Here is a 124,273-nt window from a genome sequence, read left to right as displayed (position 1 = left end):
AGAGAGAGAGAGAATACACAGACATTCCTTGAGGAGAGTGGTCTCTCCAGTCCAAACCATGCCTGAGGTAGTAGGGCTCCTCCAATCCATCCCCTGCCTGCTGCTGGGGATGATGGGGGCTGTAGTCCTCCTGGCATCCTGCTCCCTCTGCAGGGCTCCCATCTTCTCCCCCTTCCTCTCGGGGCCCCCATGTCCTTCTGCCCCAGAGAAAGCCCCTCTCAAAGGCTGGAGCCCTTACCGAGGAGCATGAAGCAGCGCCAGGCAGAGGATGGGAGGAGCCCCAGTGGGAAAGGCCTACTGGGAAATGTAGTCCTGGAGGTGACCGCCTCTCGCTCTAGGAAGCGGCCAATGGAGTCAAAGGGAACTACAACTCCCGGCAGCCCCCGGCGCGGAGAAGGAGAGAACGTGCTTCGCCCCAATGCATCACGGGAAATGTAGTTCGCCCCAGGGAAAAGTAGAAAGAGGCGGGTTTCAAGACCATTGGAGGGTAAAGGGCGCGCGTGAGGAGAGCATGCTGGGGGATGTAGTCTTTTGCCTTTTATTATAATTATTTTACTGTGTGTTTAAGGTTCAGAGATCTTTTTTGGACTCCAGCTCCCAGAAGCCTCTGATATGTTGGCCAATCACCTGGGTTTCTGGGAGCTGAAGTCCAAGAAACCCCCCTTAAAGGGCACAGTAGAGGCCTCTCTATCAACCCGCCCAAAGAGCTACTACGCATGCGCACGCAACCCACAGGCGCGAATAGGGCCGGGGGGGGGGCTGGCCTGACGCGCATGCGCAGTGCAGCCCTTTCCACATACTTCTTGCCAATGTGGTGACTTTCACACGGAAACGGGGATTTTTCAGAGCTTTTGGTGTGATTTTGGTGCCTGGCTGTATTTCAGTGCGTTTTTGGTGACTTTTGCCCATTTCAGCCCCAGCCCTGACTCTGAGAGCGAGGCTGGCTACAGAGAGAGCAACCAACCCTTAGGAGGGTCACACACTCAAGGTTTCAGCCAATCAGAGAGAGGACTGGTGCCCCCCCCCCGCCCTCAGGAAACACACTCTCTCTCTCTCAGTCCCTGACTCCCTCTTAATTCTAGCTTTCCTAAACTTAAGCGTATTTCCTCAGATGCATGGGAATTGTAGTTCATTGTGGCACCAGAGCTCTTTCTCACAAAACTACAATTCCCAGAGTTCCCTAGCGCTGAGCCAGGGCAGCTAAAGCGTCTCAGACTGGATTATTTCTGCAGTATGGATTGGACCTTGAGCATTTTTAATAATGAAGGTCCAAAACACACTGCAGAAATAATCCAGTTTGTGACCGCTTTAACTCGCCTGGCTCAGTGCTAGGGAATCCTGGGAATTGTAGTTTGTTGTGGCACCAGAGCTCTTTCTGATAGAGAAGGTGATATGTCTCACAAAACTACACTTCCCAGGGTTCCCTAGCACTGAGCCAGGGCAGTTAAAGAGGTCTCAAACTGGATTATTCCTGCAGTGTGTGGACCCAACTCAGGCTGCATCTTCACTCCAGAGACAATCCAGTTTTGTACCGTTTTAACAGCCATGGCCCAGTGCTATGAAATCCTGGGAACTGTAATTTGTTGTCATACCAGAGTTTGCTGAGAGAGAAGGTGATATGTCTCACAAAACTACAATTCCCAGGATTCCCTAGCACTGAGCCAGGGCAGTTAAAGGGGTGTCAAACTGGATTATTTCTGCAGTGCGGTTGCAGCCGAATAGGGTTGCCATAAGTGAGGACCTCCAAATCGGGACAAATGTAGGACAAATGCAGGACGTTTTCAAATGTAGGGCACATTTTATAAAAATGGAGGACACTCAAAAATTGAGGCTTTTTTTAGAAATGTTAATATAAATGCATGTTTCTTAGGCATGATCAAAATGGAGGACATTTTGACATTATTCGTAGACAGATCACGGAAATGTACTTCCCTTTCTGGCCACCCCCCTCTCCCCATTCCAAACAGCACATTTGGGCATTGAACATGGCTTTATTTTAACATTGCCTCTTGCATATTTCAGAGGCTTATTCCACAACCAAACCCTTTGGTCAAGAGACTTTGGTTTTTCTTCATTTTGACTTGTTTTGTCTGTATTCCTCCCCACTAAATAAAGGAGACATGAAATGGAGTTAATGGGTACAAGTAGTTAAACAAAAAAGTCTTGTGAGACTCTGTAGGCAAGAGGTGCACCATGTTAAGAACTGCATTAAGCATACTTAGGCTGCTGCCACACTGCTTTCACTCTCATCACTCCATCCTATGGAATCCTGGGATTTGTAGTTTGTTGTGGTGCCAAGGCTGGGCTTTGAAATCTCAGGCATAAGAGAGGCAAAAGGCTTGGGCTGCATCTACACTGGAGAAAGAATCTGGTTTGAGACCACTTTAACTGTCTTGGCTGAATGCTATGGAATTCTGGGAATGGTGGTTTGCACCACAGCAGAATGGCAGTTAAACCCCTGGAAAGCTCTCTGACCAAGGCGACCAATGCCCTCACCCCAAAATGTAGGGCACCCAAGCAAAAATATGTAGGACATGGCCAAAAATAAAAGCTAAAAACACCCATGTACTTATAAATCCATGCTTCTTAGCCATGATCCAAATGGAGGACATGTCCTGGAAAAGGAGGAGGATGCCTGGTCACCTTGTCTCTGGTCCAAAAGACACTGCAGAAATAAAACAATGCTGGACTGAAATGCCCAGAGTTCCTCACCAAAGCTGCATCCACACTGAGGAAATAATCCAGTTTGAGAGTGACTTAACTGTCCTGGGTTAGTGCTGGGGAATGCTGGGAACTGTAGTACATTGTGGCCCCAGAGCTGTCTCTGATAGGGAGTCCCATAACCCTCCAAACGTAGTTGAACTGCAGTGCCCAGAATTCCTCCCCAGGTGCATCCACACTGAGGAAATGGTCCAGTTTGAGACTGCTCAGTGCTGGGGAATCCTGGGAATTGTAGTCTATTGTGGCCTCAGAGCCATCACTGACAGAGAAGTCTCAATGTCTCCCAAACACTCGCATTCCCAGGATTCCCTAGCACTGAGTTAAAGCAGTCTCAAAGTGGGTTATTATTCCTGCAGTGTGTGTGAGAGATATAAAAGCTAGGGACTGGATTCATTTGGAGGATCTCTGTGTCCAAAACACACTGCTTGGACTCCCAGGGCTCAGTGCTATGGAATCCTGGGAATTGTAGTTTATTGTGGCATTGAGCTTTGGCAGTTAAAGGGGTCTCAAAGTGCAGAGGGGGGGGGGGGAGAGAAAAGCCAGGGAGTGTGAATGAGCTCTGAGAGGAGGAGGAGGAGGAGGAGGAGGAGGAGGAGGAGGAGGGAGGGAGGGAGCCAAGGGAAGTGGCCAGGACCATCAGCCTCCTCTCTTCCACCGAAGACTGCTGGCAAGAAGCTCTGCCCCCCGCCTCCTCTGTGGACCATTCAGCTTCCTTTTGTCAAAAGAGCTCTGGTGCCACAAGAAACTACAATTCCCAGAATCCCATAGCACTGAGCCATGGATGTTTAAGGGGGGGGGGTCAAACTATTTCTGCAGCCTTTGCTACCCCAAAGCCTTCTATTATTTACCAGCAACTTGCAAGGCAAAATCTCTTCCTTCCAAGCCCTTGAAAACCAACCCAAGGGGAGGGGGGCTGATTGCTTCTTTCCCATTGGTCAGCTTCGGGAGAAATTTGCATATTACAAGGAAAGGTGTTTAGGGCCTCAAAAACGACCCTGTGATAAAGAATTACAAGAATACTGAGTGGTAGACATTTAAAAGATGAGGAGGCATTTAGACTCCCAGGGAAACAGGAACGATTGATGGCCTTTTTTTCTTTGCTCACTGTAACCTGAAAGTAATGCCTCTTGCAGGGTATATATACCAAGTGGGCTGGCAATAGCTCCGAGTGGCAGATGTCTTTAAGACCTGCTCTCTAGGCTTAAGTCAGGCAGGGAGGCGGGGAGGGTGGCCCACAGCCATGGGGAGGGAGGGCTGGAGCTGCCTCCAGGGCCTTGCTGGGGGGGGAGGTCCTGGGGGAGGGGCCAAACTGGGGCGGGACTGTGTGGCCCTGCCCCAAACCGGGAAAGTCCCGCCCCCAGGCGGGATATGGCAAGCCTACAGCCAAACACGTTTCTATTTGGCACAAAGCTTCCTGGACCCCCTTCATGTCAAAATAAACATCTTAAAAGTATTAGAAGGACTGAAAGATTCTTTGGTTGCTTTTGATGGTAATTTCGAGAGTTGAAATAAGTTCCAATTATTTTTATTCAATTAGGGCTATGTTTTATTCCCATATTAACATTACGGGGACTTTTTGGGGATGTTGACTGAATATTTGGTGAGATACGGGGGGGGGGGATTTCGTGAGTTTTGGCCAAATGTTTGGGGAATTATCTTCGAGGCTTGTTGCTTTGGAAGGACAACAGAAAGGCAACCAGATGTGGAAAAACATCACGTTTTAACCTCAATCCGCATTGCCAGAACAGGAGTGACTGCGGATCTGAGCTGCAATCCCCCATGTGTGATAAGGTCCTAAATGTCTTTTATGCTTCTGCTAGTCTAGGAGCATGATAAAGATTCTGTTCTAGTCTTGTCTTTTACATAATACCTTAATTCACACGCTCTAAGTCTTTTGCTCACATTCAAAATCCCTTTTTGGTTCTGTCATCGTCTCAAATACTCTAATAGGGGCTGCAGGTAAAGTCAGAGAGGCTTTGCATGAATATGAGACCCAAGTATAGAGAGGCCACCTCCTTTCATTTTTCCTGGGCCTCTTACTGATTTTTCTTTGTAGGATGATTTCTCCCAGTAGAGAGAAACCTTCTTCTTGCCTCAGCTAAGAAGAGGCCTTTGTAATTGCCAATGTTTTGCCACTCCATTAGCTATATTTTCCCAATTCTGATTTTTCTATTCAGTTTTGAGAGTTCCTATTTTAGGACTGGCATTGGACATTTTCAGTTTTGCATTGCTAAGACGGCAGGTCTTGAAGGCTGAAGTCTCGATTTAGGTGCAAGAAGGAAAATGAGGGTGTCTATGCTATTACTCTTCACTTTCTCAGTGGCACCTAAACACTAGGTATAAGTGTAGCTAAACTCTGGCAGTGGCTCCTTGCAAACTCTTTCCAAGAACCCCAGTGGTTCAAGGCCTTTTTAAAACAGATCCCTGGAGTGTGATCTAACCTACATCTAAACTTGGATGGGAGTCCCTGTGTGTATGTGTTTGTGTGTTTGTGTGTGTTTACGTGCAGTATTTTCCTTCACGATGGAAGGCCTTACCTTGTGTTCACCGAGTTGGCTTCAATTCATCCACTCCTTAGCATTGCTTTTCCTTCCTTTCCTATCTTCCTTTGTTTCTTCCATCCTTCTTTTTTCCTTTCCTTTCATCTCTGCCATCTTTTCTTCTTCCTTCTCTTCCTTCCTTCTCTCTTCTTCCGTCTTCAAACACCTTCAGGTTTCATTCTGCTTCAAGTCCTGTACTGAGAGAAATGCAGAGTATAATTTAAATAAACACAAACAGACAAACCACACATATTTGTTTATTTCTTTCATTTCGTCCTTGTTCCCTCCCCTTTTTGCTTCCTTCCAAAAGCTACAGACGTATTTCTTAGACATAGTTTCTATATTAAAAAAAACATATTACCTAAGTAAACAAAATAAAAATGCATTCCCCTTATATACTAGCTCTACTGCTGCTTCCATTTTTACTGAAGCATTGCTTTCCTTCTAAAATAATAGTAATTATAATCATAATTTATATCCTGCCCTTTTCCCAAACTGGGTTCAGGGCAGCTTAGAATATTAAAAAATGGTACAGTTAAAGTCATACCAAAAATAGTACACTAAAATATAATTAAATTATGATATTAAAACAAGTTACAAATTATAGGAATAAAACACCATTAAAAAGATAACAATGTTAAAAATGCTTTTAAAACAATATACCATCACCCAATTCCCATGCTTTAAAAACAACCCACATTTGTTTAGCTATTTCTCTTTCTTCCTTTCCTTGCTCCATCCCCTTTTGGCCTCCATCAGAAAGCTTTCTTATTGAGAAACATTCTCCAAATGAACAGAATAAAGAACACATACTCCTCATACTCTACCTTTGCTGCCTCTTTCTTCTTCATTTTAGGGCTGCTTTTTTCTTCTTTCTTAAGCCCTGGAAGCCCTTCAGTCTCCATTCCTCAGAAGAGACCTCCCTCAGCCTCTTATTCCACCATATTATTATTATTATTATTATTATTGACACTATTACAACTTTACATTCCAGTATTTTCATAGTCAAATACAGTGGGGCAAAAAAGTGTTTAGTCAGCCACCAATTGTGCATGTTCTCCCACTTACAAAGATGGGAGAGGCCTGTAATTGACATCATAGGTTGACCTCAACTACGGGAGACAAAATGAGAACACAAATCCAGGCAATTGCATTGTTTGATTTGGAAACAATTTATTTGCAAATTATGGTGGAACATAAGTATTTGGTCACCGACAAACAAGCAAAATTTCTGGCTCTCACAGACCTGTCATTTCTTATTTAAGAGGCTCGTCTGTCCTCCACTCATGATCTTCATTACCAAACAAGGATTTGAACCTGGTTCTCTTCAGCCCTAAAATGATACAAGCTCATGGATTTGTGCCAATCCCTGGCAAATTTCAGGGGGGAAAAGTAGCCAATTGGTACAAATATGGCATTGGTCCTTGGCACTACACCAAACTCCAGTGTTGTTTGTCTTGCTCTAGGAATAAGATTTTTCCTATTCTCTTTTCTGTCAGTCTGGCTCTAATGTAATCCAAAAGCATGATTTTCGTGATACAATTTATGAAGTTGTTCGACATCTTCCAGAACAAGAAGAAGAACGTCAAGAGTAAGTTGACCAAAACCCATCTTTCAGAAAGGTTGTTTTGGACTGCAGAAGAGAAGAGAGAGGAGGGACATGATAGTACTCTTTAGATGCTTGGATGGCAGGCATACAGAACATATTTTATTAATGCAATGTAGTGTCTGTATATGTGACATCTATGCAACAGTGACTCTTGTACCTCCAGAGAACAGGTGATATAACTGTCCCACCCTGAGCCTTATCCAGCCTATCATGCCTTTATCCAAAGCTGCTCAACCACAACACAAACCAAAAAGCTCTTCCTGCTGGCCATTTTTGCTAAATAACTCCTTTGGGCTCAGAAGGGATAACCTCTGAGTAATACGCTAACTCAACTGCCCCCCTCCCTGAACTCTATTTTGGAACCATCTAAAGCCTGCTGCGACGAATTTAACAACTTCTTTGCTGATAAAATCTCTCAGATAAGGGCTGATCTCAACGTCAGTGTTTATGCAGACCCTATAAGAGAGGTATCCAGAGCTTCCGCGGCCCCTGTTATACTGGATCACTTTGAGTTTGTTAGTACCGAGGAAGTGGACAAGATCCTTCAAAGTGTTAGGAAGACGACATACTCTCTCGATCCCTGTCCTTCATGGCTGGCAGCTCAGGGGGGAGATGCGGTGTTAACTTTGTTGCACCACATAATTAATACATCTCTAAGAGAGGGACAGTTTTCATCCAAATTAAAATCAGCAGTGGTTAAACCCCTGCTAAAAAAACCCTCCTTAGACCCCCTGATTCACAACAACTACCGTCCTATATCGCTGCTGCCTTTTTTAGGGAAGGTGATCGAGAGAGCGGTGGCCTTCCAGCTTCAATCGATCTTGGATGAAACTGATTTTCTGGACCCATTTCAAACCGGCTTCCGGGCGGGCTATGGAGTTGAGACTGCCATGGTTGCCTTAGTCGATGATCTCTGTCTGGGCATGGACAGGGAAAGCGTGTCCCTGTTGGTGCTTGGTGCTTTTGGACATATCAGCGGCTTTCGATACCATTGACCATGGTATCCTTCTGGAACGCCTGAGGGAGTTGGGAATTGGTGGCACTGCGCTCCAGTGGTTCCGTTCCTACCTCTCGGGTCGGTCCCAGATGGTGCAGCTGGGGGACGTTTGCTCCGATAAGAGGGCCCTTACATCTGGTGTCCCTCAAGGAGCTATTCTGTCCCCCATGCTATTCAACATTTACATGAAACCGCTGGGAGAGATCATCCGGAGACACGGGGCGCGGTGTTATCAGTATGCTGATGACACCCAAATCTGCTTCTCTGTGTCTCTGACTGATGCAGTAACTAGGGATGGCATCTCTTCTCTAAATGCCTGCTTGGAGTCGGTAATGGGCTGGATGAGGGAAAACAAACTCTGTGAATCCAGGGAAAACGGAAGTACTGGCGATAGGTTCCTCGGTTCCAGGTGGTGAGATCTGTCACCTAGTCCTGAATGGGGTCACGCTCCCTTTGAAGGACTCGGTACGTAGCTTGGGAGTGCTCCTTGACTCGTTGCTCCAGTTGTCATCTCAGGTGGATGCGACGGTCAGGAGTGCTTGTTATCAGCTCCGACTGATACGCCACCTGTGTCCCTACCTGGACCGGGGGGACCTTGAAACTGTAGTACATGCTCTGGTAACCTCTCGACTGGATTTCTGCAGCGCGCTCTACATGGGGCAACCCTTGTACCAAACCCGGAAGCTACAGTTGGTGCAGAATATGGCAGCAAGATTGGTCGCTGGTAGCTCCAGGCCTGACCATATAACACCTAGTTTGAAAGATTTTCATTGGCTGCCTATTCACTTACGGGCTCAATACAAGGTGTTTGTTTTGACCTATAAAGCCCTAAATGGCTTGGGCCCAGGGTACTTGGAGGACCGCCTCTCCCCATACAATCCGCCCCGCACACTCAGAACAACAGGGATGAAACTGTTGGAGGTCCCTAAGACACGCCATGTGAGGACCTCACAGAGGGCTTTTTCTATCGCTGCCCCCAAACTTTGGAACAATCTCCCTGTCAAGCTCCATTCCACCGCGTCCTTAGTTCTTTTCAAAAAGAACTTGAAAACATATTTATTTCTGCAAGCCTTTCCACCATAATCACTTTATTCTTTGCCCCTCTATCAACGACCCTGGATTGTGTACCTGACCTGCTCTTGTACTTCTATTTGATTGTTGTTCTTTTTTAATGCTGTTTTTAACTTTTTATCGATATGTTTTTATCTGTATTGTAAGCCGCCTTGATCAAAATATTGGAAAGGCGGGATATAAATAAAATTTATTATTATTATTATTATTATTATTATTATTATTATTACGTGGTGGGATAGGGTTTTCTTAGCCAAAGAATACTCAGATATGGTTTTGCCAAATCTTTCCACTAAAATGTAGCCTACAGTACTTGATATATTAGTGGTCTCCCATCCAAGTATAACCAGGGTTGACCCTGCCTAGTTTCCAAGATCAGACAGGATGAGTTGCATTTAGAGTATTTAGCCACAGTCTATAAGAGGAGAATTTGATTGTTGTTGTGGGCCTTCCATCTTATGCAGATACTAGAGTGGCAAGATTTCTTGAGAGAGGAGTTGTCATTGCCTTCCTTTGACGCTCAGAAACTGTGACTTGCCCAAGGGCACCCTCTGGTTTTCTATGGCTAAGCAAGGATTCAGAACCTGGTCTTCTGGAGTCCTAGTCCAATGCTCAAACCACTACACCATGCTGGCTCTCTTTAATTCATTGCACAGTAATATCTTGCAAAGCACGGGGTAAGTAACATGCAGTTGTGTCTACTGAAAGTCCATAATATATTTCCTTTTCCCCTAAAAGATAATGCAAAGCATTGAGAGTGCATGGTTGTTGTTAAGTTGTTTTGATCTCGACTGAGTAGAAAGGGATGGTTTGTCTTCCTCTTGTGGATATTCTCCATAGGGATTACAGTTTCCAGCCCCTAACAAGTAGTTAAAGAGAAGAAAATAAAGGTGTGAGAAAAACAGTTTAGAAGACCAGTCCATTTCATTTTAAGCTGTCTTGAGAACCAATTTGTAGCCATCCTGTTAGTACTCCCACCCTAATCCCTTGCGTATTGATACAGGAGAGTACAATTATTCCTATGGGCACCAGTGGTAAACCCAGTACAACTTTACTGGATAGAGTTCAGCTCTTGTTCCTGGATGTGCAAGTAGGTGTTGGTTCATCAAAACATTCAAACCCATATTTGTAAAAAGATACAGCTGTAGGCATGACAATCCATTATGTAAAGTTAAAAGATATTCAGCTCCATAACACTCAGTTGACAGATGCATAAAGAATGAAGATGGGTTTTATTTTTAAATGTTCTCAAGCTGGAAATTTTAAACTCTTTTTGCTATCTATCAGCTAATGTTTATTTATTTCCACCCTCTCATCCTAACACACACACACACACACACACACACACGTTTTAAAGCTTGTATAAAAACAAGGATACTCCAGTAATTATTTATTTCTTAAATATATACCCCATCTTTTTACCAAAAATGGCAGTTATGATGGCTGGCCATAGCCATTCAAATACAAACAAATGCGACTAAAATATAAAAATGCACCAATGAAATAAGAAATAACAGCACCCAACCATTTAAAATACCTTCAACAGAGAACCAGCATAATCGGCACTTTGATTGGTACCCAAAAAAGGACTGGGAGTCAGTGAAACTTTTGTACAAAGGAAATTGCATAATCCCCACAATTGTCTTTGGTCAACAATTTGCAATATTTTGATCCAGGTAAGTTTCCAGACATTTGTCAAAGGCAGTCCCACATACACATTTTGATAATCAAAATGAGATATAAAAAACGTATGCATCACCATGGCCAGATCCAACATCTTGTCTCCAAGGACTGCAGGCACTATTGAACAGTCCCTTCAAGTCCCATCTCAGAGAGGTGATCTAGGAGATTGGATGTCTGGTGTCACAAACATTTACAGAAACAAAACCAAACCACAAACAAACAAAAAACCAGAGTCAACACAGACACACTACTCCATCAAATTCCCCATGGCAGGTTGTCCACAATGCTGGTCAAATCAATCTCTACATTTTTAACCTGCTTTTTCTCTAAGGTGTTCAGACCATCCTTCTTTCCTTTTTATCTTGGTAGCAACCCCATGAGAGAACCAGCATGGTGTAGTGCTTTGAGTGTTGGGCTAAGACTCTGGGAAGCAGGATTTGAATCCCTACTCAGCCATGGAAACATCCTGGGGGGGGGGGGGCTTGAGTAAGCCACATTCTCTTACTCTCAGAGGAAGGCAATGGCACACTTCCTCTTAATAAATTTTGCAAAGAAAACCTGTGATAGGCTTACTATAAGTTGGAGTCTTCAAACAATCCTGTAAAATAATTTAAGAACAAGTATTCATAAATTTAATTATTGAGTCACATCATCAGAACTACTTGTTCCTGTAACCTCTTATTGTAACAATAAATTTATTTCAAGCCACTGGAAATTATGAAAGAGAGGGAAATATTAATGTCTCTCCCATTACTCTCTTAACTAAATGGGGAGATTAAAATGAATATGACCAACAACTGTATGTTGAAACAAACCTTTGACATCTCTGCATTCTACATTCCTGGCAGAAAGTTGCTCTTGGCAGTCAACATACTTCATCAGGATCACATTTTTGCCTTTTTGACACTTCAAACCATCTGCCATAACACAGAGAGAGAGAGAGAGAGAGAGATGAGAGGATAAGTAATAAAAGCTGGGATTATATTGCTTTTGTGAAAAAGATATTTAATTTTTTAAAATAAAGTTTTCCAAAAATAAAATCACGTCCCTCAGTTTCCAAACACAAGTTATTTTTCCATGTACATATTTACACATTCACTTCCTAACCTGAATGACTTCAAATTCTCTATTTTTATTACATTGTTTCTCTGAGGGTTAATTTCTCGTATTTAAACCATTTTCTTTGACCAATTATACTTTTAATTAAGATCTTATATATTTACATATTATTATAGTTACAACCATTTCTTTCTCCAATAGACTTATTATTGGGGCTCAAGCCTGTTCCATTTTCTTTATGTTTTGTTTTCTTAATCTTCCAGTCAGTATATCTAAACTTTGCATATCTAAAATCTTCCACATCCAGTCCTCTACCAATGGAGTATCTCCCCATCTCTCACTACCACTATTCTTGCAGCCGAGACCATATACAATAACACGCTTTCTCAGGAATTTTATATGTTTTTGTTGTTGTTTTATTTATCATATTAATCATATTGAGTAGATATATCTCTGGTAATATCCAAAAATTTCACAAATAATTGTGCAAATCCGTGTCCAATAGAGTCTCACGCCTGAGCAACTCCACCACTTCTCAGCCTTTTGGCCCAGTGTGTGGAAAAAGTTATTTAATGCAGATCTAATCCCCCTTTAATAATGTTGTGTGTCTCCAAGTAATTTGTGACTTATGGTGACTAAGGTGAACGTATCATTGGGTTTTCTTGGCAAGTTTCTTCAGAGGGGATTTGCCATTGCCATCCTCTGAGACTGAGAGAGAGTGACTTGCCCAGGGTCACTCAGTGTATTTTTATGCTTGAGCGGGGAATCAAACTCTGACATACATAATGTACACCTTTGAATACTTGGGGAGGTTTATTATTGCTGCTCCCCCACATGTAGGTAGTAAATGGCTTCTGTGGTATGTTGAAAGCAAAAAAAACTGTGCACCTGATGTCTCTGTGAGAAGCAGTAAAGTGTGGTCAGGGTGTCCTCATTAAATTTGAGTTCTGTTGCTCTTGTATTTAGTGGCTGTAACTCTCAACATTTTGGACAACATATTTTCAAAATAAAATGGGAACTGTTAGAGGATTTGCTTGACTGATATATAGGTTGTGCAGCTTTGCCTCTGAACCCATCAACAGCTGGATGCCATTTTGGCTTGAGTCCAGTTGCATCATTATCTACTCATAGTTGTTCCCTGCTGAATTCCAGTAGCCTGCTGAGTGCTATCCAACTTGGGGGTGCCATTTTCTGGCACTATCTCTTTTTTCATTTTGGATTGTCTCATCGTAAAGTTTTTGTGGTGAAAGACAATTCAAAAGACGTACCTCCTTCTGCACAGCACTAGCAAGCATTAGCTATGCGGCCACTGCGATTTCTGTGAGAGATCCTCCACCAGTGTCACCCTCCACTTCTGCTGCTGCCCAGTAGCCATTTGGCACATTTAGTCCGGCTCCTCAGCAAAAGCCTGTCTGACATGGGAGACCCTTCAAGCAGCATTGAGACCTCATGGGACCACACAATACCACTGCAGAAAGGTAGTACCATTGATAGGTTTAAGCACATGCCCATGGCAAATTTGCAAATTTGTGGTGAGCATAATCCCACATATTCATTTCTTTCAGCTTCTTTTTTCCTCCTATTACACTTGCTTAAAAAAAGGCAGTACTAGACGACAGGATTCTTAAGTAGTTGTAGAAAGAGAGGAGAGGTAAAGAGTATGTACTAGAGGGTAGTTAATAGGGAAAACAGGAAGTGGAAGAAGGCTCTATGATTTGTTATAGGGGAAAATTGAAAAGGGGAAGAGTGTATGTGAGGACCAAGAAAAAATGTATGATATTGAATAATGAAGTTAAATTTGTAAAGTCGAGAAGGGAAATCAATTTTTTCTTCCTTTTTTAAATGTTAGTTATCTTAATAACTAAGAGCCAGGTTGGTGTAATGGTTTGAATGTTGTATTATTTATATTTTGTTGGAAACCGCCTTGATATTTGAAAGGCGGTATATAAATAAAACTTTATTTATATTATATTATTTATTATGGAGACTGGGCTTTGAATCCCTGCTCAATCCTGAAAACTCACTGGATGATTTTAGGCAAGTCACACTCTGTCAGCCTCAAAAGTGTGAAAAGAGTGCAAAAGCAAGTTCCCTCTGAACAAATTGTTCCTGTATGGCAGGGGTTGGACTGGATGGCCCTTGTGGTCTCTTCCAACTCTATGATTCTATGACATCTTGCTGAGAAATCTCCATGATAGGTTCACCTTAGGGGACCATAAGTTGGAAACTACTTGAAGGCACACAACAGCAACAGAACCTTTGCAGCAAAGGCCTCAGCAACCTTTTATAGATATGTGGATTGTTACATTCCCACCTTTGGGAAGAAAGAAGAAGAAACACTGGTTGATTCCTATGCCCCTGTGTAAGTGGCTTCCCTCTCTGATGCTATTCATCCACATACAAAATGATATCTGGCTGCTTAACAATGTAATGCAACAGTTCAGCCTTGCCATAGCTCAGCAATAGCAGCAAACATATTACTATGGCACAGTACAATACAAAATTGTTTGCCATCACGTTTTGTAATCTATCTTTCAATAAAATTTTGTTCAGTTCCCCCCTGAATTCAAGTTCAACATTTTTTTGTGTATTCAATAGCTACAACAGGCAATGGTTCCATGCATTTTAAAAGGCAGCAATATAACATGGAGGACTACTTCATCTCAGTGCAGTTTGGAAATTTGGTCATTTTATTTATGGTTATTGTTCTATTTGTTCTTATGTTGTACTGCAATATTTGACTACCTTATAAAGACTTGAAAATCACACACACACACACACACACCTCTTAAGGTGTAATATATAACCTTAAGGTGTAATACCTATATATATATATATATATATATATATATATATATATAATGGTATTACACCTTAAGGTTCAAAACTAAATAAAACACAAAACATAATGCTTGATTTCACCAGAACTATGTCTATTCCCAGACCTAAGCCAGGCTTCATGATCTGGCATCCTCCAGATGTGTTGGAGTTTGAAAAAGTTACTTTTTGGACTACAACTCTCAGAATCCCTGAGCCATAATGACCATGTTGGCTTCCAGATCTAGAAGGTGAAGTAAAAATAACAGTAATATTTTTCTAAGCTCTGAGTAGGGTGGACATATCAGGCATCTCTATGTTGACAGGGTATGACATGAATTGTAGCCCAGCTCATTTGTTACTACACTGTCTCCAGTTGGAGCTACACTTAAAAACACAGATGAACGTTGGCCGGGATAAATACTTGGTCCTGTCAACATAAGTGTGGCCTATTTGCTCTGGAATCTTCCAGTGCCAGAGTAAAGGTTTAAGACAGGGAGCACATTCACAACATTACTGATGATAGCTACAAAAGTGCATTGAGGGACAGCGTATGTTGATAATGTAATTCTAATATTATTAAATCAAGCTAGGAATTGGTCTTTCTACATACCATTGCTGCCAGTATCAGCAGAAATCTCTTCATCCTGTCCCATTATTTCATTTTCAGTGGCACAGAGGTTTTGCTTCAGAAAATACGTTGTCATTTTCCCTTTGCCTTTGACCTCTATTTCTCCCCTTTCCACTATCTCAAACACTCGAGGCGGTAAAGCTCTGTGTAATTAGAGAAACGCAAATGTGGGATTAAGCAGATGTTCATTAGTCAACTCCAACAACCCATGGCCCCAAACCACTGCCTCAAGATCTTGCTTCCCTAAGATTGTTAGAAGCAAAGAAGCACCAATGTGTGTCTAGAGTAATTAGTGAGTGGGGGACTCTGGAGAACACGCCTGCCCTTTTATTTCACTTCACAAAGTTGGGGCGCATCTGCACTGTAGAAATAATGAAGTTTGACACCACTTTAATTATTATGGTTCCATCCTACAGAATCCTAGGAGTTGTAGTTTTGTGAGGCACCAGCACCCTTGGTAGAGAAGGGTAAAGATCTTCTACAAAACCCCTGATTCTATAGAATAGAGGTATCAAACTGCATTATTTCTACAGTGTAGACGCACCCTTAGTTAGTTCTTTGTCTTATTTTTCTGTGAAGAGAACAACCATGAAGCTCCTGTGTCATGATGGATGACAGCCCACTTCCACACATGAGAGCCAGCCTTATGAGTTCTTCTGTTGAAGATTAGATAATCTTTTTTTTTTAATCTATCTCCTCTGTTCCCATCATTTTATATTGTTTTGTGAAATCTTACCTGAATGCTGTTGAGCTGACATGGATTTTATCTGGGAGGCCATGGCTTTCCATTCTAGAAGCTGTATTGACCGTGTCACCAAATAAACAGTATCTGGGCATCTTCTCTCCAACTACTCCAGCCAGCACTGGACCAGTATGTATCCCGATTCTAATCTGTTGATATAACCGAAGCATGAAAATACAGCAGTGGGGTGCAGGGTAGGGATATGATTTTCCATTATTGCTAAAAGAAATGTGTTGCTCTTCCCTTAGCCTTCATTTAGTTTAGTCAGCCTTGCCCAAACTGGTGCCTTCCAGATGTGCTAGCCAAGATGCATATGACCAGTGACTGATGGAAGCTGAAGTGCAAAACATCAGGAGAGCCCCAGGTTGGGGGAAAGCTGGCATAGTATGAGAACAATAGGCAAAAGCTGAACAGACTTACAATGCTCTTCCCCCCAGCCCAGTAAGGGAAGTTCAAGTCTTGCTTTGTTTGTGCTAAGTGCCTTGATTTGGGGCTGTAGTTGTGGTTTATACAGTGCCTAAGGTTTTCTAGAGGAGTGAAGCGTAGTGGTTTCAGTGCTGGATTAGGACACTTGGGGGACCAGGGTGCTTCAAATCTCTGTTCAGCTATGGAAACCCACTGGGTGACCATGGGTAAGTCCCACTCTCTCAGCCTCAGAGGAAGGCACCCCCTGAACAAATCTTGCAAGAAAACGCTGTGATGGAGTTACCATAGGTTGGAAACAACTTGAAAGAACACAACGTTTTCTAGATCCTGTACAAAAATGAAGAAAAACTAGTTACGCATTATACAAAGAGGAAAGAAAGGATGGTGAGAGAATAGAAGAAGAAAAGAAGCAGAGTGAAGTATACTACTTGATAATTTTATATACATCTTTCATGGCCTGTGGAAGAGGAAAAGCCAAATGGCAATTGATCCCAATAGCAACAAGGCTCTCCCACCTCTCCTATCACAGCTGGGTGTATATTTTTGTTCACTTGCAAGTCCTAAGACAATTACCTGTATAGGTTTATCAGTAATAGGGTTCATAACTTCTTGTGCAGCAATTCTCATGCCTAGGGCAAAATTAGCGACCCTTTCAGCATGACTGGTGACAGGCACAGGGACCCCTCCTACAACCATGTAGGCATCACCTATTGTTTCCACCTGTAAGACAATGTGGAGACCTGCTCTGTTAGGTGTGGAATGATCTAACCCTGCATCATGCAAAAGACAACATTGAAGATGATGTTGTTTTTTTATTTGTGAAGATTTATTTAACCTTCACATATACTAATGTAAATCAGCAAACTGCTTGGCCACAGTTGCCTTGCTTTAACCCTTCCTTTCTGTCTCTTGCAGGGTGAGCTATGTTCCTGTAGATCGTGTTAAGAGTAGCAATTGCTAATTCTTGGCACACTCAAGGCTCATAAATGAAGAAGCTCAAACTCATAAATCAACAATTAGTCTGGAGGTAATGTTGGACAAATAGACGTCAGTCTAAACTGGCTTGTTAATGAAATCTACAAAAGAATCGTGGTGATGTATTTTATCCTTTTGAAAAATCTGCTACTCTCACCTGAATGCAAATTTCCAGGGGATTATACCTTGTAGAAAAACATAAAATAATTCTGTAGTTCCTTATAGTTAACACATTTGGCATAACTTTTTGTGATTACATTGGCCTGACATGGAGTCTTGGAATGTGTCAGTCTTTGAGGTGCCACAAAAGGTTTTGACCTAACTAGAACAGACCATTTGATCCATGGAGAACTGTTGACTTATTAGGTTCCCACTCATTAAAAGGGCCTACTTCAGAAGTGTGCCTATGGGGTGGACCCCATAATACGTTGGACTCCCCAAATTAATTTTTTCTCTTTAGTCCCCAAATTTCTAGCATTGACTTTAAAAATTCAGTTCAGCATTTATAAAAACAGTTTAGGCATCCAAAGAGAGGGACTGGCAAAGTCACCAAGGAAATACAAACAGAGCAAATAGATGAGTTATAGGTGGGAATGATTTTTTCTTATTTTGAAGGTGTTCTCACCCACCCCCCATAGCTACATCTCTGGTCTAGTTGGGACCAACAATTGCATGGCAGATTTTGTTGTATTTGAACAGAAGTAGGGAAGGTATGTGAGGCCTGACCCAGGACATGTTGCTGTTTGAGTATTCAGAGAAATTGCTGTGTTAGTCTGTGTTCCTATAAAAGACATTAAGGAATCCAGAATTCCTCAGCAAATCTGTTCTCCTTAGGTCAAGGTGCCCTGTATTGAAATCTAGCCAAATTTGTTGCATGAAATAAAATATTACATGAACATGTCTACCCATCAAAGCAAATAACCAGTTAGCTGCCTTGAATACCATTATGGGAGAAAGGCAGGATATAAATTCAATAAATAAATAAATAAATAAATAAATAAATAAATAAATATGCTGCCACTACATAACACCCAAAATCTGCTGCAGATTTCGCATTGAACTCCAACAATAGATGATATTAGCAAGCTCCTGGTCCAGAAGGTCAAAAATACTTACTTTATAAACACCGTGGACAGTAGTTAGGTGATCAAACTTGGAGTACATTGAATTCAGCATGTTCACTATTTGAATCGGTTCACAGACAGAACAGATGTTTGTGAAGGTGACGACATCACTGAAAAGTATTGTGCAGGAACTAAAATCTCCTAAGGAATAAACCAAAAAATATTGTTATTTTTGGGCTACTTTGAATGTAAAGATAAAACACGGGGCAGCTATTTTTGTTTGCTATTGAACTGGTAAGACTGATATTGTCAATGGAAAGGCTTCCTTAATTGTCAGTGCTATTTACTTCTATTCTTCCACCAGGAGAGGGATTAAAAGTCATTCGAGCATGCATGACCTATTTTATGCAATATATTTATGTACATTTCTAAATGGGCTTAGGTTCTACATCTTACTGGACCAGAAAAACAGTCACATTCACACAAAACTCTCATTCACAACCCTTGAAATATAGTGCCCCCCCCCGGGTTTTATAATGTTCACATGTGAGAATTTTTTTTAAAGTAATGTAACACATATAATAAGACATTACCTGAGCATTTTTGGTCAAGTAAGTGAGAGCCTGCATGGTGTAATGATTTGAATGTTGGACTAGGATGCTGAAAGTCCAGTCAAATCTCCACTGTACCATAGAAACCACTGGGTGATCTTGGGCAAGTCACACTCTCTCAGCCTCAGAGCATGGCAATGGCAAATCCCCTCTGAACACATCTTCCCTAGTAATCCCTTTTGTAGGTTCACCTTAGAGTTGTCATAAGTTGGAAACAACTTAAGGGACACAGCAACAAGTGTATCCTACATACCTGATATTCTTGAAGCAGCGAAATATATCAAATTCTCCAAGTGTTTCAACTCACATCACTTAGGTCTCCCTCATTTAAAAAAATATATTAAACATACATCCCTCTGTCACCTAGCATTTCCATCTGGCCTCACCCATACTGTCTCCTTAGTTTCACTGCAACTACTGTTCCTAGACCAGGATGGACATGCAACCTTCCAGAAGTTGCTAGACTGCAAATCCCATGAATCCTCACCTCTAACTATTATATATAGGCCTGATGGGAGCTGCCAACAAAAAACAGCGATAGGGCAGCACATTCCCAACCTCTCTCCCCGTTCATTCCACCCAGATCATCAGTCTTTTTAAAATTAAATATAAAATGGTTTGGACCAACTCCCAGAAACTCCAAATAGCTAGAAGAGCAAAGGTTCTCCCACTTCTTTATTATGTTGCCCAGAGGTGATTTGTTAGCTATGGAGACTTCAATAAAATGTTGTGGATGTGTGCCTTCATGTTGTTTCTGACTTATGGCGACCCTAAGGCAACTCTATCATGCGGTTTCCTTGGCAAGTTTCTTCAGATGGGGTTTGCTATTGCCATCCTCTGATGCTGAGACTGCAATTTGTCCTAGGTCACCCAGGGGGTTTACATGGCTGAGCAGAGACTTGAACCCTGGCCATAGTCCAGTGCTCCAACCACTACGCTGCATAATATTCCCATAGTGATATAATTCAACCCTTCAGTCCTCATAAAGTATTATGGACAATAGCACTGTACCTGCTTCCACCTTTTTGCCCTCCTTAAGCTGATTGGCCACATGTTTGGGCAACATGGCATACAATAATGTTTCTGATTTCTTCTTTTCTGCTTCCAGGTTCTTGGAGAGGATCCTGAGTTCTTCCTTTTTTCTCTCTAGCTGGTTTGACAGTTCTATCTCTGCCAACCGCTGCTGGTTGAAGAGGATGAGGTCCCTTGTTGTGTCATGCTGTGCTATGTCAGAAAGGTGCATGTGTTGCTCTTCCAGTTCCTCCAAACTCCGTAGCTTTGGGGAACACAAGTACATCATGCACTGGAAGGAATCCATCCAGATCATTTGACCTATGAAAATTAACACAGAATGAGAATCCAAAACACTTAAAAAGAAATACTTAAAATGACTAGTCAGTCTAAAACCTATCTGGAAAGCTGTTACTAACTAATAAATAGGGAATCAAACTTTCATGTTTTGTTGTAGCTGTGTGCCTTCAAGTCATTTCTGACTTACTTCAATCCTAAAATGAACCTATAATGGGTTTCTTGGCAAGATTTGTTCAGAGGAGGTTTGCCATTGCCTTCCCCTGAGGCTGAGAGCATGTGATTCCCCACAGTGAGCTTCATGGCTGAGCTGGAAATCCAACCCTGATCGCCAGAGTCATAGTCCAACACTCAGACCACTACACCACACTTTCAGGTGCTATGTGACATAACAAGAATAATGCACAAACATATAGCAAACAAACATAGTTAGCTCTGCCAAAAACCTGAAAAGTCTAATAGATCTGTTACCAAGTCTCATTCATTTTTACTTCTGCTTTGAGTATGAGCCCAATTATAGTGATATTTCATTTGCTAAGGAAAGTCCTTGGATGATTACATGGTAAACGTGTGTGTGTTCATACAAGGCTTTAACTATACAAACATGCAGGCTTGTTTGTTGAAGCTTACAGGAGGTGCTTCTCAGGCTATCTGATGTGAGGGACTGGTAGTTTGTTTTTATCCCAAATGTCCCAAGGATTGGCACTCTGTTTGTGCCCATTGGCTATAACTGTTTCTTTTTCTTTTCTTTTCTGGAAACATGCTACAGAGACTGCAACTGTGGGCTAATGGACTAGCACTTGTCCAGGGACCATCATTTTGAGTAGCACCATCTAGATTATGTATTCAGCTGTCCGCCCTCCCATCTTTTCCCATTCTTTTTTCCTTTTTTCCTTGTCAAAGAAAATCTGTTAAGGAAAAAATAAAATTTGCTGCACATTGATTGCATTTTAAATATGAGTATTATCTATGAGCAAAAAATGTCACAAGACAAAATATATAGTTCAGATTCTGCTTTAATTTCTGTAAGCATCCCCCCCAGCCATATGCATCTGAAGATATCTATGTATATGTATATGCATATGTATATGCATATGTATTTAAGCCCATATCCTAAAGTCACCAGATCCCATCTGATCTTGAAAGGTAAACAGGGTCAGCCCTGGTTAGTATTTGGATGGGAGACTGCCAATGAATGGCAGGTGCCATATATTTCAGAGCAAGGAACTGGCAAAACCTCCACTGAGTATGCCTTACCTAAGAAAATCTTATGAAACTCATGGGGTCAACATAAATTGACATGCAACTTGAATGCAGGCACACACATGAACCCTCTGTCTATAAGCCAAATTTGGCAAGAATTGAGTCCATCAAATCATGCTCTCACTGAATACTTCAGTTGAGAAAAGGAAGGGAAAGGAAAGGAGAAAGAGGGGATGAAGAGGTGGATGGATGCATTAAGCTTTTGGCTTTTAAGGCTACAACCAGACAGAATGATTTAAATATGAGCTAAATAGTTAAAATTAACTGTCCCACTAACATCCAACAACTGAGGGGTCCCTGTTGAGATGCAAATGGACTTTAAATGTCCTGGACTTTGAAAATATCCCTATTGCCCCATGGCCAGAAGGAGGAGCAGCCTGCCTGCAAAAGATATCTCCCCCCCCCCCCAATCATAATATCTTTACTAAGGACTGAAACAACATACAGGCATCTGACTAACATCTCCAATTGTATTTTTCTCTCTCTTATGTTTGGTTTGTAACATCTTGCCTGATTAAGAAGCCCATGATTAAGAAGCCCATGCCTGATGAAGAAGCCCATGGCGCTTCAAAAGCTTGCAACAAGTATATTGTGCATTTGGTTAGCCAATAAATGTTTCACTGATGGAATTTTGTTTGTATTAGTCAACAACTGAAGTAGTTGTGGAAGTCTCCTCTGACATGTCTGATTCCATTTTTTCTAAAACTTTAGTTTCTATTTCTGTAAAAGTCTTTTGTTTAAAATCTCTTGCTACCACTAGATGATTCATGTTATCTATGACCACACTACCTCCCTCTTCCAGATATTGCATGAAGACTGTTTTGCTTGTTCCTATATTTCTTAAAAGATGATGAAGATTCTACATCTGCAAAAAGCAACGTGGTTTGGTACCTCTGAGCTTTAGCGCAGGTCGTTTCCTCCATGATTTAGGCAGCATATCCCTTCGTATCTTGAGAACAAACTGACTATTGATAAACTTCCTTATGCTGAAAATAGTGAACGTAACTTGCGGATGAACAATAGAAAAATACTCATCTAATCTGGTTCCGGATATGTGAAATCCTGGTATAGATTTCTGAATGTTTATACCTGCCTGTTTGATCTTCAGCTAAAGACAAAACAGAAAGGGAAGATTCAGTAACAAAAGAATTTTAGAAACAACAGTTAACAATTACCTCAAAACGAAGAAGGGTGATCCCACTTAACATACCTGTTCAAAATACAGTTGGCCCTCTGCATCCATGGATTTTGCATCCACAGATTCAACCACTCATGGCTTGAAAATATTGTTTAAAAATATAAACTTAAAAAAAGCAAACTTTGATTTTACCTCTTTATATAAGGGATACTATTTTACTTTGCCATTGTATATAATGGGACTTGACCATCCATGGATTTTGGTATCCACTGGAATGAAACCCCGGTGGATATCAAGGGCCCAGTGTAGTGATTATATAAGTATTAAACCATACTGAATCTACATCTACATGTATTAATATGGATGATACTTTTATTTGGCAATGTCAGAGCTTGGAAATTATTATTTTTTTGAGGTAGCGGGCTGAAGACTAGGAAGTGTAGTCCAAAAAAGTAACTTACTCAAGCAGTAGCATACACTCAAGTCCAGGCCAAGACCTGTTTAGTCCTAAACCATGTGAAGTTTAAGAGGCCCCACAGCATTACCTAAACTACTTCCCCAACTGGGGATGGTTGTTTGTTTGTTTTGTTTTCTCTTGTTTTTTGTATTTATAGCTGAAGCCTTGTCTGAAGCCTTGGCTATGGTATAAACTCAGTAGTGAACCCACTCTTTAATTATAAGTACTCAAGGGCTAACTTACTGTTTCATCAAACACAATGTGGAAAGGAAATGCACAGCAGAATGTCCTCTCATCAATCCAAAGCCTTGCAGGAAAAAATGGTTCAAAAGTACATAAAAGGTGACCTAGGAGCAGGGAGAACACAGTCTGCTTCACTTTGTACATTTCATCGGTTTGCAGAAATTCAACTGTTCTCTATTCTGAATAAATTTATATCTTTCTTTAAAGCATAGGAATAATACCCATCCATCCACCACATCCATTTTAAGGAGCACTATAAATAAAGCGTAGTGGGCTGAGTGTTGGACTAGGACTCTGGAGACCAGGTTTCGATTCCCAGATGAGCCATGAAACCCATTGGGTGACCTTGGGTAATAATAATAATAATAATAATAATAATAATAATAATAATAATAATAATAATAATAATTTGTTTTATTTATATACCACTATTCCAAAGATCATAGCGGTGAACAGCAAGTAAGCTAATTTGCCCCCAACAGTCTGGGTACTCATTTTAGCTCCCTCCTCGGAAGGATGCAAGCCTGAGTCGAGCTTGGGCCCTTTTGCCGGTCTTGAACTCGCAACCTTGTGGTTTTGAGTGAATGGCTGCAGTACAGGCATTTAACCACTGCGCCACCAGGGCTCCTGGTAAGTTACAATATGCCAAATCCATATCCCCACTAGAATAAAACCACTAAATCAATTGCTCAATAGTGGTTCAGATATGCTGGTTGATTCAGCATATCTACTCTAATTGGGATTAGCAATTTTGTTTGATTGATTGATTGATTGATTGATTGACTGATTGATATCCTGCCTTTCTCCCAAAGTGGGACTCAAAGCAAGACCCAAGATGGTCCTTTAGGCTTCAACCTTTTAAGGATATAGCACTCAGTGTTTGGAAAACATTTAAGCAACCATGCTCTGCAGAAGGCAAGTCATCCCACTCTTGCCAGGTCAAGAAATATCACATCCAGAAGTTTGGTATGTTACATCCAACATTCTCATGGCTTCCCATTTAGCAATAGCAATAGCAAGTACATTTCTATATTGTTTATCAGTGCACTTAAGCACTCTCTAAGCGGTTTACAACATGTAAGCTAATTGCCCCCAACAATCTGGGTACTCATTTTAGCAACCTCAGAAGGATGCAAGCCTGAGTCGAGTTTGAGCCCTTTCGATGGAACTGAACTCGCAACCTTATGGTTTGTGAGTGAGTGGCTACAGTACAGGCATTTAGCCACTGTGCCACCAGGGCTCCATTTACTTTAATGAGATCCAGCTGTCCTTATAAACATCATGCCTGAGCTAAAAACAGAGCCACTTACCTTTCTCAAATTTCACAAAATATCTTACAATATCCCAGTAGGACTTCTTTTCTGCAGATTCTTCCCTCTTTTTCTGAAAAGCCATGCCCAGTCTCTAAAAGGAACATTAGCAGAACAATGGAACATGGTGGTTATCAAAATGAAACCCTTTCCTTTCCTCTGTTATAACAATTTTAAATAGATAAAACTCACAGCGGCAACAGAAGGCGATGAGCATTAAAATGAAACCTGAATACCTAATTTTCACTTCATTTATGGAGAGTGGTGCATTCATTATTGATGCATTACCATGGAGTGCTTATTGAAACCAACCCTCTACAGATGAATAAAATGTTCTAAATGAATAAAATGATGACATATTGGCAGGGACTGGTGGCACTGCAATAACAGGCTCAGGCTCAATGTACAGTTGATTATTTTATGCATTATTTATGCATTTGTTGTTTTTGTTTGCTGTCAAGTCAGCTTTGACGTATGGTGAGCCTTTGAATGAAAGCCCCCAATGAGGCCCTGTCATCAACTGCCCAGATCAGGTCCTGGAAACTCAGGGTTGTGGCTTCCTTGACTTGGTCAATCTACTTTAATGCAGTCTTCTGGCTTTCTTACTGCCTTCCACTTTATTGAGCATTATTGTTCTTTCCAGCAACTCATGGTGTCAATATATCCAAAGTATGATCACCTTAGTTCCTAAATTTAGAGGTATTATTATTATTATTATTATTATTATTATTATTATTATTTCTCTGCCTTTCCCCCAATATCAAATTCACACTTGATTTGTTCCTGAACCCATTTATCAGTCCCTTTGCCTGTCCATGGTATCCAAAGATACCAGTGCCACATTTTGCTGTATTGTATTTATTGCCAGTATTTATGTATACCACTTTGAAATCTTTGGATATAAAAGGTATATAAATCTACCCAAATAAGTAAATAAAAGTCTGAAACATAGCTTGGCAAGTTGCTATGGAAGGTAAAACTTATTTTTTTATGTTAAACAGTAAAGGGACTTTTGTATCCTACTCAATAGGCAGCTGCCATGCTTCAGGTAAACAAAGAATTCAAAGACATAGCCATGTTAGTCGGAAAAATCAGTATGCAAAGGGATCTTGAGAATAATTTAAAGAAAGTGTTTGGTAGCATGAGCTTTGATAGACTTGAGCCTGTTTCCTCAAATGCATGGGGCAGAGTGGAAAGTTCCCAGACAGACCTATATATCAGTCTATGAGTGGGAATGTCCATAGGAATGCAAAATTTTGTGGCAGCGGAGATGAGGTGACAAGTTCTGTTTTAAAGATGGTCATTGGGAGACAAGGCAGGAGGGAGGATGTTGCCTAAAGCCAATGTTACTAGATAATCATATCAATGAGTTTGGGGATGTAGTGTGGGAGCCAAAAAGAAGAGGTGATGAAGTGGCCAACACAGCCCCCATGAGACTAGGGGGTTTAGCTAGTGTTATAATGTGTGTCATGTGCCAAGAGAACCCCAGGGCCACAAATTACTCAGCTCTGCCCTGTGTAGATGTCATTGTATTAACTCTGAACTAAGACATCCCAGCCCAGCCCCTTTCTCCAGGAACAATTTTATCACCTCTTTTACCTGCCCAGAGTTGTTTTCACATGGAGAATTTACTGCTTGATTGATCTTGTGCTTTGCTGCTTTGCTGTTCTGTAAAAGGAAAAAGACCACATGCTCTTTCTTCCCGGTGCATTCCTCCTCTATATTTTGAGCAAGAATTTCCAGTGTCACTTCACTGTTGAAGAAATCTTTGGCCACAGCTTCAAGAATCCCTAAGTGCAAAGTGGGGTGGGGGTGGGGGGGGAGAGACATACATTTTATGATAATACAGGATTTGGGGTAGATGGCCACATAAACAGTGGCTTGGAGGCTAAGCTAAAGTAATCAAAGGATGTTAACAGAAGAGAAGTTTCCCATCTCCTGTTGCTGCCTGCACCCTCTTGAGAGCTTCTTCACAATGTTGAAGGTCATTTGTGGCAATGTTCATATCACCTTTTTTGCATACCTTGTCCCACATTATTCAGAATCATAGAACTGTAGAGTTGGAAGGGGCCTCATGGGTCATCAATTCCAACCCCCTGCTCAATGCAGGATCTCCAGCTAAAGCACCTCCAGCAGGTGGCTGTCCAGTCTCTTTCTGGAGACATCCAAAGAAGGAGACCCACCACCTCTCTAGGCAATTGGTTCCATTGCTGAACTGCTCTTATTGTCGAACATTGCCTTCTAATGTTCACTCAAAGTCTGCCCTCGTATAACTTAAAACCATTGGAACTAGTTCTACCCTCTGAAGCAGCAGAGAACTAGCCTTCACCTTCTTCTTTAGCCCTTGAGGTATTTAAAGAGTGCAGTCATGTTGCCCCTTATGCTTCTTTTCACCAAGCTAAACATGCCCAACTCCTTCAACCTTTCATCATACGTTTTGTTTTCTATTCCTCTTATCATCTCCATTGCCCTTCTCAGAAGTTGCTCCAACCTGCTTATATCCTTCTTAAAATGAAGTACCCAGAACTGAACACAGAACTGAACTCGACTCCAGATGAGGCCTGACCAGCACAGAATATAGTAGGACTATTACTTCCCTTGACTTGGAAACTATGGCCTGTTACAGACTGCCAAAATAAAGCTGCTTGGGGTCTCTTTGGAGGTATGCTATTTAAATGATGCATGGGTCCTAAGAGTCCGGAGGTCGCGCCAAAGCCACACTCCATTCCTAAGCACTGGAGTGCAGCTTTGGTGCAGCTTCCGGATTCTTAGGATGCATGCATCATTTAAACAGCATACCTCCAAAGAGACCCAAAGCAGCTTTATTCTGGCAGTCTGTAACAGGCCCTTGCTTCTATTAATGCAGTGTAAGATAGCATTTGCCTTCTCTGCTCCAGCACCACACTGTTGGCTCATGTTCAATTTATGATCAACAATAATCCCAAGGTCCTTTTCTCATGTAGTATTGCTGAGCCAAGTGTCCCCAAACTTATACCTGTGCATTTGTTTTTGTCACCTAAAATGTAGAATTTTGCATTTGTCTCTTTTGAACTGCATTTCATTAATTTCAGCCCAGTTTTCTAATATAGCAAGGTCCTTTTGAATTCTGTTTCTATATTCCAATGTGTTAGCTACCCCTCCCAATTTTGTGTCATCTACAAATCTGATAAGGATTCATTTCACCTTATCATCTAAATCAGTGATAAAAACATTGATGAGGGTTGGCTCCAGGACAGAACCCTGCAGCACTCCACCAGATAACTTGTTCCAAACTCAAGCAGAACCATGGCTGACAACTCTTTGAGAATGGTTTTCCAACCAATTATGGATCCATCTGATGGTATTTCCATATATTCCATATTTGATCAGTTTTCTAATAAAAATATCATAGGCAACCATATCAAACACTTTGCTGAAATCCAGATAAAGTACATACACAGCATTCCCACCATCTACTAAACCCAGCAATCCAATTTAAAAAAGAAGATATAAGGTTAGTTTGGCAGGATTTGTTTCTACCGAACACATAGTGGCTCCTCAAAAGAAGAGGTCCTCAAAATTTTGATGAGGCCTTTTCAGGTAGGAGGGAAGGATGAGACAGAATAAGATATGAAAGCCTTCCTTCCTGGAATTCCTTCAGTACTTGCTGTTGGTGTTATTATCTTTATCTATATTCTGCATTTTCACTAAAACCCAGGCTCAAGGAAGTTTACAAATGAAAAAGAAATGCAATATTGCTAAAACAAAACCAAATAAAATAAATTGGAATTAAATGGTTCACTAAAAATTGTATAAAACATAGAATTAAAAATGGTTAAAAGCAGTTTAAAAGACAGGAGAATCAAAGCAATAAAGTACACTCCAAAAAGCCCTTTCTTTTAAAAATGTCAGTTGTTAAAAGCCTCTTGGAATTGTTTTTTAATTTTGCCTGCTGAGGAAAGCTGGGAGAGGGCCATCCTAGCATTCAGCTGGTTATGTACAAGCCATTTTGGGGCAGAAGTACAAAATGAAGCTGGAAACCCAGTACAGGAGCTGAAGTCCCAATATTAAAAAATAATAATAATCCAATTTCCATTACAACCAAGCATAAAGCAGTTTCAGCATCAACCAATGTTGATGTGAATTGTACACCTATTTGAGGGACAGGCAGCTGGCACTCAGGGACCAATTTGGATACTTAAAAGTCCTTGGCATAGCCCTTGATCCCAAGGGTTGCCCTCTCCGATTATGATCATCATCTGTTTTCCTCTGCCCTTTAGGGAAAGCTTGCCTTCCTGTAGGAATATGGTTGCACAACATACAGTCCAGATTTTAAAACCTAATGAGAAGCAATTTTGGGGTGTTGTACCTGGGACAATGTGATATAGGCCTTTCCTGTCAGAGTAATAGTGAAGCAACATCATCCCCTCCGTCCGTTCCACTCGAAAGGATGGTGCATTCATTTCCTAGTCAGAAAAACAGAGTTGTAATTTAATTGAAGAATTTCCTATATACAGCTCATCAGTGGCATCACTAGAGGGTGCAGGGGGTACGATCTGTACCAGGTGACACCCCAGAAGAGGGGTGCACCCCATGACCATCTGTGTAGCATTTTAAGGGGGCTAGAAATGTTACCTCAGAGGGGCAGGATGCAAGGACATTAGGTTGCCCATGCCTAAGTCTGGATTCATCCCAGTGAAACTATTGGCAAACTGAGGCAGCGGGGGTGAATGAAACAACAATCTTTTCTTAGTAAGTCCCAATAGCTACTACTATGTTGCTTAAGGTGAATTCACTACTTAATATTTGAATTTTGCTTGATGAAATTTTGAGTAAATTTAGTACTCACATAACATTTCCTTAGCAGAACTAAACCCAGTATCACAACACTGAATTTTCCCTATTTTATATCTAAAACATGGTAGCAACCGATCTGCCCTTTCTCTCAGTACTTCCCATGATCTCCAGACACACTGGAGTAGCAGAATAACTACATCATATGCTTTCCAACTGTTACATCAGAAAAGAGCAATGGCAAGAGCTAAAATATAAACATTTTTTCCTGTATTGATATGATTAGATTTGTGGGTTGATGACTCTGGAGCAAAAATGTAGCAACCTTGATGCACTGACTCATTACTCCTTGCATTTGACTTAACTATTCTTGTTAGTTGGGGTAAAGATTTTGCCTTGACCCCAATAAAAAGGTAGCATATATAGCATTCCTTCTTCTCACTTTATCCTTACAACATCTCTGTGAGGTAGGTCAGGCTGACTAGGACTGAATCTGCATTGCAGAAATAATCCAGTTTGAGACTGCTTTACCTGCCCTGGCTCATCGCTATGGAATTCTGGGAATTATGGTTTTGTGAGACTTTTAGCCTTCTCTGTCAGAGATTTCTGGTGCCACAACAAACTAAAATTCCCATGATTGCATAGGATTGAGCAATGACAGTTAATGTGGTGTCAAACTGGCTTATTCCTGCAGTGCGGATGTAGCCTAAGACTCACTAATACAACAGCATTCAATAAATTTCATAGCTCATTGTGGACTATAATCTGAATCTTGTAAATCCCATTCCAATGCTCAAACCACTATGCCATGTTTGTCTACTGTATGAACATAGGGCAGCTTCACACATGACAATTACTGCAAGCAATGGCTGTGTTACATTACTTCTCCCTTAGCCATCAGATCAGATCACATCACATCACATGCATATGTGCATGCATGTTTTCAAACGTTTTCTTTGTCAAGGAAGTACCTGATAGGACAAGGCTAGGTAGCTATGAAGGGCATCGAGGTTCTCAATGAACTCTGTCAAGTTTCCTCCTAGTGTCCGTAGCATTCTGTCATACCCTGACATTTTACAGAAACTGAAAAAGTATTCCCCAAAAAGCTTCAGCACTACTTCTTCGGACACCTCTGGGTGGAATTAAATGAGACAAAGAAACAAGAGTTTGGAGTCACTCAGGTCTTGAGTATGCGCAAAATGTAACCACCAAACATCCCCAAAAGTTCACACCCTTGGATGTTCCCAGATGTGGCTTTGAGCATGTAGCCACCTTGCCTTGTTCACAAAATATTAAAGAGGGTGGGGGAAATCAAAGATGTCACTGTCTTCCATTTGTAACCCTCTGAATTTTCCCAATTTTTCTTTTAAAGAAACAGGAAAATGTGTAATAGGTGCATTGTACCTGTTAATGGCTAGTGCTTTTTTGTTGTGTGTCTTCAAGTCATTTCTGACTTATGGGAACCTGAAGGTGAACCTATCACAGAGTTTTATTCAGAGGGGGTCTGCTTTTGCCTTCCTCTGAGGTTGAGAGTGTGTGACTTGCCCAAGGTCACTATTTCTGTCTCTCCAACAAATCATTGTTCCTGCCTCTCCAACAAATACATGACCCATTTAAGCTTCTCCCACCATTTAAGGTGGGAGAGATCCGAGCTGGGAAAGTTACTTTTAAAAAGCAATTTGTTATTGTTATATTTCAGTACAACACACTGCATAATTTGTAATTAATCACATTGCAAATACACTTGTCCCTCCCTATTCACTAGGGTTAGGAGCCCCCTTCTTAAGAAATCTTGCTAAGACATCCCCATGATAAGGTCATCATAAATCAGAAATGACTTGAAGGCACACAATAACAACAATGTAAAGTAACAAAATGAAAAGAAAGCGGGACAGAATAAAAATAAAATGAATATTTGTTTCATTTTGATTTCAAGGTATTGATTTGCAAGTACATATTTCATTTCATAAAATATGAAAATGAAAAGGAACTGAATCCTATTGAGGGAGAAAGGGTGGGATATCAATCCAATCAATCAATCAATCAATCAATCAGAATAATGATAAAAGAGAAAGAGAAAGTAAGTCAATAGTTATCTCAGTACTTAGGGTTTTACAGGCTTCCTGGACCAATTTTAATGTGACTGTGTCATCATATATTGTATAAGTCATAAAGGTATCTTCAACACCAGCTTTTGTTCTGTGGAAACAACAAAGATAATATCTGAATGTGAAGAGAAATAGAAGGTATGATTAGCAACCCAGTTAAATCAACATTATTTTAAGTAAGACTGCAACATTTCATTGACTAAGAGGATGAATAGACCAGCTTTATATGCTGGTCTCAGGCCAAAGTGGGGGCATGATGTTCGTATGACACACGCCCTGATGCTGCCCTGATTCTGCCGTCATGCCATGTGCCCAACCACACGGCAGGTGGCATCACAGCTCTCCTTTGGTGCTGCATCCAGATGACACGGTGGCGGGAAAGGAGCTGCATTTTGCCATTCCTTTTAGCACCGGGGAAAGGCCAGATCAGAGGTGTGGTGTACAGTTGCTACAGATCCAGCAAGAAAAGGGGCGGCATGAAGTCCCCTTTAGGGATGGTCAGTTGAGCTCCTAAGAATACTTAAAACATACACCCACTTAATTGCAAAAAGTCTTGTTTTTGTTTTTTAGCTGACTTAAAAAAAACCTTTAACCAAAAGTACTATCACTTCCTTGGTTCTTAAATCAGCGTAGGATTGCAAGAAAAATTTGTACCATATGTACAAGATACAGAAGAGCGTTGAGCAATGTCAAATAAATAGCAGAAGGATGCACAAGCAATGACTCTGTAAGAACAGTAGTGCTGACAAACTCATAGTTGTCAAATTTCACTTGCAAATGTTGCAGAGGTACAGATGTTTACCTGAGATTTTCCCATGTTTCTTCACCATATTTCTCTATAAGAAGAGATTTGAGGCAAGTGTTGATAAATCCATACTGGGAAGAGAAAGAGAGGGTTTTGTACAGGAGTGGGTAGAAGGTAGCTATGTATTATGCATAGATCTCCGAGTGGTTTGCAATAAATCAGTGTCTGAGTCTCAATTTTTTAATAGCAGGAGTCATAAAAATGTCTTCCACCCTGACTGATAATTATACTATTGACATGAGGAAAGCTTTGGATAGTTAGGAATGGATTTTTGTGTCAATTCCTTCACAGTTCTGGTCATCCAAACAGATTCCTAGCCTCAAAATGTTACCATTTTTCAAATACATCATTATAAAAAATATAAGACTAGACTACAAGTTAATTTTGCTTAATTTTTGCTCCCTATTTCCTACAATGGTCTGACCAATAACTCTCGGAAAGTCCACATGTAGGACATGAGGGAAGTAGCTCTCTTCCAGTGTTGCTCTCAGCAACTGGTATTTAGATAATATAATATACAGCCAAAGCTTGGTTGCAAACTAGTTGTTTGTATGGTGGGCCCTTGGTATCTGCTGAGGTTTGGTCCCAGGACCTCCCATGGATAACAAAATCCGTGGATATTCAAGTCCCATTTAATACAATGGATAGTAAAATGGTGTCCCTTAGATTAAATGGCAAAACCAAGGTTTGCATTTTAGAACTTACACATATTTTTTAAATATTTGCAAACCATGGGTACCTGAATCCATGGATAAAGAATCTGTGGATATAGAGGGCTAGCTGTAATTTATTTCTTCATTTCGGTAATGACTTGTAGCATTCAGGTCTATCCCTCTCGCCCTTAAGGGTAACTAAAAGTCATTATTTCCATTCTCAAATACTGGAAAATGAACAGCTACCTTTTATAACTATCAATTGTACCATTTTGTGGACCTGGGAACTGAGATCTCCTCAGCTTTGACCAGTTACTTTAAAAAAGTAATCTTCCAAGCTCCACATGTAGCTGTTATGACTAATAGCTATTGAAAGACTTTTTCCATATACATTTATCTAATCTCCGCTAAGAGCCATCTAATCCAGGAGTATTCAACACACTTTATGGCAGCAAATGTTATAAATTAATTGTATCTTACATTGAACAGTTTGTACTCTTCTGGGTTTATTACTGATACATATTATTGGCTGACTCTGGGTTCTAGTATTATGAGAGGAGGGAGACAAAACTTCTCTCCATTTCACTTTCTCCACACTGTGAGCAATGCTATAAAATTCTGCCAAACTGCCGGCTCTTTCCCCACCCCATAGCCCTCAAAGCAGGAGAGTAAGAAAAATGCTTCCTCACCATAGTATTGTTGCTTTGAACCAGTCGCAGTAGGCTTTTTCCTGAAGCTGGTATCATTCTGATCTAACATTTGGTTGCACGACTGACCATTAAATGTTCAGTGAACAGAGACCAGGTCCACAAGGAATACTGTGCACTGAATCTCAGCAGAGCACAACACCAGAATGCTCAGTGTTGGGGATAGTATTCCCTACAGTATATAACAAAACTCTGAAAATAAAGCCCTGATCTTCCATGATAGTTCAGCAGTATTAAGTCCCAGGAATGCACAGAATGCAGGCAACATCCCTGATTCTGGGTTAGAATTGCAGAAGGTGCCAAAATAATAAATAATTGCAGTTAGTTATTTAAACCAAATATATGAATATGTATAAATATATTCCTCATTTCCTCTGCAAAGCCTAGTCAAAGGTTGGATCCATGCAGCAGAAATAATCCAGTTGGACACCACTTTAATTGCCATGACTCAGTGCTATGAAATTCTGAGAATTGCAGTTTGTTGTGGCACCATGTCTCACAAAACTACAACCCCCAGAATTCTTAATAATAATAACAACAACAACAACAACAACAACAACAATGACAATAATAACAACATTTATTTATAACCCGCCTCTCCCCAGGGAATCTGGGTGGGTTACAATCAAAATAAAACATAGTAAAATAATAACACAATCCCTAATCCACAATTTAAAGTACAACAGCATAAAAATCAGTTATTAAAATAGCAATAAAAATTACACTAAAATTTAATCCCCTTGGCAATGAGGGGGTTTAAGGGAGAGTCAAAGAAGGAATAGTTGTGGGACCGTGGAAAGGGCCCATGTATTAGTCTGGGAATGCCCGATGGAAGAGATCCATCATGATGGCTTTTTTAAAGGTCTCAAGAGATGTTATGTGATGGATCTTCTCCGGTAGGTCATACCAAAGTTTAGGAGTGGCCGGTGAGAAGGTCCTCTGGGTAACCACAGCAAGTCTGGTCTTTTTAGTCTGTAGTAAATTAAGCCATGGTAGTTAATGTGGGTGTCAAACTGCATTATTTCTGCAATGTGGATGCAGCCCAAATCACCTCCCAGCCCATCCCCCCCCCCCCCCAAATCAGCTCTCTTTTTCTTCTTCTGGCCTTTTCTTCTATCATTGGGGTGAAACAGACAAGCAAAATAAAGCAGCTTCCAGCCACTTTGGAGGTAAGGTGTTTATACAAAGCACACCTCCAAATCAGATGGAAACCGAAACAAAGCCACACTCTGGGGCTAAAAACTGAAGCAAAAAGAACCTGGGATACTCCAGCGCATCTTTGCTGCTGTGTATAAATGGCCTGGCACCAGTGTATTTCATTTCATGTGTATTTAATTGTTAGTTTCAAACTTTTTTTCTCTTGGGAAACAATCCCTGTGGTAGCTGTGAATCTCTCTCATGTCAATTCTAACTAGCTAGTACATTTTCTGTCTTCTCCTGGGAAGGCTGTCTTCAGCACTATGAAAATAGATTCTGCAACACACCAGAGCATTCGCCTGTTGCTCCGGCTGTTCTGTGTATGTGTTTAGGGATATTGTTTGCTATTTCAAATTTCCAGCATACTTGCTTCCAGTATGGCAAAGTGTTGTTTATTAATTACTGTGCAAATAAGAAAATCCTTGAGTTCTAACTGAAAATTTCAGGAAATACAATCATAGAATCATAGAATCATAGAATCATAGAGTTGGAAGAGACCACAGGGGCCATCCAGTCCAACCCCCTGCCATGCAGGAAATCACAATCAAAGCATCCCCGACAGATAGCCATCCAGCCTCTGCTTGAAGACCTCCAAGGAAGGAGACTCCACTACACTCCGAGGGAGTTTGTTCCACTGTCGAGCAGCCCTTACTGTCAGGAAGTTCCTCCTAATGTTGAGCTGGAATCTCTTTTCCTGCAGTTTGCATCCATTGCTCCGGGTCCTAGTCTCTGGAGCAGCAGAAAACAAGCTTGCTCCCTCCTCAATATGACATCCCTTCAAATATTTCAGCAGGGCTATCATATCACCTCTTAATCTTCTCCAGGCTAAACATCCCCAGCTCCCTGAGTCGTTCCTCATAGGGCAAGGTTTCCAGACCTTTCACCATTTTAGTCACCCTCCTTTGGACACGCTCCAGTTTCTCAATGTCCTTTTTGAATTGTGGTGCCCAGAACTGGACACAATATTCCAGGTGGGGCCTGACCAGAGCAGAATACAGTGGCACTATTACTTCCCTTGATCTAGACACTATACTTCTATTGATGCAGCCTAAAATCACATTGGCCTTGTTAGCTGCCGCATCGCACTGTTGACTCATGTTCAACTTGTGGTCTACTTAGACTCCTAGATCCCTTTCACACGTAGTTTCATTCAGCCAAGTGTCCTCCATCCTATATCTGTGCTTTTCGTTTTTCCGCCCTAAGTGCAGTACCTTACATTTCTCTGTGTTGAATTTCATTTTGTTAGCTGTGGCCCAGTTTTCTAGTCTATTCAGGTCATTTTGAATCTTGATCTTGTCCTCTGGGGTATTAGCTACTCTCTCTAATTTGGTGTCATCTGCAAATTTGATAAGTATGCCCCCAATTTTGTCCTCCAAGTCATTGATAAAGATGTTGAATAGCACTGGGCCCAGGACAGAGCCCTGTGGGCCCCCACTGGTCACTTCTTTCCAGGATGAAAAGGAGCCATTGTTGAGCACTCTTTGGCTTCGGCCGGTGAACGAATTACAAATCCATGTAACAGTTACTTTGTCTAGCCCACATTTTACAAGCTTGCTTGCAAGAATATCATGGGGAACTTTGTCAAAGGCCTTACTGAAGTCAAGATATACTATATCCACAGCATTCCCTTCATCTAACAAGTTGGTAATTTTATCAAAAAAAGAGATCAGGTTTGTCTGGCATGACTTGTTTCTCTGAAACCCGTGTTGACTTTTTGTGATTATGGAATTGCTTTCTAGATGTTCACAGACTTTTTGTTTAATGATCTGCTCTAGAATCTTTCCTGGTATCGATGTCAGACTAACTGGACGATAATTGCTGGGATCCTCTTTTTCCCCTTTTTTGAAGATGGGGACAACGTTTGCCCTCCTCCAGTCTGCTGGCACTTCTCCTGTTCTCCAGGACTTCTCAAAGATTATTGCCAATGGCTCTGATATTAAATTTGCCAGTTCTTTTAATACCCTTGGATGTAGTTCATCTGGTCCTGGAGACTTATATTCGTTTAGGTTGAACAGGTATTCCTGTACTATCTCTTTACTTATTCTGTGCTGAAATTCCAATACAGGCTTACACCGCAGAACTGAACACAGAAAAAACTACTTTGTAGTTCTTTTGTTCAAAGACTGTTGGTTTGAAGTCTGAGATGGAATGCCCAGGGAGACTGAAATGTCTGCTGCCATTTTTGGTGCATTCCCATTCCTAATGTCTGAATTATATCAATTTATCTTCTGGCGCAGGGACTAGCCTGTTTGCCCCATTTAGAGTGCTGATGGAGGATGAGCACGTGAAGGTCCCCCTAATATTGTGGGTGATGCTAAATGTGATAACATTTCCTGAATACATGTGTGGGCAGAGTTGGCATCTTGGTTTGTGGCAAGGCTTAGTACCCCATGTCCCCATCTGTGTCATGTTGAAGTAGACTGAAGTCTATGAAAGCTCATGCTGCCAACCTCTTTCTTTTGGTTAGTCTCAAAGGAGCTACAAGATCTCTCTGCCTACATGACATTCATGTATGTTTTGTATACACCTTGTACATATATCATGAAGTGATTTGATACACTATATTTTTAATATGTTTGTGCATGAAATAAAATTTTTGTATATTGAACCATTAGAAAGCAAAGGTGTCACTATCTCAGCCACCCATGTGGACAATTTTGCAATTTTGGAATTCCAGATAAGGGAGACCCATATCTGTAGTGAGGGATAATACAATTCCTTTTTCATGAATAAATAATGGCTGATAATACTGCTACTTCCTCCTCCATCCCCAATGCCAGGTATGGAGTTAAGGCGTACTTTGTTAGTCCCCCCCCCCCCAGACTAAAAGTGCTTTTGGAGAAAATGGTGAGTGATATTTTTCAAATGTAAAGCCAATATCTTTTAGAAGGGTTGTTGTTTTTTTCTAAAAAGGAACTGAAAAGCATTCCAAAGTGATTTTGCTAAAAACCTTGTTAAAATTTACTAAAAATATTTTTTGTGTGATCAAGGGTTAGTGGTATTGGGGGCAGCTTAAGAATATAATACATTATTTTGGAAAGTAATGTTCTACCCTTTGCCTTTGAGGCACAAGGTGACTTGGGAGAGGTTCTGTTTTAAGGTGCCTCATATTTACAGAACATTCTCCGCAAAGAGATTTGTGAAACTGATGAATGGTGAAATATCAGTATCATTGGCTTCTGGACAGTATTATTGTTGTTGCTGTTTGTTCTTCTTTTTGAATCCTAGTTGGCTTACAGAAACACATACCATTAAAAGTACCTACCATGAAGACATTACAATATACTTAAAGATAATTAGAAGAATTAAATAGAACTTAAAAGCAATCGGAGTGTGGTGGAGTCTCCTTCTTTGGAGGTCTTCAAGCAGAGGCTGGATGGCCCTCTGTCAGGGATGCTTTGATTGTGAGTTCCTGCATGGCAGAATGGGGTTGGACTGGATGGCCCTTGAGTTCTCTTCCAACTCTATGATTCTATGATTCTATGAATTCCAGATTTAGAAAGCTTTGAAATGTTTGTTCTTGCTGCTTGTAGGTAATTTTGAGAATTTGCTTAACAAGCACTTTTTAAATTTGTGTACAGTAAATATTTCTTGTTATAATTGTGTGGTTTTCTTTTCTTTTCTTTTGTAAGCAGTTTTGAATATATTTTTTTCAAATAAAAGAGTGGTGTGTGTTGCCTTTTAGCCACCCAGAAAGCATTACATTGGTTTCTTGTTGTTGTGTTCCTTCAAATCATTTTACTTATGGCAACTCTATGGTGACCCTATCATGGGATTTCCTTGGAAGTATCTTGAGAGGGAGTTTGCTATTGCCATCCAATAAGGGTGATGAGTGTGACTTGCCCAAAGCCACCCAGTGGGTTTCCATAACCAAGATGGATTTGAACTCTTGCCTCCCAGTGTCCTAGTCCAACAGTCTAACCACTTCACCATGCTGGCACCTTTACATTAGCATCCTTTGGTGGTGGGGATCCTCTACAGAATATTCCATCCTGGCTGCTAAGGAAAAACTGGCAGAGGTCACTGCATTCATAACTACATAAGGAATGATTGAAGGGATCAACCATCAGAACCTACTTTGAACTCAAAGGACCTCCTCCAAGCAATGGAGATCTGTGGCAAGGGCAAGTGGGGTGCTTCATGATGACATGACTAGCCCCCATTCACCCGCAGGCCACAGTGCAATGTGAAGAAACTTCTGCTCACTGCAGTCTAGCTCAGGGGCAAAAGGGGGTAGGCTGCTTTATCCTGGAGCACCTCACAGACCCATGCCATAGACCTCTGTTGCTCAGAATGGCTCCTTCAAGTTTAAGGTGGGTTCCATAGGGTATCTATGATTGTGGCAATAGTGCCATGGTCTTAAAAACATAGTCTATCTTGAATACGGAACACGTAACGGACCCGTAACGACAATTCAGCCCATACCTAATATTTGCTAACAAATCAGACGACATCATAAGAAGTCCTATCTATTTTCTAAAGTGATTTCTTCCTTGTGGAGGATCCTATCAAAAGTGTCCTATAGCTGAGTTTGGATGCATCTACACTGAAGAAATATTGTATTTGGTACTACTCAGATCCATCCTTTGGAATCTTGAGATTCATAATCTTACAAGGTCTTCAGCCTTCTCTTGCAAAGAGTGCTGGTACCTCACAAAACTACAAATCCAAAGATTATGTAGGATGGAGCCATGGTAGTTTACGTGGTGTCAAACTGCATTATTCTACAGTAGACGCCTTTCTCCAAAGAACAGTTTAGTGTGAATCTGTTTGTAGGTTACAGTTCTTTTCTAGGAGTATGAAAAGGGCTTTCAGGATTTACAAGGGCATACAGGGAAAAACACAATTATGTAGATGGGCCACCATGTTATGCATTTTTGTACAGTGGACTTGAGTCTGTGTATGTTTGAAGAGTCGAAGTAGAGATAATATATTGTAACAAAGCTACAAGTAGAGGTGTACCATAGACACATTACCCCTGGGGCCTCTTGGACAGTTGTTTCTCCTTTTTGGTTTCCCTAGGCTGAAGGGAGGAATGATGCTGCCATCTGGAATGGAGAAGATCCTTTCCACCTTCCCACCAACCAGCCATTGTACCAGAAGCAATTTTTCTTTGGATTGTGACTTCTATCCACATAAAATGGATATCCTTTAAGACATTTTATACACACACACACATATATGGAGTGCCTGATGATTTCCATATCCCTAAAATATCATCAGCCCCTTGGATATCTCCTTTAAAATTGGGACTAAAACCCAATGCTAATTTGCCATCCCACTGACATGGAAGCCATGAGATTTTATTGCGTGTGTGCCATTTTTATGCTCCCACAAAAGAGGAAAGGGGCATATAAATTCGAAAGGATAAAAACTGTCAGGAAAAGTGGGTTATAAAACTCAAACAGGTTTTATTTAAAACCTTTATTTAAAAGGTTTACAAGGGAATTTTTTTAGTCTTTCTACTCTCTTGCATTTAAAAAAAAATATCCTGGGTGTGTATTCCTGCAGCAGCATTACTAAGGAGAATAGTAAATTGTGACCACAGAAACATTAAAATGTGTTACAAAGAAAAAGGTCACAAAACAGCATTGCCATGAGGAAGAAGATGCTGTCTATCTATCTCTCACAGTACAGCAGGAAAAGTCCAGTAGATGATCATGACACTTGAGCTGTTGTATTCTGTATATGGCAAGGACAATTAGAAATGGATGTGCTTTTGTGTGTGCATGTGAGGGGCAAATAATGCTTTTTCCAAGCTAATAAATATTACATTGGAAGTTAAATATCCTTGCTATTGAAGCGAACTCTCAAGTGAAAAATCTGTGAGCTGCATGCATCCAACAAATAAGGACTATTGCAAATCTATAGTACAAAAAGACTTTGATTGTGTAGAAAGGGCTTTCACTTTTTAGGCTGCCTTCGCATGGAAGGGATCCCACACTTAGTGTTTCTCATTACTTCCAGATCAATGCTGTTCCTTTTGGGCTTAAGTCCATTTTGGGCTTAAATTTCAAAGTATTAAATGCTCCCTCCACAGCTTTAGGGAGATACATTGGGTATCTTTGTAATTTCTTTCTGGAGCTGATTGTTCTTCCTTGGCTGTTCTTTTCGGATTGGCTTGTTGTCTTTGCTGCTTGGAGAACATCCTGGGAATGTCTTCGAGGAGCACGAAGAATCCAGTTGGAATGTATGCTGTGCTCTCTGGAGCTGGTAACCACTGAAAGGAGAAAGCAGCCATTAGAATGAAGACACCTTCACAGCAACGCAAACTCAGAACATAGCAGGGCCACTCTGGAAAGTATCATCTAGTTACACTTCTTTTACAGCCAGGTTCACATAAAGTTTACCTTAGAATGTCAGCTACTACTTACTAGAGTCCTATGAGCAAATATTTTGGTGAGTAAATTCAAGTCTGGTTGTAAGGAGACTACACCGGGCAGAAACAATACACAGAGAAGTCCAGGGGTCTGAATGGATGAGAGATACATGGCATGGAAAAAAGCAGGGCCAGGGCACAGCGTCGTGATATAGGTTTTAAGCTAGTGATAGAAAAGAGAGAAGAGGCAAGGGAGTCTCTAGTCCACATGAGAGTTAAATTGAAAAGGAAATTCTACTGCTATGGTGACTCCTCTTATTGAGGATGACTCCTCATACTGAGGAGGGAGCAAGCTTGTTTTCTGCTGCTCCAGAGACTAGGACCCGGAACAATGGATGCAAGCTGAAGGAAAAGAGATTCCACCTCAACATTAGGAAGAACTTCCTGACAGTAAGGGCTGTTCGACAGTGGAACAAACTCCCTCGAAGTGTAGTGGAGTCTCCTTCCCTGGAGGTCTTCAAACAGAGGCTGGATGGCCATCTGTCAGGGATGCTTTGATTTGGATTTCCTGCATGGCACAATGGGGTTGGACTGGATGGCCCTTGCGGTCTCTTCCAACTCTATGATTCTATGATGGCTTTCAGGTCAGTGGGATGATACATCTACTTTGGATAATAGTCTTTATTGTCAAGGAGCTATCCAAAATAGTGATTCTATTTTGGGGTTGGGGTTTAGCACATCAGGTAGATCCATTACAGTTTAGACTAAAAACCAGAGTGGATTTTTAATTGTCCCACTGACATGGAAGTCAATGTTTGACTGTGTTGTAGCTATTTTCATAATTGCAGGACTATGGTGGGAAAAAAACATATATGATAAAATAACTTTCCTCTGTAGATCCAGCTAGATAGAGAGAGGCCCCTTCAGAGTCTAGTCCTAAAAATCCCAAGGTTTCAATCCCAACACAAGGAAACTGGGCGGCAGATTATATTCTAAAAACTGTTACTTGGCAATGGAGAAGCAGGCAAATCCAGGCAAATTCATGGCACTGTATCACCTGAGCAATGGACACTATCCTTAAATCTCCAATACAAAGGGCATAAAAAGGTCATCATTGCTCTATTCTCTCTCTATTTTTTCTGCAGCCCTATTCTGCAGTACATCTGTACTGGAGAGAGTGAAAACTCACTGCCTTACAAAGGCAAGATCCTCATTATTGTTGAAAACAGCAAAGATTACTGGAGGGAGGATAAATAAGTACAGTCATTACATGGAGGCAGGTGGGATTTTTAAAAATACTTTCTTTTGTAACACAAAAACCATTGAAAATGTATGCTTATGCCTATTTATTCTGCAGTTGAGAAGATCACTCCACTGTTTTGGTTCTGTTTGGGCCAGATTAACTAAAGCAAGGATTATTTTTATTCTGACAGCTATACAATGATGAGCAACTATATAAAGCATCCACTGTCACAGCAGCTCTCTGTAATATGTCACATGTGCACTTACCATCAAAATCGACGTCTGCATGTGGACGGTCCCTCACAATTATTTTTCTGTGCCTTTCTGCATCCAGCTCTGCAATAATTGCATCAAAATAAGCTATTGCCTCAGCTACCTCTGAACTGAAGACTTTTTTCTCTGCTGAGACCTGTTGAACAAAATGAGAGGCTGTGGGTGAGATAGAATAAGCAGACTTTGTTGTTGGACAGAACAATCCAGCATTCAAAGGTCTAAATTCAGTTCATAATCCCAACTAGATGGATCTCACTCATTTAATGAACCACTGAATGATAAATCAACACTTAGATAAATTCCATTGATGCAACAGGCATTGTCCAGTTGGAGTTTTTAACTGGATCTAGTTTAGGGTGGAAATCAGGTCCTAATCAATTTGAAATGTATGTCTGGATGATTTTAATGTGCAATGGTAATCTTAATCCTATGTTTATGTGTTTTAACCTATGTGTTTAAATGGTTTCATGTCTTCATTTATATGCTGTATTTTAATCTATGTATACTGTAGCTGGCATGAGCCTTGGGGAGAGGCAGGGTAAGAAATAGATTTGCTGTTGCTGTTGTTGTAAGACTGTAACACCCCAAATTCTCACCATTGGTTATGTAGGCTAGAGATGTTTCAACTGAAGCTCAGTGACATATGGAAGGCCGCATGGTTCCCATCTTTGAGTAGCACCACAGGTACTATAGGGAGTGATACGATGAACCAGAGTATTGGAAGGAGGCTGGTCAATGTGCTTTGACACAACTATCTCTTCTCATTGGCTAAACTGTTCTTTGAATCCTTTGCTGCAGATTTACTTTTAGATTTATCTGGATTTCCAAATGTATTTTAGGCCACTGTTTTGAATTGTTTGTGTGAGGTTTAAATGTTTAATTATCTTCTTAATGATTTTTGCTTTTTAAATAAACACTCTCAAGGAACTGATCTGAACCAAGGAGCAAATCTGAAATTCAAAACGAAACAAATTTAGAGAATAATCAGTATGAACGATATGTGCAGCATAGGCATGCATGCAACCAAGAGGGGAGAATCGGAGATGCTGGTGGACAAGGGCTTCAGTGCATCAACATGGTCCAGTTTCACATTGTAATTGTCCTGTGTACAAGAGACAGAAAGAGGAAAGAGAGAAAAATAAAATGCATCCAGTATCTTCCAGGTCAAACCATTGTATGAAATCACTGAAAAATAAAATTAAATGAATTAATTGAATGCAAACTGTCCCTGGAATACTACCATTGTGTACTATGTAGCACTGTAAACGCATATCTGTGTAGGAATTCTGGTGTGATCCTCTGCAAATTCCACGTACTAGTAAGCAAGCACTGTGATCAATGGGTTCATTCCCCTGCTGATCAGAAGCAGATACCTGACATTCTTATCCCCTTCTGTGTGTGATCAGTATGACAGAAAAAAGGTATCTCTTGCAAATCCCCTTGCACTGGAGATCACACTCGTGTGAGAGAGGATGGGAGTGTCAGGCAGCTGATCCCCAAATGACAGGGGAACAGACTCCTATGGCAAATTACAGTGGCTGCTTGCTGGTATGTGGTGTTAGGGGGCTGTCAAGGTCCCCATGTAGTCCCTAGAGATGTGGCGGCTTAGGGGTTAAGATGCCAATTCTGACAATTGGAAGATTAGAAGGTTGGCAGTTCAAGGCCCAAGTACTGCATGATGGGGTAAGCTCTGTCACTAGTCCTAGCTTCTACCACCCTTGCAGTTTGAAAGCATGCAAATGCAAGTAGATAAATAGGTACCACTTAGATGGGAAGGTAACAGTGTTCAGTACAATCATGCTGGCCATATGACTACCAGAGCAGTCCTTGGACAACGCTGGCTCTTTGGCTTAGTAACGGAGATGAATACCACCCCCTACAGTCAGTTACGTCTAGACATTCATGTCAAAGGACTACCTTTATCTTTACCTATATAGCTTCTAAACAAGGGGCAGCATGGGAATCATGAATACGTAGCACCTGCAAATGTGTAAATGTAGGTTATGTGAATTGCCCAATAGGATTCTGATCAGTTCTTGCACTTTGACCTAAGTTGCAGCAAAGTAAGTTGAGGGTGAAGGGGAAAGTGGGAGGAGCAGGAGGAAAACGGAGACATTTTAAAAGTTGCTGGAAAAGTGGGATGACAAAATTAATCAAAATTGTTCCTGTCTAAGTGGGAGAGATGGGGAGGGATAGGTACCTTAATTCAGAAGTCTATATGAATCCACCTCATCCAAAAATTAGAAGGATAAGAAGTTGTAGTCTTACAGGATAAGAAGATTTAGTCTGTAGTGTTAGTTGGAAAAATTAGTATGCAAAGGGATCTTGTATTACTTTTGAGACTAACTGGAAAACAAGTTGGTAGCATGATCTCAAGTCTGCAAAAGTTCATACTAACAACTTCTTTCTTTCAGTTAGCTTCAAAGGTGCTACAAGATCCCTTTGTGTAATGCTTATCTATGTAAATGAAGCCCATTCACATACCATTAGACTTCACTATCCAGAGGAACTGAGCGGATGGATTATTTTCACATAATATTGTGGTGGTGCATAGATCAAAATGCTCAATTCAGGAGTTAAAAGTGTATTTTACTCTACAGGACTAAAATGGGATATTGCAATCCCAGAGGATACTTGGATCTCATTTTGGGGCAAAGCCAGGATACAAATCCAAGATAAATAGACAAACAAATAAATGAATTGCTATGTTGCTCCTTTTTCTTCTATACAAGGTTTGTTTTATGAAAAAAAAGTTTTTCCTGATTCCAAGCAACGCGAGAGAATTAGTTAGATAATCTCTGAGGCGCATCTAATTTTTCTCTGTGTATTTTGGTAGGTCATAACGGAGGGGGCTAAGTGGTCTGGGATCCGGTAGATCCAAGGCTTCCCCCTCTTTGCTCACTACCACACCCATTTTTGACTCCCTCTAACATAAGAGTTCCAAAATGAATAGATGGGAAGGACAAAGAAAAGCATAACAAATCAGAGCCAAAACATTTATTTTCTGAAAAAAATAGATTTTTCCAAAGGGGGGACAATAGAGAATCCTGTCTGTCATTCCCAAATCTTCCTTAGCCATTGGATGTAAGAGACACGGGTTCAGTTTCATGAAATGGGATCCTTTGAGTGGCGCAGTGGTTAAATGCCTGTACTGCAGCCATTCACTCAAAACCACAAGGTTGCGAGTTCAAGACCAGCAAAAGGGCCCAAGCTCGACTCAGGCTTGCATCCTTCCGAGGAGGGAGCTAAAATGAGTACCCAGACTGTTGGGGGCAAATTAGCTTACTTGCTAATTAGGTTACTTGCTGTTCACCGCTATGATCTTTGGAATAGCGGTATATAAATGAAACATATTATTATTATTATTATTTGTCTCAGCTGCTGGGAATGTTTCACATGCCAACCGTTCACAGGTTTTTAAAATAAACATCTTATCTCACTGAACTGGTGGGGAAGAGTGCACAGGACATAAGGGGCAGTCCTAGCATAATGGTTGTCAACTTTCAAATTGAGTGTATGAAGGGTGAAGGTGCATGAGGGCATGGCAGTTGAAGGAGGGCCTCTTTTTAGGTTGGATAAGAGTATTGAATGTGAGCAATGTGAGTGTATGTTAGTCCTGACAGTCAGTGTTTACTGGTTACAGTGTGAACTGGGACTTGGGAGATCTGGTTCTTGTTCCCACTGCATCATGGAGGTCACTGGTAAACCTTGGGCAATGATCTCTCTCTCTCTCTCTCCCGCCAACCTACCTTACAAGCTTATCATGATCATAAAGTAGGGAGAGCCATGAATTCTGCCTGGAGCTCATGGACAGAAAGGCAGGCTATAAATGAAACAACCTAATACGCACACAGTAGTATAAATGAATATGAAAGAGAGGTCAAATGAGAGATGGAGCAAAATAGCATTACTACGAACAAAAAAAACCCTATTAGAAAAATGTTTAGGGATGCTCTATCCATATCTGTGCATGATCATGACACTCCTCTACATTAGCGTTGCTTAATTCCCTACCTTGGATGATTGTACAGGAGGAGGAGGGGCTGGCGGCTTTTTCCTGCTCTTGGAAGATTTTGTGGACAACGGGGCAATTTGAGATCCTCTGTCCATAGCCTTCAGGTCTTTGATGCTCTCAAGGTATTTTTTCCTCAAGGCTAAGAGATCTTGTAGGTACTGCAAACAGTCTTGGGTCTTGGAGTACATCCACGCCTTTTCTTCTTCCTTCATCTGGCCGCAGGCAACCGAATCGAAACTGATGGTACTTTTGCTTTTTTTGAGTGGTTCGCAGAACCTTTGCTCCTCGCCTCCAATAACATACATGGAAGTGCTACGGATCAGCCGGACAGCAGAGCCATCGTAAGCAGGGATCCCATCTGATAGGTTCCTCCGGTGGGAGCTGGGGTGAAATATGGCGTGTATCTTTCTTAACATAGTGCTCTTCCTTCTTCACCTCATCCATCTATCATTCGCCTTCTTCAGTGCATGAGTTACTCATAGAAATTTTACCATGTACATTGTCATGAGAAGCCAATATCCGGCTGGTTCAGTCTTCTTCTATGATGCCTCTTCACTTAGTTGAGGCCATTCTCAAGGATGAAATAATCCAAGTTCCCTCCCTCATCTCTTTCCGTGACATGTCCAGCATTTGAAGTTCACCTTCTGGCAGCACAGTGAGTTGCCTTTCTTGCGCTGACCATGGTACTGAACAGCTTTTACAACGAAAGAACGAAATCCAGAAAAGACATTTTGCTAAGCAGCAAAAAGAGACAGCTGAGTATACTTGAGTATTTAATAAATCTAAATAAAACAATGCCAACAAACCAGGAACCCCTGTATTCCTCCTGCTCACATCTATCTATGTTAGATCAGCGTATTGCAGAACAAGGCAACAGTTCAACTGCTGTTCGAAGGGGTTTTGTTTTCTCTGCTATGGCAACAGAGAGATGGTTACAGCTATCTGATAACACGCCATTGTTAAGAATAAAGTGGACTAGAGTAACTAGATCCATTACACTCATGACAAACGCCTGATCATGGGAGACTGGCCATCAAATAAAATGCTGTTCCAAAAGACACTTGCCTAATAAACAATGATAGTTTCATTTTTTATTTATTTGTTAACACATCCAGCTTCACATGGGGTGCATCTACACTGTAGAAATGATGCAGTTTGACACCACTTTAACTGCCATGGCTCCATCGTACTGAATCCTGGGATTTGTAGTTTTGTGAGAGCCAGCATGGTGTAGTGGTGTGAGCATTGGACTTTGACTCTGGGGACCAGGGTTTGAATCCCTGCTTGTCTACGAAAACTGACTGGGTGACCTTGGCCAAGGCACACTCTTTCAGCATCAGAAGATGGCGGTGGCAAATCCCCTCTGAAGAATTGCCACGAAAACCCACCTTAGAGTGGTCACAAGTTGGAAATGAGTTGAAGGCACATAACACAACAACAAGGCACCAGCACTTTGGCAGAGAAGGCTAAGGACCTTGTAAAACTAGAAATCCCAAGATTCCAATAGGATGGAGCTACACATCTTAAAGTGGTGTTAAGCTGCATTATTTCTACAGTGTAGATGCACCCAGAGCACAAAGCCATTCCATCAATTCTGGTAATTTGTCTGAAAGGCTTGTATAATGGAATTGACCGTGGGTTACTTTTATTTAAAATCAGGCTTTCTGAAAGGAGACACCAACAGTCTTTTTGCTTTGAGTCCCACTGCTCACTTAGAGTTATCCACCACCATTATTTTAATCCATCTTTCTTTCTTTCTTTCTTTTTTCCTAGACCATCAGTTCTCTATATGGGCACAGAAGGACAAAGTGGAATTGAAATTGGACTCATATGTGTCTCAGAGGTAAGCAGTGGGCATAGTTAGAATTACCCAAACTGAGACAAGAATGTGTGATGCTTGGATTCCTTGTGGCTTTAAGATACCACTGAGTAACATGCAACAGTTTGAATGATCCAGATCTTTACCCAAAGAGATAAAGGCCAGATGTGCGGCGGAAATGATCAATAAAAAGCAAACAATTCCAAAAGGAATATACGACTCTTGTTGTTGCTTTGTGTGCCTTCAAGTCATTTCCAAATTGCAGTGACTCTAAGCCAAACCTACCATGGGGTTTTCTTGGCAAGTTTATTCAGAGAGTGTTTACCGTTGCCATCCTCTGAGGCTGAGAGTGACTTGCCTAACATCACCCAGTGTATTTACATATGACTCTTAGCACATTATATTTCTTTCAAGTGTTTATCACCTTACAGCATCAGAAATTATTATTTTCCCACTTTCCCAGATATTAATCCCCATCAGGGACGTAGCCAAGGGGGGTTCTTGGGGTCCGGACCCCCCCTTCCATTAAAAAAACGAATGGTGTGTGCTGCTGCGCCGCCATGCCCAAGCCCCATTAAAATGGTGGCACTAAGTCTGGACCCCCCTCTTCCTAAAATCCTGGCTACGTCCCTGTCCCCATGTTGCTACATCAAACCCACAAACTCTCCCTTCTTCTCTTCTTCTGACTTGGAGATGTGGACACATACATATATACACACACACTTGCAACTGGGAGAATCTGCATTAAAAAAAACCTTGACACTGCTCACTAAAAGATTCAGGGAGATGTCTATGGCCCCAGAAAGTGTAATCTTCATAGGATATCTTCTACCATCACAGGCCCTTTCATTCTGTCATCATTAAAACTTATCCATTCACTTTGCTGTAAAAAGAGAAAGTGTGGCGTAGTGGTTAGATGCTTGGGCTGGAAGTTGGGAGATCGAGGTTTGAACCACACAACTGGCTGGGTGACTTTGGAACAGTCACTTTCTCATAGTCTGGCCTTTCTCACAGGGTTGTTGGGAGGAGAAAGTGGGGAGGAGAGAGGCTCTCATACTACCTTGAGGACCTTGGAAGAAAGGCAATATGTAGAACTGAGCGTCAGAATTAAATTCAGCATGTGTTGCGGGTGAACGGATCCATGCTCAGTCCCGAAGACCTCAGAAAGGAAAGAAGAGCAGAGTGGGCTCTTGGTCTCCACTAAGATTTGGTTCCAGGATCTCCCATGGATAATAAAATCCATGCATGCCCAAGTCTCATGAAATACAATGGCATAGTAAAATGGTTTTCCTTACATTAAATGACACAATCAAGGTTTGCTTTTTGGAATTTATTTTTTAAAACTATTTCCAAGCTGTTGATGGTTGACTCCATGGATAAAAAATCCATGGATACAGAGGACTGACTGTAATTGTTCAGGTTAGCATAGTTCCAAGACTATAGAAAATCCTCATATATCCTAATATGACTATGGAGCCAGGAGCAATATGTGAAAATGTACGGAAGTAATCTGGATGTCTACATGCACATTAGTGTAGTTTTTCCTGTGCTGGACTTTCAAACCATGTTAAATTTAGCCAACACTTTTCCAGCCTTGACAGAAGTGTCCGAATGAGTCTGGATTGGTTTTAACATGTTACTTTATTTCAGTACCAGATATAAAATTGTACAGAAGGGTATATGTACATACATCTGAACAGATATGTCTGGGTTCTTAATTTAAACCCACAAGATCAACACTGAAGTATTAAACCATAACGAAAGACTTTTCAGAGATGTGAAAAGGAACCGGTCAAATGGTTTCGCAGCTAAATATTTCATGGCATATAAGATTACTGGCCTTGAAAAAGAAGCTCTTGTATCTTGTTCATTCGTATGGCTGCTTCAACCCAACATGGTTACGGTTATCTGTGTTTTTAATATATGGCTGTGAGAGGTGGCTTTCATTGTAGTTTTTCTAGTTGTAATGATGATCGTCTGGCTTTAGAAACAAAATAGCTCAAGTTGCTAGAAATAATCAGATTTTTTTCAGTGAATGATACAACGGCATCATTATCATGAAAGCTTGTTGTTGTTATAGTTGTTGTTGTTGCGTACCATCAAAGCACTTCCAATTTATGGTGACCCTAAGTCTAACCTATCACGGGGTTTGCTTATATAATTCCGGACCTTACTGAAATGTGAGGATAAATACACAGGGGTTGTAACCCCTTTTAAACTAAATTGTACATACTGTAGCTTTAAAAAAGGAAAGGTCCTCCATTGTGAGCATAGCTCAGAAGCATAGATTTTTACATTTATGCGAGTGTCTTTAGCATTTTGCTATGGCCATGTCCTCCATTTCTCTTGGATGTTCTACATTTTGCCATGCTTTGTCCCCCTTTGCATTGAGGACACATCTGGTCACCTGGGCTAAGGCTCTGGAAAGGAGGGATTCCCTGCTGGGCAGTAGAAACCCACCAGGTGACCTTGGGCGAGTCACACTCTCTCAGCCCCAGAAAGCCCCATGATAAGTTTGCCTTAGAGTTGCCAAGAGTTGGAAAGAGCTTGAAGGCACACAACAACACCAACAACAGGAAAAACCTTTCCTCTCCCTGGGAAAGTCAATGAATAGTGCTAGTGTGACCAGGAGCCAGTGTGGCCTAGTGGTTTGAGCACTGCGCTCAATGGAGACCCAGGTTTGAATCCTGGTTCAGCTGTGGAAACTGGTGAGCTTGTGAATCCCAAAGTAATTTCAATTGTTAAAATTATAACAATAAAATAACAGTAAAATAATCCTGAGTAGGGCTGTCCTCTCTGGTAACAAACATTGCTATGTTACATTGTGTGGTTATATAAATGAGTACATTACAAATTATATCATTATTTTTATATGATACACACAAATTGTTTATATCCCTTAAAATCGTCTAATTTTGTCCACCAGATATATAACATGGATGCATTCTTTACTTCCCCCCCAACTGTATTAGGCTTTCTTATTTGAAGTCAGCCTCTCTCTTTCATTAAATTATGTGAATCCTTCCAGACTACTGCATGGCCTTGGGCAAGTCACACTCTCTCAGCCTCAGAGGAGGGCAATTGGCAAGAGGAAGCACACAGACCCCTTGGAGAAACTGGCCACTGAGGGTCGTGGCCCTGAGTCGGAAGGGACCTGAAGGCACACAACCACCACAATCACCACCACCACAACCACAAGGGCAAAGGGCTCTGGAGGGGGGTGTGTGTGTGCAAAGACCCCTAAGCCTGGAGGGAAGCAGGGGCCACAGAGCAGGGAAGGGAAGGGAGGGAGGAAAGAAGAGAGGAAAGAAGGGAGGGAAGGGAAGGGAGGGAGGAAAGAAGAGAGGAAAGAAGGGAGGGAAGGGAAGGGAGGGAGAGAAGAGGAAGGAAGCAAGGAAGGAAGAAAGAAAGAGGAACGGAGGAGGGAGGGAAGGAAGGGGAAGGGAAGGGAAGAAAGGAAGGAAGGAAGGAAAGAAAGAGAAAGAAAGAAAGAAAGAAAGAAAGAAAGAAAGAGGAAGGAAGGAAGGAAGAAAAGACGGAAGGAGAGAAAGAGAGAGAGAGAGAGAGAGAGAGAGAGAGAGAGAGAAAGAAAGAAAGAAAGAAAGAAAGAAAGAGGAGGGAGGGAGGGAGGGCAGGGCTCCCAGGAGGCAGATCCAGGTCCCTCCCCGACCCCGCCTCCGCTGCCCAGCCGGGCGCCCTGCCTCCTCTTGCTCCTCTTCCTCGGAGGAGCCCTGGCAGCAGCAGCAGGAGCCCTCCTGGGCTGGCCATGCAGCGCCCAGACACCAGCAGCCTCAGCCGCCGCTGCCCCCGGAGCCAAGACCAGGGCCCCGACTCTGGAGCAGAGACCGGAGGGTGAGTCCTCCCCCCAGGAGACCCCCGACACAGGCTTCCCTCTCTGACTTCCTTCCGTCTCCTCTTCCTTCTCTCTCTCTCTCTCTCTCTCTTTCCTTCCTTCCTTCATTCTTCTCTCTCTTTTTCTTTTTCTCTCCTTCTCTCTTTCCTACCTAATTCCTTCCTCTCTCTCTCCTTCATTCCCTTCTTAATCTCTCTCTCTGTGTCTTTCTTTCTCTCTTTCTTAACCCCTTCCTTCCTTCCTTCCTTCCTTCCTTCCTTCCTTCCTTCCTTCCTTCCTCTCTATACTTTTTCATCTTTCTTCCTTTTCTACCTCCTTCCTTCCCCTCCTCCTCTATCCTTCCTTCCTTCCCTTCTTCATCTCTCCTTGATTCTTTTTTCTCTTCCTTCTCGTTTTCATCTCTCTCTCTTTCTTTCTTCTTCACTTCCCTACTTCCTTCTTTCCTTCATCTCTCTCCTTCCTTCTACTTTCTTTCCTTCTTTCTTCTCTCTTTCTCGTTCCTTCCTCTGCCTCTTTCTTTCTTTCTTTCTTTCTTTCTTTCTTTCTTTCTTTCCTCCTTCCTTCCTTCCTTCCTTCCTTTCTTCCTCCCTCCCTTCTTTCTTTCCTTTCTCTTTTTCTTTCTTTCCTTCTTTTCTCTTTCTCTTCCCCTCTCTCTTCTTCCTTCCTTATTTCTTTCCTTCCTTCACTCTTTTTCTCTCTCTTTCCTTTCTCCTTTCCTTCTTTCATCCCCCTATCCTTCCATCCTTCCTTATTTACTTGCTTCCTTCCTTATCTCTTTACTTACTCACTTATTTACATACTCTTTTTCTGTCTCCGCCCTCCCTCGCTCGCTCCCTCCCTCCCTCCCTTCCTTATCTCCTTCCTTCCTTCCTCCCTCCCTCCCTCCCTCCCTTCCTTCCTTCCTTCCCCCCTTCCTTCCTTCCCCTCTCTCTCCTTCCTTCCTCTCCTCTTCCTTCCTTCAGTCTAAAAACAACCCCAAAATACAGTTTTAAAACAGAAACATAACTTACTGTATATACTCATGTATAAGTCTAGAAATTTAGGTCAAGACATGTACCCCAAAAACCTGAGTCAACTTAACCATGGGAATTTTGTAAGTTCTCTGGCATTGTTTTCTTTTGCTTCATCCTTTAGGTCCTTTGCTTTATGCCCCTAAATTTTACCCTCGACTTATCTATGGGTTATATCAAAATCCACAATTTTGGCCCCAAACTTGCCCTTGACTTATACATGAGGTCAACTTATGTTCAAGTGTATACTGTAATCCACATTGTTCAAATGGCCTTTATAAAGAGCAAACCTGCTGAACTTAATTGTTTTTATATACTGCAGGTCAGAATACAGCTGTGTGTCATCTTCCAGCAGTAAGTATAAACTGTTCTTGCTTGTTGTTTTGTTAATGCCTTTGTAATGATGCTGAAGCTGCACATGGGGACCTTTTGAAAAGAGTGTTTGCAAGGAAAAGGGACAAAAGGACAGAGCAAGAGGAGTACAGTTCAGGATTTTCCTAGACCAGGTCAAAATGAGAGCCTTCACTTTACCTTCTTCTGCGCACGTTCCCTTCTTCTGCTGGGAGATGTTGTGTGCCTTGGAGGGTCTCAGAAAGATGGTGGCTGAGTAGAAGCAATGACAAGTTTAGGCAGGACAAGGGAGGGAGAGATCCTCATGTTGCAAGACAGGGAGGCAAAAGGGGTCCAGAAAAAGTACTTTTTCTAGGTTCTGGCACCCCCAGCACTCTGATAGTAGATCACAAAATAACTGCCGCCTTTCCACTGTGCAAAACATGTAAAGCCTTGTGGGTTATTGAGTTCAGGACACTACGGCCCTGCGCCTTGTCTCCTGCTTCACCAGCATTGTTACTGTGTGCTTTCCATGTTTCTGACGTATGGCGACCCAATGGTGAATCTATCGTGGGGTTTTCTTTGCCAGATTTTTTTTCAGAGGGGGTTTGCCTCTAAGGCTTCCTCTAAGGCTGAGAGAGTGTGACTTACCCAAAGTCACTTGGAGAGTTTCCGTGGCCAAGTGGGGGATTTGAACCCTGGTCTCCAGAGTCATAGTCCAACGCTCAAACCACTACACTATAGTGGCTCCCATTGCCACCATTACTGTATAGGTAATATAGCCTATAAATAGCATGTACCAAAGTCCACGATTTTCTGTTTTTGGTGCATCCTGCCAGAGAAAATTATTGTGGTTTAATATAGACTCATCCCTCTATATTTACGGCTTTGATATATGTGGATTTGATTATTCACGGATCTGATTAATATGTTTTCTCTAGGAATATCTAGGTGCTCCAGTGCAACTTGATGGTCACCTTTAACTAAAAGTTGCACTGAAAGACCTAGAGATTCCTAGAGAGAACACTCCACTAGTCATTTGTAGCTCCTCTGCTGCACTTCTATGTTCAATGTCTGTCGGATGTTGACCACAGAGTTGCCCTGGAGGACCTAGAGATTCCTAGAGAGGTGTCCTCTCAGGTAAAATACATGGTGTTTTTGTTATTTGCAGTTTTTCCATATTCACAGGGGTCTTGTGCCCCTAACCCTAGCGAACGGCGGGACAAGTGTATTCACAACTGATTATTTAAGTCTGAATCTTGTTGTCAGTCCCAACTAGAGTAGACCTATTAAACCAGTAGGATTTATCTATATAAATCAAAAATTGATTCAAAGGAACCTACTTTAGGATTCATTCCCTATCCTGATTCCAACTAGATTCACAGACTTTTAATTTAGAGATGGTCTTGCAGTTCTTTGTACTGTGGGCTTCTGAGCTTTGCTTTTAAGCAAATTTGTTGTAAATAGTTGTGACACCTGTCAAAGTGGTTGTGCCTCCAAGAGTAAAATACAAAATGACACTCTAACATGAGGGTTTCCTACTGACCTACATTGCAATGAGCGAGGCTATTAAATTCTTTGTGGCATTGCAATCCTGAGCAGGAATGTGAGTGGGACCCTCCCGGCCGTGTCCTGTTTAAGTGCCACAGAATCCAAAAGACACTCTGGCTGCCAGGGAAGGAACCACCACTTCAAAAAAAACCTCTGCAAAACACAACTGAGAAACTGCAAGCAGAGAAGGGACCCAATGAATTATGAGCCATGCTACTAACCCAGGACTGAGCCAGCCTTTGCCTGCTGAACACCCATAACTTCAGATAGCAAACTAGCAAGTAGAGTGGGCAAAGTGCAACCCTTCTATCACCTTTTTTTAAAAAAAGACTGGTGGTACAAATAGGTTTGGATTCTCTCTTTCTCTCTGTCTTTACTTGTTCTCTCTTTGTCAGTTTGAGGGTTAAGAATGTCCCTTCACACTGTGAGGTGCATTTTCCAAAAAAGCCAGCAGTCACTGCAGGCTCTTTTAATCATGCAGACTGAATGGACACTTTTGTGCTTCCTACCAAAAGCCGAACACCCTGCTACCAGTTCGTGGAAGAGCGGAAGACAGACAAGTGATCTGCAATGACTGATTGGAGTCATTGCATGCCCTGCAGTATATTTTCTCTCCCCTCTGAACTTGGCATAAAAGATGGATGGATGGTTCAGGACAGTTTGCCTATTCCAGCATTCACACACACGTGTGTGTGAGAGAGACAGATTGAATTTGGACTGCATTTTAAGACTACTGCCACTTTGCCATCCAAAATTCCATGCCTGTGAGAGCTTATAAATTGTGATTTGCATGACTGTTGTTTCCCACAAAGTGATAATCTCTGTAGATAAAAGAAATTTCCTCTGTAGAACAAACAGCCTTCAGACTATCCAAGGCTTTGCTTTTCTACTTCCTGTGCTTATGTAGCTTGATTTTTTAAAAGCTGCTTTTGTTATACAAATATAAGCACTAGAATAGTAGAAGGGAAACTTTAGGAACAAGGCCACATTTGCTTCCTTAAGGACTGTAGCATTTTGTCCAGGCCTAGTCATTGGTCTAAGAAGCCCAAATCCTTGCTTTGGTTACAGTTTGCCAGGAATCAGATTGAGTTGGCATTAGGAAGCAGGAGTGTCAGTTTCTCCCATTTTCTTTGTTAAAGGAGAAACTAAACTAAGAGGTTCTTTCACTTGCATAGAAGCCATTCATTTTGTTTAATAGTGCAAATCTATACTCACTGGCAGAAAAGCGGCTGTATCCAGTGCACACTGTAGGATGCAAGTAGAAAAACAGAAATATGGTATGCAAAGGATTGGCATGCCTCCAGTGGCACTGGAAGCTCCATTAGTGCCCACCAATGAGGGACTGTGCTCGAGATACCATCTAATCACATGCCTCTCACAAACAGCGGGAATCAATGAATTCACATTGAAAAGAACAAGCCCCCTGCATACATACCACACACCCAGTGTAGGATGACTGCTTCCTGGTCAATGGGGCAGTAAATCTACTTCAGTTTTTAGTCTAAAGTTTAAATGGGCTTTTGAAGGCGCTTAATATCATGCCCAATAGAGATTCGGTGTTTTGGATTTAAAGGGAATCCAGAGTGGATTCAGCACCCCATCAAAAGCCACAACTTGACATGGTTGGTTTTCTCACGATGAAATCCTCATACTAAACTGTAGTACAAAGGCCATGAAATCCACTTCACATTTTATATTGAACTTTAAATGAGTTATCCAAAGTACTCTCAGTGTGCATCTATATGCGCATCACATGTGCATGCACATTGCACACATGCACTCACTTGCCTTCAAGTCACTTGTTGGCATATGATGGCCCCATGAATTTTCATAGGGTTTTCTTAGGTAAGGAATCCTCAGAGGTGGTTTGCTGTTGTCTTTGTCTGAAATATAGCCTACAGTACCTTGATGGTTCAAGATCAGAGGGATAGGATGCCTTCACTACCTCCAAAATAGGCACAGAACTTTAGAGAAGCCACCATTGCAAGCATCACGGAATGAAGGTCTCTTACAGATCTCATCAGCCCTTGTTGTATAGCCAGCAATGACCTTGCCTGATATTCCACACATTCAAGCCTCTCTGAAGGCTGTGGTCTGAATTCTTTTATGTTTTTCACAATCACAGTTTTAAAAAGCAAAGCATGGCAGGATACAGACGGGCAAAAAGGGGTGTGTTCATGACGTCATGAAGGTATAACCTTCAGACAGCCCTTACCTGAATGCCGCCATGAACATGCCGCCCGCACGCCCCAAGCGGGAAGAAGCGGCATTAAAAAGGTGCTGCTTTCCCCCGCTTCTTTTCTATATACTGCGCAGCTGCGCATCTCCGTCTATAAGCTGCTGCACCGGTATGCCAGAATTGTTATGCCGCTAATTTAAGTTGCCCATTTAAAAGCTCCGTGTCTGCTGCGTCGCATAATGAGTCGGGGTCCTGGAACATGCGCAGTTTGCACTGAGGCTCTAATTAGAGCGTCAGATGCCATGCAGATGTGGAAGCTGCAGTACAGCTGCACTCTATTTTAATGCTCGTAACCCTAACCCTAACCCTAACACTAACCCTAGAGCAACATGTACGCATGCGCTGCTAGAATTGGGGAAAGTTTGGAATTTAAAGTGAACCCCTACACACATTCCTGTGCCATTTTCACCTAACAATAAAAAACGCCTAAAACTTTAAATATTTACATATGTACAAGGGAGGTGATGGGGGATGGCAGGGGGACAGCGGTGGCAGCGGCGACAGCTGTGGCTGTGCATTGCAGATTCAGCAAGAGCGTGGGGACTAAAGGAGAGGAGGCATCCATGATGCTGGTGACACTACCAACGTGCAAGCGGGCAAGGATGCCAACACCAGCTGATCACCAGCTGGCAGGAGACCACCATTGTTCTTGGGCAGGGTGAGGGAAAAAGTTTAAAGGGGCCAGGGCGCTTTAAATGTGCACATAGGCTTTCTGCCGCCAGTGCTGAGCGCCGCAGCTGCGCATCCGCCAGCCGGCAAAAGAAAAAAAAAAAAGCCCCATTTTTGGCCGCCCGTGCAGAAGCTGCCTCTCTCTTTGCAGCGTCCTCCGAGGCGGCGGTTTGGAAACTGCGGGTCAGAAACGGCCCCAGGTGAGGCGTCTTCACTGCCCCCCATGTGGAAGCCCCATGCACCTGAGCCACGCCCCCAGGGCGGGCGGTCTGGAGGCTCCGTATTCAGCAGAATACACCTCCAAGACGTCTTCCCCTGCCTGTCTGTACCCCGCCCATATTTGGCACTTTTTGGTTGACCTAAAAACAGTGTCACCACAACATGCATTTTAGATCTGGAAAGAAGTGGGTTTTCAGCATATAAATGCTTCTGATAGCAGACATGGACCAAATTCTTTCTGCCAGAGACTCAGATTTCTCATAAGAAGGGCTTCATATAGATATCAGATTTTATTAACTGAATGTTAAGTTTCTCCCTACAACAGAATATCATTGCAAAATAACAGTCCTTAATTTTTTTTAAAAAAATTGATAGAGGTTTTTCTTTGTTGTTCTTTCCTTTCAGGTGAGCTCTCTGTGGAAGATGTGCCCGATCCATTTCTTGTTAGCTTGCACATAATTGCAAATCCGGGAGAATCCGCTACTCTCCAACAAGCCATTGATAACCTTTTGGCCTGGATCCATCCAGACCTCCAGCTCTTCCGGGTGTCAGAGAGGCGGCTACCAATGAAGCCAAGGAAGCCTCACAAGGCTATAGCTTCTCAGCCAGCCCTTGCCATAATCTTCTTCCTGCAAGAAGACTTTGATGGGGAACCCATCCTGCAGCTCCATGAGGCTTTTCAAAGTCCCCCCTGGCATTATCATCACACTGAGCGAGTGCATGGGAAGTTCCTCCCTTACATGCCAGGCAGCCAAGACTTCTTCGTCTTGGTCCCTGGGACTCCCTTGTGGGCCATCCGGCCAGTGCATTATGGAAAGGAAATAATACGCTTTACCATCTACTGCCGCCATGAAAACTTTACCAGCACTATGAAACTCTACGAGTTAATTCTGAAAAAACAAATTCATCAGCAAAAGGCAGACTTCTGTGTGTTTCCTATCTATTCCAACATGGACCTAGAGGTGCAGTTCTCATTGAAGAAGCTCCCGAGAGGCTTTGTGCCAAGTCCCACGGAGTCGGCTGTGCTGGAGTTCCGCGTGAAGGATATCCGGCAACTCCTGCCACTCTTGCCCAATCCCTGCAGCCCCATCAGTGAAGGCAGGTGGCAAACCGAAGACCCTGATGGGAATAAGATCCTTTTGCAGGTATGTATTAATATCTCCACATAACACATCAGAAATTCACAATGCACATATTGTATGGAACATAACCAAATCAGAATGGGATATAAGGTTTTGCAGGAGAATGCTTTATGTACAGCAGGGGTGGGCAAAAGATAACCTTCTAAGCAAGGTTGGACTGTGACTCGCAAGCATTCCTCACCAATGGCTGGGGTTGCTGGGAGCTGCTGTTCAGCAATATCTGGATGGCCACTGGCTCTCTCTTCCTGATGCAGTGGCAGCTGGTGGCTTCCATGTCAGTGGGGCAGAGAATCGACTTTAGGTTTTATTCTGCTTTGTCTGCACTAAAGTACAACCATAATCCCACACGGTGGTGGTTGTGGGATGGTGAATACCCAGTTATAGTCTGAACTTTAAAGGAGACACCTTTATCCACAAAATAGACTCAGCACCATGGAGAATTCCTATCAATAATAATAATAATAATAATTTGTTTTATTTATATACCGCTATTCCAAAGATCATAGCGGTGAACAGCAAGTAAGCTAATTAGCAAGTAAGCTAATTTGCCCCCAACAGTCTGGGTACTCATTTTAGCGACCTCCTCGGAAGGATGCAAGCCTGAGTCGAGCTTGGGCCCTTTTGCTGGTCTTGAACTCGCAACCTTGTGGTTTTGAGTGAATGGCTGCAGTACAGGCATTTAACCACTGCGCCACCAGGGCTCCTTGAACTATTAAGTTCAAAATAAACATGGATCAAATTCACCATTCCACTGGCATGAAAGCCACACAACTACTATTACCATGGTGTGAGGTTTATTTAGAAATGAATGCTAATGGACTGGTGAGGCTTCTAATAGAAAGCACAACACTTGTTGGTCTTGGATTGTTATCTTGCCAAGCGTGTTCATGCTTTTTTAACAGATCCAGAAACTTGTAATTTTTTTAAAAATGAAAATAGAAATAGAGCTCCCCATTTTCATTTGATTAGTACTGTACTGTGTTTCCCCAGTTTGCCCTAAAAGATACCTATAATTGCTAACATGGAGAACAAGGCATACAGCTTTGTGGTGAGTATTGGACTAGGACTTGGAAGGTCCAGGTTCAGATCCCTACAGAGTCTGACTGAAACTCACTGGGTCACCTGCAAATCTCCCTCAGCCTGACCTACAACCCAGGATTTTTGTGTGGATAAAGGAGAGGAGGGCTACATATTTTACCTTCAGATTTTTAGAGGAAAGAGATGTGGTGGCTTAATGGTTAAGACGCCAGCTCTGACAACTGTAAGATTGGAAGGTTGGCAGTTTGAGGCCCCAAGTGCTGCATGATGGGGTGAGCTCCTGTCACTAGTCCCAGCTTCTGCCAACCTAGCGGTTTGAAAGCATGCAAATACAAGTAGGTAGATAGGTACCACTTCGGTGAGAAGGTAATAGCGTTTGGTGCAGTCATGCTGGCTGCATGACCCCCAGAGTAGTCCTTGGACAACGCTGGCTCTTTGGCTTAGTAACGGAGATGAGCACTACCCCCTACAGTTGGTTATGACTAGACATTTGTGTCAAGCGGCTACCTTTAATTTAACCTTCTTTAGAGGAAAGGAGAGATATACATGCAAGAAACAAATTTAAGTCTCACATGAAAGAGTGCAGGATACTGGGGAAATGTTCAAACATTCTACATTGCTATGAGCCATTTTGAAGGCCCAGAGGGTACAACAGCATCTCAGATATTTAACTGTTCACTCCCAATCTATGATAAAATCCTCAGAAAATTTCAAATAATGCCAAAAAGTTAAGTGAAGAAATTACCCAAAAGATATATGCTAAATTACTGTTTTTAGATTTGTGTAACCTGAATGGAAAGAGAGTTTGTATCCAGAGTTGTCTATCAGGGAGCAGAAAGGAAACACTGATGGTATATATCAGCCCTCCACATCCACAGATTCTGCATCCATGGATGCAACCATCCATGGCTATTGTATATAATGGGACTTTAGCATTTATGGATTTGGTATCCGTGGGGGGTCCTGTGGATACCAAGGGACCACTGTATATCCCTCCCTCCCTGCATTCTGCTCAGATTTGCTCTAGAAGATTGGGAAAAGCACATTTTTTGTTGTGGGTCAGAGAAGAGGAAAAAGAACCCTTATTATAAGCAAAACTCCACTTGTGCAAAATCAAGTGCAGCCCAAGCAGGTTTATTATGGCATAAGCTTCCATGGACTAGTTTTTTCCTACTGTAGTAGGCTTGCTCTGTTAAGGGCAAATATTCTTTATTGTTCCCATACAACACAGAGTCAGACATCTCATCTCCCTTTAAAACCTCTCCTTATCAAACTAAAAAATGTCACAGAGATTTGAATCTCCTGCAGCAATTAGAGTAACAAGATGTAGCCTCAAAGTTCCCCCCACCATCATATTTAACAGGGATCACTATGCCTGCTACCCAATTGGATTACTGTCCTGCTCTTAACCCATTTTGTAAATGTACTTTATTATCAGGCAGCTTAGATAAAGCAGTAGTGAGAAAATAAATCAGGCCATTGATGTAATTATCTTTGCCTCCTCCGTTTGTAAACAGGACAGCCCTAACACCTTTGTTCGCAGAGGTGTGGGAAGATAGGTCCAAATAAACCTGGATCCCTAGTCTCATCCTGATCAAGTTAGCTAAGCATGCCATTCTTTCTTCTGATCTCTACACCTGCACTTTTAACAGCAGCTGACATGAAGACTTCTGACAGGTGAAGCTTTTCCTGACATGGAGATAGTACTGGGGAAAGCATCACCTGTCACATTTCAGTGCGCCAGTCTGCTGTTAAAGGTGCTGAACCATGGCTAGAAACAGGGTGGACATTTATAGGTTGCCAGCAGTGTTGCCAACAAGCCTCGAAGGTATTCCCCAAATGTTTTACCAAAATCCAAAATCCCCGGAATTCCCCAATATTTTACCAGAATATTCAGTCAAAATATCCAAAAGAAATTAATTGGCAACTCTGGTTGCCAGAGTGAAAACTGGAGAGGGTTCATGTACCTTTAATAGTTGTGTGAAAAGGGGAATTTCAGCAGGTGTTACTTGTTTACCTGGTTGGGTGAAAAACCACACCAGCTGAAATTCCCTCTTTTAACACAATCACTGAAGGTACAGGAACCCACTCCAGTTTTCACTCTGGCAACTGTAATGGACAATGTTGTTCACAACTCGTTGAGGTGGAACTATGCTACACCCTCCATAATATTTCCTCAAGCTGGAAAGATGTTAGAAGTAGGAATTTTGCTGATGTTAATTCATACCTTTACATTGTTGTGGATGTCATTTAGTTCACAGGTTGGCAAAATTTGCCTATATGGGCCACAGAAGGCCTCTTTGAGGCCCCCCAGGTCCCGCAACAATATTCCCAAGTGCCTCCCCACATCTCCTGGTTTACCTCTAGTTAGAAAAAAGCTTCTTGCCCAAGGAGCAAGAAAATAACAACAGAATTAACATACACACAACTAAGAAGGCATTTTGAGGTAAACATTTTTTTAAGGGTATAGGAAGGTATGAGCTTTGCATGGCCTTCTGAGACCCTATAGAAGGCCACTGTGGCTCCTCACTCTTGGCAATTTTCCTTCACAAATTTGCATAGATTGATAGATAAAATGTATTTAGTCCCTATACCCATGTTGGTGAACCCGTTGCATGCATGCCTGCTCTGACACACGAAACCATCTAAGTAGGCACATGGCGAGGGAGGCCCAGGTTGAGGAGCTAGAGGAGCAGGGAGTCACAGCCCACCTCCTTGCCACAGCCAGGAGGAGTAGCGCACAGCCCTTCCACCCAGAAGCCTTACACCTTTTCAGGGAACCCCATCCCCTAGCCAGATTGCTCTCCGGCTCCCAGGGCTGCATCTGCACTGCAGAAATGATCCAGTTTGGCACTGCTTTAACTGCCAGGGCTGAATACTATGGGATCCTGGGGTTTGTAGGTTCCATGTATAGTGAAAGTAAGTGCTCACTTGGAATAGCTAGAAATGGATACCAAATGCTGGATACATCAACTTCCCTCTAACTCTTTGCTAAGACTTACAATAAAACAACTTATATGTGAGTTTTTTGGTATTCCCAGAACCAGAAGCAGTCTTAAGGGAACAAGGGTTGCTTCCACACTGAAGAATTAATGCAGCTTGACACTACTTTAACTGCCACGGCTCCATCCAGTGGAATCCTGAAATTTGTAGTTTGTTGTGGCACCAGAGCTCTCCAACAGAGAAGACTAAATATCTCACAAAACTACTGATTTCAGAATTCCATAGCATTGAGCTATAGCAGTTAAAGCAGTGTCAAACTACATTAATTCGTCAATGTAGATACAGGCTTCATCTGTACTGCAGAAATAATCCAGTTTGACACCACTTTAACTGTCATGTATCAATGCTGTGGAATTCTGGGAACTGGACTTTGTTGTAGCACCAGAGCTCTCTAAAAGAGAAAGCTAAATGTCTCACAGAACTGCAGTTCCCAGAATTCCATAGAATTGAATCAAGGCAGTTAAAGTTAAATCAACCAGTTTTATTTCTGCAGTGTAAATGCAGCTGCAGTTAGGATTCCTCCATATTGTGTAACCGAGACTGCATCTCATTATGCCATTGTAGTATAAAAACAATACAGTACTTTGGAATAGTCCTGGATTTTATTTCTCATATGGGAAGAGGCCATGTGTTGTCTAAATAGTAAACTGTTATTGTTATTGAGGGAGCTTTTCCAGTCAGTCATAATTCTTTGTCTCAAATAATAGCAGTGAGCTAACACTGAGTTTCAGCACAAACTATATAATTTTACCATGCAAAAAGTTAGTTAAACATAATATTTATTTATAACCTGTCTTTCCTCCCCAAAGAACCTGCAAAGCAGATATGGGAAACTTTTTGCCCTCGGCTTTTTGGACTACAACTCTCATAATCCTTTACTTCCCATTGATCATGCTGTGGGGCTGATGGGAGATGTGAGCCAAAAGCTTCTGGGAAGCCTACCTGAAACTACCAAGGCCAAATGGCTTCTTCTTTAATACAACCCATGTTGTCCTAAACCTGATCAGACAATCCCCTACTGGAAACCTTCCTTCCTAGCCTGGAATGTCATGCCTTCGTATTTAGTGGACTCCCTGTAGCACCATTACTAGTCTGAGGGGCAGCACTACCCAAGGATTCTAGCTCTTTGGCATGAAGTGAGATCTTTACAGCAACAAACAAACAAACAAACAAACAATTTTTTGAATAAATGTGAACATCTGTACCACCACAACTCAATGTTATTTCTTTGGTTAGAATCATCCATGAATCTCAGGACTTTCAGTTCAAGCTTTAAGGACTTCTGGAAATGGAAGGCTTGCATGAACCACAAACCACTGAAATTGTTTGTGGGTTATTTATTCATCTTTTCCAATACTTGTCAGGGTATTTGTTGCAGAAGACATTGAAGTTCAAAAGTCTATATGGAAACGATAGGAAGATTCCCAGGTTGCCTCCTAGATCTCATACTGGGAGGTGTTCTGTATCCTACATTATTATTAGAAAGAACTTTGCCAGTACTCTCCTTAAAAAGTTTCTACTTTACCACATTCATCATCTGTGCCATCTTTGCTGTTAGTCTTGGACCTTAGCACATTGCAAGCAGTGTGACATTACAACCTCTTTATTCACATCTCTTTGGAGAAGCCTCCATGAAAGATAGTTTGCTCATCACTACCCATCTTACCCTACATGAGCACAGAATAATTTGGGGTATATTTATGGATATGCAGTCTAGCACACTGCATAAACTTAAAAGCACACCCTGGAAACTTATATTCTTAGAGACTGCTTGCCACAAACTCAAAAAAATAGGAAGCTAGGACACTCTTTCCATACAAGTTATAATAAGTAGCTGCCTTTTTAAATTAGTTCATTTGGAAATTTCTGTAATATGACTGGGAAAGCTGGACGTTAACAAACCCGATAAGTTTGTTTCACTGAGGCTGTAGCATACTGCAGGATTAAAGCAGTTTGACACCACTTTAACTGCTGTGACTCTGACCTACAGGATCTTGAGATTTGTAGTTTAGAGAGGTATTCAGCCTGGTCTGTCAGAGAGTTCTGGTGCTTCACCAAATGACACATTCCAGAAGTCTGTAGGATAGAGTCATGTCAGATAAAGTGGTGTCAAACGGCTTTAATTCTGTAGGGTGGCTATACCTCTAGATGCACTAATAGGAGAGTGTGGTTTTATACTCAGCCTCATTCATAGATTGTGGGAATAGTATGAAACCTTTGGAAGACGGAGCAGTATTGCATGTCATGAAAATCATTTTAAATGACATATTTATCCTTAGGGAATGATGCAGTCCAGCCTTTGTGCAAATCCTGGCAATAGTGCAATGAACAGCAAGTCATGCCATATCTGGTAGTTGTGTAGCTGAGTTCAAAATAGAAATGGCTCTTTTGTGGTTTCTGTATTACAGTGGTATCAATTTGTACATAGAGCTTTTGTCATCTCAGCTGAGATGGGTCTAGCAGTGTCATTTGTACTCTGGCACTAGTCTAGCAGTGTCATTTGTACTCTTTGTTTCTGACTACTATGCAGAAAACAAACAATTATCTGTCAGCCCTAATGGCTGTACAGAAACCAAAAGTATAAAGGGGAAAGAAAAAGCAATAACATGGTGATAATCTTTCTCTAAATCGGTGGGGCATATTTCTCCATAAATAGGTAACTCTTTAAAGAAATTAGTTTTTAATGGTTACTTGCTAGATAAACTCACAGGCAAATGGTATTCTAAAATACCATCTCTGAAAAAAAAAATAAAGGGTAGCAGGAGAGTCTACTGTTTCTTTTTAGAAATATCAGCAGCACTAATCTCTTGATGACAAGTTCTTATTCCATATTGCAATCTAATGCAAGTAAGCTCAGAAGTAAGCCCTTCTGAGTTCAAGAGTTACTGCTAGAAATGAGTACATAGGACTGCAGCTTAATTTGATCTGTGAGTTAAAAAGTCATAAAGCCAGATTAATATGAAGGCAGGAATGTCCACCTGCCAGCTTTCAAAATCTAGAACTAGGATCGTTATTCCAACTTCAAACATTTGTTTCCTTTATTCCTAAGTATTACTAGTATCTCATCTCAAACATTTCTATTTGGAGATATCTGTGGAATGTATCCCACAAACTACTAAAAAAACAACAACCAGGTATGAAATATTAAAAGATGCAAAAGGTATAATATTACATAAACAACAATGACAGGGCTCCAATATAACGCAATAGAGACCATAAATGACCAATACGTTCATAGAAGATAAGCAGTGTGTATAAATCAAGGGCTGAGTAGTAGAATGAGAGTCCCCGGGAAATTCTAGTCTCTGTTTTCATCCATTTCATTTGTTCCCTTTACATTGTGGATGTATTGTGTGTATATGCGCCTTCATGTTGCCTGTTGACTTATGGTGACCTCATGAATCTCATAGGGAAGGAATACTCAAAGGGTAGTTCCTTCCTCTGAAATATAGCATACAGCACCTGGTAGTCCTTAGCATTCTCCCATCCAAATTCTCATGCTTCTTCAGGCTAGTACAGGCGGGCACTTTGCACCGTCCTGGGCCCAAAAGTAGGTCTAGGTAGGGCTGGGCATCCACATGTGCCCAGCCCTACTATCCGCGCCCGTGCGCCAAACAGCATTCCGCAGAAAGGGGCGTCATCATGGCATGAGAGCATCATAATAGTGCCCCTTGAAAGAAGCTGCCAAGAGCGGCTTCTTTTGAAGGAGCAGGTCAGTGCCGCAGCGTGTGGCTGCTGTGGTACCGACCGGGGCAAAGACTCTTAGCTTCTAAGATCAGACAGGATCAGGTGCTTTTAGGGTATTTAAGCCTTGTGGATGGATGAGCTTCCTGTTTTCACTATGGAACTGTTCCATCTACCCTTGGAGCTATATTCTTCTCTGTGACTAATTTTAAAAATTGCCATCTACATGTAGTAGAAATCTAATATAGTAAATAGATATTTGTTAATGAAACATTTATCCTTTTTATTGCCTTTTTCCGCAGCAAGTTCGTTACAAGAGGTGTGCTAAGCAGAACAAGTTTTGCTGGTTGTCTCCCTCAAGGAACCTTCCTCATACACCACCACCAAGTTTTGTTCCTTACAGCACCAGATGGACTCTGAACAAAACCAGTGATTCTTCCAAGCCCGTTCAGGCAATCACTTTGCACCATGCCAATCCTTGTCTTGATGTTTCCCAGCAAGATTTGAGGACCTATGGCCCAGAATGCTTCCCCAAAAGAGCCAGTACTGCCTCGACTGACTCAGGTTCATTTCAGCGAAGCAAGTCTCTTGTATGCTTGCCCACTGCAAGCTCTTCCCTGACTTCTCAGTCTTTCTATTTCAGTGAGCCAAATTCATTAAGCACTTTCTCTTCTGGGCACAAGAGAAAAACCAGAGTTAATATTGATGACTTGGAGGGAGTTCAGGAGACTGATGTTGACACAGGGATGAAACTTGCTTTCTCTGATCTGTCTGTGGTTTCTGCTTACTCAGCTCCTGAAGCTTTCAGTACTGAGAAGGAAGCAAGGACAGAGTGTCTTCCACAAAAGCAAAGTGTTAATAGATCTAAGTGGACCATCTCTAGAAGAAAATCTCCTTCATCCAAGTGTAACCTCCTTGAATTATCCTCCAGTTTATTTCCTTTTCCTTTCAATTGGTCTTGTGGCTCTTCTCCATCTCTGTCAGCCTCATCTGTGGCTCATTTTGAGATCAAAAGTTTGCCAAAGGGAGCAGTTTTTTCTTTTGATGACAGCAGAACAACTGGTGGTGGTGATGAAAATGAAGAAGAGTTCTACATCTGAATTGCTTCCATCTCCCTGCCTCTCTGTGTAAGTGTGCATGTTTAAGAGGTAGACAGCGGAGTCTAGAAAAGCTACTGTCTAGATTTCAACTGCTGGAATCCCCTATGGGGATTCTGGAAATTGTGATCCAAAAATGTAACTTTTCTGAGTTCTAGTAAAAAGATTGCATATTCAACAGGACTCAGGATTCCATTCTAAATTCAAGACCAAGGTAGCACTGTTTATTATCATTTGGTTCCAGAACGTTCCTGGTGACCGGTGGTTAAGTGTGTAGATTTCTTACTTGGGCTGCTGCAGTTTGGACAGGTCAGGAATCAAGTTTGCCATCACTTATCTACTTTTCTTTAATAGCATGTCATTTTTATTTCACTGCCTTTTAACCTTCTTCCCTCCTTTTCTACCCTTTACCATGCACACTAGCACAGGTGAGATCAAATCCAGGATGAATTGCCATAATTGTTCTGCCTTCTCTATTCTACAATATTCAAGGAAGTATGGAAACATGGTTGGCATCCTATTAGGAAATCACATTATCTTAAACCAACTTACGATTGTGTGAAATTTAATTGTGAGGTGCATAACATTTGTGTTCTCTGGAAGTAGTGACACCATTGGTATCAGTATACAAGCAAGACCCAACAATGTGGCTGCTGGGCAACAATCCTGATGCCCAATGTTTCCCAATGAACAGTGTGTCCCATTGCACAATGGAGGTTCACCAGCATGGTTGGGTATTGTGTCAGTGACATAGCTCCATCATTGCAAAATCACACAGTGTAGCCTCTGGTGCAGGATTCCAGCGCCTGTCTTCTTTAACAGGTAAAGTTTGTTTCCTTACATTTCCTCCTGAACTGCTGTGGAACTGGCAAAAAGTCCCACACTTTGGTGGTCAGTGCTAGGAATAATGGCCAGGATTTGCCACTACACTTTTTCCATTATTTTGTCATACAGTACTTGTAAAAAATCTGAATACTTGAAGAAGCCACTGGACAGAAGCCAAAATGTTCCAAGTGTCCGTGGTGAAAATCAGGTCTCATTGAGTTTTCTAGCAGAATTTAAAAAGATTCCACTCAAAGGGGGAATGTGCTCCCTTTAATCTAGTGAGCAGCCAGGATCCAATAGACTGCTGACTTAAGTCTCAGCTCAGCTACAACATACTTACTATTTGGTGCCATTGAATAAGCCACTATTTACATGGCAACAGCCTCCTCCTTTCTTTATAAGAGTAATAATATTGGCTTATTCTACAGGGCTGTTATAAGGAGTACTGGGACAATTGGATGTGAAGCACTGAAAATGCTATAAAATCTAATTTAATAGAATATGCTTTTGATCACCTCTCCAATGAATAATCACTCAAGGAGATTTACAAATAAAAGTGATAAAAATATAGTGGATAAAAATCAGTGTTTTATTTTTTAAAAATAAAATAAAATCAAAGACCAATTTTTTGCATCGAGAGACATTGCTACAACCGTGTAGCTATATCTCCTGGTGCTACTCCTCCCAAAGCTTACTTTTTAAGGCATAGAGCTCCCAACCTTCCAAAGATAGGAATTTCTAAGGCTCTAGAGAGTGAGTCTGCAAGCAAAGATGTGTCTGGCTTTCTTCAGTAGTGAGACACACTGTGAAAGGCAGTGGCAGGCTTCAGCTTTCCTGTCACAGTGTGCCCTGCTACCAGGAGAGAACGGTATGTGTAATTGCTCATTGCATGGCTTAAAAGGTATTCTTGGGGGGGGGGGGGGGGCATTCAGTCATTGTGATTGGTGCAGTGGATTGTAAAACCAAATTAGTGTAATAAGATGTCATATGTTGGGTTTATGGCATTGCAATTACTTACTGAATAATCCAGATTTTTAAACATATAAATCACATTTTTAAAATACTAATAAAATACTACTTCTCTTCTTTATTAAAAATAACATCTAGTACTGCTACAATTCCCTCTCATCACAAACATGCTAAACCTATGATGAAATGAACTGGTAACTGTTAGACTGATTCCCATGCTCTGAGTTACCTACTATGATGAAGATACGACAGAATGCCTTAGTATCCAACACCATTGGAACTGGGATTCTCTCTGCACCTCACTCCAATTGCAGTCATCCTGAATATTTTCCTCTGGAGCAGGTTTTTAGGGTACATGTTTCCTGTCCTATCGTTTCCAGTACCTGGAAAACATTTCCCCCTGTATCTGAATCTAAATTTGTGATAGGCTCAACTCTAGCTGCAGGTTTTAAATGTTCTTCTAATGGCTTATAGTTTGTTTGAACTGTGATAAAGGAATAATCTCATCAAATGTAGCATTTGCAATATTCAGAGTATGTTAACTGTTTTTTTTTAATTAATTAATTAATTTATTTATTGCTGTATTTTGTGAACTATTTTTACACACAGATTGTTTTCATCAGTGTTTGGAAGGCTTTTTTAAAAAAGTAAAATGTTCTTTACAATTGTTAATTGCAACCTGTTGGAAAATGTCATCCCATATTACAATATTGCTCCCACACATCTATGTTACGTTTGAAATGTAGTTTCAATGTTAATGTAAACCAATTCAGAAAATTATACTTTGTTCCAGATAAAGTTGTCTAAGACAAATATATTAAAATATACTAAAATAGACCGAAGCAGAACCAGGCAAGCAATGCGCCAGCGGAGAAAAAAGCACTAGAAAAATGGTGTGCATGGTCATCTTTCTTTTGGAATACTTGTGAGAAGGCAACTATTAGCATAGCACAACTTTGCAATTATGGCTTCCTATTTGTTTACTTTTTTAAAAGAATACATGCATAGATTTTGAGTGGAAGCACAAAGGTGGAGGAAAAAAGGAAGATGCAAGCACTACTACTTTGCATAGGAAAAGGGGACAGGATCTAACCATTGAGCCAGCAAAGCACAGTCATGGTGTGAAAGATAGCACTACCCTCTTGCTCTCTTTCTGAGTTGAGGAAAGCCACTTTTCAAGTGGAATGACATGAAACAATGGCCTAGCATGATAAACACCTACATGACATGGAACTTGTTCCTTCAGTGGTCAGGTTTTAAAATATGGGAGAGCACTCAACTTGGCATTCCCCCAACTGTAGTCATAAGGTGGTACTATAGTTTATACACACTGTTCAGTTTTTGAGTAATCAGAACAAGGTGTAAATGCATCTGCTCCACCACAGTATCTATTCCAAAATCCACTCCCTCCTTCTCTTACAGTTATACATTTCATTTGGTTCATTGCAACTGTTGTCGTTTCAACCCCATGATGCTCTATAAACTATGAGAATAGGAATCCTTTCCAGCTGACCCTTTTCAGATCCAGTACCAAATCATTAAATGTAAGAAGTCCTAACTATGGTGATATTTTTTACATACAATTTCACTTGAAGAACAAGTGTAGTGAAATGTATTTGTGTTATAAAACAACACAAATAAATTGAAATTATAAAGTTGTATAAAATTGAAAGTTTTTGTTATTATTTTCAAGGGATCTCTTTCTTTTAGTTGGAGTAATCAATGTTCAGTTAGAATGGCATGTATTGATTGATTGATTGATTGATTGATTGCATTTATATTCCACCTTTCCCCCAAAATTGGATTTAAGGCAGCTGTTTTTCTATTTGCTATTTGCTTCGGAAAGGGGAAAAATCAGTTATACCAGGTGTCATTGAAACAGAAATTGTTGGTTTATTACATGGGATGGTACACAGGGAAAGAGTCGATGTGGCGTTCTAGCCCACTGTTTTTCTACAGTTGTGAGAATCTCTTTTGAACCTCAGGAGTCCATCTACAAGTATCTTACCTGATAATCTTAAAGCATCTCTAGTAGCTTCATCTAAATCCCATAGAAGGACACATTGTAATGGTGTTACTCAGTCTGATCAGTGCCATGAAGCTAAGAAGTGGAGTGCCATGAAGCTAAGAAAAGCACAGCTAAACGGATTAGGATGGATAACTATGAACTAGAAGTTAAAGATCTTATTGGATAGAAGAGAGAACACAAAAGCTTAGTGAGTTATAAAAAGTCCCTGTCATCAAGGATGTGTTTTGGTTTTGTTTGGAGTGTGCAACTGAAACTAAGGGACTTGTAATGTAGGAGGAGACAGAGTGATTAACAGTGGCCAACATACACGTCTAATGGCTACAGGACACTGTTTCTTTGCTATTTTGATAAATTGTTATTTGATGTTAATTTCAGCTCAGACCTTCGAATCAGTTCAATTTTTCTTATCTTGATCTCTGAGTCATAATTTCTTGAGGCGCTGTGGGGGAATAATTATACTCCTTGTTCCTAACAATTCTCAGGGGAAAGATAAATGTCACCAGCAAGAAGTTCTGAAACAACTAGGAGTGGTAGGTAGCCATCACTACCTAATTTCCAGGCTTCATTCCTCTGCGATGGAATCTGAGTAGTGCCCCTTCGGTTGTGAAGAAAAATGGTGGTGGTGATGGTGATGATACGTTCATTCCTAGTTTAGAAATTCCATATTCCCAAGATGGATCCAGAGCCCTGAGATCTCCATTCCTTGGAAGCAAGAAGGTCACATAGCCAAAGATGCTTCATCATGTGTTTTAACACGTACTGTATGTGGGAAAGAGAGCTTCCTCCTTTCTCCAAAATCATTTCTTTGTCTCACTTTGAACTTTACAAAGTGTGTAACTATTTTTGCTGCAGAAATAAACTTTGAATTTTTAATCCTTGCTCGTGTTTCTTGTGCTTATTTGGACCAATTCGCTTGGCAATGAATCTTACTCTTGTTACAAGGCAATGCTGCCATAGAAAAATAAGCCTAGCTGGACTCTTTGCAAAATTACATGCTAAATATCGGCTGTTAAAATTATTTTTCTGTATTCAGGTCATACAGTAACTCAGTGACTCTCAAACTTTTTACCCTTGTGACCCCCTTTACATCTACATGCCTAGTATATTTTCATTTGTACATTCATGTATATTCACATTTTAACATTTTAAAAGGAAATAACATCATCCAAATTTAGAGCAGTTTTATTTAAATAAACTCAATACAAAACACATGTAAATTTTACAAATGCTGTCTCACACACATCCACACTCACATACAGTGCTCACAGATATGTCATGCTCTTTCATTCTTTCTTTCATTCATATACATATTCATGTACTCTGTCTCACACAGTCACACAGAAACATTCTCTTGTCTATTTGCAAGTATACACAAGTGCATATGCAAGTGTGTAAAAAGAGACAATGTGAGTAAATGTATGTGGGTGTGTGAAAGAGAGAGGGAGGAGCAGAATGTGTGTGAATGAACATATTTGAGGGAGAGAGTCAGAAAAAGTGCATTACTGAGTGTGCAGCACAAAGTTACATGCTGAGGAGCAGGGAAAGGGAGAATTGGAAAGAGATCATTTAGAAGAAGAGAGAAGGAGAGATCGGAAGGGAAGAAGTTGGAGTAGGAGTAATAGGAAGTGAAATGAAGAGAAGGAGAATGTATGGGATAAATAGATAAAATTAAGCATTAGAAAGTTTTTTTAAAAGTAAGGATAGTAAGGGGTATTTAGAGGTAGAGGAATAGGCCATGGTGGTGTACCTATGGCACGTGTGCCCTGACTCTGGCACGCAAAGCCATTTTTGAGGGCACACGGAGAGATGGGAGGGCGGGGAAGAGTAGGAACAGGTGTGCATCTATTCCTCCTCCTACCCTCAGGTGCCTTTAGCTGCCGCTTCAGAGATAGCTAAAGGCCTGGGAGGGCAGGAGGGAAGAAGAGGAACAGGCGTGTGCCTGTTTCTCTTCCCCCTTCCTGGCCTTTAGCTGTCTCTAGAGAAGTCCCACTGAAAGGCAGAAGTCCCACCCCCAGAAGGTGAAAGTCCTGCTCCTCAGAAGTCCTGTCCCCCCCCCCCCAAGAAATCCTGCCCCTGCAACACCTAGTAACACCCAGTGCGGGAATGCCTTTGAATTTGGGCACTCGGTCTCTAAAAGGTTTGCCATCACCAGTGTAAAGTATAATGAGTAGTGTTTACTTTTATGATATCAAGCACGTTATATTCAATATGATAGGAATATTTGATCAGTGATTGTGATGGGGCAATAATAGGGTTGTGATGCTGATGTTGCATGAATGAATGATTGTCATAACAGATGATAATAAAATGTTATATAAAAGAAAGTTACACACAGAGCTACTGAGGTTACATGAGAATGTGTTGAGGCTGCAGGAGCATCTCATCCTGAAAACTGGGGCAGCGATGGGACGGGACAAGTGGGAGAAGAAGACATGGCGGCTGTGGATGGGATCCCCCAGAGGCCACAATCCAGTGAGCTTTCCCACTTTCCTCCTCCTCCTTCAGGTAAAAACGGCTACTCCAAACATCCTTCTCGCCTTTCTCTTCCCTTCTGAGACAGAAAAGGTTTGGGAAGAGGAGGAGTGGGAGAAATCAGGACCTCCAAGTCTCATGCCCCCCTTGAGCAACGTTCATGCTCCCTCGGGCTAACACCTCGCCATTTAAGAACCACTGCAGTAACTACAGATTATTGTTTTGAATTTGGACATTTTCTGTACCAAGGATGGGGATTGTTTTGGACTAAGATTGCCAAATTTCTTACTGCTGTACTAATTATGTTAGGTAAGGCTTCTGGGATTTGCAGTCCAAAACATCTAGAAAGCTAAATGATCCCTGCCATTGGAATATACACATTAACGTTAGGAAAAGCCACATGTATGTTTGTTTGTTTGCTTGATTGCTTTTGCTGCTGCTTTGAATATTTGGATATACATGACAGTGAATGCGAAGAGTATGACCTCTTCAAACTCATCCAGTGGGTTTCTGTGGCTGAGCAGGGATTCAAACCCTAGTCTCCCAGTGTGCTACTCCAACACACAAAACATTACATCACACTGGCTCATGTTCCCTGTAGCCAGCCAGCCCTGTTGAATTCTGTCCTGGGGAAGGGATGCCATCCCTGATCACTCCTGAGTGGAGAAGGTGTCAGTTCAGGGGTATTAATGGGAAGGAGCAGCCAGACTTCCAGTGCTGCTCCTAGCATCTGCTATGTGTGGCAACTTATTCTGCCTAATGGCAGAGACAGCTTTAAACCGTCTCCTAAAATGCTTTGTTCAGTAATTCTTGAAATGGAAGTTTCATGGTTCGTATTAAGAAACTCCAAAGGGCTTGCTCAGATCCCTGAATTTCAGTGGTTTATCACACGTTTATCCCGTGCAGAAATGGGATTTAAATCGGGGAGATCCAGCAATAGCAGGATCTTTTTCAGACAATGTCGGGGACACCCTGCACAGCAAGTGGACAAATCCCCCAAAAGCGGAATCGTTTTCTGACAGCACTGAGAATTAATCTGACATTAACTCACACAAAAAGTGGACAAAATCAGATGCTTTTTACTTTTGCCCCTAATGTGTCTGAAAACTTTCCTGCTTTTGCAGGATTTTTCCAGGATTTAAATCCCATTCTGCATGGGACTGGGGCACTTAGCATCCCGGGTGGTAAACTCCAATGTTATGTGGATCCTTGAAATTTTGGGGGAAAGTCCAGCTGGTGCTCATCTATTTTCTTAGCCATTCTGTTTAGGAAAACAGTGGAATGTGCTCTGAGTAGGCTGTTGGTGCCATCTTGTGGTTGTAATCGTCTAAGTAAGCCAGTGTGGATTTCCAGCACATAAAGGCATCAGATCCCATCTGATCTTGAAAGCTAAGCAGGGTGAGCCCTGGTTATATGTGGATCTGAGACCGCCAGTGAATGCCAGGTGCAGTAGGCTATATTTCAGAGGAGGAAATTGCAAAACCACCTGAGTATTCCTTGCCTAAGAAAACCCTGTGAAGTTCATAGGGTTACCATAAATCGACAGGCAACTTGAAGTCACATATATACACACACCCTCTGTTTATAAATCCACACACCAATCCTCAGATTACAGTCTGTTATTTTAAATCCATATCATTATTTTGACAACTTTCCCCCCATTTTCATTTATGAGAATCCAAAAATATGAGCTATTGTTATTTTATTTGTTTATATCAATACTTATTTTTCGCAATAATTATACTCAAGGCTCCTAACAACATATTTACAAAACAATACATATTACCATGTTTGTTGCTTATAGGTACTGGGTTTTGTCAGTGTGTCCCATTTTGTGTTAGCAGGGCAGAGGTGATCATTTTCATGAGGAGGCAGAGATGTCAAAGCCCTTCTAGCAGCCATTTTATAAAGCTTCTTTGGTATCTTAGTGAAACATGGAGGCAGAGAAGTTTTTTGACAAACATTACTGACATGCTGTAGGGCAGTGATGGCGAATCTATGGCACACGTGCCAGAGGTGGCACTCAGAGTCCTGTCTGTGGGCACATGTGCCATCGTCCCAGCACAGAATTTGCCAGTTTGTTACTAGAAAGCCAGAGGGGCACAGCACTTTGCAATAAATAAGTGGGTTTCCGGTTGCAGTTTGGGCACTCGGCCTCAAAAAGGTTCACCATCACTGCTGTAGGGTGATCCATATATTACACTTAAAATAGCCTTTACGGCTAAAGCTGCTAAAAGTATTTGTGCTAGTGATTTGAAAGATATTGTTATAAACTGTGCAGGAGATTAACTGATCTGATTTTTTTTGGTATGGATGTACATGTGCAGTGGTTTGAGCATTGGACTATGGTTCTGGAGATTGGGGTTTGATTCCCAGCTTGAGCATAAAAACCCATTGGGTGGCCTTGGGCAAATCACGTGGTTTCAGCCTCAGAGGATGGCAATGGCAAACTCCTTCTGAAGAAACTAGCAAAGAATACCCTATGATAGGTTTGCTTGGTGATGGTAGTGGACATGGTGTGTCTTCAAGTTTTTTCCAACTTAAGATGACTTTAAGTGAGTCTATCATGGAGTTTTCTTGGCCAGTTTCTTCAGAGGAAGTTTGCCATTGCCATCCTCTGAAACTGAGAAACTGTGATTTTCTCAAGTTCACCCAGTCGGTTTCCATGGCTGAACCAGGATTTGAATCCTGCTCTCCAGAGTCAATAGCCTAACACCCAAACCCTTGCTGGTTTGCCTTAGGGTCACCGTAAGTCAAAATTGACTTTGAAGCACACAACAACAGCAATGTGCATGTGTGCCTGTATTCTATTGGATATTTTTTATTCGCAATGGTTTTTAGTCAAATACAATAAGCAACTGACTGACTACTGTAGATTGTAAGATTATAATTGTAATACTGGAACAGTCAACATTGGTTTCTTTCTTATCAAGTCTGTGCTCTGGCATCAATGCAGACGGCTAAAATACTGCCACTGAGACGGTCATATATTCCAGAATGCAAACTGGAGAGAGAGAAAGATCCCTATGGATCAAATTTTCTAGTTTTCCTGGGCTCTGTCAAAAGCAACATTGGGTAGCCCAGAATTCAAACACAAGTCAGAGAGTCAGGTCTGGTGACTTGAGGCAACAGTTTTACACAGCACTTAGCAGGCTGCGAGACTCTGAAGCCAAGTTGGTCTGTAATTCATTCAGAAAAGTGAATGCTAGACCTCCCTCTGGGAAGCACATGCGCTGGCAGATAATCCAGCTCACTTTACCTCTGCGTACCTGGTAGCCCGCTACTCTGCAATGAGCAAATATCAGATGTGTGTGGTTTAATTAGAGTCGGATTAATTCAAGCTGACTGCCTGTCTCTGTGTGTAAATAGGGCGCTAGAGGTCAGAAAGTACTAAGTACCTTAAAGGTTTCCTTGCATAATGTGAAAGGCTATGAGAGATCGATGACCTTTGTGTGGACAAAAGAATTAGGAAGAAACCTTGGATAGTCGTTATTTGGTACCATTATGCCCAATCTCTTTAGCTATGCAGAAAATTCATTTACAAAAATAATTGCTGCTTATAATTCTTTATTCCTAGCTGTCTCAAGAGTCTGGCTGCTATTGCTGAATAATCTCTCTTGTCCACTTTGAAGCAGAATTGGGTGTGAACATTCACAATGCATAGACAAGAATAAGAATTGAGGAGAACAGAATTGTAGGTGCCTACTGATCAGCTGCTAAAACTGTTCCTGTGTTTAGTCAATATTTTTATTGCGCTCTGTGATCAGAATCTCACATTTAAAAGGGGAAAAAAGGATCACAACTTGGTTTATAGGGGTGGGTATGCCTGCATGTGTGCATATGGAACTGGATTAGGATCACAATGCTAAAGAAGAAGGGATTACTACTTCTCACAGTCCTGTTTTCCTTGTTACCCTCATTCAGTGTGGCTGTTTCCTATCTCGTTGTATGCTTCATGTTCTAAGGTTAATGGGTAACGTTTTGGGTAGGGGTCTTTTAAAGTAAATCGATTTAATGTGATTAAATTTAATGTAATCAGGAAGATGCATCATTTAGGGCTGCAGACACAGGGAAACCGTCTGTACTTGAGCACCGCAGGGAATTGCCAGTTAGAAGCATCCTAGGCTGCTGCAACACTGCAGAATTAATGCAGTTTGACACCGCTTTAACTGTCATGGTTCAATGCTATGGAATCTTGGGATCTGTAATTTATTGTGGCACCAGAACTCTCTGATAGAAAAGTCTAGATATCTCACAAAATTACAAATCCCAGATTTCTATAGCACTGAGCCACAACAGTTAAATTGGTATCAAACTGCATTAATTCTGCACTGTAGATGCATAACAATTTATAGACTTTTTTCCATTCACTTAATAGGGTCTTATCTGTTTTTCCTTTTCTTTGACATATTATTTTTATTCTTTAAACAACTTTGTAATGTTTCATGTGTTATTTTGTCATTTTCTTAATGTCAGTCCCATTGTCAACTGCTATAGTTCATCGTATTGTTATTATTGACGGTATTATGCGCTTTTACTGTTTTGTAAAATCTCATAGAATCTCATGAAACCCACTGGGTGACCTTGAGTGAGTCACATGCTCTCAGCCTCAGGGGAAGGCAATGGCAAACCTCCTCCGAACAAATGTTTCCAAGAAACTTCCATGATAGGTTCACCTTAAGAGTCGCCATAAATCAGAGTACTTGAAAACACACAACAACAAACAACAACAATGCTTTCCCACGATGCATCTGTCATTGGCACCCATCACACTCCACACCTTTGCACTCATGCTACTTTCTTGGTCTCACTTATTCTGTGCTAGTGGAGGCTGCTTCCTATGTATGCAAAGGTGTGGAGCTTCCAGCATGTCCCATGATATGGAGCTTGAAAATTCAGAACTAGAAAGTACTATATTACAAATGAAAGAGTAAGCAGTAACAAGTTGCTCCTTTTTTTCTAAGAAGGGCATAAAATATTACATTCCAAAAATGATGTAATAAATAGAAATGACCATACTTTTTCTTCTTGTAAATTATTTTTGAATTAACTTTTCTAATTATTTTAATGGCATTTTTAGAAGTATTATGATTGGAATTTTTCAAGTTTTATTCCATTCTCTTATTGATTCTGTCCTATCACCAATGCTGAAACAAAAGTCACTTGCTAGTCTGATTGGATTCTGTACCTGGGATGGGTGGATGTGACCTTATCCTTTGCTGAAGGCAACGAAATGTCTTTGACCAGCCCTGTTATTGACCATAGAGCTAAAAAGGACAAAAAAGGATTTATCGAGTCTATCTTCCATACCCCAGTTCAGAACCTGGTACGCCACCAATAGCAATCTATTCTATTATTGATCTAGGGATCGTTAGTTTCCAGGGATCTAGGGAATCAATAATAGAATGAACCAAGCAAGAATCCCCAATCATTGACTTGATATAAAACATGACTTTGGAAACATGTTTTTTCCAATACTTTCTGCTAGTATATATTATCTTAATAGTGTTGACAGCAAAATAATAAAAGTCACTTGCCACTTTCTCCCATTAAAAAGGGTCTTTAAGCCTGTGACAACTGGACAACTTGTTCTTTTGACTTAGCTGGGGAAACAATTTAAGTTGTATATCAAAGAGATACACTGTGCTACCTCCTCCATATCTAGGATTGATGAAGAAAAAACAAAATTAGCAATTTTGAACAATAAATGCATATTTATTTGGAAGTAAGTCACACTGGGTTCTCTGGTGCTTACTCCCAGGTAAATGAGACTATAGACTTAGGACTTTATCACCTCAGTCCAGTCTCAATCTTGTCACAATCAGGTTATTTAAAGAGGGCGAATACATGCCAGTTTCGGAGCTATTACTACTACACCTCTCTGCAATAATGTGAAGGGGCTTTTTGTACCATTGAGGTTTCCATGCCCTTCCTTCTTCATTCCCACTGAACACCCTCCCCCTTAACTTAAGGCATTATTCTCTACCTTTAATAGAAGATTTAAAAGTCCATGTGATGAATTATGTTCAAACAACATATTATTAATCTAAAATTATTCTCAATTAATGACAGACATTATAATATACAGAGGATAACATACACAAGGCCTATACTATAAAGTAGTACTATAAAGTTAGTGACAGTTCTGTATTTTGTTCTGTTTTCTTGTCTCAGTAGTGTTCCTTGCTGCAATTCCAAGCTTCCCCATGACTTTGGTACCAAAAAGCGACACACATAATTGCTTCAAGATAGGTTGTATTGGTAATAAATGCTGCAACAATCCGCTCTCCCCCGTACCCACTTTCTTGGGATTGCTGGAAGATGGATCACTGGTATTATATAAGACAGGGCCAAGTAATGGAAACTGAAGTATTCAGATGTAACATACCTCCCATTTTAATAGCTAGGAGAACAGTATAAGCAGGTTGCTAAAAGGCAACCTTGCTCCTTTAGTCTTCTACCAGCTGCAGATCTCCAAGCCTTGAACTGCCATGCTAAAATGAAACTATCAGGGCCTATTAAACCTGTCTTTGCCACATGCTTTTCAGGAAGAAGCAACTATTGTGATCAGCTGCATTTTCCCATGTTTTGCTTTGTTTTTTAAACTATGTTTTGCTCCCAATTGTTACAGATCTCAGGTCACTGATGCACATGTAAGAACATTTTACTTCAGTCTTAATAGTCATGTCATTTTCCACTGCTGTTGCATATCTGTTATCAGTTATGGCCAGAATCCTCTATGGCAGGTATAATCTAGAGTTACACTCTCGTGACTCTTACGTATTCACAATCCCTGTGTAGCTCCTAGTATAGGGGCTATGTAGGAACTGTGCGAATCCACCAATCCCCACTTAATGGACAGCAGCCACTGTGACTGACAGAGGTGTGTTCCCCTGCCGATTGGAAAACAGCTGGCTGATGTTCCCACTTTACTTTGTGCAAGTGATCTCTTGCGCAAGGAGGTGCAATTGCAACAGGGACCCTGATTCTGCCTATTGCACAGGAGGTCACTCACGGAGGAGGGGGTTTGTTTGTTTGTTTATTTATTTATTTATATCCTGCTTTCCTCACGGTATAGGGACTCAAGGCAGCTACCAAAATTTAAAACAGTCCAAGTTAAAACCATACAAAGCATTAAAAATTCAAAGTTTAAAACACAATTAAACAATTTTTAAAAAGTTTTTTTAAGAATTACATATTAAAAATTAATCACTCCATATAAAACTCTTATACAACCTTATACAGGAAGTTGCAGACAGCTGCTTCCAGAGTAACAGCAGAACAGGTCCTGTTGATCGCAGCGGCTGTTTCCCAGTAAGGGGGAACTGGATGGGTCAGGATGGGATGCACTGCAGAGCACCATAACTATGGTGCTTACACACATACATAAATCCCATACAAGAATTATTATTACTATTAGTTGTTGTTGTTGTGTGTGCCTTCAAGTCATTTCCGACTTATGGTAACCCTAAGGCAAACCTGTCATGGGGTTTTCTTCACAAGATTTGTTCAGAGGAGGTTTACCATTGCCTTCCCCTGAGGCTGAGGGCATGTAATTTGCTCAAGGTCGGTCATCCAGTGAGTTTCATGGACCAGGTGGGAATCGAACCCTGGTCTCCAGAATTGTAGTCCAACACTCAGACCATTCTCCTATGTTATGTTCATATTGGCCCATGATTTTACTTATTTCTCCCGAATCCAGCCTTATGTTGTTCACATGGTCACACCTTTCATGGAATTTACTTCACAACATCCATAAGTATATGTTATAACAAATTAATTATTCAGGCAACATATAGGTGCCAGCATCTCTTGGTACAGATGGTTTATGTACAGATTTATTCAATTTTCATACAACCTTTCTTACATAGGATTCAGAGTGGTTAAACTCTGCTCCCAAGTAACCTCTCATCTGTGCTATCTCCCCTGACCAAATTCAGCTACTTAGCTTTAGGAAATGCTGTAGATATAAGGGGGAGTAAGCTGTTTTCATACTGCCACCTCCTCCCCAACAGCATTCGTCCTTCCAGATGTTTCCAGATTATGAACTCCTGAATTGACTGGTTGATTGATTAGGATTTGCCTTACAAAATGGGATTCAAACAGAGCTTGGGATGTTAACCTTAAAAAAATTAATTTACTAATCTTAGTAATATGTTAACAAGGAGCCAGCATTGTGTATTGGTTTGAGTGTTGGACTATGATGCTGGAGACCAAGGTTTGAATCCCCGGCCCGGCCACATAAACCCACTGAGTAATCTTGTGCACGTCACACTCCCTCACCCATAGAGGATGGCAATGACAAACCACCTCTGAACAAATCTTGCTGAGAAAACTCTATTATAGGTTCACCAGAAATGACTTGAAAGCACACAACAATAAGTTAACATCACTCATTACTACTTATTTAAATAGCCTTTTCACAATACATTTAATAATGTTTTAGTTTTTCTTTACTTAAAAAAGATTGACATGCACTTAAAAAGCAGATCGATGGCCCCAAATCTTTCAAATTGATTTCCCAAATGCAATATTTTAGAGCTATCGAGTAAATATTACTCATGCGCCACAACAATAAAAAGAAGCAGCAATGTTCTCTGTTGTGATGTGGTTTTCTAAAACAACTTTGTTGTGCCCTCATAACTCCTTCACACCAAGTAGAATATTACAAGTAACTCCATAACTTGTAATGTGTTTCTTCCAACCCCTGGACTCAAAGCAGCTTTCTGGAGCAGTTTTAGCAATCTGCCATGCTCCTGGTTCCACAGTGCTTAAGCATTATCCATGTTATACATCCCTCTGCTTACTTTCCCCTAGTTCTTCTTGAAAAAAGAAAGGAAAAAGGAAGATGGAAGGAAAGCTTAGGCACAGCTCAAGAATAATGACAAGAATAATCTCTTAGGTGGGTTGTCTTTCTCTGGAGGTGTTCTTGATACTTGATGGCAAGACTAAAAAATTGCAGCAGCTGCAGCTTCTCTATCTACTGCATCCAGATACACTTGGTACCCATCAGGTACAATTCCTTCCTTCCTTCCTTCCTTCCTTCCTTCCTTCCTTCCTTCCTTCCTTCCATTAGCAAATGAGAAATCTATGGAATGTTTTAAAAACAGTACACCAGGGTGATGGGGAGAGGAGGGAAGTGATACCAGTAGGTGAGACTTTCCGAGCAGAAAGAGGTCACACGCCTATTGAGGCTTGGACTGTGCTTGCTGGCTCTTTCTCCATCAGTACCTTTTTGTTCCTTGCTTGGGATTTGCTGGAGTAGTAACATGCCCCTTTGCCTGACTCCCTATAGAGCCTACAGGAATTTGGACAGGGTGGTACAGACATCGCCGACAAGAGACCATGATCGCGGACTATCCCTTTCACCGTGGTCTTATGACTAAGACCCTACTTCATTATATATTATAGAAAGGGACAGACCAAAAGCAGACCTTTCAGGACTCCGGCACAGCATCCAGCCCAGCTTACCCAGTAAGTAAACTGGAGGAATTTATTTTTGCTTTGTAAAGAAGAGAAAAAAGAAAAGGTGCTCAACATTTACTTTAAATTCTGAAGTCAAACTTTTGTAATCAGTGTTTTGGTTCTGTCTTTTTAAATTGGTTTATGCTGCCTTGAATCCCATTTTGGGAGAAACAGGTTATAGATATCCTAAATAAAATAAAATAAAATCAATATTTCTGAAAGAGTTAATTTCAGGTGCATAGAGAGAACCCTCAAGGGCTGTTGTATCTGGTTGGCAAGTAATGTTTATTCTTTTGCCTCAAAAGATTTTAAAATAGCATTGGCAGTAATCCTGCTGCCTGTAGAGTTGAAACATCATTTACTATCATACATCTAAGGAAATAGACCAAGTCTATGAAAGCTTATGCTACAACTTCTTTCACTCAGTTAGTCTCAGAGGTACTACAAGATCTCATTGCTTATTGATATTCCAGACTAACACAGCTATTTCTCTGTATACTGTCATTGTCAAGGAGCTTAGTTTTTATACCTTTAGTGTTTGTGTATTTTTGTCATGTGCCTTCCAATTTTACATCCCTTCCCCCCCCCCCCCCAGGCACCACACAAAAAACAATTCGTTATTTACTCCAGGTTATTATCTTTTCAATGTGTACAGTATGAACAAGTAAATGTTCAGAGATATTTCCCCTGTGTCAGAGACTGAGAGGAGTGGGAGACTTTTTGCCATTAGAAATGTTAGGACAAGACAATGCTTCAGTTTTCATTTGCATCAGGAGCTGAGTTTCTTCTTTGCTGGTTGCAGGTGCGATCCTCTGGCAGCACAGCCTCCTGCCTTCATGCTGTCCCCCTCTGACACTATCCTCCTCCTTCTGTCACTTTGGTCCTTGAACATTGGAAGCTGTGACCACCACTATAATGATCCAAAGAACCTGAATACTGAGTTTGCCCTCAATCTTTTCCAACGCTTAGCAGAGCTTGATAACAGAACTAACCTTGTTATTTCTCCAGCAAGCATTTCTCTTTCCCTGGGACTTCTGCAGTTTGGTGCTCAAGGGAACACCTTTGCCCAGCTGAAGCGTGCTCTTGGATACAACACTTGTGGTAAGAGACGGTTGAAAAAGCTGCTTTTCAATTACGACTACATGCCACTAATGTTTATCTTGCACCTTTGCTTGAATCAGGAAAAACCATGCAAAAAAACCAACAACACACAAACCCTGCAGAGTTTCTATGTGGTATTCTTTTTCCATGTTTGAGTCAAGAGCTATTTGTACAATTGTTGGATGGATGTATTTTATAGCTGTTTTTCATATATAACCAACATTGTGCCTCTTTTCAAAACTGACTTTAGAAATTTCAAAATCTAAATCTACTAATTGTTTGATAATATAAGGAACTTGGAGGAAAGCTTGCCTTGTTTTTATTATAGAGCTTGGTTCTCAAACATGGGATGCCTGCATTGCGCAAGTAAACTACTGCTCATCTGGAAATCTTGTGGAACTGGTGCACCACCATCGCATCTGTTCTTTGGTGTATTTGACCTTTTCTCTGTTTGTAGAGGAACTGATTAATCTCAGAGCAAGGAACCAGAAAACTGTCTCAGATAACTGTCAGGAAGAGGTCATAGAGGTCATAGAGTCATAGAGTTAGAAGGGGCCTCTTGGGGCATGGAGTCCATCCCTTGCTCAATGCAGGATCTCCAGCCTCCTGAGAAAGAGACTCCGCTATCTCTCTATACAATTGGTTCCATTGTTGAACTGCTCTTGCTGTCAAGAAGTTCCTTCTAATGTTCAATTGAAATCTACTCTCCTGTAACTTAAGAACATTAGACCTAGTCCTACTATCTGGGATAGCAGAGAACAGGTTTGCACCCTACACTCTGTGACAGCCCTTGAGGTGTTTAAAGAGTGTCATCCTCCACCTCCACCAAAGTAAACATGTCCAGCTCCTTCAACTTTCTTCATATGTTTTGTTATCCATACCTCTTATCATCTTCATTGCCGTTCTCTGAACCTGAAGAGTGAACCAATATGAGCCAAGAACCAAAAGTGTTGATCTGATGACATTCATTTTTATCACCAGGAAGAGGACATTCTTCTTTTCCCTGCAGTACTCCAATGCAGTAGTAGCAACTGGTGGCTCTCATGTCAGTAGAGTGGTGGTGGTGAACCTATTCTAGGTTATACTAGAACCTTAAAGGAGCTATCAAAGATGTTGAACCCTATGCCCACAAAAGGGCCAGTACATGATAAGTCTTTAAAATTTGGACTAAATCCAGATTATTTAAAGCTCCAATTAAAACCTAGAGCAGATTTACCATCCCATTAACATAGAAATTTCTACTTGTGCTCCCTCTAAACCTCCTATAGATGGCTAAGTAACCCTGCTGGGGGCAGAAGAGAAAAAAATTGCACTTTGTTACTGTATGCTTTAGAATCATAGAATCATAGAGACCTCAAGGGCCATCCAGTCCAACCCCCTGCCATGCAGGAAATCTCAGTCAAAGCATACCCGATAGATGGCCATCCAGCCTCTGCTTAAAGACCTCCAAAGAAGGAGACTCCACCACACTCTGAGGGAGTGTGTTCCACTTTCAAGTTGTTTCCAACTTATGGTGACCCTAAGGCAAACCTATCATGGGGTTTTCTGGGGCTGAGAATATATGACTCACCCATGGTCATCCAATGGGTTTTCTGAGCTGAGTGGGTAACTGAACCCTGGTTTCCAGTGTCATAGTCCAATGCTGAAACCACTGTGCCATGCTGGCTCTCCCCATCACACTAGCCATAAACTATTGTGCATTCTCTGAAATGGCCTTCTAGAGATCATAGGGTTGACCATCAATACTGTTTGGTAGCAACACTTTTTTGGGGGTGAGGTCACCGTGTGTTTTCCCCTTTTCCAAAAGTATTATAACCACTGGTTATTGTCTATTCTTAGATCAGGACATGCGGGAGTTCTTGCACAAGGTGTATAAAGAAGTAACCAACTCCAAACAGGGCCCTGTAGCCCAGTTGGCCTGTGCCTTTTTTGTACAGGCTGGAATACGTCTTTCGCCTCAGTTTCTTCAGCATGTTGCCTTTTGGGCAAACAACGCAGTGCAGCAAACTAACTTCAGCGAGCCCAACAGGACTGCAACACAGATAAATGAATGGATCGCCACAAATATTGGAGGTAATGTGATGACAATGTCCTCATTTGGTGACTTTATTATGTAGACTTTAAAAGCCACAGATTTAGCACCAGATAACTTGAGCCAAGCACAATGAAACCTGAATAGCCTTTCTTCAGGAAATACATGGAATGGTCTGAGTAGTTATTGGAATATAAGAAATGAAGGATAGATGGCAGGGCAAGGGGTGGAGAGGTGAATTACATTTTTTAGTATCTCCAGGGGCTTAATGAACTTTTACTGCCAGCAATTCTACCCAGCTTAGAAATTTCTTTCCAAGAAATGGCTCACAGCTGATCGGTACAAAGTATATGTTTTAGAAGTGAAAACCTTGATCCAGTGCTTAGCATCTCCAGTAAAAACAGCACAGCAGCAAGTTGCAATATGGGGTATCCTTCCTCATGACAACTGCCTCTGATCATCCTGTTGTAATTTGAGTATGGAAGAAATAGTGGCTTCATTATCTCACCAGGGACGAACACATGCAAAGTTAGGCTCCTACACCATCACTGTTTCTATTTTTGAGCTGAACATGGTCATCAGACTTTGATTGTGGCTTTGATTTACTTATGCCAGGAAAACTGACACAGAAATTGCACTCTCTTTAGACTTTACAGGGCCATTCAGATAACAGACATGAGACATCTGACAGATCTGATAAATGAGGTTGCTTTCCAGATTGCTACGAGGGCCAGCCAATGTGCAAACTCAAACTCTATTGAGTTAATTATAGACTTTATCAAAAAGACATTTTTAATTCTAAACAGTTTCAGCTCCATCAGGATAACTGTGTTAAATTCAAATTTTCTTGCAAAACAGCCTTCATTATTTGGGTCTCTTCTTTTTTATAGATGGAGAAGAAAACTGCCTTTCCTTGGAGACCATTGATTCTCCCCTTAACCAGGTAGCAGTGGTGAGCACCATGTACTTCAAAAGCACTTGGCAAAGGAAATTCACCTTCACAGATACCCAGTCCTTGTCCTTTACTACTACAGAAGACATTACTCTGAAAGTGCCTACCTTGTATCTCTGTGCGGAAGTCAATTATGGTAATTATATCAGGTTTGTTGCAACTACCCCAGTCTGTAGAACAGGGCTAGGAAATGTGTGACTCTCCAGATGATGTCAGGGTGGCTGGTGGTTTCCATATCAGTTTCCTCAGTACATCCAAGATTTTGAAACTTGGTGAATCCATTCCAGGTTTTAGGCCAAAGGAGTTTCAGGATTTTGGATAACACCTTTAAACTTTGGGCTAAAACATGGAGTAGTTTCACTGCTTCACTGACATGGAGCCACCAGCCTCCACTGGATAATGTTGGACTGAAGCGCCCATCATCCCTAATCAGAAATGAAGGATGGTTATATTTGTAGTCTTACAGCAACTTGAAAGCCACGAATCTTACACCCTTGCTCTGTAATGGTGTCCACATGGAGAAATGGGTTTCTACATATTCATTGTTAGAAGGAAGCTGAAAGGGGGAGAAACCACCAAGGAATATGCCAGTGGCACCAGCTGTTGTGCTGGAAGTCTCTGCAAAATGCAAGGAGAGTCCTACTATTGTCAAAGTGCAAGGGAACCAGAGCATTAAAATTAAGTCTGCATGACAGCTAAAAACTTTCTGATTGACATCTGGAGAAAGGCGACGGATAACAAACTGTTGAAAAGGATGGCTCTTTGGAATGCTCACTGTTTTGTGTGTGCATTTGCAAATGTGTGTGCATGTAAACTTGTATTTTGATTTGAGAAAAGAGAGAGAGAGAGAGAGAAGCTCCCCTTTCAGCCTAGGTTGCAGTTGTAGTACTGGGAGCTTTGGAGAAATAGCTCAGCTTGCTTACTTTGGGAGTAGCCACTTTTGTCTAGAAAGAGAGAGCTGTCACTCTCAGACCAGACATGGCTTGCCTGCTTTTTGAAAAGCCGGATGTTTCTGTGGCTGTTGCCTAGCTATGTCAGTCAAGTGTTGTCTTTACTCTGAATTGGTGTCATAATATTGTGGGAATGTGACATCATCCTTTTGGCAACATGGTTCCCAGTTGGTTGAATTATGCTACCTCCAGAACATGGAAGACAAAACAAAATAAAAGTGTAATAAAAATACATGAAAGAGCTAGTGAACAAACAAGAAGAAGAAAAAGGGCTTGGGGAAAATATTTTATAATCTCCCCTCCCTCCCAAAACAACCTTCTTGTTTGGCACCAAATATTTGGCACAATTCTGTTTCCAGAAATGCAAAGCAAGTTGGTTTGACCTGCTTGCATGTCAAAGAATTAATGTCAGCTAATATATATCCTCAAAATTTCAGAGGTGGATGTACTTGGAAGTGCAAGCTTCTTAAATGTTTAATCTTGTATGGATTACCAAAAGGGAAGGAAACTAGAATTTTAAAAGTGAAAGCCAAGGGCTAATTTTAGCATGAATGTTTCAAGATTACACAGTCCTCACATGGGGACTGTTTCAGCTCAGTTCTCACATAGCTTGACAAAATACCCACAGTAAAGCATTCGTCTGAACAATTGTATCTCACCTGAAAATTGTATGCATATGGATTCTATAAGGGATACCAATAAGACACAGTCAAGGTACTTGTGGCATCAGTACTGATTTTGTGTTGCTAACAAGTACATCTCTTGTCATTAAAATTGTACTGAGGAAACATACACCCTGAGGTCAAGAACTGCAAGTAGAAATCTGTCATTTTCTTATTTTCATCACAGTCCTGGACAGGGAATTGTACCTAATGCCCTTGTGATTTCACATGAGCTTTTGAACAGGGCTTCACTGGTGTATTTTACTCAGTAAAATCCAAGGTTAAACACACAAAATCTATTACTTGGGGACACAAGTTTGGGTCCAGTTGCATTATAGATGTGGGGTAATATTGTGGCCAACAAACTGCTGGAAATCAGGTAGTCCCTAGTTTGAATCTCACCTCTGCCAGGAACTCACTAGCATCTGAATCCTTTGTTAGTCCCAGCTAAAGTAGGCCCACTGAATTGATAATAAAGTTGATATCAACAACTGATGCAACAGGTCTGTTCTAAATAGGTCTACCAAGACAATTCATGTTTAGTTGGCCTTAAGAAGTCACTTTATCTTAGATACAATTCCTCACTCTGCAGCATGGGTGGGTGGGGAATAATAATACTTTAGAGCAGGAGTAGCCCTCCCAACTACAACGGTCAGCATTCCTCACCATTAGCTATACTGCCTAGGAATCATGAGAGTTGCAGTTCAATAAGATCTGGAGATCCACATAGTTCCCATCCCTGATTTAGAGGGCTGCTGAAAGGATTAGAATCTACAATTAGGTAAAACATTTACAAAACACTTTGAATATTTTTGAAATACTATACAAATGTTAAGGCTTGTTATTACTACTACAGGTTGAGTCTTCCTTATTTGAAATGTTTGGAACTTGAAGTGTTTTGAATCTCAGACTTTTTTTTAGATTTGGGAATATCTATATTTGCATCTACGTACATAATGATATATCTTGGAAATGGGTCCCAAGTCTAAACACAAAATTCATTTTGTTCATATACACCTTTTACACATAACCTGGAGGTAGTTTTATATATAATATTTTAATTATTTTGTGCATGAAACAAAGTTTGTATACATTGAGATATCAGAAAACAAACATGTCATTATCCCAGCCATCCATGAAAAAAGTTTTAGCTTTTGGAATAGTTTCAATTTCAGAATTCCAGTTAAGGGAGACAGACTCAACCTGTACAAAAAGGGCTTTCTGACCCAAGGTATTCAAATCAGATTCAACATACTTGGAAGCTAAGCGCAGTATTTGTTTTCCAACCTGCAGGTGAATTTCTAATAGATTCTCTGGAACGGATCAGTGTGATTGAATTGCCCTATTTGGGGGAAACAGTCAGTATGTTTGTAGTTCTTCCATCCAATCGAAGGACGTCTCTAGCTGCAGCTGAATCATACCTCTCAGCTCAAACCTTCCCACTGTGGTCCAATAGCTTGAGAAGAACAAAGATGGATATCTTTCTCCCCAGGTAAAGTGTTAATGTATGTATGGTTGCATGGTCTTTTTTAAGGATCAGGACTTATTTTCTTCTGACTACAAAATGTAGGGATATGGTTGGAGTGGTAGACAGAATAGCTGTGAATATGATTGCAGTAAGGAAAAGGGGACAAATGTGTAGTATGCATAAAGGACAGCATCAAACTAGTCTAAACCTCTAGTTTTCAGATTATTCAGCAAGCTTGTAAGATATTATTATTATTATTATTATTATTATTATTATTAACTTTATTTATAAAGCGCCATAAACCTACACTTTAAGAGAAAGTCTTTAAAACTCATAGCCAAGATACTTTTTGACTGTGATATGTGAAACAAAACAAAGCAATAAGTCATTATTTATATATCACAGAACTTAATTCCCCTTGATGAGGCATGAGACACACCCCATAAAAGGCAACTCATACTGTAAATGAGCTATGTATTGTGATACATAGAATGCTATAGGAAACTCAGTTAGTTGGAATACATTCCCACTGACATCTTTTTACATCATTTTGGATATCACTGCACTGGCACATCTAGTGGTTAGAACAAGTCAGTCATGTCATGCTTTTAGAACAGTGTGCTAAGAAGTATTATTACCATGTTCTTCAAATGATGGCTGTGACAGAAATGTGCCTTGGAAGGAAAGCATATTAGAAAGAGTTGGTCTTGTAAATAAAGACATGAGATTAAAGTGGTACAGAGTCAACATCGATTAGAGAGCATGAAAAAAAAGCAACCACCACCAAATCTAAGCTATTGGGAAGCCTAACAAGTCTTTGTGGGGAGAATATCTGGGGACTAATAACTCTTTAGCAATTATGTTTTCTGGTGATGATGATAAGGGAGCAAACAATTCATGTAATTGACTATGGTACAAGTAATTTGACAATCTTGGCTTTTCTCTCTGCTCATTCTTCTTCCTCCATTTTAACAGATAAATAGTATTCCCGTCCATCAATGCACCACTTTTTGAAGGGTTTAAGGGTCTTGTAGTGGAAAGCATTACTGGAATTGTGTAAAGGCCATATTGGAGAAATGACTGTTCCAGACCTGCTTTTAGCATCATATCTCAGGAAGGTTAGGGATGTCTGCCACCTGGTGACTAGATGATACTGCAGACTACAGACAGAATTTAATTAATGAAAAGTAATTAATCCATTTTGAAAGCAAAATAATTCCCTACAGTCCCCCTAGTATCCATGCCACATTTTAGGTGTCTAAATTCTGAAGTCTTGGATGTACATGAGAAACAAACAATACACACACATTCACACACATTATAGAAGGAGACGGGTGATAACAGAGAGCAAAACATAGGCAGGGCAGTTTGTAAGTGGCCTAAATGTTTTAAAAATTATCAATTTAATATCTTTCCAGATTCAAAATTCAAAACCACTTGGACCTAAAGATGGTTTTACCTGCATTGGGAATCACAGATATGTTTGATCCAGTTAGGGCAGATTTTAAAGGCATTTCAGGTATGTCTACTGTGTGCCTCATGTGTTTGATCAAAGTACTGGGGCATCTTTTGTGTCAACAATTCAGCACAAAAGAACCATTAACTCAAAAGTAAGGAAACATTGGAGCTTTCAGATATTTGGGGCAAAACGTCCCACCAGCCTTTTCAAGCATGTCCAATGGTAAAGAATTTGAGAGTTATCCAAGGGCCAAAATTTCCCCACCCTTCCTCTGTATTAGGTCCTAAGGGCTTTCCAGAATATCCCTTGTGGGGGAATGGGAACATGGCAAGTGGGAATGGTGACAGAGGAGGATATCACACGACTGAAATTGGAAGTATAATCCAGTGTCATCCTGAACGCAATCATGCGTATTCGTGTTATTGCGTGAAAGGTTACCACACGCGATCGCTGGCAGTCCGAGCGCACTCGGAATGCAATCATGCGTCAATCCACAGTTAAGTAAATTCTGTGAACTAGCAAAGTCACAAACTCTGTTCCTAGGCAACTTTGCACTCGGTGTGTTGTTGTTTGGTGTGGTGTACATGCTTCCTTTGGTCCTGATTCACACACACCCCAATTTGAAAGGGGGGGGGGGTTCCCATGAAGCCATGCTGCAATTCCGCTTCAATTTTGCTTCCGCTTGTCCTTCAGCATTGCTGAGGGGGGCTGCTGCCTGCTAATTAAGAGGCATGGACCAAGAGCTATTGGATAAGCATTATATTCACATTTTAATGCGACAAGAGTGAATATATGCTCGTTTTAACATGAATAGAGCATGTTCTTTCAACCATTCTTCCCGTCCCCCTCCAACTTCTTTTGTAAATTGTGGGGTTCCTTGGTTCCTCTCTCTCACTCGCCTAAATATGCTATGCTACAGCCATCTGGAGTCTCACTGAGCATGCACAAGGCTGCCAATTCGAAATTAAGAGCCCACCGATGGGATGGCTTACTTTGCACAGAATCCGGGTCGCATTTGGGGAGGCCATTACAGCAAATTTAAGGTGTGATAAGTAATCACGTAATTGCGTGAATTTTCAAATTGACCTTGCTATCTTCTCTTTCAAAATTGAGAGCCTCCCATCCCATTTGATAAACTCCAGAGTCCCCAACATTAGCCACAGATTTATAGATGCACAGAGGAGGATGGAGTCCTATATACTACAACAGCCCTTTTGAGTCATTTGTTCTCCTGATATTTTGAACTACAGTTCTGATCAGCTCAGCCATCACAACCAATAACGCTGTAGTTTAAAAAAACTGAAGGGTAGCAAGTTGGGTAAGGGTACAGTTTTACCCTACTGATTTATATCCAACATATTTTGCCAGAAGAATGGAAGCTGCTTGTAAAACAGTTTCTCCTCCTTTTCCTTCATGCCTCCTACCCACACATAGACAAAAATTGTTTCAGATTGTTAGGAACCCTTTGGAGCAGAGTTGGAATATGAAGGGAGAAGAGAGGAACAGGCAGTCCCATTATAAATGCGGACGTCCACTTGCACAACACTCAATGTATCACGTAACTCTGAAATGACGCTCGATGCAATACAATTACATTATACTTTCCAGAAGGAAATTCTGTAACTTCCATAATCCATTATTCCATTCTCCTAAATTACAACAGACAACTGTCTCCACAAGTCTTGACTGAGCAATTTGATGCTCAGCTTCCAGTCTTCAAAGGGGGTAGCATTGCAGCTCTGTTGCAGTAAAATCAGCATATTGGTCTAAGAGGCCACAGGACTCTCTGTAGTTCCAGCTCCCAATCTATATGTGACATACCCCTAATCACTCTTTATTAAGTAAAATTGTCTTGGGTTTGCATTGACAAATGTAATAATTATTGATAGTTTTGTTTACTAGAACAAGGAAATCTTTATATCTCAGAAGCCATCCACAAAGCAAAGATTGAAGTGACAGAAGATGGTACAAGAGCCTCGGGTGTTACAGGTAAAACACAGACTGTTCCTGCGTTAATCTGTATGATAGTAGATACAATAAATTGTGTTCCACCCACAAACAGTTCCTTGCATTTCCCATATCTGATTCTTCTGGGCAGGCAGATTGCCAACAGGATGTTCTAGGATGTTATCTTTCAGAGGAATGAACTGGCAAAACCACCTCTAAATATTCTTTGCCTAAGAAAATCCTATGAATTTTATGGGGTAGCCATCAACAGGCAGTTTGAAGGTACAAACCACATATCCACACAGTTCAAAGGCATGGTGGAGGGACTTTGCGCTGCCACTAGAATTAGACCTCAGGGTGCAATGACTGTCCAAGGAGAAGCCAGAGAGCAATGTATGATGGAAGGACTAGCAAATAGGCTATGCCTGAGCTAACATTTCACTATGGTAAGACTGGCACTGCTTGCAGGAGATTCCTGCTTGCCTGCCATGTTGTAGACTGCCCTAACATGCCAGTAATATAGTGCTTGTACAGGGTGTAATAGCCATGGGGAGAGAAATGCTGGTGGTGTGTTTCACAACTATGCCAGCTGTCAAAAGGCAACTCCTACATAAGACCAGTAGCTGAAGAGTCTAAACACTACTGAGCTGCAAGACTGAAACCAATTCACACAACAGTACAAACTACAGAGCAAGGGATGAATGAGGCGAGTGCAAGCAGAATAGTGGAAATAAGGAATTGGCTTGAGGCCTTTTCACACCACAACATACTTATACTGCTGTGATTCCACTTTAACCACCATATCTGATTCCTACAGAATCGTAGGATTGGTAATTTGGTCAGAGCACTCCAAAAGCTCTCTGGCTGAAAATTCTGCGTACTTCTTATTAAATTGCAAATCATAGGATTCCATAGCTGGCTTGCTGGTTGACTATTTGCCAAGATGCCACATCAGTTAAAGTGGAATCGTTAACACTATAGTTATGTAATGCAAAAGGACCCTTAGGATGCTGTTACAAAACTTCATAGGCCTTTGTTTATCTTTTAAGTACTTCCCACAATTTTGGTTTAATATGGGGGTGATAAACATGTAGCCCTCTCAATGCTACTGGACTCTTGCCATCCTTTGCCATTGATTAAGCTGGCTAGAAGACTGCATACCCTCCAATTGTCCCATTTTGGCAGGGTCAGACCCCTATTAATCCTCTGTCACCCTACTTTTTCAACCACTTTTAAAAATGTTCCAGTTCCTCTGTCCTCTTTTCACTTTCCCCTCTTTTTTTTCCTCAGCTTACTTTAATTGTGACAAACTGATTTCAAAATGCAGAAATGCTTTCTACTCAGTTAACTCAGCAGAAGAGAGGCAGAATCTTGCCCTTCCTAGAAGTCTCAGGAAAAAGCAAACTTCTGCAGCATCTCCTAGTTTGTGGCTTCCTCCTCTTTAGTAATATTTGCTGTCTTGACCACATGTATCCTAGATTTCATCTGTGAAATGCTGAAAGGTATAAGATTGATTGGATGTGAACTAAAGGCCTAGAAAAGCTGGTCCCTCTGTAGCTAAAATAAAATGCTCTTCACCAAAAGAAAAGTGGGGAGAAAGTGGGGAGGAGTTATCAGCAAGTTTCAGGAAAGTGGAAGATCTATAGAAGTAAAAACAAACAAAAACAACCCGCCACCCCCCAAAAAAATGACTGTCAGGGGAGAGGAGGTGGAAAACCTGAGTAGGGGAGAAAGAGATGCAATGGAGAGATGCTAGAGTGCATGGCCAGCTGGTTGGAGCCTACACATTAACACCACTCTATGAAATCTTCTTACCGAAACTGGGACAGATACACATTCAAAAGCTTAGAGAGATAATTAATTTTGATTTTCTTTTGTGAGCCTACTGAAATTGAACAAAGGGAAATAATGAAACCAGCCATTCACTGATTCTTTTATGACACAGCTATGGTGTTGCTAAAAAGATCCCGGGCTCCTGTCTTCAAAGCCGATAGACCTTTTAATTTCCTCCTATGGCAAGCCAGTACAGGTAAGCATAAGTTAAAATTTATCTATAAGATGTCATTATTATGATAGCAAAACATTTCTGGCTTCTTTAATATCCAACACAGCTTGAAAATCTATGAAACAAATTCTGTAGTTTAGAAAACTAGTATTTGCACATCATTTTTTATAGATCAGAAATGCTTGTGCATACCCCCTGCTTTCTTTTTAAATAAGGATTCAGTGTGAACAACCAAAGTGATCAAGTTTAAGTTATATGTGTTTTTTAATTATACTAATTATACTAATTTTAACCTATCTGTATTTAGTCACTTGTTTTTGTCTCATTTATATACTGCTGCTAGAAGCATGGTATTTTACATAAGCTAGAATAAGGTTCTTCAGATGACATTGATGCAGCGAAAAAGAAATACACAGAAAACATCATACTTACTCAAATATATGTTTAGTCACTTTATTCTCTCAGGCATTAACTTGTACTTTGAAAAAAGTGTGGGATCAAAGTACACATTAAGGGGAAAGTGTACATATTCCTTACAATTCATCTTTCCTTGCACAATATGATTTCCTCAGAGATACATGCCTCAATCTGGAAATTAAGATTGAGTTTACCTCCAATGATCAATCCCAAAATAAAACATATTAAATGCAGAGTACATGGGTTAGGAAAATCAATGGTCATGATGAACAGATGGATTTTACTACCTCTAGCAAAAACCAGCAACATGCTAAATATAAAGTTTCGCCCGTATTCAATCGTTTAGAAGACTGAAAGTCTGGTGTAGTAGTCTTGGAGAATGTTATGACATTAGAATGAGTGTAACAAAATGCAGTCTTGCAAACCACCATACCAATAGCCACATGTGTCAGGCTTTTCAAATAAAATTTCCAACTTGGAATTGATACTTCCAAATAAGCAGTTTCAGCCACATGTATTGGGAGCCCTATGAAGTAAGTTACCTCTCTTCAGAAATTAGGGCCTGTTACAGACTGCCAAAATAAAGCTGCTTTGGGTCTCTTTGGAGGTATGCTATTTAAATGATGCATGCATCCTAAGAGTTCAGAGGTCGCGCCAAAGCCACACTCCATTCCTAAGCACCAGAGTGCAGCTTTGGTGCAGTTTCTGGATTCTTCGGATGCATGCATCATTTAAACAGCATACCTCCAAAGAGACCCGAAGCAGCTTTATTTTGGCAGTCAGTAACAGGCCTAGGCCAAGTAAAACATTAATGAATGAGACAACAATTCTGGGGTGTATCTAATTCATTTTTAATACCCTGTTCAAAACTAGTTACTTGCTCACTTAGAAGTGCCTTTTTTGATGTTGGCTATGTTACATAAAAATATATATATTCTAGTACATAAACTACAAACTTCTTAGTTCCAAGCATCGAAAGGTTATCAGCATATGTTTTAAATGTCCCCTAAATTTTACTCCTGGTTCACTTACAGATGCTTATTCCATTGTATAAGAAAAACTATATATCTGTAAGCACTGCTGTGTTAGTTACTGCTAAAGCTTAAACTCAAGCTTAATAAACAAAGTATAATTTTCTTCTCCACAGGTTCAATTCTCTTCATAGGAAGACTTACAAATCCTACAGAGTAAGCATGTCAAAGCCACATGTCCATCTCTCTGCTTTCTCAGATCATTAAATCACACAATGCTTTGTTTAAATGGCACATTTTCAGTCTTGTGAACATCAAGAGGGAGCAGAGGATGGGGGAAATCCTAGACTTGTAAATAAAAAATAATGTGTTTTGCCATGTGTAGGGTGGCCTTGTTGTGTTCATAGTAGTTACCATCTTTGACAGAACACCTTAAGACAGAACTACACATGCTGCCCAGTCCTGTTAATCCAGTTATGGATGTTTTCCAAAAAGACAACCAGTAAAATGGTGATGTGAAGAGGAAAATGGTTTCTTAACGTTTTTCCCTTAGACCTTTTCACACCAGCAGTGACCCTATCCTTGCTTCTTTTATACCTATTGCAGAAAAGATGTGGGAATCTTCTAAGGAGCCTTTTTTTACAAATATTTTTCTTAGCCATTGTTGGAAAGGTCTTCTCTCCAACAAATAATTGGTCAAAGGAATGTGTACTAAATACCCAGGATTTCTAATTCTGACTCTGAGACAACAAGACAACCCACAGCCCCACAAGGCGCTTGCTGGAGATTTTCCTTGGTCTCTGCATCTTCTTGGCATGCTGCAAACAGCAAAAATCTGGAGGAAGGCCTCGTGACAAACTATCTGCCCCATGTGTTGAAAACGAACACCTTGAGAAACTATAGAATTATGGCTTATCAGATTAGTTTGATTACCATATCAATTCCATTTCAGCCTTATCACAAGCACTTTCTAACAGTAATTAAAATTTGGAAACAATGCCCTTATTTCCAGATACTCAGCACACAAATCCCCATTGCCTCAGCAGGCGTAAATTGTATGCTGGTCGCACTGAACCTGTATCTTACCAGGTATTTTGAACTGCAGCTTCCACAGTGTCTTACCAATGGCCATGCTCATCAGAGCTGATGGGAGTGGTAGGCCCAAATATCCGAAGAGCCAAAGGTTCTCTTCCACTGCCTCAGTTTTCCTGGACAACTAGTTAATTGAACTGCCAATTGTAATTTGGGTCAGATTATTTGGTTGTGTCCACTGGGAGCTATTGTATTTCTGGATGGGTTTTAGGATTTGAAACTCCCTAGGTAAAACCACTTATTTGGTTCCTTCTGCAAGCAGGAAACATGTATTCATGGATAACCCCCTTTGTGCAATGTTAGCAACATGAAACACTCCTCCTAGGTCTCCTAAGTAATATTGGTACTGCAGTCATAATATGTCTGTGCATGTGCCTTCAAGTCACCTGTTGACCTATGGCAGATCCATGAATTTCATAGAGTTTTCTTAGGCAAGTAATACTCGGACGTGGTTTTGCCAGTTCCTTCCTGTGAAATATAGCCTACTGCACCTGGTATTCATTGTGGTCTCACATCCAAGTACTAACCAGGGCTGACCCTTCTTAGAACAAGTGGGATCTGGTGCCTTTAGGGTACAATATTTAGGCTCCTGCAGGCATAATACCTCATAATTTGAATCGTGATCTGGAGGAGACACTGGGGCTTGATAGAGCTTCAGTATAGCATATTTCAGCAACTAAGGGTGTATCCACACTGCAGAAACAAAGCCAACTGATACCACTTTAACTGCCATGGCTCTATCCTACAGAATCCTTGGATTTGTAGTTTGGAGAGGCACTAGAGCTCACTAACAGATAGGCTGAATACCTCACAAAACTACAAATCCCAGGATTCTACAGGATGGAGACATGACATCTAAAGTGGTGCCAAATTGCTTTATTTCTGCAGTGTAGAAGAACCTTAAGCGTTACTTCAGGATCAAAATTCAAAATGACCTTAATAGATTAGAAAGCAGGGCCAAAACTAACAAAATGAATTTCAACAGTGAGAAATGTAAGGTATTCTACTTGGGTAGAAAAAATGAAATGCATAGATATAGGATGGGACACCTGGCTTAAAAAGGGATCCAGGAGTCCTAGTAGACCACATGTTGAACATAAGTCAACAGTGTGATGCTTCAGCTAAAAAGCCCAATATGATTCTGGGCTGCATCAATAAAAGTATAGTGTCTAGATCAAGGGAGTAATAGTCCCACTCTATTCTGCTCTGGTCAGGCCCCATCTTGAATATTGTGTCCAGTTCTGGGCACCACAATTTAAAAAAGATGTTGACAAGCTGGAGCGCGTCTAGAAGAGGGTGACCAAAATGGTGAAGGGTCAGGAAACCATGCCCTATGAGGAACGACTTAAGGAGCTGGGGATGTTTAGCCTGGAGAAGAGACGGTTAAGAGGTGATATGATAGCCCTGTTTAAATATTTGAAGGGATGTCATATTGAGGATGGAACAAGCTTGTTTTCTGATGCTCCAGAGACTAGAGCAAGGAACAATGGATGCAAGCTCCAGGAAAAGAGATTCCACTTCAACATTATGAAGAACTTCCTGACAGTGAGAGCCATTCAACAGTGGAACATGCTCCCTCAGAGAGTGGGGGGAGTCTCCTTCTTTGGAGGGCTTTAAATGGAGCCTGGATGGCCATCTGCCAGGCATGCTTTGAATGTGACTTCCTGCAGGGTAGGAGTAGAATTCAAAATATAGCCCTTTTAGCTTGTAGAATCAGTATGTAGAGAGATCTTGTAGCCCCTTTGAGGATAACTGAAAGAAAGACATTGGCAGCATGAGCTTTCGTAGAGTTCATAGTGCTACAAGATCTCTCTACATGCATGGCAGGGGGTTGGGCTGGATGGCCCTTGAGGTCTCTTGATTCTAATGTTCTACATTGGAGTGAACAACAGCCAGAGTCACACACATACTGCTGCATCTCTCTCTCTCTCACACACACACAAAACATATTATCCCTCGAAATATGCTGTGTTGTTGTGGTGGTGGTGGTTGTGTGCGTTCAAGTCTTTTCTGACATATGGCGACCCTATCACAAGGTTTTCTTGGCACATTTCTTCAGAGGGGCTTTGCCATTGCCATCATCTGAAGCTGAGAGGATGTGACTTGGCCAAGGTAACCCAGTGGATTTTTCTGGCTGAACGGAGATTCGAACTCTGGCCTAGTCCAATGCTCAAACCACTATGCTATGCTGGCTCTCATACCAAATATTCTCTAAAGGGCACCAAATGTTTTGAGGATCCTGAAGCTATATTTTAAGCCCAGAACAGGGTTTTGGGTTTTTTTTAAGAACCAGAAATTACTGGGATTTGCATCCTCTTCACTTCTTGACTTTTTTAAGCAGGCCTCTCTTGGGATTAAAATGATTTGAGTGGGGAACATGGTGAAAATGCCCCCATACCTTTCAGATTGTTTCTGAGGCCATTTAGAGGCCTAAAACATTTATTTATTTATTTATTTATTTATTTATTTATTTATTTATTTATTTATTTCAAAACAAATTGGCCCTAGAGTCTCCTGGAGCCAAAGGAAAAAAAAATGGCCCTGAGGGCTGCATGTGGCCCATGGGCATCACTTTTGCCCACCTCTGTTCACCACCATCATTGAGCAACAGCTCAGGGAGGTTAATGCACATTCATACGACTATTAAGTGACATGAAGCCACACAACACGAATAAAACACGAGTGTGGTACATTTGATAATATTCAATATCCACACAGCACCTAATTTAAAACCAAAATGGCCAGCATGGTCTACTTACTATTAATCTATTTCAGCCTATCAGAATGGAAGAAGGCAATACAAGAATTCATCAAAACGTTTCCTTCAATAAAGAGTGTGCTTATTGGAAAATCAGATTTTTAAAAAGATATATTCCACAGGACATCGTATTTCTAGGACACATGCAAGGCTGCGTTCTTTCAGAACAGAGAGGCAGAAATTATTTACGTTGTAAATAATTTTACAAAGATTATGAGATGGTTAATAAAGGCAGAATGACTGAAAATGTTCCTAGTCAAGGGCGAAGTTGGGGCAATATCACCAGGTATATCTTTTCTTAGGGAGACTGTTGAGTAAGATGCTCTGAGACAGAGGAACTCTCACAAAGCCAATCAAAAAACTTGCTGTCTTTTTCTCCTTGTGATCCTTTTAAATTTAATTGTTGTTGTTGTTTTGTTTTGTTTTTGTGGATAGAAAAATGTCTGGAAATGTAGCTTTCCCTGGCTACTGCCTTTCATCTGATCCACTTCCTCTCAGGACTGAGTATTGAGTTTCAGTTCACCACCTTGAACCAAATCCTTTTACACATTCTCCTGTTTGGGCTTATGCTCCCTTTGGGATCTTTACACAGATCTACCTCTCAGTATCCAAGGTGTATATTGTGGTATCATTGACTATTTGGCTGTGTTGATCTATTCCCTATAGTAGCTGAACAAGCAGTAGGTTTGCTTTATCAAAGAAAACAGTGAATAATTTATTATTTACTGGCACAGGATTATATGTTGTTATATCTGATGATGCCTCACTCTTCAGCACATAAATATCTGGTTTCAGGTAAAATAAGGTCAACAATATTCTAATGAAAATCTATGTACTAATTTGTACTGTCTGCTATCCTTCCTAATTGCTTTTAATCTTATCTCTTGTAAATACGTTCGGCCCACACAAAGTCTCCTTCAACTGTCATTAAGTGTCCTTTCAACTTGCTTCTTTTTCCCATTCACACCAGATCATTCCAAACCAAACCTCCTCCTGTTATTCCCTCTGCCAGTTCTCATATATATTCAAGCCCGATCTCTGTGTCAATCATTCCCCATTGTCAATCACTCCACACGTACTACTTATCCTAAAAACCAGACATCAGAATTATGCAGCAGAGGTGCACATACAACTCCCTTATCACCACTTTTAAAATGTCTTTATTATTAACCTTTATTTATGAAGCGCTGTAAATTTACACAGCGCTGTACATGGAGTCTTTTTAGTTAGACGGTTCCCTGCCCTCGGGCTTACAATCTAAAAAGACATGACACAGAAGGAGAAGGGAGGGGTGGAGGGAAAGGTCCGAGGCCTGGACCAAGGCAGATGGACTGGAGGGAGGGCTTGGCTTCATAATGCCTCATACCTTATTTCAAAGGTATGTGGTTTGAACATTAGACTATGACTCTGAAGAACAGGGTTCAAATCCCCACTCGGCCGTGAAAATCCAATGGATGACTTTGGGTAAGTCACCCTCTCTCAGCCTCAGAGGAAGACAAAGGCAACAAATATGAAGAAATCTTACCACGAAAATCCTGCGGCAGGTCACCATAAATTAGAAACTTGTTGAAGGCACATCATAACACCAAATGCTCTCAGAGCTTCCTGTTCTGGAGTTCAAAATAGCTGCTCTGAGAGCCAATAGGGCTGAAGAGTGGGGTATAAAGAGTGTAAAATAATAATAATAATAATAATAATAATAATAATAATAATAATAATAATGTGAGGAGGCTTGTGCAGGTCCTGGGATATCTTTGGCCTGGAAGAATGGCTCCTGAACCTCTGGATCTGGCCCAGCATGGCAGCCTGCATATAGACTGGTTTTTGTGTTCCCCATTTTTGCCCCCCAAATTTCTTCTATGGGGCATAATGGGGAATTTCACCATGTTTTTGCACTCTCTTGATTCACTTCCTGTTGGGGGGAAAAAGGCTCTCCTGGACCTAAAATAATCAGAGAAGGCCAAAAACATGGTAAAATTTCTCTCAAAGACCCCTAGGTGGGCATAGGGGGCGCAAACATTTTTTAAAAATAAAATAAAATTGTGATATTGTGGCTATCAAAGTCCTGGAGGGAGCAATGAATGCCCCCCATCCTTCCTTATAATGGCAAAATGGCATGTTATAGTCTATCGCAGAACCAGCTAGGAGTGGTAAAGATGTGAAGAAGTGCAGAGTAGTTAGAAGGTGAGGCAGGAGTCATAAAGGAATGGGAAGAACAGCTGTGACTCCCATTCAGGCAGCAGAGGCAGGGGTAATGTATCCATTGCAGGCTTTGGAGAGCTTTGCCTGAGCTTTCCAAGGTGCTGGACTGGTTTAGGGAAAGGATCAGCACCTTGGATACCTCCTATAAAGGCACTGCCCTACCAACATGGAAGCCACCCACTGCCACTAAATAAATGGCACTGAATACGGCCAGCCCTCCATATGTGCAGCTTTGACTTTTGCAGCATTGATTATTCACTGATTTCATAGAGTCGGCAAAGACCACAAGGACCATCCAGTCCAACCGCATTGTGTCATGCAGGAATTCTCAATCAAAGCATCCCCGACAGATGGCCATCCAGCCTCTGTTTAAAGACCTTGATTTGATTAGTACATTCTCTCTAGGAATCTTCAGGTCCGCCAATGTTCTTTAAAAATATTTTTATTGAATTATTTTAGTATATACATAAACAAAGTTTCACAAACCCATGCCCTCCTTCCCCCGTGGCTTAGTACAGATTAGAATCAATGCACTGTTTATGTTTATAAACCTACATTCAATATATGGGATATGGATTTAATTACATTATTGACTTCATTGTACTCCATATTCCGTTCGTCCTTCTCAAGTGAAATTTCCCAACCCAAGTTCCGTGCTCCTTCTCTCCTTTCTCCGGTATATTTTAATCTTCTATCTCTAAAAATATCAAACATCAAGTTCTCTGCCAAATATTTATCTGCTTTGTTCACGTTGCAGTTTTTACTTTCTTTCCACCCCGATACTATCCCAGCTTGTGTTGCTTTTAATATATATTTAACTGCTTCTTCTTCATTATTATTCACGCCCTTCAAATTTAATGTTATACAGTTCTTTTTGCTCGAATGAACATCCTTACCTATTATTTTGTTAATCTCACTTATCGCTTCGCCCCAAAACTGACACTACAAGGTTGAATAAAAATAACAATATTTCCCTATTACAGCACTGAGCCAGGGCAGTTAAAGCAGTCTCAAACTGGATTATTTCTGTGTTTTGGACCATAGTTTGAATTAAAAGATTTTCATTTGGTTGTAAGTCACATATGTAATGTTTATTTTATAAATGTATTTTATGTTGGATTTGTTTTTTGTTGTCTGTTTTCCCCCCTTCCTTTTCCTAATACTTTATGTAATTGACACTATGGGTCTGAATAAAAATAATGTTTATTTTGTGATTGTATTTTATGTTGGTTTGTTTTTGTTGTGTGTGTTTCCTAATATTTTATGTAATTGACACTATGGGTCTGAATAAAAATAATGTTTATTTTGTGACTGTATTTTATGTTGGTTTGTTTTTGTTGTGTGTGTTTCCTAATATTTTATGTAATTGACACTATGGGTCTGGATAAAATAATGTTTATTTTGTGACTGTATTTTATGTTGTACAGTATTTGTTTGTTTTTGTTGTTGTGTGTGTTTCCTAATATTTTTTGTAATCGACACTATGGGTCTGAATAAAAATAATGTTTATTTTGTGATTGTATTTTATGTTGGATTTGGTTTTTGTTGTGTGTGTGCGTGTGTGTTTTGCTCACAGTTTGTGTAATTGACACTATGGGCCTGGATAAAAATGTTTATTTTGTGATTGCATTTTATGTTGGATTTGGGTTTATTTTGTTGTGATTTTCCTTTTTCTAATATTTTATGCAATTGACACTATGGGGTTGAATTAAAAATAAATATATATATATTTCCCTATTATAGCACTGATCCAGGGCAGTTAAAGCGGTCTGAAACTGGGTTATTTCTGGAGTGTGTTCTACTAGAGCCTAGTCTATGTCACTAAGGGCTGCAGTGGGGATCCGGAAGTGTTGGGAGGGGAAGCCACTGAGGCCATTTCTCTCCTCTTAGTGGCTTCCTGGCTGCTCTCAGTGCGCATGCGCGGGACTGGAGAGGCCAGTGTCGCTGCTGCAGAGGCTCCAGTGGGAGGTATCTGTGATGATGGCTGCGGAGTCCCTCACCCGGCGCCCCTTGCTCCTGGGGCAAGTGGAGGGCTCCCAGGAGGCCCTCACCATGGCAGCCATCGTCCCCAAGGAAGAGGGGCTCATCAGCATCTCAGAGGACAGGTGAGCAGGGCACTCAGGCAGGCAGGGTCCCCAGACTGGGCTCTTGGAGGGCTTTGGGACTCCAGCTCCCAGAATCCCAGGCTGTTGGCCAGAATGGCTGAGGCTTCTGGGAGTTGAAGTCCAAAAGCTCTCTTAAAGGGACCACAGTTTGGGTAAGGAGGGAGGGAGGGAGGCAGGATAAACTCAGGTGTGTCCTCACTGCCAAGGAGGACCAGGCACCCCAAAATGGAGGACGCTTCAGGAGGAAAATAAAGGACACTCACCCCCATGGAACACTCCTAGAAAGGTAAATCCATGCTTCCCAGTCAGGCTCAGGATGGAGGACGTTTTGGGAGAAATGGAGGACATGGCCAAATGAAAAAGTAGTAACACCCCTAAAAAGGTAATCCATGCTTCTGAGTCAGGCTCAGGATGGAGGACGTTTTGGGAGAAATGGAGGACATGGCCAAATGGAAATGTGTCAAGACTCCTAGAAAGGTAAATCTATGCTTTTCAATCAGGCTCAAAATGGAGGACATTAAAGAATCCCTCCTGGACAGCAGGGTGAAATGGAGGACAGGTCCTGGGAAAGGAGGATGTGTCTGGTCACCCTGAAGGTGACCAGGTGTGTCCTCACCGGCCAAGGAAGACCAACCACTACTAAATGGAGGACATTCCAGGGTAGAGAAATGGAGGACTGTTGCCACATCAAAACCCAAAACACTCCTAGAAAGGTAAATCTATGCTTCTTGAGTCAGGCTCAGAATGGAGGATATTTAAGGGAAATGGAGGACCTTACCAAATAGAAAGATATCAACCCTCAGAGGAAGGGTAAATCCATGCTTCTCAGTCATGCTCAAAATGGAGGACATTGTGGAAGTCCTTCTGGACAGAAGGCTGAATGAAATGGAGAACAGTTCCTGGGGGGAAAGGAGGACGCTTGGCAACTCTGTAGGAGGGTAGGCAGGGTGACCAGATGTCCTCATTGCCAAGGAGGACAAGGCACCCCCAAATGGAGGACATTTACCACGTAAAATCTCTAAGCACTCATAGAAATGTAAGTTCGTGCTCAAAATGGAGTGCATCTTGGTATTCCTCCTGGACAGGAGGTGGAAATGTAGGACATGTCCTGGAAAAGGAGGACTTCTGGTCACCCTGTAGCAAGGTAGAGAAGGGGGGGAGTGTGTTTTTCCACCAAGGCAACCCAGAGCAGGCTGGGCTTCAGCCTTGGTCTGCCAGACCTGGTCTCTCTCTGTATGGACAGTGGGAAAGAATGGAGTTGGACCAGGTGCATCTGCACTGTAGGAATAATGCAGTTTGACACCACTTTAACTGCCATCCTGGGATTTGTAGTTTTGGTGAGGTATTCTGCCTGGTCTGTCAGGGAGCTCTGGTGCCTCACCAAACTATCCTAGGATTCTGTAGGATGGAGCCATAGCAGTTAAAGTGGTGTCGCCTGGCTTTATTTCTGCAGTGTGGATACACCCTTGGTTGCTGAAATATGTTGTACTGAAGCTCTCTCCAGCCCCAGACCATGATTAAAATTATGAAGTATTCCAATTGCAGGAGCCTAAATACAGTCAGTCTTCCATGTCCATTTTTAAACCCACAAATAAATATATAAATTTCTGGGAAGTGTATCTTGGTGAGGCAGGAGCACTCTTTGGCAGAGTCTTGTTGTTGTTGTTGTGTGCCTTCAAGTCATTTCTAATTTATGGAAATCCTAAGGCAAGCCTGTCATGGGGTTTTCTTGGCAAGATAAGTTCAGAGGTCTGCTATTGCCTTCCTCTGAGGCTGAGAGAGTCCATATGTAGGAAAGACCTGAAGACACAACAACAACAACAACAACAACAACAACAACAACAACAACGAAGCACCCGGAGTCCTGCTGGGAAGGGGGCTATGGAGCATTAAAAGGGCTGCTGCAACCAGAGGTGGCTTTGGAGGGGGTTGCAGAGGGGCATGCTTTTCTCAGAGGGTTCATCCCCCTTTGCTCCCTTCCTGCTTTTGGACTGCTGTCATGATTCGAAAGAAAAGCACTTTTCATATATTCAAATGTATTTATATATTATCATCTGAATGAGTCAGGAAGGGTGGAACTGCATCCCTCCAGCCCCCTTTTGCAGCCACCCAGTTCATTTGAAACCATATTGATTAAGGGGTGGGGCGTGGAGAACCTCTTCCTCATGGAGGACTTTTGCCAGGTCTCCGGAGTGGCCAAACTCTCCCAACATTGTCCAGCCTGAAAGCTTGGAAAAGCTCAAAGTTTGGTGTGTTTTCTTTGCAGTGCAAAATCAAGCCAAGTAGAGAATTGACACTTGCTTTTAAGTACTCATTATTTTGATCTCTGGAGCTAACCACAGTGGTCTTGCTCCACGCTGCAGCTAAAGAAACGCCCGGCTGGTTCCAATCAATCTGTGACACTTACTGTATACATTCATGTATAAGTCTAGAAATTTAGGTTAAAAAATTGACTGGAAAAAAAACTGAGTCGACTTATCCATGGGTCAATGCAAGTACTGTATCTTAACTCTTATTTAAAAGAAGGAACCATCCCCTGCTGAAAAACAAGAGTATAATCTGTCATAGAAGCACCAACCCCCTCTACTCTCTCATCCATCCAGTCATAAGAGTAAGCACAAAGAGTTGTGTCTGCTGGAATTATGTAAATTCTTTGACATTGTTTTGCTTTGCTGCATCCTCTAGATCCTTTGCTATAGGCCCTAAGTTTTACCCTCGACTTATCCATGAGTCATAGCAAAGTCCATAACTTTGTCCCCAAAACTTGCCCTTGACTTATACAAGAGCTTGGCTTATAGTCAAGTATATACAGTAGAGTATATAAATACCATTGAATAAATACAGTGTTTCAGCACCACTTTCACCTTGTCTTTGTTAGCCTGATTTTCCGCACCCTTTCCTTTGTTGTTGTTGCTGTGTGCCTTCATGTTGTTTCTAACTCTTGGCGGCCGTAAGGTGAACCTATCCCAGGGTTTTCTTGGCAAGATTTGTTCAGAGGAGGTTTGCCTTTGCCTTCCCCTGAGGCAGAGAGAGTGTGATTCACCCAAGCTCACCCGGTGGGTTTCCACGGATGAGCAGGGATTTGAATCCTGGTCTCCAGAGTTCTAGTCCAACGCTCAAACTACTACACCACACTCTAAAGCTGGGCAGCAGCTTAAGAGCTGGTTAAACATTGCAGGTGGATATTTTAAGATGAAAAGGCAGATTTGACAAGGGATGCTTGGGCCTGTTACAGACTGCCAAAATAAAGCTGCTTCGGGTCTCTTTGGAGGTATCCTATTTAAATGATGCATGGGTCCTAAGAGTCCGGAGATCGCGCCAAAGCCACACTCCATTCCTACGCACTGGAGTGCAGCTTTGGTGCAGCTTCCGGACTCTTAGGATGCATGCATCATTTAAACAGCATACCTCCGAAGAGACCCAAAGCAGCTTTATTTTGGCAGTCTGTAACAGGCCTTAGTCTCACATTCTCACTGCTCTTTCTCCATGTCCTTTCCCTGCTTTTTCTATTGCAGTGTGTGAAAGTAAGTGGGGAAACAAGTTTGCCACCCCATGAGGAAAGGGGAAAGTAGCTTGGGAGAAAGGAGATTGGCAAGAAAGGAGCATGAGGGAACTATTAGTCCCTTTAGTTACCTGCCATGTCTGCACTCAGTTCTCTCCCTGAGATGTGCCCATTTTAAAAATAAGACCCCTGTGTCAAATTTTACTGTCATGTGCTTACGTTTAATGTTAGTTAGACCATCACCTCTGTGTTCTCCTTTGTTTCCTGGCCTAGAATCTCCAAAATTCGCTTATGTAACCTGTTAATAATGCCCAGTTCCTTTTATCCCTGGGTCCTATTTGAAATTTTGCCCAGTTGCATGTTATCCTTCCTCCTTCGACTTCATGCCAAATTAATGATTTCCGCAAAGCTTTGCTTTTTAATTTGCTGACAGGATAACATTTTATTTGTGAACGAAGGAGAAACTTGGATTCAGCTGTTTGAAATGCCATGTAGCGCATGGAACAATGTGGATTGTAAGCTGTTCTGGCTATCTTTATGGTCTCTTTTTAAATTAAACCTTTCTTCCTTTAGGTCCCTCTCTCTACAACACTCTTGAGCCCCTTCCCCAGCACTTCTGCAAGTTCTTCTTTCTTAATCCATTGCCTTAATCCAGTGCACATACCCATTTATTACCTTGCCTTGGGGTCTGCCTTTCCCTTTTGAATTTTCTTTAGTCTTCAGCCTGCCCTACAAATATGCTCCTTTCTTATGTGAAGTTTTAGTTTCAATCAGAATGACATTTCTTTCCCTCACACAAATTCTGTTGAAAATGGTCTGATAAAATTGTTCATTCAGCGTTTGGGATGTTGATACATGGCAGAGGCATCTCTATCCACTGTGCAATAGGTTACCAATATTGGGATCACAAATGTTTGGTGACAAATCCAAGATTTCCTCCGTATTAGCTGTGCTGGTTGAGAGTGATGGAAGTTAGAGTCCAGCACCTGAGGACCAAGGTTAGGAACCAGTCTGGTACAATATGGTTGCGTACCCATTTAGAGGCATATCATGTACAGTTGTTACTATCTGTGTTGTTGATGTTGAGTTATAGCTAATAACTGGGAAGCCCACAGATCAGTAACTGGCATTTGCTGAACCTTTTTCCGGAGGTATTGGCACTCTTGTTGGGAATATTGAAGTCTTCTCAGTGGGAAAGGTAAACACTTAATTACTTTCCCAAATGCGTCCGTTAATTACCTTCCCAAATAGTGTACAAGGTAAAGCATTAAAATGCACTGTAATTCCTCTTTTGGGAAGGGAGTAAACAGATGTTTCTTGCTGGCGGTTGGCCTTCTTATTTTAACCAATTACCCTGGCTTGTATTTGCAACAGTCAGAAACTAATCTCTTTAATCAGTTAGTTTAGCTGTGGTGCATGTGATGTAAGTAGTAAAAAGTGTCACACAGGCTAGTATTTGATGGGTCTAAGAGCACTGTATTTCAGAGCAAAGTTCTGGTAGCTTTCAGTAAATATTGCAGATGTATAGCTGAATTATTTATGACAACCATGTTCATTTTCGTTCAATACTCTCTAATGCTTAATTATTATAAGAAAAGCTGTATATTCCTGGTATCTGCCCACAACCTCCAATCCATCAACAGTGGATTGAACAGAGACTGTGGCTTCCTGTCACACTGCACATATTATAACACTGGTCATGAGGATGCTGTTGGCCCGTTTATCATATCTCCTTTGGGTTCGAAGCCTGCCCAGACCACATTCCAAAACTTCCTCCACCTGTCATATAGCCATCCACCAAGTTCCCTGGCCTTAGGGAACATCTTTCATCCTGCCTTTGTTCCTTGACAAATAGTTAAAACTCAACTTGTCACTTCACCACCATGCCAACAAGTTTTGCATTTCTATGGTGATTCATACAGTCTGAAGATCCTTCCTGGGCACTAGTTGACTCCTTGCTTCTGGGGAAGTAGATCAAGTCTACAGATGCATATGCTATGATGTCTTTTTGATTTCAAAGGTGCGACAGGATCTCTTTGCATTCTTGGTATTGGTAGTTAATGCAGGCATGTAGTGTGTGTGCCCATATCCTTTCTGAATGTTAACTGTTGATCCTTTCCCTTGGAACTTTGCACTGTACTTTATCTCTGCATGAGTACCAAATATATGTCCAAATCTCCTGCTCCTTTATTCTCAGATGGTTAAGTACAACAAGGTGCCATATCATAATGTCTCCTACTTGTACACCCAAGAAGCCTGATTTGGGTTCATAACTAGATGTATGTGTGTTGAATAACCAAGAATTTGGTTGATAACCAGGCAAGAATCATATTATTTGGAAGTATCATCTGGGAAACAGTTTCTTGGTAGACTAATTACAACATGTCTGTTGATCCTGGGAATGCAAGATTGAACCTGTGCAAATGAGACACTGTTGGAGCTCTCTTGCTTGCTTGAAGATGTGAGGTCTTTTATGTGTTCAGTGTGATAGTTTTTCTTCCAAGACTATATTTGCACATTAAAACAGTGACTATGATAGAAAGACATGAAGCGGTTTCTGTGCAGAAATAACATGAAGACATCCTTATAAACAAACAGGCTGAAAACCAAAGAGTATTTATCCACGCACAAACTGATATGACAAAAGGATAAACAAGCCATAACCAGTGGTGTCAGTCTAAGCAGTCTATTGAAAATACAACAGTCTAATCCTTTGAAATATGCATCCAGAAGCAGTCTGACAATAGAAAGATATAAGAGGAAATTAAATGCTGAGACAGTATATATGACAAACGGCGTGATATTCTTAAAGATCGTCACCCCAGGCTTATGTTATTGTTTCACAGTTTACTTCAGTCTGAAAATAAATATCAGCTGTTGAAGAAATCTCAAAGCAGCAAGGCCACTGTGTATAACAAAGCTCCACTAGATTACATCCTTGACAGGAAGAAAAAGTACAAGCTTGATATGAAAAGCCCAATGGCACAGAGAATGTATTTTATCTGTTTATATTTTAGTGACCACAAATTGTGGGTGAATACATGTTGAATGTGGGCCTCTTCATTTACAAGAACTTTTATATATTACATTGCTTATGATACTATTTCTGTGTGCATATTTCCACTATGTGTCTTTCAGCATGGTCATGCATTTTTATTAGAGCACTTTATTACAATGCAGTGGGTTTTTTTCATACATTTTGTACATACAGTATTTTCTTTGATTGCATTTTGATAACTGAAAGGCTTCGCCCTTCTGTAAATGTTAGGTCCTCCTCACCCCCCCCACCCCCCTTTTTTTTCTGCACATCATGATGAGCCATGATATGGTTTATTGAAATCTGACTTGCTGTGATGAACAAACCCACCTCAGATAACAAGCCATGGTTTCCTAACCAGCCATGAACTACAGTCCGAACCTGTTCTTTGTATTGGCTTATACAGTCGACCCTTCTTATACACGGATTTTTTATACACGGATTCAAGCCTCCACGGTTTGAAAATGTTCCAAAAAACTATAAATTTCAAATATCAAACCTTGATTTTCCATTTTTTATAAGGGACACCATTCTGCTCTGCCATTATATTTAATGGGACTTGAACATCCATGAATTTTGTTATCCACGGAGGATCTTGGAACCAAACCCCAGCGTATAACAAGGGTCTACTGTAAACTTGGATTTAGGCCACCAAGCCAAAGGAAGTTTGCTAAGTAATTTTCATGATGCTATTTAACATAGCTTTATTTTTTATTTTTTAAAGTTATTAGTACTTTCCACAAGGAATTCATCCTGAGCTGAAGGGGAAAGAAACTTAAAGTGTACTGCAACTGCTAGTCACCCTTTGCTGTATCCTGACAGGACATTTCTGTTGTGGTCTATTGACCTAAGCTGTGGTTATATGTAAGTGTGTTGTAAAATAGATCTCGTATCAACTCATCATGTATATCTCCTTGAATCGCTGTCTGATCAGTCGCCACGAACAGATATCCCCACCTTTTGTTCTCCTCAGTTTTAGCTCTTTTCCAGCTGTCTGAAGAGCCTTGTCTTCTCATCTCTCTTTTACTTCATCCAGCCATCATCTTATTACTTGGTTCACCATTAAGTTCCATAATAAAGATCAGATTTTGTTTGCCTTAGAGCGGTTGGATGTGCGTTAACTGTCTGTATAGACAAATAGCCAAGCACAATATATGTTGAGCACATACTGTATACTAAAATTGGAACGATACAAAGAAGAGAGCACCCTTTGGGTTATTTTCCTGGGATTCATTCACATGACAGAATTATAGCGCTATTGTTCCACTTTAAATGCAATGATTCTGCCCTATCCTGGGATTGGCTATTCGGGGGGGGGGGGGGGGGGCTGTAAAAATTCTCAGCCAGAGTGCTTTTGCGCCTCATCAGACTACCAGTCCTAGGATTGAATAGGATTGAATTATGCCAGTTAAAGTGGAATAGTATCACTATAATTCTGTAGTGTGGGACCCTAGACAATAAGCTGGCTTCCTTCTTTTTATTTGCTGAATTTCATTTCTGGAGTGGGATGAGGAGTTGCTTTTAGTTACATTGCTTATGCACAGTGGAAGATAGGACATGGAACTGATCACACTGGATAGAAATGAACCATCTTGCTGAATCACTGTGGCAATGCTTAAACCTCGGTTCATCTCCTTTCAAGGCGCTTGAAAGGGAGTGTCTTCTTTTTCTGTTCCCTAAGAGCTGGTTCACATGTTACAGTTGGCTTACTCACTGCAGAGCAATGTGGAGATTTGCCCTCTTGCATACGTAATGTGGTGTGTGCCAGTGGTTCCCACTTTAGCTCCGCCAGTTCGGTGAACTCTGATATATACATTGTAGAGCTCTGAGAATTCAAGTTATGGTAGTCCAGTGCTGTGGCTACTAGATCATTAATAATTTGAGCAAATTGACTGTTGCTATAGTTTTTTGTGGGTTTTTCGGACTGTTGCTGCTCAGAAATTCACTGGGCACAGTTAAGCATCTGTATTACTTCTGTGAGTAAGCTGTACGTCTTCCATTGGTGCGGAAAACAACAGAGCAGTTTTGACCTGACATCCAGGTGTGATCTTTTCAAGCTTATAATTTGCTGCTGCCATAATGAATGGTCCCAAACCTGCAATATATTTATTTATCTATTTCAGATTCTGCCTTTCTTCCAGTGCTAAAGGCAGATCCACGTGGAGTGTGTTACAGTAATCCAGATGAGATATAACTAAGGCATGTGCCATTTTGTCCAGATTAGACATCTCGATGAATGGGTATAGCTAGCACTCTGGTTTGAACTGGTCATTTGTAAAACCTGAGCATCTACATTACTCAGGGCTTCTTTCAAGAGTACAACCAAGTTGCAAACCTGAATTTCATGGGGAATGTAACTCTATCCAGCACAGGCTGACTCCCTATTCCCCGATCTGCCTTTTGACTAACCAAGAGCACCTTTATCTTGTTTGGATTAAGCTTCAATTTGTCCACCCACATCCAGTCTATTAACAACACTGGATACTGTGGTTTAGCACTGAAATGGCTTATTTCGAATTAGGTAAGAGAAATAGAATTGGATGTCATCTGCAAACTGGTTGCACCAAACTCCAAAATTCTGGACAACCTCTCCCAGTGGCTTCATCTATATATTAAATGCCATAGAAGACATAATAGGATCCCACAAGGCAATGACCAGGGGTGGGAATTTTCCAGCACTACGTTCTGACTTCACCCCTGCAAAAATGACAAAAGAGTGCCCAGACTACTGTCCTAGAAAGGTGGTTGCTAAGGACACTATTCTTGATAGTATCAAAAGCTATTATACAGACATGTTGCCCCTGTCCTAGTTTCTAGTGTAAGTCATCTATCAAGGCAGCTAGAGCTGTCTCCATCCCATAACCAGGCCTGTAGCTAGATAGAAAGAGGCTAGATTATCTGTCTTATCCCAGAACTCCTAGAGCTGGGAGAATGACACACATTCTAATACTGTGCCCAGAAACACAATACTGTATTGAAGACTGACAGGTGAGTTCAGGGAAAGCTTTTTCAATAAACATTTTACCACTACTTCTTTTAGGAGCTCTGAAGAGGCATTCGCATTTCCCTTTAACACACGACCAGTCTCCCACCCCCACTTTTAAACCACTTTTGTGATCCCGGAAAGGCAAAGAGGCGCGGTGAAATCATTTACTTTTACAGTTCATTTTGCCTTTCTTTTTGTCAGTTAATAACTGTAGGCTTAATTTTGTTGGGAAAGAGAGGGAATAACATTCAAGAAGATGTGCAGTTGATGCAAGTTTCATCACTAGTGTGTTCCTGAGTGGCACTGGCTGCTAACTAATTGCTAAAAAATGACAATTGTGTACATCCCTTGAATGGATCCCATGTCACTTGTGCATAGTTTAATGTGAAAGAACAAGAGTTTTAACCCTGGGGGATGAAATGCTGGATGTGAAGATGCAGAATAAAATGTCCTTTAATGTTAGATATTTACCACTCACATTAAATACATGGTTCTTGTTTCCGTCACAGCGAGTAAATCCTTGGAGTCCCCATTGCTTTATAGTTTTGCTAACAAAAATGAAAAAAGGTGCTTCCTTTCCAGCTCATCTGATGGGTTGTACATTTCCACTCAGTTCCTTCAAATATTGGCAAAACCTTACTTAACCCCTGTTGCTTGTTGAAGTATTGGCTGAACTGTACAGAAGCCCCTTCTAATCTCTGCTGCTGCTTCTGATGCCATGTTTCTTGAACTCAAATCCAGTGGTACCTCTTCTCAGGCAGGGAGTGAAATGCAAATGTCAGTGGATAATTTGGTTTTCTAAAAACTTTGAAGTGGTAGTTGAAACGTTTAGGATGAAGTGTTTAGAGAAAAAGGCATCAGTTATAGATGAAATAAAAATAAGTAGATTAAAAGAAATACACCAGTTGCTTCTTTGCTCATAATCTCTTGCTTCTACTTTCATTGCCCTAATTAACAGCTCCAAGATGCAGGTGCCTGCCTGCTTTGGCAATAAAATTCTCCTTAGTTTGCATGTGATGTTCTTGCTTTTCTCCCTCTTTGATCTGGAGTTGGCATCCGTGTGTATCTGTGTCTCCACTTGACAATAGCTGATACATGAAACAGCCTAAATACCTAAAGGCATCAGATCCTGTCTGATCTTGGAAACTAAGCTGGGTCAGCTCTGGTTAGTACTTGGATGAGAGACTACGAATGAATAGCAGGTGCTGTGGGCTATATTCCTGGGGTTGTGATAAATCAGCAGGTGACTTAAAGCACTATATCCATACAATATCATTATACAGTGTGCTCGCACCATACGTAGGTGCACTATGTGTCTTTCTGCTTACACTGAAGCCGGACTGCAAAATAATGAATGATGCACAAGCCCCATTATATGGAGGCTTGAGCATACGCATTTTTCGCCATGTGGGGGGGGGGGGGTCCAGAACTAATTCTCCCGTTTAAGGTAAGCCTCCACTGTATATATTAGACTGCTTAACAAACAAACCTTAATAAATAAGCAATTCTTCTTGGTTTCTGCCTTGTTCAGTTGCTGAAAATAAAAATAAGCTGTATCAAATCCAGCGATTTAGTGCCAACAATCTTCAGTGGATGATGGTGTTAGGCATTGTTCTCTGGGAGACCATGAGGTGTTAAGGTCTTAGGTCTGTGTGCAAAATAGTCCAGAGTACAAAAATAGAAAATCATTAATGTATAAATGATACATCGAATGATGATGGCAACTGACACTAGTGACTAAGCAATGAAAGAGAATATTTTAATATTATGATTGATATTTGAAACTGAGTAGCTGTATGAGGAAACCTCTAGTTGCTGGCTCTTCTGGGATGCTGGTCTAGCCATAAAACTTGCCTTAAAGACCTATTCAAATGTGCTTCGGTCTCAGAATCTCCCAGATCTGTCATTATGTTTTCCCCAGCGGCAGACTGCTGTGAATACAGTACATCATTTTCCAGCTTTGTATATTTGATTTCCTCTTTAGGGGTGAGTGAATCATCTTTCCCTTCTTCCCAGTGGAGAAGCCAAAAATCAAACACAAATTTTATCCCTTTCTTATTGTAGCAGTAAGCAACCCTTTCTTGCATCTGTTGATGTTATCTTAAAGGCTTCCTTTAAAAAACAAAAAAATTCACTTGCAAAATTTGCATAGATGTTAACATACAGCAAAGTCATTTTCATCAATAGATGCAAATCAGTTTCAGTGCAGAATAAGTCATAGATAACAACAACAATAATAAAAAACAGTCATGGGTACGATCATTACTTTTACTATTGAGGTGTTGGAATTAAGCCTGCATGAAACTGGTTTGTTGGTTAACAAATTGGATGGGACATCTCAAGCAGACTTTGAAACTATGACCCTTTACAACATAATTGCTTACTGTAATGTCATTCACTTTTGAATTTATAGTTGCAGAAATGCGTTTTGTAAATAGAAAGCCAGTTTCTCAGAATGCTGTTGAACCTTGGTTTCAGTGTCATTCTTTATTTACCTAGAGCACTCAAGCGCATCCCTGCATTAGACATCTTGGTTTTGCATTTTCCAGTTTTGGCTCTAGCAGAAAGCTTTCATTATAGAAGAGAAAACTGAAGCATTGATTTCACTAAGTATAGATGCAGATGGTTGGGTTTTTATGACTTCTTGAAAGAATTGTGCAGTGGGAAGCAGGTCAGATTAGCCTTGAAAGCAAGAGTGAAACAAAAAATAAACATCCTCCCCATTAAGAATTACTCAACATTTGCATCTTCTATCCTGCATATTACTGGTGTTCATGTGTACTTTCTAAAATAGCTTTTAGAAAGGAAGATGGAAGGGGTTACAAGAGATCTTTTGTACAAGATAGACATCTCTAATGAGTTTTCAAGCACCAGGTAATTTGAATATTGCAGTGCCTATGAGAGGAGTGCAAGTATAGAATCCAGAAGTTATTTTAAAATCCCTGAGCATCATGGTCACTGTCTGTTCTGGCTATGGGATTCTGCTATGGGCCTTTGAGAAAGTCTAGAAAAGGTAACCTGTCCAAGTTCCATACAAGTCAGCTTATTTATTGGTCTTCAGGAATCTGGCAGTGTCCCTTTAGTGAAAGTACAAGAGCTCTATTGGAAAACTCTGCTTAGGGAGGCATGCTTTGAGCTCCTGTGCAGGAAATTATTTGTAAATTCAAGTCCATTTTAAAAATTTTGGGGGGAAATCCTGAAGGTTTTCAAAGAAAAAACATTTTGCACATCTCTGCTTGGACAGCAGGGCCTATTAGCTTGTTGTTCGGTTGGTTTGGATAGATTTTGCTGCTTGGTGGCACTAACTGCCCAAAATATTGATAACAAAATAAATTTCAAACTGCTCTTAAGATAACCTTGTAATTTCTTTCTTTTTCTTTTTTTCCCTTTTTTATGGAAGCAGTATCAGATTTTTATTTTATTTTTAAACATTGGATTGTTTTGCTTCCTTTTTTTAATTAATATTTTTAAATTTTACAATATATTAACGCTTTTTTTCATACAAATATATGCTTTAACACTTTACTTATTTTATACTAAATATCGCCTCAGTGCACCCCTTCCCCTGAGCCATTCCCATCCATATACTCCAACCAAAATTTTAATTCATCTAGTGAAGGTAATTTTCCATCTTCTTTTCTGAATACTTTTTCAATAAATTTCTAATTTCAATTATCAATATGTATTATGCAAATAAATAAAAAATAGTTAATTATAAATCATTAATTAAATAGACGGCTTGAGGCCTTGCCATTCAACAACAGACCAACACAGAGATTAAACATGTAAATCACCTCCTCTCAACCAAGGGTCACACAGTGTGTGTGTGTGTGTGTGTTTACACACACACACACACACACACACACACACGCACCCATTCACTCCCATGCCAGCATTCTCTGAAGATGCCAGCCACAGATGCTGGCAAAACATCAGGAATAAACTGAACCAGAACACGGCCACATAGCCCGAAAAACCCACAAAATATGGATTCCAGCCATGAAAGCCTTCGGCTCTACAAAAAAATTAGTGTATCTCTGCATCTTATGATATCATTTAGCTATCACTGGCTGCAGTCAGATAGGAGCAAACTTGGGGCTGCATACTTCCCTCTTCTTCCTTCAGTGGAATCACAAGGAGGAGGAGAGAGACGTTAACTTCTGTTTTTAGATTTAATATTGTTGAACATTGCATCAGAATTTAGAAGGTGGTTAATCTTAACTTTGGTTAGTTATAACAAACTAGCTTCATAAATTATGATTTAGAGTTGGTTTGCTCCAGCTAACTGTAGTTCAGACTAATTGTGGTTTGTCAAGGTTTAGACAAAGTGGTAGTCTATGGTTAAATTTAAAACTCACCAGGGGAAGGGTTAGGTTGTGTATCCAGGATTTATTGCCACTCATCCATAGAACATTAAACTGTGGCTTAGTGTGACTGAATCATTCCTATCTTTGTTCTTGTTAAAATTTACACACAGCGTGGCACTTGCCCATATAGTCTGAAGACAGAATTTTTACTCAACAAATGTTCCTTTATAAATTCAGGTGAACTCCACTTGTACCCTGTGTCTTTATTTGAGTGGTAGCTGTAGTGAACAGGAGTATATTGCCTGGTGAGTGTTTGGACCTCAGAGGCCTGGTGCAAACACAGTTGTCGTTTTAGATGGAACAAATCTGAACACAACCAGCTTCTGCATCTGTGCATATTTAGAAAACAAATGCAAATATTTGTTTTGCTTGTGCATGTTTTTGGGATGTATTTGTATGTGTTTGCACACATATTTTTAAAAAAATCCAATTGTATTAATGCTTTTTGATAGTACAGGAGTAAGTAGTAGTAAGCATACTTATTTAAAAGGAATGATAAAATGGTCCTGCGGCTAGACTTGAGACTCAGGTCAGATTCCAGTTCTTGAAATTCTTAACTGCTCACTGTTCTTAATATGTATGTCAGAGTGTTCTTAGTTTTTCATGTTGTATTTGATGCAGTAATTTTGGGAACGGGGGAAAAAAAATTTAATCCAGTTTACACTGAAAGGCTGAAGTGCATAACTATTTCTTAAGATGTTTCTGTACTGGCTTTCACGTCAAAAATCCTAAATCAGTTTTCAAATATTGAAGTATAAAACCAAAAGAATACAATACAATAAAATAATAAAGCAGTGATGTAATAATTTTAAAAAATCATTAAAATCACAAAAATCAGTAGGAGTGACTGGCTAGGTTAGTGAGCAGGAGAATAATAATGATAATAATAAAAGAACCCTCAGATGTCTGTCACTGGGCTTGTGTGGGAGGCACAAACATGGCTAACCCCAGGTTAAATTCCTAATGTTATCCCTCAAACGTCTGTGTGTTCATTTTCAAATATGAAACTGCAGTTTGCTTCCTTTTGTGCGTCAGCTGCTAGATAGAATAGAAGATTGCCACATGGTGTCATCTGTTTCCTAAATGCTTATGACTGCAAAAAAAGTGATCTGTGATGTTCAGGAGGAGGCTGATGGCAAAAACTGGGAGGCCTTGTGAAGAATCTGAATAAATAATTTAAGTTCTCCAAGTTTGACAATCTACCTAAGTATCTTTGCCAAGTCTTACAGATAGTGTCATTCAGGGAAGGTCTGAATATCTACACCATAGAAAACGTCATGGCAAGAATCCTGTTGGTGAGCTGTGACTGCTGCAGCCTGCTACGTTGCAGAGTTAATGCAGTTTGACACCGCTTTAACTGCTGTGGTACCATCCTGTGGAACCTTGGAATTTGTAGTTTGTTGTGGCACCAGATATCTCTAACAGAGAAAACTAAATATCTAACAAAACTATGGCCTGTTACAGACTGCCAAAATAAAGCTGCTTTGAGTCTCTTTGGAGGTATGCTATTTAAATGATGCATGGGTCCTAAGAGTCCGGAGGTCGCGCCAAAGCCACGCTCCATTCCTAAGGACTCAGCCAATGTTTCCCAGTGCCATGTGGTAGCGGATTATAAGGCCCCCATGGTGGCAGCCCCTGTGCCTCTGTTTCTTCACATGCTCAGCCTCAATCTCTCCATGACAGTTCTGTGAAGTATTGTGGTTTGTGTTGATGGTATTTGGCTGGTTACTGTCACTTCCTTAGCAGCTTTTTCACTTCCCTGACTTGTTACCTTGTTTCATCTACCTGTCCCAAGCAAGCTGTCTCTTTGCAAAAGCTTCCGTTGCCTTTGTGTCACTGACACTAGCAGATTGTGTGAAAGAAGGAAAGCATTGCTAGACGAAGGGGAGAATACAAAATAGGAGTGGCCTGCCTCTGTAAATCCCACCCACTCATCCATGCCCCCTCTGATTTTTAACGCCACAACAACAGCCAAGTATTCATGCATTAACATGCATGTCTCTTTTTAAGTGGTATTATCAAGACTGTAAATCATGTGTGAAAGACAGTGTTTTGTCTTTAGGCCTACAGGGCTACAGAATCATTGTCAAATCATCTTCCAAATATGTCTGCTTGCCTGCCTGCCTGAATGTAGTAGCACTGCTTTGAGGATGAGTCAGATAGAGGTTGACAACCAATCTCAACCCTCCCAACAACTTTTGTTGGTGCTGATTACTCATGGGCTCAATCTCTTCCACTTCATCTCCCATTTCATCCTGGACTTTGTCCGAGACCTGAGTAATTGTGTGAAATGATACTGATCCATTCTTCTTTCCCAGGGGGAACGGATCTCTGACTCTTGCACAGTGCAAAGAAAGGGAGAGCTCCATTGCCACCCCAGAGGACTTGATAAAAGGGTGCTTCAGTCCACATTCTATACCAATGTTGATAAAATATGTATGGTTGCTGCTGGTTACCTGACAGATCCATTTTGATGTTTCTTTGAAGCGGGGAACAAAGCTGTTGGGATCTTCAGTGGCATGGAGGCTGCGCATCTTTTATCCTGAATTCTGAAATCCAGAATACTCCAAAATTGTCCACATAGGTGATTGAAATGGTGACACTTTTGATTTCTGATGGTTCAATATACACAAAGTTTGTTTCATGCACAAAATTATTTAAAATATTATGTATAAAATTATCTTCAGGCTATGTATATAAAGTGTACATGAATCATAAATGAATTTCATGTTTAGACTTGGGTCCCGTCACCATGGCTAGCGCTCTCTCTCTCTCTCTCTCTATATATATATATATATATATATATATGCACAAATATTCCAAAATCTGGGGAGGGGGAATCCAAAATATTTCTGAACCTAGACATTTCAGATAAGGGAGACTCAACCTGTAGCATTAAACAACCAGGCCTAACTGGGTATATGTGTGCTTCAGAAAGTAGAGAGAGCCTAGAGCAACAGAAACCCCATGGTTGATGTATAAGCAAATGGTTGTAAATAATACATCATCCTGGAAGTTTAGAAGTAGGAATATTGTGTTTTTGTCATAAGGATTTGTTTTTTAACCTGACATTGCACTGCCTTGGTAGGCTTTCATCTCTTCTTTGATAGGTCTGCTCAGCACAAATTATAATAATATAGTTTCTAAAAAGAAAGAATAAGAGGGAGGATGTACTTTCTCTTTTAACATGGAAGTAATAAAATCTAGTGGCAGAAGTGACCATAATATGTGTTCATTGTGCAATTAAGTCAGTTGCACAATTTAAAATTTGAAGTTCACATGTGAGGAAGAAGGAGGGTGGTTGAAAAAATTATATGAAAAAAGGAAGGAGCATACAGAAAAAAATGCAATGGAAACTGGAGTTCATCAGAAAACAAGAAATACAAAGAAAAGCAAGCCCTCATCCTGTTGTGAGGCAATTTTGTGGATCTCCTGTTACAGGCTTAATTCAGCTGGGCTCTTAGGACATCATTTCACCAAACTTTATAGACAAGGTGGTGAAGGGGTGGGCTATCCAGATACTTGCCTCTTCAACTTGCAGAGGCGTCTTTCTGCATAGCCACTATTAAAGGATTGTGATAGCTGTAGTACAAAACATCAGATCAGGAGGGCTAAATTTCCCCTGCACCCTTTTGATTGAGAAAACCCTGCTGTTGCTTGGAAAGTGGTGCTTTGAAGCGAAAGTCCTCCTTTATTTATAGATGCACACAGCTGTTTTGCTGTATCTTAAACTCAGCAGAAATGGGCATAAGCTGTACTTGGTTTACTTACTAGTGGCCTGCATGTAAACGTGGTTGTCAGAAGAGGACGTTGTTTCTATAGTCTAGAAATGTTGCAGAATATGGTTCTGCAGATTCCTTGGGTCAGGTCCTTCTTTAGAACCTAGACATGCCTGTGTTTATGCCAGCACTTTATTCTATTTTCTGCTGAACTTTTCAGGAAATACATTGCATTATCATCTCATTTCTTGCTGATATTTGGAGGTGTAATGTCATTTTTCATGTCAATGGATGGAAATGTTTTAAAATGCCACATTTATGTCTAGGAAGGTTGTATTGACTAAAGTGTACCATTTTTGATGGCAGGTTG

At 41.0% G+C, this 124,273-nt stretch overlaps 6 protein-coding genes across 6 annotated transcripts in view; 3 read left to right on the top strand and 3 right to left on the bottom strand.

Moving 5' to 3' along the window:
* Positions 1–251, bottom strand: part of LOC149305309 (uncharacterized) — a 13,422-nt gene extending 13,171 nt beyond the window's left edge. The window contains exon 1 of the mRNA XM_089477994.1: positions 239–251. The gene's annotated coding sequence lies outside the window, so the exon portion shown is untranslated. The remainder of the gene's footprint in view (positions 1–238) is intronic.
* Positions 252–11,193: 10,942 nt separating this feature from the next.
* LOC149305308 (putative guanylate cyclase soluble subunit beta-2) lies at positions 11,194–33,750 on the bottom strand. Its single transcript, XM_089478028.1, has 16 exons — positions 33,694–33,750; positions 32,349–32,422; positions 31,543–31,637; positions 30,410–30,570; positions 29,014–29,110; positions 26,265–26,455; positions 24,666–24,759; positions 23,356–23,459; positions 22,409–22,625; positions 19,958–20,278; positions 18,388–18,536; positions 16,870–17,016; positions 15,865–16,019; positions 15,111–15,271; positions 11,437–11,538; positions 11,194–11,219 (listed from the first exon to the last, which is right to left on the bottom strand). Exons 1-16 carry the CDS (start codon positions 33,748–33,750, stop codon positions 11,194–11,196), a joined length of 2,151 nt encoding a protein of 716 aa, XP_089334154.1.
* Positions 33,751–40,865: 7,115 nt separating this feature from the next.
* On the bottom strand, positions 40,866–47,173 carry CUNH13orf42 (chromosome unknown C13orf42 homolog). The gene is made up of 3 exons (XM_089478027.1): positions 46,757–47,173; positions 42,737–42,878; positions 40,866–41,128 (listed from the first exon to the last, which is right to left on the bottom strand). The coding sequence occupies exons 1-3, from the start codon at positions 47,171–47,173 to the stop codon at positions 40,866–40,868; spliced, it is 822 nt and encodes a 273-aa protein (XP_089334153.1).
* Positions 47,174–52,342: 5,169 nt separating this feature from the next.
* Positions 52,343–70,130, top strand: FAM124A (family with sequence similarity 124 member A). Its single transcript, XM_089478026.1, has 4 exons — positions 52,343–52,428; positions 53,762–53,793; positions 58,853–59,592; positions 67,617–70,130. The coding sequence occupies exons 1-4, from the start codon at positions 52,343–52,345 to the stop codon at positions 68,412–68,414; spliced, it is 1,656 nt and encodes a 551-aa protein (XP_089334152.1). The 3' UTR covers positions 68,415–70,130.
* Positions 70,131–85,007: 14,877 nt separating this feature from the next.
* Positions 85,008–98,355, top strand: LOC149305305 (serpin E3-like). The gene is made up of 8 exons (XM_089478059.1): positions 85,008–85,272; positions 87,112–87,345; positions 88,195–88,392; positions 91,162–91,360; positions 92,755–92,855; positions 94,698–94,784; positions 96,688–96,771; positions 98,312–98,355. Exons 1-8 carry the CDS (start codon positions 85,008–85,010, stop codon positions 98,353–98,355), a joined length of 1,212 nt encoding a protein of 403 aa, XP_089334185.1.
* Positions 98,356–106,121: 7,766 nt separating this feature from the next.
* Positions 106,122–124,273, top strand: part of WDFY2 (WD repeat and FYVE domain containing 2) — a 55,282-nt gene continuing 37,130 nt past the window's right edge. Inside the window, exon 1 of the mRNA XM_089478078.1 lies at positions 106,122–106,292. Within this exon, the coding sequence (XP_089334204.1) occupies positions 106,165–106,292 (128 nt within the window). The 5' untranslated portion in view covers positions 106,122–106,164. The remainder of the gene's footprint in view (positions 106,293–124,273) is intronic.

Source organism: Sceloporus occidentalis, unplaced genomic scaffold, assembly GCF_023333645.1.
Source record: "Sceloporus occidentalis isolate IW3139 unplaced genomic scaffold, rSceOcc1.0.p SCAF_12, whole genome shotgun sequence".
Taxonomy (NCBI): Eukaryota; Metazoa; Chordata; class Lepidosauria; order Squamata; family Phrynosomatidae; genus Sceloporus; species Sceloporus occidentalis.
This window is presented reverse-complemented; position numbering and strand designations above follow the sequence as displayed.

Bases quoted from the DNA above. Each gene is read 5' to 3' on its own strand.
- LOC149305308 (XM_089478028.1), bottom strand. From the start codon at position 33,750: ATGATACCAGCTTCAGGAAAAAGCCTACTGCGACTGGTTCAAAGCAAC. The intron at 26,456-29,013 runs GTACAACACCCC...CTTTGCACTTAG, and splicing joins CCTATATCACATTGTCCCAG to GGATTCTTGAAGCTGTGGCC. The intron at 11,539-15,110 runs GTATGTAGAAAG...GTGTTATGGCAG, and splicing joins TGCTGATACTGGCAGCAATG to ATGGTTTGAAGTGTCAAAAA.
- CUNH13orf42 (XM_089478027.1), bottom strand. From the start codon at position 47,173: ATGTTAAGAAAGATACACGCCATATTTCACCCCAGCTCCCACCGGAGG. The intron at 42,879-46,756 runs GTAGGGAATTAA...TTTGTTCAACAG, and splicing joins CTCCTGTACAATCATCCAAG to GTCTCAGCAGAGAAAAAAGT. The intron at 41,129-42,736 runs GTAAGTGCACAT...TTCTCCTTTCAG, and splicing joins TGCAGACGTCGATTTTGATG to TGGTTACCAGCTCCAGAGAG.
- FAM124A (XM_089478026.1), top strand. From the start codon at position 52,343: ATGCAGCGCCCAGACACCAGCAGCCTCAGCCGCCGCTGCCCCCGGAGC. The intron at 52,429-53,761 runs GTGAGTCCTCCC...TATATACTGCAG, and splicing joins TCTGGAGCAGAGACCGGAGG to GTCAGAATACAGCTGTGTGT. The intron at 53,794-58,852 runs GTAAGTATAAAC...CTTTCCTTTCAG, and splicing joins CTGTGTGTCATCTTCCAGCA to GTGAGCTCTCTGTGGAAGAT.
- LOC149305305 (XM_089478059.1), top strand. From the start codon at position 85,008: ATGCTGTCCCCCTCTGACACTATCCTCCTCCTTCTGTCACTTTGGTCC. The intron at 87,346-88,194 runs GTAATGTGATGA...TCTTTTTTATAG, and splicing joins GATCGCCACAAATATTGGAG to ATGGAGAAGAAAACTGCCTT. The intron at 88,393-91,161 runs GTAATTATATCA...TCCAACCTGCAG, and splicing joins CTGTGCGGAAGTCAATTATG to GTGAATTTCTAATAGATTCT.